The sequence below is a fragment of the Sorex araneus genome, chromosome X (assembly GCF_027595985.1).
Source record: "Sorex araneus isolate mSorAra2 chromosome X, mSorAra2.pri, whole genome shotgun sequence".
Taxonomy (NCBI): domain Eukaryota; kingdom Metazoa; phylum Chordata; class Mammalia; order Eulipotyphla; family Soricidae; genus Sorex; species Sorex araneus.
Genome location: NC_073313.1, coordinates 217,008,500 through 217,152,678, shown reverse-complemented (window position 1 = coordinate 217,152,678; position 144,179 = coordinate 217,008,500). Strand labels below are relative to the sequence as shown.

At 39.6% G+C, this 144,179-nt stretch overlaps 2 protein-coding genes and 2 pseudogenes across 7 annotated transcripts; 1 reads left to right on the top strand and 3 right to left on the bottom strand.

Annotated features, from left to right (window-relative positions):
• Positions 1 to 43,820: 43,820 nt before the first annotated feature.
• Positions 43,821 to 44,425, bottom strand: LOC101552238 (40S ribosomal protein S20-like; annotated as a pseudogene).
• A 14,863-nt stretch (positions 44,426 to 59,288) lies between these two features.
• NUP35 (nucleoporin 35) lies at positions 59,289 to 99,005 on the bottom strand. 2 transcript variants are annotated; one of them, XM_055121847.1, is made up of 9 exons: positions 98,896 to 99,005; positions 93,848 to 94,018; positions 86,206 to 86,333; positions 83,488 to 83,545; positions 70,695 to 70,836; positions 65,529 to 65,598; positions 63,055 to 63,183; positions 61,191 to 61,355; positions 59,289 to 59,894 (listed from the first exon to the last, which is right to left on the bottom strand). In XM_055121847.1, exons 1-9 carry the CDS (start codon positions 98,933 to 98,935, stop codon positions 59,817 to 59,819), a joined length of 981 nt encoding a protein of 326 aa, XP_054977822.1. In that variant the 5' UTR covers positions 98,936 to 99,005; the 3' UTR covers positions 59,289 to 59,816. The 2 variants fall into 2 exon arrangements, with proteins under 2 accessions (XP_054977822.1, XP_054977821.1); XM_055121846.1 differs by lacking the exon at positions 98,896 to 99,005 and adding an exon at positions 98,003 to 98,309.
• A 7,048-nt stretch (positions 99,006 to 106,053) lies between these two features.
• DUSP19 (dual specificity phosphatase 19) lies at positions 106,054 to 133,056 on the bottom strand. Of its 5 annotated transcripts, XM_055121575.1 has the most exons (6): positions 132,659 to 133,056; positions 127,090 to 127,136; positions 122,811 to 122,963; positions 118,060 to 118,258; positions 117,629 to 117,669; positions 106,054 to 106,314 (listed from the first exon to the last, which is right to left on the bottom strand). In XM_055121575.1, coding segments are annotated over exons 1-5 (627 nt in total). In that variant the 5' UTR covers positions 132,885 to 133,056; the 3' UTR covers positions 106,054 to 106,314; positions 117,629 to 117,667. The 5 variants fall into 5 exon arrangements, 3 of the variants coding, with proteins under 3 accessions (XP_054977550.1, XP_054977549.1, XP_054977548.1); XR_008627298.1 differs by having other exon boundaries at positions 112,365 to 118,258; XR_008627299.1 differs by having other exon boundaries at positions 117,629 to 118,258.
• On the top strand, positions 120,135 to 120,255 carry LOC129400714 (small nucleolar RNA SNORA51; annotated as a pseudogene).
• Positions 133,057 to 144,179: the final 11,123 nt, after the last annotated feature.

Genomic DNA, 144,179 nt, shown 5'->3' with positions numbered 1-144,179 from the left:
CTCAGCTTAGGATATGTAATGCCTTTCTTTTACTTCATGGGCTACCCTCTGTTCTCTCTCACCTCTGGAAAAGCCCACATTCTCTCTTGAATGCATTACTCTTTCTCTCTTCTCTATTTCATTTATTTTCTAAATAAAACAGTCTTACTTCGTAATTTTCTTTAAATTTCTTTCTGAAACAATAGACAATTAACCTGTGAAACCTGATCAGAGATCAGGGTTGACTTCCTTTTCCTTTTGAGTCCCCAAATTCAAAATTCAAAACAAGGTGGGGATAAAGTCCCACACCCTGTAGATCAAGTGGATCTCAAGTACAGCTTGACAGGTGCTATGTGACCCTGGTGGGACAGAAGACAAAAGGTAGAAGCACTACGCAGGCTCTTTCTCCCTCCCTCCCTCTCCCTTCCGCTCTCTCTCTCCCTTCCTCCCTCCCTCCCTCTCTCCTTCCCTCCCTTCTTCTCTCTCTCTTTCTCTCTCTGTTTCTTTCCTCCTCCTCCTCCTCCTCCTCCTCCTCCTCCTCCTCCTCCTCCTCCTCCTCCTCCTCCTCCTCCTCCTTCTTTCCTCCTCCTCCTCCTCCTCCCTTATTTGCTAATTCCCACCTCTTCCATAGGCTTCATCCAGGGTACAAGTCAGGAAGGAATTCATGATACAGACCTCATTTTGGAGCCAGTCAGCAGTTCCCTTTCTCGCTTTTCTTGCTTTGTTCTGTTTGTTTGTGGACCATACCTATCAGTACTCAGGGGTCACTGCTGCAGGTGCTCAGAGAAGCAAATATGATGCTGGGGATCAAACCCTGGTCAGCACATTAAAGGCAAGTGCCCTACCCACTTGACTATCTCTCTGGCTCCTTCTCTCACTTTCCCCTTACCTAAAGATAATAAGCAATATACTTTACTTCTTTTTTAAATCTTTGAAGATATCCAAATGCTATGAAAATCTTAATGATATATGTTGGAGGTTTAATAGAAATAACATAATTCTATTTTTTAAATGTCAAGGTTTATAGCAACTATATTTCATTTATAAATTGAGTAAATATTTTCCCTAGCTTATAATTGCACAATAGTTAATTACATAATTATAGTTTGAGTTATTATTGAATGACCTTGAATTTTTTAAAGTGCTACTGTAGAAAAATAACACCCACAAATTTAAGAACTATTAAACTTTATATACGCTTAATCGACCAGTTAATTTGCTTTACAGTATAATGACAGTGAATGTGTGGAACTAGACAGATAATTCTGTCAACATATTCCCTAAAATAGTAGGTATTTTTTTATTTTATTTTTTTTAATTGAATCACTGTGAGATAGACCATTACAAAGCTGTTCATAATTGGACTTCAGTCATACAGTTTTCCAACACCCATCCCTCCAACAGTGTACATTTCCCAGCACCAGTGTCCCCAGGTTCCCTCCCATCCTCCCCCACTCCACCCCAACTAGCCTTTATGGCAGGCGCTTTTCTTCTTTCTCTGTTTCTCTTTCCCTCCCCCCCCTCGGGCATTGTGGCTTGCAATACTGAAACTGGAAGGTTATCAAAAATATCCACTTACCTAAATAGTAGGTACTTTAAAATCCCTAACAATTAACACATATTGGCTAAAAGTTACACAGATTAAAAATCAAAGTATTTTAGGGGGCTGGAGAGATGCACAGCGGGTAGGGCGTTTGCCTTGCACGAGGCCGACCCAGGTTCAATTCCCAGCATCCCATATGGTTCCCCGAGCACTGCCAGGAGTAATTCCTGAGTGCATGAGCCAGAAGTAACCCCTGTGCAATGCTGAGTGTGACCCAAAAGCAAAACAAACAAACAACAACAAAAAAAAAAGTATTTTAGACTGTCCCTTTTGTTAGTAGCTCATGTAGGGATATCATAAGTACTTAAATCAAGCTATTGCATTTCAAAATTTCCCCAGTAAAAGTAATTGGTTAAAACTACTTGAAGACACATTGAACAATTAGTTATCAATTAATTAATTAATTGGGGAAATTAAGTGTTAATCAATTAAAGTTACTTTACCCAACTAATAAATTGGATAAAATTATTTGAAAACATATTAAACAATTAAACTTATAGTAATATGATAGTTTTTCACAACTGAAAAACTCACTAATGTCTTTCACACCATTATGTGAATAAATTCAATAAATAAAATTTCTATTAAAGTAGGTAATATTTAAATTTATATAAATCATAAACTGATATTTATTGAAGGCCTATTTAGTGCAAAGGCATAATCATTAGGATAAATTATTATAAAATTAATGTCTCATATTTTAGACTTAAAAATTGCTATTCAGTGATCTAGAAAAACAATGTATCCTGTCAGGTAACTTCAATTTTTTTCTCCCATCAAAAACAATGAGGGGCCAGAGAGATAGTACAGCAGGAAAGGCATTTGCCTTGCACACAGCCAACTCGGGTTCAATCCCCGCATCCCATATGGTCCCCCAAGCACTGCCAGGAGAAATTTCTGAGTACAGAGCCAGGAGTAACCCCAGTGCATTGCCAGGTGTGACCCAAAAGAGCAAAATAATAATAATAACAACAATAATAATAATATCACTGAGGGTCTTAGGCAGTTAGGTGGCAGGCCCAGCAGTAACTGTGCATCTGTACCAGAAACTTGAGCACTACAGAACCCTAGTTCTACAACTATAATTTTAAAAAAGACAGAGAAAAATAACTTGATTTTTTTTTTGGCTTTTTCTTCTCTTTTTTTTTGGCGTTTTGGGTGACAGCCAATGATGCATAGGGGTCACTGCTGGCTCTGCACTCAGGAATTACCCCTGGCAGTGCTCAAGGGACTATAGGGGATGCTGGGAATTGAACCCGGGTCAGCCGCGTGCAAGGCAAATGCCCTACCCGCTGTGCTATTGCTCCAGCCCCATGCTTTTCTCTCTTTCAATGCTAACTTACAGGTGTAAGTTAATAAACAATAAAATGACCACCACCCCAGACCAATAAAGTTATTCCTTTGCATACAAGAAAAATTGCATATAGAAATTTTGCATTCTTTTCCTACCCTTGGGGAAAAAAATGCATTCAACTTATTGAGTGCTAAAATTCATGTTCAGACAACCAATTTTAGACAGATATATTTGTGTTTGCATCAAAAGCACCAGTCAGGATTTTTTAAAAGATATATTAGAAAATGGCCTAAAATTTTGTAATGTATTCTTAAAGATTAAGTATATATAATCATACTTACACATATGACTACATGTATTATTTCAGATTTATAGTATCCAAATTATTCTTTATTTTGAGAGATAAGCTACTAAGAGATGAGTGAGAAGGGCTAAAGAAATGATACAGCAGGCAGGGCATTTGCCTTGCAAGTGGCCATTCCGGGTTCCATCCTCAGCATCCCATATGGTCCCCCAGAGAACCAGTAGGAGTAATTCCTGAGTGGTGCAGATCCAGGTGTATCTCTTGAGCATTAGTGGGTGTGGCCTAAAAATTTTTTAAAAAATAGTGAGGACTAGCTTCAGATTTTCAAATGCATTTTTGTTTTGAAACTTTTTTTTTTATTTTATTAAATCACCGTGTGGAAGATTACAATGCTTTCGGGCTTAGGTCTCAGTTATACAATGCTGAAACAACCATCCCTTCACCAGTGCCCATATACCACAGTACACCTCCCATCCCGCCCCCCCACCCCCTACCTTGTAACTGATAAGTTTCATTTTACATTCTGTTTACTTTGGTTACATTCAATATTTCAACACAAACCTCACTATTGTTGTTAGGAGTACCCCACTAGATTCAGACCTACTGTGAAGACAAATAAGGTTTTGAATTTCTGTACTTTAACAAGAAGTCCAGGGAGATTTCTTCCAGATATTAGATAATTGCAGGCTTGAAAACCCAATCAGTGATCATCTTAACATGGCGGCCACCGCGCCCTTCATCCCCAGAGAGAAAGAGGCGAGAGAGAGAGAGAGAGAGAGAGAGAGAGAGAGAGAGAGAGAAATACCTTTCCCCTCCCGGGCGGGCACGGGGCCGAGGCTTAGTTCTCAGGCTGGAGACATTCTGCGAGGAGTTGCTCACACCGAAAGAGGTTTTGCTGGGTCTGGATTCACGCTTGTACAGCTGTGGAGAGCTGTTTTGAAACTTTTAAGGAAAAAACTTGTTACTAACTGAATACATAGAGAACACAAATTTGGGTGGTGGGAGGGATACTGGGGACATTGGTGCTGAGAAATATACACTGGTGTAGGGATGGGTGTTGGAACACTGTGTGACTGAAACCCAAATGTGAACAGCCTTGTTATGGGCTATCTCATGGTGAGTAACTTAAAAAAAAATTAATAACAAACCAAGAAAGAAAGAAAGAAAGAAAGAAAGAAAGAAAGAAAGAAAGAAAGAAAGAAAGAAAGAAAGAAAGAAAGAAAGAAAGAAAGAAAGAAAGAAAGAAAGAAAGAAAGAAAGAAAGAAAGAAAGAAAGAAAGAAAGAAAGAAAGAAAGAAAGAAAGAAAGAAAGAAAGAAAGAAAGAAAGAAAGAAAGAAAGAAAGAAAGAAAGAAAGAAAGAAAGAAAGAAAGAAAGAAAGAAAGAAAGAAAGAAAGAAAGAAAGAAAGAAAGAAAGAAAGAAAGAAAGAAAGAAAGAAAGAAAGAAAGAAAGAAAAGAGAGAAAGAGAGAAAGAGAGAGAGAGGAAGAAAACACAGATTTGGAGCCAAAGAGAAAGCCGGAGAGTACAGAGCCAGGGGTAAACCCTGAGCACACACAGGTGTGGCCCCAAAAGAAAACAAAACATTAACCAGAATTGTATGAAATAATTTCATGTGGGAAAAAGCTCAATCATATGAATTACTATATAAATGTTAGCAAATTTGAGTAAGAATAATGTTGTTAGCAAAAGTAGACAACGTTGCTAACTTGCTCGTATATTGGAGTATATGAGAAGTAATAAATAAAAGACTGGAGATTTTGATAGCTTTATGGTTAAAAAAATGCAACCTAGATAAATTTTAGGCAGAAGCAGTAGCAAAATTATCAAGCAATGTCTTTGATAATGGTAACTTCTCAAAATACAGGATCTTGTACAGACTGAAGTGTCATTATATGTTCCAGTCAAAGCATTGTTTTTAAGTACCCCTATCCTTTGCTTAATGACTTTCATTAGTACCTGATAACCCTGCCATTAAGAGCTTTTAGATTTTAAAAATGTTTCTATTAGATTTAATGGGAAAATTATAATGTGTGTTGTCTTGACACAAGATATTCAAACAATTTTCACAGCTAGAAAAATTAGAGTTGAATGAAAATGTGTTTTATTAGCGATAAAGAGCAACTTGAAAGTAAACATAGTTTTTATGTCAATTTTAATATTGTACTGGACCTTTTTATTATTTATGAAATATCCACCAATATTTAATATTTGAGGTCTCAAGATTATTTTGCATTTATACTCTTATAAACAGTCATCCTGTCTTATTCCTAGTCACTTTTCTGCCATTTCAGCACCTGTGATCAATCACAGTTTGAAAATACTACTTAGAGTAAAGTATATTATAAAGAGCAAGAGAGAACATGCACATAACTTATTAGTACAATTAACAATTATAATCTTGGTCACTGTGTGGATATGGTGAATTGTGCTGAACCCAGTTTCCTCGCATGGTTGTCCTTCGTCTAGTGTTCTGCCTATTCTATTCAGGATGACTTGAGTGAACAACTTGTAGATGATAGACAACAGGCAGATTGAGTGATAGTTGCCGATGTCATAGATGTCTCTCTTCTTGTACAGCAGAACGGTCCTGCTGGTTTTCCACTGGGACGGAACCTTGCATATGGACAGGTAGCGTGCGAAGAGACAGGGTATTGACGAGTACTGGCAGCAGATTCTTCAGGTGTTTGGGTCTGACCTGTCCTGTCCCTCGGGAATTGGTCAACATGGAAGAGGGTGCACAAGGGAAAAAGAGACAGACACAAGAAGAAAGAGACAGACACAAGAAGAATGGGAGCAAGCTCTAATTTTATTTCTCGTAAGCTAGTTTTTTATAGTTGATTATATGAAGAAGCGGCCAGAATGGGAGAATAGCAAAGAATGCAAAAGTTTAATGAAACTGGATGTGGGCCCTGATGGCAATTACTCTAGGCATTTTCTGCAACCTTCAAAAGGTACTTTGATATTTTTCCTGAGAAGCAGTTGTTCCTTAGTTACAGGTCAGGTTGTAATGACATATTGGTTCCCAGGCATTTGTTCCCAGCACAGACCTTGTCTAGACCAGGTGCTGTACGCGTCTTTACTGACAAAATGGCATGTTGGATTTCAGAAGAAAGGACGTTGGAAACAACATATCCATTCTTCAGAATTTGGTATGTGGGCAGGTGGACATGGCTACCGAAGAGATCTGAGTAGAAGTCGTGAATAATCCTCTTCATTGCCCTTCTGGAAGATGTGATAGTTCCATTAGGACATCAGAGGGCAGTTTTGTGAGAGTTCAAGATGCTGCTCTATCTAACGTTCATCGATTTAAAAAAGGCCTTTGATTCTGTTGAGACTGAAGGGGTCATCGAAGCCCTAGCCAGATAGGGTGTTCAAACTCAGTACATCAAGATCCTCTGCAATCTATATTACAGACTCACCACCAGGATCTCACCATTCTACAAGGAAGTGATCATTGACGTAAAGAGAGGTTCAGCAGGGTGATACCATTTCACCGAAATTCTTCAATGTCACCCTCGAGAACGTCATGCAATGACTAGAATGAGAGTGAAGATAGATGGTCAGCAACTACAGTACCTCCACTTCGTTGATGACATTGTTCTCATAACAGCAAACATTAGTCAAGTGGCACAAATGCTGGCTGACTTTGACCACAAGTGGAAAGGTCAGACTGTAACTGAATCTCACCAAAACAATATTCATGGAAAACTAACTAGTCTCTGATGTTCCATTTGCTCTCAACAAAATAAACATCTCTGAATGCAGCTATGTGTACCTGGGTCCAGAACTCAACATGAGAAACAACTTGGCACCAGAACTGCGCAGGAGGAAGAGAGCAGCGTGGAACGCCTTCCAGAGCATTGAAGAAGTGGCTAAGAGGACGAAAAACCTCTGACTCCAGCACATTTATTCAAATCCACCATTCTTCCTGCACTAACATACGCATCAGAGACCTGGGCCCTACACAAATAGGATGAGAATGCTATTCAGGTGTCCCAAAGAGGAATCGAAAGAGCTATGTTAGAAGTATCATGTTCCACTCAAGTGAGAGAAGGAATCTGGAGTTCTGACCTCTGTCAACTATCAAGAATCAGGGCTGCTGTCTCATTTGCCAAGGCGTCAAAAATCAGATGGGCCAGACACGTAATATGATTTAGAGATGACCGCTGGACTAGAGCTGTTACCGACTGGATTCCATGAGACGTCAAAAGACCACTCGACCACCCACCTATGACATGGTCAGACTTCTTCATCAAAACCCTGAACAAGTGGTTTGAGGCTCTTCCTGTTCCTGGAGCAAGCAGATACCACTGGGCTACACTAGCACGTGACAGGGGTGAATGGAGACGTTACTGGTGCCTGCTTGAGCAAATTGAAGATCAACTGGATGAGAAGTGACAAGAACAATTATAATTATTCCTCACTATTATTTATTATTATTGATTTCTTACTGTGTCTAATTTATGCATTAACTTTTTTTTATATGTGAATGTCTAAGGGGGAAATATTTTTAGAATTTCATACTATCTACTGTTTCCATCATTAGAAATGCATGGGGTCTGGGAATTTAGCTCCTTCGGTGAAGGGCAATAGGTATACTGTAAGGTCTTATCCTAGGAGAACATCTTTCAGGGAAATACACAAGTAGGGAAGGCACTGAAGATCATGAAATTTGCTTATAAGTGGATGGACATGGAGAGTATCATGCTAAGTGAAATGAGTAAGAAAGAGAGACCAGAGAATGACTGACTGCACTTATTTGTGGATAAGTCTCATGACATAATATGAGACTAACATCCAAGGACGGTAGAGACAGGAATATTGCTCCACATTTGGAAGTCTGCCCCATGAGCTGGGGTAGACGGCAGCTGGTATAGAGAAAGGATCACTAAGTCAATGATAGTTGGAGGGATCGCTTGAGATGGGAGATGTGTGTGGAAAGTAGATAACCAAACATTATGGCCTTTCAGTACCTGTATTGCAAACCATAATGCCCAAAAGTAGAGAGACAGTACAGGGAAAATTGTCTGCCATAGACAAAAAGAGAGGCAGGGATACTGGAGACATTGTAAAATGTACCTGGAAAATGTACACTGGTGGAAGGATGGGTGTTCGATCATTATATGACTGACACTCAAACATGAAAGCTTTGCAACTGCATGTCATGATGATTCCATTTAAAAAATCTCTTTCAGAGACTGAATATTCAAGGATGCCTTTTGTTCAGAGAATGCACATCATAGAGTTCTGAATATACAACCTTAAAATATTGTTTTTCAATATACTTAATCTTGTTTGTTTGGGGCTCATATTCAGATGTATTCAGAGCTTACTCCTAGTTCTGTGCTCAGGGATCACTCCTGGCAGCTCAGAAAACCATCTGAGGTGCCAGGGGTTGAATAAAGGTCAGTCAGATGCAAGGCAAGGGTCATATTCACTCTACTATCTCTCAGACACCAGCATGCTGAAGATTTAAAATTGAAGGTATGCTGATTCTTCTCTCTCTACTAAAGCAAGTCATGCAACAGCCATGAAGAGTTGTTCTCCTACACCTGGAGAAAGGATTATTCTTATTTCCAATGATGGAGGAAAGGATGCTGAGAGGAGTCCAAGCAATATATTTTGTTAAGTATTCTTCACTTTACTATATAAGTTCATATTTTATATGCAATATTTTGTAGAAGGAAAGGAGATTGTTTTATTGTTTTGATTTGGGGGCTATACCTTATGGCACTCAGGGCCTATTACTTGACTCTTTCTTCAAGAGTGACCCCTAGCCATGCTCATGGGCCCATATGTGGTATGAAGGATTCAAACCAGGGTCAAGCCCACCACATCCTCATCAAAGCCAAGGCTTTACTTCTATACCATCTTTGTTACCACTCTGTCACATTTTTTCACAATTTTTCATTAATCATCAAACCTAGTATAAAGACACTCATACTTTACTATTTTGTTGTCTTCATTTCCCCATGAAGGCTTCAACTGTTTATAAAACTTAAATACATTTCTGTGGTCAGAGAAATAGTACTGATATTAAGGCATTTGCCTTCCATCTGCCAAACCCAGTTTGATTCCGGGCACCATATGTGGTCCCCTCAAACACTGCCAAGAGTCAGTTCTGAGCACAAAAACAGTAATAGCCTCTGAGCACTTCCAGATACAGCCCCTAAAATAATAACACAACAAAAACAAGTACATCTCTGTGGTTTATCGAATCTTTTTTCTTCTGCCAGTCTGTTATAATGCCCCAAAGAACCTAAAGAGGTTCAAAGAAGAGACAAAACTTTCCTTCCCTACCTATGCAAAGCAAAATACTCAGACCTATCCATATAGGTATGCAATTCAAATGTGCTCTATATGATAACCTTTAAGTAGAAATTATTGTCATATAAACTTTCTATTATATTTTTGCCTATTATATTTTATATTTGGCAGTCTCTTGCCCCCGTGCCCGGCTGTCTTCACTGGGGCCCCTCGGAGGGGATGGGTTGAATTTCCCTCCCTACCCCGAGCAGAGCCCTAGAACCCAGCCACAGCCATGCTCAAGGCCCCTCTCCACACATTTGGATGAGCCTCATGCATGAAGGAACTGGCAAAGAAACCCAGGTGCGTGGGACCTGGGGCTTAGATCTCCAAGCCTGTTCATATTGGGACTGGGCCTCTTCTTCCCAGATTCCCCATTTTCTAGTAGCTAGGCACTCACACCCAGAAACTTCCCCTGGCATCGTGTAATCCCATCAACAACCAGCTCCCAGAAGTGACATCTTATAGCTTAGTTCTCCCTTTCAGAGAACCTGGAAAGCTACCAAGAGTTTCCTGACCACATGGAAAAGCCTGGCAATTTCCCTGTGGTGTATTCACATGCCAAAATCAGTAACAATATGGTTCTCACTCCCCTGACCCTGAAAAAGCCTCCAATGCAGCATCATTGGGAAGGACGAGTAAAGAGAGGCTTCTAAAGTCTCAAGGCTGGGACAAATGGAGACATTACTGAGACCGCTCAAGGAAATTGATGATCAACGGGATGATGATGATGATGATGATGATGATGATGATGATGATGATGATATTTTTGCCTAAAGTTATAATGTTTATATTTCACATTTATATAGTGTGTTTATTTAATATATTTGGATGAACAAGTTGATTTGTAGGGAGCGGGGAAATATTCAAAATGATACCACTTTTCAAAAAAGTCATCCTAGTGAAGGCATACAATTCTGTAAATGTAGACAGAATTAACAAATTTTAAACATATTATTCATTCAATAAGAATACTTTAGATATTTGGAGGAGAGATATGGTGCAGCTGGTGAGACACACAAGAACCCCTGAGCTGTGCCAAGAGTGACCCATGAGAACAGACCCAAGAGTAAGCCCTCGCACCGGTCGGTGTGGCCAAAAGCAAGACAAAAGAATGAACAAAAATCCTTAAGAATGGTTTAGATGTTTTGTATTTTGGTCACTGTATCTTTTGTGGTGCAGAAGCTTCTTAGTTTAATATAGTCCCATTTGTTTATCTCTGTTTCCACTTGGTTGGTCAGTGCATCCAAGAATAATAGAGATAAGTACCAGGAGGTTTGCTTCATGGCTTGGAAGCTGGCCTCACATGCTGGAGGAAAAGGCAGCTCAGATAGAGAAGGGAACTCCCGGTAAAGTGTGGTTGGAGGACTTGCTTCGGATGCGAGATGCGCGGTGAAAGTAAACTATAGATCAAACGTGATGTGGGAGGGATACTGGGATCATCGGTGGTGGAGAATGGGCACTAGTGAAGGGATGGGTACTCGATCCTTCTATGACTGAAACACAAGCACGAAAGTTTGTAAGTCTGTAACTCTATCTCACGGTGATTCATTAATAAATAATGTTTTTTTAAAAAAGAATGTTTCAGATGTTTATTTGAAGCAAATTGAACTGCTCATGTAATTTAGCTTATCTTTCCTTAAGATTTTGCTGGAGGGGTTGCCATGGGCTTAACCTTTTTCACCTCAACTTTACTTTTTAGGAAAGTCATTCATAACATGACAATATCATTTTGTTTCAATTTGTTTGTTGTTGTTTGGGGGTCATCCCAGTGGTGCTCAGGGCTCTGAGTTCAGGGCCTAATGCAATAGTGTCTCCTGGATTTGCACTCAAGGATAGCTGCTGGCAGTGCTTGGAGAGCTGGTGTAGTACCAAGGATTGTACTGGGCTGGCTACATGCAAGCCAAGATAGCACCTGCTGTATACAATCTCTCTAGCGGAAAGGAAACAACACTTTGCTGCTATTTAACTTCGTTTCTTAAAACAGATTTAACTGCAACTACCACTATTGTTCACACCTTACTTATATTGACCTGATACTCTGAAAAAAATTACAATTTCTAGATCTTTGCCAAAAGAATTGTCCAAGGGCTGGAGTGATAGCACAGCGGGTAGGGTGTTTGCCTTGCATGCAGCCGACCCATGTTCGATTTCCAGCATCCCATATGGTCCCCTGAGCACCGCCAGGAGTAATTCCTGAGTGCAGAGCCAGGAGTAACCCCTGTGCATTGCCAGGTGTGCCTCCCCCCAAAAGAAAGGAAAAGAATTGTCCAAATTCAGGGAGAGACATGAAGATATCTAAATCTCTTCTGTTGGAGATACCAGTAAGAGCACAGGAGTAACCAAGGGCCTTCCTTATCAACCAATTCAACCCTAGAATGGCAGGCATGCAAGCTGACCTCCCTGCTCCTAAACACTACATTAATTTCAACTATTCTTTGTCTCAGCCAAACAACTTCAGATTTTTGTGCTCTAGAGTTAATTTTTCTCCATTTTTAGTACCTTTCAAAACGGTGTGTGGTAGAACAAATCCCACAGCTTGTGAACTTCGATGTGAAAAGGAAAATCATTCAAGAGGGAGAAATCTAGACCTGAGGTCAGTGAGACTAGTTCTTAAAATGCTGATTCTGTGAGGCTTTTATAGTTTTCTAGTTTAGGGGGAGTTTTGAATCTTGATTTGGGGGGTCCCAGTTTGGTGCCAATTCCATATATGAAAAACTGAAGAATGAAACATTAAAATTTTAGAAAGCCTTGGGGCCAGAGCGTTAGTACAGTTTGTAGGATTTTTGCCTTGCATGTGGCTAAGTAGGTTTAATCCTCAGCATCCCATGTAGTCCTCTGAGTACTGCCAAGAGTAATTCCTGAGTGCAAAGCCAAGAGTAATCCCTGATCATTGCCAGGTCACCTCAATAAAGACCCCTGCACCAACTCTCAATGAATTACAATGGGGTAATAACACTAACATATATACAATTATTTATGGATTATTACTCTATTGGCTAATCTTATGTACCCTTAAATTTAATTTAAATTGTCAAAAACGTTATATGCAAATAGAATATACATATGAATTCAATGCTGAGAAGATGTACTATTATGTCTACTTACAACTTAAATCTTTTAGAAAAAATTTGAGACAATCTTCCCAATAAAAATTTCTGCAATGATGGATGTGTTCAATAATTGCTATATCCAATAGGGTAGCCACTAGCCAATTTCCATTAATGTAAATTTAAATAACCATATGTGCCCATTAGGCAAGATGACAAACAAAAAAATTAAAGCCTGGGAGGTCCTGGCAAAGGCACACACATGTGCACAGTAAAGAAATGTAATTGGGAAGTTCCCAGCACAATACATACAAGACTAAAAGTCTGGCTGTCAAGCAAAAGATCAAAGACGGCAAGCTGTCATCTCTTTATAGTGAAAATATGTACCAAGCTGGAGGTCATGCAAGACTATTTTAGGGGAGGAAAAAGAATCATTTCTTCTACCCGCTTAGCGTTACTACCTGAGGCCTGTGTATTAAATTGACAAAAGACCGATCACAGAAGAAAAGTCATGCAAATTTTATTTGATCTTAATATTTTAATTTTTTCACAGAGATTTTCACAGAAAAGGAATGAGGTCCATAGATGTGGTTATACCCAGGCACTTTAACAAAGGGAATTAATTTGTAGAGAATTAATAAAATGATGGCATTGGGATATAGGCAGGGCTAATTAAAGGTTAATAACTGAGGGAAACTAAAGAAAATAAGGGTTATTTTAGAAAGGTATATTTGTGCACACCCATCTTGGTACAAGTGGCATTTTGTTGAATTGTTGTTTTTTTTTTGGCTTTTGGGGTCACACCCGGCGATGCACAGGGGTTACTCCTGGCTCCACACTCAGGAATTACTCCTGGCGGTGCTCAGGGGACCATATGGATGCTGGGATTCGAACCCGGGTTGGCCGCATGCAAGGCAAACGCCCTACCCGCTGTGCCATCACTCCAGCCCCATTGTTGAATTTTTGATCTCCTTTTCTATCAACATTGATATTTGCATAAACAGAAGCCATGTCTCTTATGTGATCATTTCTTGTCAATGTTACCCCTATTTTTAAAAGTTTGTACAGGGTCAGGAGATGACTCAAAGTGTTCGAGTGCATGCTTTGCATGCAGAAGCCCCAGGTTAAATCCCTGGCACTGCCTAGTCTGCCAAAACACCTCTAAAAGTATCCCCAATCTCCATACCAGGAATAGTCCCTGAACTTAAAGAAAGAGAGAGAGAGGGAGAGAGAGAGAATTTATACAAAACTAGAAGGGAACAGAAATGTGAAGTTCATCCTTTTCATAATCATGATTTTACTTCCACCATTTCTTTTTTAATTGAATCACCATGAGAACAGTTACAAAGCTTTCAGGTTTAAGTTTCAGTCATACAATGATCAAACACCCATCCCTTCACCAGTGCACGTGTTCCACCCCTGTATACTTCCCCTCCCACCCTCCACCCTGCCTGTGTGGCAGATTATTTTCACTTTACTCTCTCTTTACTTTGCTTATATTCAATTTTCAATAGAAAACCCACAATTATTATTTGGAATTTTCCCCCAACAATCAGACCTGCCAAAAAGGCATCATTAGATCATTTGTTTTCCATTACTGATAATGAAGAGCATATGATGTCACTTGGGTGCGACAGCGGCCACGCAGTTTTGGAATTCTGGTATTTTAGTAATTAAGTCCAGAGGTATTTCTGCCAGCAGCCGCTGCATTCTGAGATTGGCTTGTGTGCCTCTGGGATCATGGATGTTCAGGAGCGGAGGAGCCATTCGTGGATGGCCACTCAGGATCTCATCTGGGCGGGGAGCAGGATCTGTTCTGCTCCCCCAACACGAGATTTCCCGTGTACCCCATCACTGCAAGCTCCTACCTCTCTGTCCAATTCACTCCAAAAGGTGGTGGTCGCCATGCTGCAGCAAAGGGGAAAAGGCCAAGGGACAAAAACCCTTCCCCTCCCAGGGTGGCACAGGGCCGTAGCTTAGTTCACAGTCCAGGAGCATTTCTGCCAGTAGCCACTGCATTCCGAGATTGCTTTGTGTGCCTCTGAGATCATGATCATTCAGGGTCAGAGGAGTGGTTCCTGAGGAATCAGGAAAGGTCTTATGCAGCTTACGGCTGTGCAGTTTGGAGAAATAGTCCTGGTCCCCACATACCAGAGCCATGTTAGTAGAAGCTCAGTGTCACCGGGATTCCACCTGGAGAAGGCGAGGAGACTGCACCTGCTCCATCTGGGGCACCCCAGTGTTATCGGCTCAGTTTGGGGTCCAGAGAATTCTCTGGTGTGTGGTGCCTGCCAGCCAGATTCTTGCCTGCTGAGTGCGGCAAGATAGCACTGGGGGTGGGTTGAGGGCTTGACTTCTGGGGCCAGGGGCGGGCAGGCTGGAAGCCAGGATGGAACTGTCTAGTTCCAGTGCCCCCATGCAGTTTGGAGAAATAGTCCTGGCCCCCACGTAGCGGAGCTATGTTAGTAGAAGCTCAGTGTTGCCAGGATTCCATCTGGGGAAGGTAGAGAGACTGCACCTGATCCATCTGGGCATCCCAGTGTTATCGGCTCAGTTTGGGGTCCAGAGCATTCTCTGGTGTGTGGTGCCCACTGGCCAGGATTCTTCACTGCTGAGTGCGGCAAGGACACTATTTTTAAAATTTATTTTGTTTTTGTTTTGGGGTCATATCCAGCAATACTCAGGGCTTACTCCTGCTCTGCACCTAGAGATCACTCCTGTGGCCTTAGAGGCCCATATGAAGTGCTAGGAATTGAACTTGGGTCACCCACATGGAAGGCAAGAGCCCTACCCACTGTAGCATTATTCTGGCTCTTAACTCCACCATTTTTGAGATTTTTGTATTCCTATCTCTAATTCATCTTAAATTTGGACCTTACTAATATTTTAAGTTCACAATTCTGATGCCATTATTGAGCACATTAAAATGCTATAATATTCCTCAAATATTTATTAAAAATCTACTATATACATGAGACTATGCTATAATTCCAATGTTACTTTGGAATTAGAGGGAGGCAGAGAAGGGGTACCTGATAATGTTATAAATTCAACTGATCATTTTGAATCTCACCTACATGAGGTGTGTCAGGTCAATTACGTAATGGAAATGGATAGAGGCAGACATAGCAAGCACATGAAATGAGGCGTAGGTCAGGTAGCTTTCTCTTTAACCTTTGACCTGTTTCCTGGGCAGATGGCAGGAAAGCACAATGCTCTCATAGATGCCTGAAGAACAAAGGAAAGCCAAAGGAGCAAAGAATAGTGGACACCAACAGACGACAGAGCAACAACTTCAGACCAGCAGCTGTCTGAGCACCAGTCATGTGATGGATATTGGGGAACACAAGAGGCCTGTACATAGTGGGACAAGTTCCTCAGAGATAAAATCATCAAAAGTACTGGCCATCCAAAGGAGAGACAGAGAGAGAGAGAGAGAGAGAGAGAGAGAGAGAGAGAGAGAGAGAGAGAAATTGTCTACCATAGAGGCAGGGGGAGGGGTGAGATGGGTGAGGGGGAATACTGAGAACATTGGTTGTGGAAAATGTACACTGATGGAGGGATGAGTGTTCGATTATTGTGTGACTGAAACTTAAACATGAAAGCTTTGTAACTATCGCACAGTGATTCAATAATAATAATAATAATAATAAAGTACTAGTTATCAAGGCATAAGCTCATCCACTGACAAGATCCAAACTCTGGACACAGGATAATGCAGGGACCCATACCTATCTACTTAAAAAGCAAAATGAAAAAATTAACATCATAAACACCTTGAGTTTGGATGCTAATCAGACATACAATCCTCAAGGACCCACATACAGGAGTTTAGTCAGATTCACTACATCACTAAGTGCTGAAAATACCTTGGTGGACAAAACAGACAGAGTCCTTGCCCTCAGTAAGTTTTATAGTTGGGACAAAAGAATATAGAACCATGAACTAAATGGGAACATTGAAAGAAAAGAACTGAGTGTCAGAGAAGAAAGCAGCAAGAGGATGTGCTTCAGCAGGGAGGATTAGAAAACGCCTCTGGAGTGAAAGGAACTGATGAAGTAACAAAGAAAAAGGTACACAGAAGTCAAAGAGGCAAGCAGGAAAAAGATAAAACACTGTTCAACAGTCCTAGATGGGGGTGGGCTTTAGTTTAAGTGCAGAAGAACGCATGGAAGCATTTTGCAAAGGAAGTAACAATTTATTCAAAAAATACTTGCCCTGGTTGTTTTATAAAAGGGAACAAATTGGAAGGAACAAGTCCAGACTCAGGCGATCATTCAGAAGGTTACAAAGTGCTAATAAATTACCACAAAGTGTTTCCTGCAATTGTATACAAGTAATAGCCGTTTCATATGAAACACTTTTTGAAACCCATAATTATATCAATAGATTGGGAGTACCAGTGCTAAAATTCTATCATCATAAGTCCTCAGTTTGATGTTTGGGATCCCTTGAACTAAGAGATATCATTCAGGAACAAGTTGGAAAAAGTGCAAAAAATAAGAACAGCCCAAAGAAATTATTAAACTATAGCACATGGTGACAAATGTCAACAGGAGATAAGAAAAAAGCATAAAATATATATTTAAAATTATGTGACTCGGTCCTGGACCGCTGAGTTAACAGCAGTACTTCATCCTTTTGGAGTTTTATATTGTAATTTACTTACCTACAGGATGGGTAACTAGAATTTCAAGAACATAATAACTATCTAAGTATTTAATGTCAACAAGCATGCGTACTTAAACTGGCCCCACAAATATAATAGATGATTCAGAACACATACAAATCTTATTGAATAAAGTAAAATGTCAAATATCCTTCATGTTTTGTTTTTACTTTAAATAATAAGAATTCCATGTGTCAATCTAGGAAAATTGAAGTTAATATTTACAATGTCATTAAATATAATTTTTTGACTTTCCTGATTTTGACACTTTATTTTATTGACTACTATTTTTACTAGTTCTTTTACATACACTCAGATACCTTCTTAGAAATCTTCTGTTGTTTATTTATTTGGGACCTCCCTATACAATTTAATGAGATTTTTGCTCTAAATAATATAATAACTCCAGGTAAAACATAATGAAGAGCTTGAAACTTATTTTATAAGTTAATTATATCTTTAAATCTCTAGCTAGAGCTCCTTTACAAAACTAGGATGAGCCTAGAAAATCTTTGAGATATCTGAAGACATCAGATGACAAAAAAGGGTATTCTTATACTTTTGCATTCTTGAAAGATCAAGAAAATAAGCATTTTCATTTGACACCTAATTTATAATTCAGTTCAGTAATTTATTTTAAAAATACCTTTACCATATTTAAAATACTTTTTCTTGCATTGATACCTAACTATAAATCAAATAACTATTTAGACTCATAAGTATTTATTTTAAATTTCAGTCATAAGTGCTGATAGGAATCAACATTAGCATTTTCATGCCAAAAATGTATTAGTTTCCTTTTAAAATGGTTAAAAGATTAATATAGTTGTCACAAAGGGATTAAAGAGTTGAAATCCCTTTAACTATTACTAAATCCCTGATACTATTCTGAACTTGGATTTGCTCTCAGGGAAATTTTAAAGCACTAGCAGTTTGAACCCAATCTCCTTTTAATATAGGTGCCATTTATTTCTTGCAAGTTCCTCTTAATAATTGCTTAAGATATTTAAATGCATGCAAATTTCTTACTGGGTGCTAAAACTGTGTGCCAGCACTAAGGAGAAAATTAAATGACTCATTTCTTTTACGATCAGAGCTGCAAACCTTTTCTTGTTGTAAGATTGTAAATTCCAGCAAATAACTCCACAGTCGTTTACTTAATTTTTCTTATTTCAGATATTCACATTCTAAGTTATTGTATAATAAGTGAACTGATAATTTCTTTCAATGTGCCTCCAGAATTAATTTTAAATGTCTTGCAGCAAAAACAATACTAGCTATTACCTAGTAATAGAGTGAGCCAGTTTTGCCTTTCTAGTTTTGACATTTAAAAGAAGTCTACAAGCATAGATGAACATCTTAAATTAATTCTGTAGATTAGCATTCAGCAAAGAACTCATTTGCCATTAACTATTTTGAACACATGTCCTGTTTGAAAGAAAACAATTCACCTTCCTTCCTAAACAAAGCATAGTCTTGAGAATAACTTTGAAATATCATCTCCAAAGTCACAAAGCATCTGTGCTCTTTTTACTGCAATTTAAAATAACAGATCTTATACTACTTTTATCAGTACAGTGGAAAAGAAAGAGAAGAGAATCAGAAACTGTGTAACAGTAATCCACAATTGCTAAATAGTTTTTCTCCAAAGTTAAGAACAAAACATCTACAATAACCTTTTTTTAAACCCTGGTAATTTTTCTATGAAAGCTAAGCATGTCTAGATGATGGTGGTCTGACCAACTAAAATGCCCAACCTCCTTTAAAATCAGCCATCTTATCTCCTTCAAAATCTTACTCTATATCAGCTTGGTTTTAAATGGAGCAATCAATCACTAATAAGAACAAGATCTTAGCAAGTGGCATATCTGACTTTTGATACTGATAAAGAGGACAAGGCATTAATCTTTTCATAGGCTGTCCCAAAAAAATTGCTATAAAATGAATTGGTGAAATATTAACAATTAAAACTGTACCAGGTCACAATATAATTTTGTAGTACCTTTCACTCCCTCCATCTTTGATATATCACCTAGTACACCATCAACTTCTTTCTTTCATTTGTTCTTTCTACTCCTTTCCCAGAGTCTCATCATCTTAATCCTACATAGTTATATTTTTTATTCAGTTTTCCTCAATTCAAGGGAAAATGCAAGTGTGTGTAACTAAGTTTTACTGGTAGAGATGAAACTAAAAAAAATAAGGACAATTCAGTAAACCTTCAAGTTTACTCACCTTAACATCCTATTCTTGGGTTGGAAGAGAGAACCCAAGGGTTAAGGCACATGCCTTGCACGTGGCCAACTTCAGTTCAAAACCAGTTATCACATGGCCGCCTGAGTATTACTAGTTGCAGCTCTGGAGATTCCCCAGCGACCATCTGAGTGGTCTGGGTAAATTCTAGCACTCTACCCCCATGCAGCACTTCGAATTCTACCTGCTTGGTCAAGAATCCCCTGGCTTCCTGAGCACAGCTTGGAGGGAAAAAATAATTTTCTCCTTTACTCTGAGAATATGGCCTTTTCCCTTATGACATACTCTTTTGACATTACAGACAATGGAGATAGTATGTGATGATTTAGTTATTATTTTTGTTATTTTTTAAAACATCTTTCCTTAGAAAATGAATAGTTGAGAGCTACATGTTAGTCTTCAATAACTTTTTTTCTTTCTGAGTCTGGTTAACTTCTCTTGAAATTCCACTTTTATTGAAGTTGTGGATGCCTTGCTGAAAACCCAGGACCAGGACAAATTGTTACAATGTCAGAATGTCAAAAGCTAACAATACCGTATTCTTTTTGTAAATTTAATAAGAGAGCAATTATCATCTAGTGTTCTCATGCCAAGGAAGAAATGTGCTAACTCTATGAGGTGATAGATGCTAAGTAAGCCTATTTGATGATTATTTCATAATAAATATATATGAATGAATCAATACATATATTAATTCTAACATATCATTATATCATACACCATGGGAGATTTTTTTTCTTATTGAATTACTGTGAGATATACAGTTACAAAGTTGTTCATGATTTTAAGTCATACAATGTTCCAGCACCCATCCTTTCTCCAGTGTACATTTTCCCACCACCAATGTCCCCAATTTACCTCCTGCCCCCCCTTCCAATCCCCCATCTCTATCTCTGTCACTCCGAGCCTGCCTCTATGACACTTTTCTTATCTTTGTCTTTTTCTTTTTCCTCTTTTCCTTTTAGGTACTGTACTTTGCAGTACTGCTACTGAAACGTTATCATGCATATCACTTACCTCCTTTCAGCACCCAGATCTTGTCCAGAGTAATCACTTCCAACTATAATTGTCATAGAGTGTGGAGAATGTTTTCAATACTATTGTATTGTTATAAGCAAGTTTGAAGTTGAACAAAATTTCATTATATTTTTACCCAAATAATGTGACTAAGCCAAAAAGGAAAAATGGCAAGCTGTCTACATCTAAAATAGAAACAGAAAATACTTTGCATAGCTTTAAAATTTGCAAGCAGCACAAAAAAAATTTTAGTGTACAAGTTTCTGTTTACTGCTAAAGAAAATATTTGTTATTCCACTCAGTTTGATTGACAGGTTTAATTTTCTCTGGGCTAATATCAAATGAAATAGTAAATAGTTGTGCACTGTGTCATGATGTAAAATTAAAGAGATTTATGAGGAGAGTTAAAAAAAAAAACAACTACTCTGCTATTTTTATGAAAAGTCTCTCCATTGCAGCAGATAGATGTGGTCAAATGTCAATTTGCAATGAGCTGAGAAGAGGAAGAAGTATGAGTTGAAATTATATTCACTTTTAAGAATTTCCACTGAAAAGTAATGGAGAAATCTATGATAGAATCTAAAGCAAGAATGCAGTGACGGGGAGAGAGGAAGAAATAAGGACAGAGGAACACAGAAATTACAGGGAGCAGAAGCCAATTGCTAAGGTTTTGCAAATTGAACGAAATGTGGAAAACTGGCAACACTTTTGCTACAGTTAACACTTGGTTTTTTATTTTTCTGTGACTAATTATTTGGGAAGAAATTATTTTTTAATACCCAGTGACCTCCTATACCTAATCAAGTGAAAACTTCTCAATCTCCATCTTACGTTAAAGCAGTTGATCTCTTTACCTTCTTGGGAACTTCTCTTTCTTTTTTCAGCCTCCCACCCATCTCCTTCTCATAAAGCCTCCCCATCTCCATCCCTATCCCCTTGAATCACTAGAAGAGAAAACTGATTTTACTAGAAACTAGACTTGATAGTGATAACAAACAAACTAGTGGCATATTCAACAATATTGATAATCACACAGGTAAAGAAGCTAACACATTTTATAAGCATCAAAGAAAGAAGAAAGAGAAATCATGCAGTTCCTCTCAAAGATTCTGCCAAGAGATTTCTTCTATCCCTTCACTGATGGGAGAAATTTCTCTTTGCAGGAAAGGAAAACCAATCCTGGGCCCTATCAGGGCCTTGCCTTTCGCTCAGAAAAGAACTTTAGTAGAGGATGAGCGAAGTAAAAGGAGATCTTATTTGGATGCTTTGGGGAAAGGGAGGGCAGCAGCAGAGGGGGGCTGGGGTGGAGAAAGAGAGAGAGAGAACGAAATGTTCAGGAGAGAACGGGCCTCTCCAAAGGCAGAGAGAGCCTTTGTAAAATCTAAAGAGGGAGATAGGGTAGCACATATGCTCAGGTACCACATGTGTTTTACCACATAGACACAAACAGCACATGGCCTTGAGAAGCATATGCACGCCAGCGTATATAACCTAGCATTAGATATGAAGGAATGAAAGTACACACCTCAAGATGGGAGATGTGGGCAGCAATTTGCTCAGGCACCCCATGTGCTCAGCCACGTGGACACTAGTAGAACCATGGGTTCAGACAGGATATGCGCATGCTTCCTTTGTTCAAATTGGATTTTATAGGGTTTCTCCAAGTTGCCTCACATGGGGCTTTTCTACCTAGATAGGAATCCATTGCTAGGATGGGTCCCAAGGGTAGAGTGGGATGTCTCCTTTGAAACTCCTTTTCTTGACTTTGTTCCTCTGCAATCTTCTTTTTGAAGAGTGCGTCTAGCCTTCTCTGGTCTGAGCTAGCTTCTGATAAAGTTTTTATCAGACCTTAGTTCCTGTGTCCCCAAGATGGTCATTTTACAGCCTTGGCTCTTGGCCTTTTTTTTTTCTACTTCCCAAGGAATTATATTGTCGGGGGGCCTTTTCCTATCTACTTGACTACATCAGAAAACAAAACAATATTTGTAAATAGTCGTATACTCCATATTATTTCTCTTACTGCAAACATTTTACAAAATAAGATAATTTTTAGGTAACATGGCTACAGTAGTGTTAATGTTGGCTAGTTTGGGATAACATGATTGCAATAGCTTTAACATTATGCTATTTAACATTTGGAGCATAGTTACTGGATCTCCACTACCACCAAAAAGCCAATACTCTCCACCACTGTTCTTTTGTCACTTACAGTCTGTCCTATCCCTCCCATACACTTAATTCCCCTTCTCAGTCCCACCTCAGTGGGAACTTCACTTCTGGGTTTGTTTTCATGGAATATTGTCTACTCTGCTTCTTTCCTATATATATATATTTGAATGAGCTTATCAGCCTTTGTCCATATCCCTCAAACTTATTTAACATAACACATGTAAAATAAGGGTTCGATCCAGGTTGCAGCAAAGGCAATATTTCAACTTTTTTGTTGTTTGCTTCTTGGGTGATATTTAACAGTGCTCAGGACATACTCCCTGCTCTGTGCTCAGGAATAACTCCTGGCAGTTCTCAGGACTATGTTTTGCTTGGGATTGAAATATAACACTTATATGCAAAGTAAGTACCCACCTACTCTCCTATATTTCTGTCCCACAATTTCATCTTGTCTAATAAATGAGTAGAAAGCATGTGTGCTTCTATCACAATTTCTATATCAACTCAACTCTCACTGGACATCTGAGTTGTTAATAGATCTTGACTATTGTAAATCATTCTGCATTATATATAGCTGTGCAAATGTCTATTCAAACCAATGCTTTTGCATTCTTTGGATAGGTGACAAGGAGTTGAATTGCTGAGTCATATGGAAGTTCTCTTAATTTTTTTGAGAAGTCACCATGCTGTTTTTCATAGTGGTTGAACCAGATGATATCCCCACCTATAAATAATAAGGATTCCTTGTTTACCACTTTGCTATTCACACTGATCTTCTCATTTCTTTCTTTCTTTTAAAAAATATAGGCCACTCCCACTCAATGTCTCTATTGCAAATCACAATGCCCAAAAGGAGAGAGAGATCAAAAGGGAATGCCCTGTCACAGATGCGGGTGTGTGTGTGGGTGTGGGTGTGTGTGTGTGTGTGTGTGTGTGTGTGTGTGTGTGTGTGTGTGTGTGTGTCCTGGGGGCGGGGGAGGAATGGGATGAGGGTGGTGGGAGGGATAATGGGATCATTGGTGGTGGAGAATGGGCACTGGTGGAGGGATGGGAACTCAATCATTGCATGACTGAAATGCACACATGGAAGTTGATAAGTAAAGAAAAAAATAGGCCATTCTTTCTGGTGTGAGGTAATATATCATAGTTGTTTTGGTTTGCATTGCCCTGGTAACAAATGACCAGGAACTCTTGAAAGATTGCATGTTTTTCTTTTTTTTTTTTGCTTTTTGGGTCACACCTGGCGATGCACAGGGGTTACTCCTGGCTCTGCACTCAGGAATCACCCCTGGCCGTGCTCAGGGGACCATATGGGATGCTGGGATTTAAACCCGGGTCGGCCGTTTTTCTTATTCATACTCTACCTTTATCACAATTTTGGCTTACACTCATACTCAGTCAGTGATAGAAACAAAATTTCAGAGCATTAAAATTTAGTAAAATGATGAAAATTAAGGACTTTGTTGTCATCTTTCCATATGGATTCTGGCTATTTGTGAAGTGTGTCTTCCTTAGGTCTTTTCTTATTCTCCCTTTGTACTTTGATAGTTATTAGATTCCATTTGCCTCTGTTTGTCTTCAAAGCATTTTTGCTTGTTTATTACCATGAATTGTACCATGCCTTGAGATTACCTTCAGGATTCTGAGCAAAAGACCTTACAGAATGTAAAGCAAGTAAATTTACAGAATGTAAATCTTAAGTAATTACCCTCCTTCTTTCCCAGGTTTGAAGATGTATTTTTTTAAAGCCCTCTGTCCTTCTTTCGCGTGTTTTGAGGGAGTCTTCCAAGGGGTGCTGAGGAGGTCTTGTGGGAGGTGGGGGTTAGAGGGAGGGTAGCCACAGGCAATTCTGGGCCAACTGGGCTGGAATCCATTGCAAGGAAGACACTACATTACAGCAATACCTGGGCTACCTGCTGGTGTTAAGGTTCTCCAGGACAATATCCAGCAGTGTGTTTGGGGCAGGTAGGGGCAGGAGGCATCCAGGTCTACAAACTGTGATGTTCAGGAAACCATGTGGTACCCAGAATTGAACCCAGAGAGATGCAAGTTAGCTAGCATGTGCCACAACCATTCTACTATCTCCTAACTCATAAAATGGATTATTTCTGTAATTGTAGAATATCTTTCATAGGTTATTGTTTATAGCAGGAAAAATAACAGCTCTGCATATATTCTGACTTCTAAATATTATGTGGAATTTTTTGAACAATTAAGATATAAAATGTAGGAGTTTTGGAAAAGAAATATCTTATTAAAAGTTTGGACAATTTTTCACAAAAATAATCAGTGTTCCATACATGATTGTATGAAATGTTTAGTCCTCCATTGAGCACATGATAAAATGGATCCCAGATGCAGTTCTATTTCACTAAATGCAATCTGAAAATGCACATGCTCTTTCATTTGGGAACAAAATTCAATTATAAAGAAACAGAAAATGCAATCTGAGATCAATAGCCTATTACAGTGCCAGCATGAGGGATAATTTCAACTCAGTTTAAACTACTGAAATATGGAGCTATATACTGTTTATTTGCCTGTGTGTTTCTACATAAGAAGTGACATATATTTAGTTTAATTTTATTGGACTACAAAAAGAATATGCAGAATTGAGTAGTGTTCAAAAGCATAATAGAAAATTCAAAATCATCAAAGTAACAAGCTGAGGCCAAAAATATTTTTTTCTAGGTAAGAGAAATAGATTTACCTAAAAAATACTCTTGGAATGTTAATATTCTATAGTCACAATTTAATGAATATTGTATATTTTTTAAAGCTTATTGACAAAAAAAACAGAAATGAACTGAAAGTCTGTGCTGGGAATTAATTTTAAAGATGCATGTTTTGGTATTATAGACTTGTTTATAAGGTAAAGGTTTCAAATAGATTATGTAATCTGTTTTTATAATTTCATGGATGAGCAAACAGAGGTCCAGACAGACTGAATGACTTGTGAAGGTTAGTTAGCTGGAATAAGAAATATGCTCTCTTAGTTGTTTAGATGGAACAGGAAATCTCCTGATTTTAAATGTCTCTGACAGGGCCTAGAATATGTCACCTCAAAATATAACATCGTGGCATATTCAATATTTTAAACTAGGAATTAGAGAAAATAGCATGTATGCAAGACTTTCTCATTTTTAACTTTATGCTGTAGGACAGAAAACCCTCATTTGAGACATAAGGTCTTACCCAAATGAAAGGAATATTTCTATCACAATGAACCCCAAGATATATCTGAACAACAAATCTTGCTGTTACCCCAGTTACTATGCTTTGTTCATACACTTTAAAATTTTATTCTATCACATATTTCTACAACTCTTTACTCTTGGTCAACCTAGCATAAAAAACATTCAGTTTCACTATTTTTGACCCTTCATTTCTTTATAAAGGCTGCTATCTATTTAACTATAGTAATTGTAATATTTTCCTTTAGACAATTTGTATAATATTTGAACGTTTTATTTTCAAAATATTTTATTTACACAATAAAAATTACATTAGACAAGTACTAAATCCAACAAACTACAATATTTATGAAAAGACCAATATCCATTTTCTTAGTTGTCAATGTGTAAGTTTAATTATTTTGCTTTCAGAAGTACTGCATGTTTTTTTTGTAAATAAATTAAACAAAAGAAAGGATTACTGATTTCACAAATAGTCTCCACTAAGGAGCTTTGTTTTTGCTCAAACTGATAAATGTCCAGGTTTATGTTTTTTCAAGAAATTACTCTCTCTCCATCTCAAATATTGACTAAATAGGGTACTAACTTTCAGTCAAACACATTCATTTGGTATTTATAAAAGAAGCTTAGTTCTTTGATAGGAATCCACCACTCAATCCATCACAGGGACACAAAGGGTGAACTCCAGATTTTTGACAGAAGTATACTTTGTAGCTCCTCAATTTTCTCATATTATTAAACAACAAAAGAAGAAAGAAGAATGCCTTCTGGATTCCTAAATCCTGCAATGTCTGCCAAAAATTGCAATTATCAAGAAATTCTTCTATGTAACTCAATCTGCAGTAATAATGAATAATGCAGAGTGTTTCATAAAGGACAGGAAAAACACTGCCTGCTTCAAGGGGCTGGAGTGATAACTCCACAGGTAGGGCAGTTATCTTGCACTCGGCCAACCCGGGTTCAATTCCCAGCATCCCATATGGTCCCCCGAGCACCGCCAGGAGTAATTCCTGAGTGCAGAGCCAGAAGTAACTGTGTGCATTGCCAGGTGTGACCCAAAAAGAAAAAAAAAATCACCACAGGAGCCTGTGTTTGAACGCATCTGATTACCAAACCTGACTCCAAAGGTTTCATTGCAGACCACTAGACAGCAGACCCAGGAAATGTCTGCATTTTTTTAAAATAAATTTTTTTAAAATAAATAAAATAAATTTAAAATAAATTTTTTAAAAATTTTTTAAAAATAAATAATTAGAGAGAGAGAACAGAAGGGAATGCCCTGCCATAGTGGCAGGGTGGGGTGGGGGGGGGGGGGAGATGGGATTGGGGAGGGTGGGAGGAATGCTGGGTTTACTGGTGGTGGAGAATGGGCACTGGTGAAGGGATGGGTTCCCGAACTTTGTATGAGGGAAGCATAAGCACAAAAGTGTATAAATCTGTAAATGTGCCCTCATGGTGATTCACTAATTAAAAATAAATCAATCAATTAAATTAAAAAAATAAAATAAAATAAATTTTTATTTTTTATTGAGTCATGGCAGAGCCTGGCAAGCTACCCCTGGCATATTCGATATGCCAAAAACGACAAGTCTCACAATGGAGATGTTACTGGTGCCCGCTTGAGCAAATTGATACAGTGCAGTGCTACAGTGCTATTGAGTCACCATGAGATAGAGTTACAAAGCTGATCTTGGTAGATTTCAGTCATACAATGTTGCAACTGATCATGCGTAAGAATTCCTCCTTGCCCTCTTTAGAGGCGGCCTGGCAGAAACATTCCAGAGCCTTCTGTCCCTCTCGAATGACCAGGTAACACCTTTAGAGCATGAATCGACAGGAGCTGACATTGCCTTGAGACCACGGATGGAGCAGCTGGATGTAATCCTGCAACTGTACATACTGACTCCACCATTCTTCCTGAACTAACTCAGAGACCTGGGCCCTACGCAAACAGGATGAGAATGCTATTCAGGTCCCCCAAAGAGGAATTGAAAGAGCTATGCTTGGAGTATCATCTTTCACTCAAGTGAGAGAAGGAATCCGGAGTTCCACCTCCATCAACGATCAAGAATCAGGGACACTGTCTCATCTGCCAAGGCATCGAAAATCAGATGGACCAGACACGTAATGCGATTTAGAGATGACCGCTGGACTAGAGCTGTTACCGACTGGATTCCACAGGACGTCAAAAGACCTCGTGGCCACCTATCTACAAGATAGTCAGACTTCTTCGTCAAGACCTGAATGAACGGTTTGAAGCTCTTCGTGTTCCTGGAGCAAGTAGAAGCCATTGGTCTACACTAGCATGCGACAGGGATGAATGGAGATGTTACTGGCGCCCTCTCGAATAAATCGACAAACAACGGGATGACAAGTGATACAAGTGAATGTTCCAACACCCATCCCTCCACTACTGTACATTTCCCATTACCAGTGTCTTCAGTTTCCCTCCTGCCACCTTTCCCCAGCCTGTCTCTATGGCAGGCACATTCTTTCTTTCTCTCGGTCTCTGTCTCTATTTCTCTCTTTCTCTGTTTCTCTCTCTCTGTCTCCACTTTGGGGCATTATGGTTTGTAATACAGGTACTGAGAGGTGATAATATTTGTTCCTTTACCAGTTTTCAGCATGCAGTTCTTATCCATAATAATTACTTCCAACTCTCTTTGTCATGGTGGCCCCTTCTCTATCACAACTGCCTTATCCCCCAGCACTTGAGTTAGGCTTCCAACCATGGACTAATCCTCCTGGCCCTTGTTTCTACTGTCCTTGGGTATTGGTCTCATCATATGTTTGTTTGTTTTTTAACCCCAAAATGAGTCTGATCATTCATTGTCTATCCTTTTTCCTTTTGACTCATTTCACTCAACATGATATTCTCCATGTCCATTCATTTATAAGAAATTTCACAACTTCATTTTTCCTAACAGCCACATAGCATTCCATTGTGTAGATGTACCACAGTTTCTTTAACCAGTCACCTGTTCTCAGACACTTGGGTTGTTTCCAGATTCCGGCTATTGTGAATAGTGTAATGAACATAGAAATGCAGGTAGCATTTTGCTGTGTACTTTTGGCCCCCAAGGTATACTCCCAAAAGTGATATTCTGGGTCATATGGAAGCTCAATTTCTAGCTTTTCTACCTTGTCTTTTCAACAGATTCTTACCCTTACTTGTCTTAGACACATCCTTCACTGTGTTGGTCTATAGTATCACTAAAAATATTGAACATCACGGAAGGAACCTTTGTCAAAATAGTAACAGCTATGTATAAGAAACCCATGGCCAATATTAATCATAATGGTAAAAAACTGAAAACATTCCCAGTAAGATCAGATACAAGGTGAGGATGTCCATATTTCTATTCTTATTCAACATTGCATTTTAACTCCTAACAACAGCAATCAGGCAAGAAAAGAAAATAAAAGGGATCCAAATTGGAAAAGAGGAAGTCAAATTATCTCTATTAACAGATGACATGATATACATTGAAAACCCTAAAATGTCCATTTTTAAAAAGTTCTTAGAAACAACAAACAAGTACAACAAAGTGGCTGGCTGAAAACTCAATACACAAAAATCGGTTTCATTTATAGATGCAAATAATGAATCACAGAAGAAAGATATCAAAGACCTATGCCATTTACTTAAAATAGTGCCCCCCCAAAAAAATCAAGTACATAGGAATCAATTTAACAAGAGGTGAAAGACCTATACCATGAAAACTTCAAAATCACTTGAGAAAGACATTGAAGACAACCTTAGGAAATGGAAAATCATTCCACACTCATTGGTTGAAATAATCAAGACTGAATAATGACTATCCTACCTAAACTACTATATAGATTCAATGCAATCCCTATCCAAATTCAGACATCATTCTTCAAGGACTTGAATTTTCAACTAAAAAGTGTGTGTGGAATCATATAAAAATCCAAATATCCAAAACCATACTAAAAAATAAGAAACTGAATGGTATCTAATTATCTAATTTGGAGCTATCTTATAAAGCCATAGTGATCAAAACAGTGTGGTACTGAAAGACTTTCTGATTGATGGGTCAGATTAGAATATTTAAACACAAACCCCAAATATATGGTCAGCTGTAGGAGAACATTGGGTTTGTCCTTTCAACCTTGCTGCAGGGAACTTAGGTTTTTCCAGGTTACACCCGTCACAGTGCTCCAGAGACACTCCCATTCTTTTGTTTATCTGTAAACTCTTCTCTGCACCCTCCTTCCCAACCACTTAATCACCTTTTCCCTAATCAGATTCTGTAATCTTGTAAGATCAGATCCTTAGTTCTAAGGACTCTGAAGTTGTATTGTAAGTTAGTGTCTTTTGCATAGCTTACCTTAAAGCAATGCCCTTTCTGTATGGACATAGGAAGACAGTTTATATTATTCCTTGTAACTTGGGAGTTGATTGACTCCAATAATATTTACTCCTTGGCATCTGCTTTCTCGACTCAGTTGCCCTTAGTTCCTAGCACCCCAAAAGAAGGGTCCCAACAAGGGACGGAATGGACCCAGGGCAAGCTGTGAGCTACCCTGGCATAGAAATGGGCCAGGGCAAAAGTGCCACAATACTCAACTATAAGTTGAGGGCATGATAATGGACAATGCTGTCATTATCCAAAGGTAACGACAAGATTAGGACCGTGCTAGGGTTAAGAAGATTAACCTGGCCTGAGGACTGTGGTCTGGAATGTATAGTGAGATGTTCTCAGGAAGAACCAAACTCTAAGGTTATATCTCTTACTGTGCTCATTACAGAATGACATTGCTAAAAATATTAGAAGTAGATTTACTACAACTATTTAAGTGGATTGTTAGTTGAGGAAAGAAGAAAGTGGCACACCCTTGTTTGGAGCCCACCCTTGAGCAGATCTCCTAGTAATCTTCTTAGATGAGATTTTGTCCTTGAAGAGTGGTCTTACCTCTCTTTGTTGATGTGTTAATGTTCCAATCCACCTTTGTGTTACCACCCTATGTGATTGCTATATAAACTAAGATGGTAGGAGAAGTAGGGGGAACACACAGAAGCACAAGAACACAAAGAAGCACGAGAAGACACAGAAGTAGGGTCAACACACAGGGGGAAAAGAGAAAAGCAGAATGGGAACGGAGATAGGAATAAACTGCAATTGACACCGACCAGCCTGGCACTCATTCCTTCCTTCGCCTGCCCATCTTTATCAGCCTCCCCTGGGTGGGGGAAATGGCATGAGACTAATGTCGGTGGGCCCCACAGTGACTTATGTGAATCGGGGAGGAGAAAGATGGTCACTTTCTCCACAACTGCCTCGACCACCCGGGACCCAGGGTTGCTGGGTTCTTGTCTCGCTCATGGAAAAGAATTTCAGGAGTAGACAAGCAATAAAGTAAACAGATTTTATTTAGAGGTTTCTGAGGGAAGGAGGAAGGGATAAGCGGAAAAGAAAAATAGTAGGAGTAATGCACTCAAGAGAGAACTCGGGCTTCTCCAAGGATGGAGAGAGCTCTACACACATCCTAGCACTAGACACGAAAGCATGAAAGTACACATCTGAAGAGGGGAGATGCGGGCGACACATGTGCTTGGGCACCGCATGTGCTCAGCCACGTGGGTGCAAGCAGCACATGGGCTAGAGCAGCATATGCGTGTGCTTCCTTTGTTCAAGGTATCTTTTATAGGGTTTCTTCAACCTGCCCCCATGTAGCGTTTCTTCCCAGGTAAAAGTTCATTGCTAAGGAGGTTACCAGGGAGGTTGGGAGTGGTGATGGTCTTCTTTAGGCTGGATCACATTTTAATCAGATTAAGGGAGAGGTCGAGGGAATTCGAGGAACTTCATGGGGAGGGTTCAACCTCCTCAGGGTCTGCTGAAGGTCTTATCAGGTCTGTTTTCTGTATCCACAGGGTGGGTCAGTTTCAGGATTCTCCTTCCCAGAGACTTTGTTAATCTAAGTTTTATTGCTCAAGGCCTTTCCCTATCTACCTGCCTACATCAAGACTACGGAAAGGAAAGCAGGAGGTGGGAGAGATAGAGCCCCGAGGCCCCTCTTTTGTGAACACACAGTCAGCTAATTTTTGACAAAGGAAATGAGAATATAAAGTAAAAAAACACAGTGTCTTCAAATAGTAATGGGAGAATTGGATAACCGTACGGAAGAAATTAAAACTAGACCTATTTCTCACACTTTAAACAAAAGTCAACTTAAAGTGGATCATATACCTTGCGATCAGACCAGAGTTTATAAAGCAAAATATAGGCAGAATGCTTCAAGACCTGTACCTCAAAGAGTCTTCAGTGATACAATTCCATTGATAAAGGCTACCAAATCAAAAAATAAACAAATGGAACTACATCAAATAAAAAATGTTCTGTAAAGCAAAAGAAACCTGAGCAAAAACTAAAAGACAGCCAGGTAGGATAAAATATTCACTTTCAACATTAAATAAATGGTTGATATCCAAGATATGTAAAGTACTCACAAAATCAATACCAACAACAAAAAAAAAATCTAAAAACCCATCAAAAAATGAGAAGAGGAAATTAACAAACACTTGTCTGAGAAAGACCAACATATGGTCAACAGCACATGAAAAATGCTCATTGACACAAATCAAGACAACAATGAGATACTAGTAAGAATAGCACATATAAAATATACTGGGAACAATCTGTGTTGGCAGGATGTGATGAAAAAGGAACTCTCATTCACTGTTGGAACTCTCATCCACTATTGGTAGAAATGCTATCTGGTTCAATCCCTATGTAAAACAATATGGAAGGTTCTCAGTAAGCCTAGAATTGAGCTTCCATACAACTTCACAATTCCATTTTTGGGTACCTACGTCCAGAGCAGAAAAACATTCATTTAAACGGATATATGCACACCACTATTCACTGAAATACTCAGTACAATAGCTAATATTTGGAATCAATCCATATATCCAAAGATAGATAAGTGGACCATTATAAATATATACGCACACATCACATAAAAGATGTGATATAGCTATAGATAGATATCACATACATATTATCTATTGTGTGTATGCACACAATGAATACTTTGTACTATAAGGAATGATGAAATCATGCAATTTGCTGCAACATGGATGAAACTGGAAGATATATTAAATGAAGTAAGCCAAAAGAATAATGACAAACACAGAATAATATAAATGTGGTATTTAGAATAACTGGATGAGTGGTTTCAAGGGAACAGGCCTAGATCACCGTTGACCCCAAAGTATAGGAAGAAGGAAAGAAATTATATGGAGTGGGGTGGGAGGCAAAGAAACAGATAAGAAGCAACAGGCAGCAGTGAGTAAGGGGATTCAATTATATCAATGGTGTTAAGGAATGACAGAACTCAATTCCAAAACCAAAGCCACCAGCAATACTGAAATCATGAGACCCAAACTTTAACAACCAAACTTAATAAGGTGACTATCAAGAAGGCAGGCTGGAGTGGGAGGGGGAGGTGATAAAGGAGAGAACCTGGGAATATTGGTGGAGGGATGCTGGCATTGGTGGTGGGATCAGTGCTGGAACATTGTATGTCAAAAACTCAACTATAAATAACTTTGCAAATCACAATGCTTTAATAAAATTTTTAAAAAATTAAATATAATCAACAAAAATAATATGGATCTTCTCTGGGATCTTCTCTCACTCTATATAAACACTAGACAATTGGGGCTGGAGAGATAGCACAGCGGGTAGGGCGTTTGCCTTGCACGCGGCCGACCCGGGTTCAAATCCCAGCATCCCATATGGTCCCCTGAGCACCGCCAGGGGTAATTCCTGAGTGCAGAGCCAGGAGTAACACCCCTGTGCATCGCCAGGTGTGACCCAAAAAGCAAAAAAAAAAAAAAAAAAAAAACACTAGACAATAAACTTGAGTAAACTTGAGTTTACAGCAAGCATAATAAATAATGGAGACAGCATAGGCATCTGCATGGGGGTCTCTCACTTTTTATTCTCAGTGTATAAAACAGAATATTCCTGAGAAACCCTGAAAACTCCCCTAAACACCCATCCAAGAAACAGTGTCCTTGATAAGGATTCCTGTAAATGTATTTAGACCTCACCTATTCTAGATATGAAATGAATGCTATCTTTAGCAAATTACAGTCAACTTCTACTTCTTAAACATTGTCACCCAACATTAAAATAGAATTTATGAAAAGTATGGAGGCCAGAGAGATAGTAAGGGAGTTAAGGTACTTGCCTTGCATGCAGCTAACCCTGGTTCAATCCCCAGAGCACCGTGCGGTCCCAGGAGTGACCCCTGAACACAAAGCCAGGAATAGTCCCTAAATACCCCTGGGCATGGCCCAAAACCAAAATAAAATGAATTTCCTAGGATATTAGAGGGTTATAAAACTATAAAGTAAAACAAAGCTGGGAAATAATAGATAATGCAAGATTAAGAGGTAGAGATTGCAACTATCTATGAGGGGATGTGATATGTCTAGATAAATAGGTCAAAGAAATAGAGTGCATGCATTGGGGGTGTAAAAAAATACCAGATTTCTTCTATCCACCTTCCCCAGCCATTATAACACTATTGCTGCCATCATCACCACCCCACCCATGTGAAAGTTAGAGAAGTGAGCAGGGAGCACCCAGAGGACCACATCGAGGAGCTCCAGTGTCAGTGTGGTAATCTCACAGACCATCATCCATCAGCACCCAGAGTAGATCAGTTTGTATCAGAACACTCACACAGTACATCTTTACATAGCATTCTCACGCCAGCATTCTAGAAAAGGACAAAAGCTACTCGATTTTTGCTTTCTCGTAAATGTATTGGACTAGAGAAGGGAAGTTAGACATAGAAGTCTTGCTGCCTCTTTTCCACATATCTTACAACTAGAAGAAACAGCCTTTTCACTTTTTCCTTTAACAGAGTCTTCCAGAACTTTCAGGACTTCCATCTTTTTTTTTCTTTTGGATAAAAGTCTAATAACTTAGTCAAGATTATAGAAAACTGTCACTGTCACTGTCATCCCATTGTTCATCGATTTGCTCAAGCAGGCACCAGTAACGTCTCCATTCGTCCCAGCCCTTAGACTTTAGCAGCCTCTCCTTACTCGTTTTTCCCAATGACTGGAGGCTCTTTCAGGGTCAGGGGAATGAGACCTGTTATTGTCACTGTATTTGGCATTGTGAATAAGTCATGGGGAGCTTGCCAGGATCTTCCATGTGGGCAGGATATTCTCAGCAGCTTGCCGCGCTCTCAGAAAGGGACGGAGAATGTTTGTCAGAGAATACACATGTGTGCTGCTTTAGGCACATCAGTGGGCTAGACTATCTTTTCTACATTATTGAAATGTGATTCCAGTGCTCATAGCATTAGACTAAAAAAAATAAACCGTGTGTCACCTTAGAACTAGGGATTATTAAAAATGACACTTTAATAGCCCTAATGTAATATCTCTTCCAAACAAACAATTATTTTCCACTTGCGCTATTTCACTGGGGGATGAATTTAAAAATATCTAACATTCCACAATAGCAAGGGTGAATTTTTCATATCAGTATTTTATTCTGATAGTTGGAGTTGTTCATGCTTTGGTATCATCAACATCCTTTTTGCTTTTTATTCTCTGCAAATAATTTCCCAAAGGGTCCAACTTTTAAAAAATCAAATCGATAAGTATGTTTTACTGATATCTAAACTTGTAAACCCAAAACATTGTACCAAGTGATTATGTTGAGATTATTTATGTACTCCCTTTTAAAGGTCACTCCTCTAAATTGAAGGCTTTCTGTCAAACTGGCATTTCCTGTGTTTTTCTCATCATTGTTTAACCTATAATGACCTATTTCCCTCTTGGGGGAAGGAAACCTAATTAATTCATATTAATGCATACAGGTTTGACAGCCAATGCTGTTAGAATTTCAGTGCTCATTAATACCATAACACTGAGAACTTTATTTCTTGTCAAATAACACGCTGAAAATATTCCATGAAAAATAGGTATTCCTTGAAAAACTAATATTGTACCTAATGGATCAGAAATGTTTATTCCATTGATTATTCTTTTCTGATTCAAGTTTAAAGAAACTAATTTATTAATCAAATGAACAGACTGGAGTGATAGCACAGCAGGTAGGGCCTTGCCATACACGCGGCTGACCCGGGTTCGATTCCTCCATCCCTCTCGGAGAGCCTGGCAGCCTGGCAAGCTACCGAGAGTATCCCACCCACACGGCAGAGTTTGGCAGACTACCCATGGCATATTCGATATGCCAAAAACAGTAACAACAAGTTTCACAATGGAGACGTTACTGGTGCCTGTTCGAGCAAATAGATGAACAGCAGGACAACAGTGCTATAGTGCAGTGCTATGAAATTGTTTCATGAAGGCAGTCAGCTCATCTGAGGAGTTCAATGTGGCTTTGTGATGTGAGAATATGGTCTATTTGAAACTTAAATGTGTTGGAGGTTAAGTAAGAATGGCAAAGCAATATCTTTTATAAGAATAAATACTTCGGGGATGGAAAGATGATACAGAGGGAAGGGTGTTTGCCTTACATGCAGCAATCTGGGTTCTACCTCCTACACCCCATACCACCCCCTGAGCAGAGCCAGGAGCCCTGTGTACTATTGTGTGTGGCCCCCCAAAAGCAAATAATCATAATAAATTATTAGTCTATGTATATACTTTTAGGAAACACTTCAATAATTCTTTACAAAGACTAGAATGTAAATATAGATCGTGCTTATAATTTAATAATAACATATTTTATTCTCACTCTTTTTAATTAATATTTTATTATTTTTTAACTTTTTAATTGAATCATTGTGAGATAGATCATTACAAAGCTGTTCATGACTGGATTTCCACCATACGATACTCCAACACTCATCCTTCCACCAGTGTACATTTTCCAGCACCAGTGTCCCCAAGTTCCCTCCCATCATCCCCCACCCCCCACCCCCTGTCTGCCTCTATGGCAGGTGCTTTTCTTCTCTCTCTCTTTCTCTCTCTTTCTCTCTCTCTGTCTCTCTCTTTCTTTCTCTCTCTCTGTCCTCTCTCCCTCTTTCTCCCCCCTCCCTCCCTCTCCCCCCAACTTTTTGGTCATTGTGGTTTGCAGTGTTGATACTGAAAGATTATCAAGAATATCCCTTACCTACTTTTAATCCTCAGATCTTGTCCAGTGTGATCATTCCCACCTATTATTGTCATACTGGTCTCTCCTCTATCTTACCTACCCCCAGCCCCACACACACTTGTGGTTAATTCCAAACTTGACCAGTCCTCCTAACCCCTGTTTATCCCTGGCCATGAATATTATTCTGCTACTATATATTTTTATATATATAAATTAATGCAGTCAATCTATATCTGTTCCTTTCCTTCTGAGTCTTTAGATTCTAATCTCCATGAAAGAAATTTTGCATACTTCAGAAAAACCTCTTTTTCACAGACTGTGTTTTAAAATAAAAGAGTTAAATCAGAATATATTAAGCTCTTAAAGATATACAAGTAGTTCTTGTGAAAGCCCCAGCATCACTATCTTTAGCAGATTGCAAAGCTGTTTAAAAGCTGTTTTGTACGATTACAGAATCATTCACCTAAAACTTCTATAGTCCCAAGCAACATTCAGGAAAGACTTCTTTAGAAAACATAAACAAAAAAGAAAATTTGCTACTATAATAGACCTAGCATGAGGTTCACCCAGGTTCAATCCTGAGCACTTCATATGGTTCCCTCAGCCTGCCAGGAGTCATACCTGCGCACAGAGCCAGGAATAAGCTCTGAAAACTTCCTGGTATGACCCACAACAACAACAATAACAACGAAACAGCCTAAGTATCATCTTCAGTGACTAGAAAAGGGATAAAATATTTCAAACATAGCAATATTTAGCCAACTCAGTACAACAATTTTCTTGAAGAATAACCTCTATGAAGTGTTTTTTCTTAAGACCAGAAGCTTTGTTTTCTCCACTAATACAATATGTAAATTTTTAAAATATTAAGGGGACAGACTGATAACACAATGTGCTGAACTGAGCACATGCTTAGCATGTGAGAAGTCCAGGATCTATGCCTAACACCACAATTCCCCCAAATACTACCAAAAGTGACAAGCACTGAGCTAGAAGTATGCCCTGGAGTTGGCCCTAAAACAAACAGACAAAAGAAATATTAAGAATATTTACTTATTTTTAAAAAAGAATATTTACTTATTTAATAAATACTTAAATAGATAATATTTTACATTTACATTACTTTGCATAAGTATAGTATTCTAAAACTTTTATGTAAATTAATTCAATTAAATATTCCACCAGTCCTATGTCTAGACACTAGTATCATCCCCCAAGATACCACAACTAGGGAAACAAAAATATCATCCTCCTAATCATTAGATTAAACTGACTTTCATTTCAGTTTGAAAAATGTCTATTATTATAGAGGCATGACTAAATAAAGTATGTTTGTTACTTTTAATGAATATTGGTGATCAAATGAATATGAGGGAAAGATGTGCCTTTTGAAAATAAATGACCCTTTGTCACAAAAATTGAGATAACTTGAATATGGTTATCAGAATGGTTTTATAACATTTGGGGTCTATATATTTCCATATAAGCATATTTTGGCTTGCTTTATGTTTCTATATAAACATAAAACATAGCCCTGGCATGTAACAATTATTATCAAGTATCATGATAATGTGTAATAAACAATCTTGAAAGTTAGTGCCTTAAAATAACAACTTATTGCCTCTCAGTAAATCAGCTTGACAGTTCTGGTCTCAGCTAGCTTACTCATAGTTTTGCACTCAGATTTAAAATATGAATATGTATGTATAAATACATATATGTATATTTAAAACTTGTACATATCTATACAAGCATATATTCCACAAGCCATCTTAGAAATATGCATAATTACATTGCACTGCCTCTGAAAAGCTCCAATATGCTCATCTGAAAATGGAAAAGGCAAATAATATTTTATTAGTTTAGCAAAAATGGAAGAACTTCAGAGGACACACATTTCACCAAGGCTGTGCAAAACAAAGGCAAGTCACTCAACTGACCCCACCTGATCTTGGGTCATTGAAACTGTAAAATACACTTCCCTTTCTAGTCATTCCTCAAAAAACCTATACAAAGATATTAGCGTGTAGGCTTATACCTCAGATGACCACCTACACAGGGAATTAATTGATAACCAGGAACCAATCACTCAGCAACTTACCCTTCCTAAAAATATATACTTCCTTTTTCATTTCCCTTCAACATTTTTTCTTGCAATCGTGTAGGGAAAATGGTTCTCCAGGAACATGAATCTGCTATCTTTTAATTTGATGATTTGCTGTCAATAAAGCTTTCTCACCCTACTATCTTGTGTTGCAATTGATTGGCTCCCTTGAGAATCAGTAGACCTTAGAGAGTACAGTTCCAGCATCTTTATATTTCTAGGTGGCTATCTTCTGCAAAGCAGAAAATACAGAGGAAATAGCTGCCATTGAACTAGATCCAATAATTCAATTAGGAATAGTGATGGATTGATTGGTAGGGACAGAGCTAAAATATACAATTGCCAAAGGCAAGGTTAATATAGATTGATCTAACTGCAATAATGGGTAGTATAGAGCCAAAGTGTTAATGGAAGTTTGACTCACATAGATAGGTAATTGATCATAGTGCTCCTAGAACTGAATTGAATGAACAGTCTACTGATATTTCAGTCTGAAGAAGTAAAAGGTTCTAACTACACAAAAAATCCTGGGTCTCCCTAGGAATTCCCAAAGGGAAGACTCTTTACTCATTTTGAACATTCATATTATACTTTACATGTTCTTACTTTCCTTGGTTTTAAGTACTATACAGTGCAAAAACTTTCTTTCCTAAATTAATCATAATACTTATTGCTAATATTTAAAAATGTTTAACTTAAATGTGACAATGTTGCATTTGAATCATGGTTTCAATTGAAATAGGAACTGACTGATGTGAGAAATTGCATTATGCTAAAGATTCTATGTGAACATAAAAGATTCTATATTGACCCATAGAGAACCAACTGTCTTAGTGTTTGGTGAAATTTACAGTGCATAAGTTAATTTAATCATAGGCAAAGTATCATTACCTATTTCACTTTAGAAAGGATTGTGAAAACAGCAAATCTGTTATGCTCAGCATTTACCACAAAGAAGATTAAGTTCTTTCCTCTCCAGAAGAATAGAAGTTTCTCCCAAAGAATGCTTACAAGTTATCACTTTAAAGTGATATTTTTAGCTAGTGACCTTTTAAGTGCACAAAGTTGGGTTAATTTATTTTCCAACATCGAAGCACAATATAGGATTACCTTCCAGCAATGTGTATTCTATACTGAATACAGATGACTTTGAAGAAAACTTGAGCATATTCTGTTAGTAATTGCCAAGTCTGCTTTTTTTCCCTAACAGTTTTCCTTTGTTTTATTCTCTTACAGTTGATCGCAAAGTCTCTATGGGCCCAAGCCAAAATGTGGAAATTAGACTTGATTGCATGACTATAGCACATGGATTTATAAGACAGTTATTTTCTAATGATTAACTCCCGAAGCCTTGTACTGTTTCTATTAAGACAGCCAGAGTAGAATGTAGTAGAAAACATATCCAAGCTTCAAGAAACATTAAATAAGAGCATAGATATATAAGATATTTAGAAACCTTAAATAAACAGATACTGAGATACAACCTTAGTGCCTATTTATTCATCTTTAAGCACCTTTAACAAAAACTTTGTTCATAGGAAAAAGTGGGGGAAGCAAGTAGAAAATTTAAGAGGTCATTAGAGATAATTTTGGCTTGCTTTTGCTGTGGATAATAGGTATTTCTTCCTAAATGAATTAAATGACTTTAAATTCATTTCATTGTTCCATAGCATTGTGATCTGGGTTTCCTGGAAAAGAAATTTTATTAATCTGGAAATACAGAAAGTACAAAAGGCTTTTCAAACTGTCAGAACATGGAACATTGTGCTCTTATTTGGCTCGGTAAATGAAAAAGCACAAATCCCCCAAGACTCTGTGTGTGGGTGGAAAACACCAAGTCTCCCCACCACCACCTGGGTCCCCTGGACGGTAGATGAAAGCACCAGCCTGGAAAAAAGCATCACTCTGCTGAGAACACGGGACAGGAAAGCCGGGAAGCAATGAGTTGGTCTCGCCTGACAGCTCGAGAAGCCTTGGGGATGCCATGGAAGTGGTGACCCATCTTTGGGGCAGCAGAGGAGCCAGATGTTCAGCAGTTTCCACTAACATGCAGGTTTTTTCAAACTTTTTTTTTTAATTTTTATTTTATTGAATCACCGTGAGATACAGTTACAAGCTTTCATGCTTAAGTTACAATCACACAATGATCAAACACTCATCCCTCCACCAGTGCACATTCCCCACCACCAATATCCCCGGTATACCCCCACTTTCACATCCACCCCCTGCCTCCATGGCAGACAATATTCCCCATACTCTCTCTCTACTTTTGGGCATTATGGTTTGCAGTGCAGATACTGAGAGGTCATCATGTTTGCTCCTTTATCTACTTTCAGCACACACATCTCCCATTCGGACTGATTCCTCAAGTGATCCCTTCTCTATTCCAGCTGCCTTCTCCCTGTCCCCTGACCCCCCTTGCTCATGAGGCAGGCTTCCAACTATGGAGCAATCTTCCTGGCCCTTGTATCTACTGTCCTTGTGTGTCATTCTCATGTTATGTTATTCTATACTCCACAAATGAGTGCAGTCCTTCTATATCTCTTTCTGACTCATTTCACTTAGCATAACGTGCAGTTTTTGCCAGCACTCCGGCTGCTGCTTGTAGCTTCTTCGTGGCTTCACTGGTGTCCTGCATCAGGCACACATCAGTGAAGTGCCAGTACACGAAGACTGGGAAGACGTAGGCCACAAATTCTATAGTGTTTGGAACACCTGTATGTTATTTAGCAGCCTGGGGGCTGATTCAGTGCCTGGTTGCACAGGCAGACCTGAAAGGCAACCCGATGAGAGCTGTGAGAGCTGTGTCCTCAGTTTACACACACCTAGAGGTGACTTAGGGTTGAAGATCTCAGATGCCCTGAAGCCACTATACAACACTTTCCAAAGATCTGGGTGGCAAGGCACCTAGTGATCACCAGGGCCTGGCACAGCAAGGAAACCAATTGTGAGGGGTTAGCTTAGACAATGGCTGAGGCCTTATCCTCACAGGGGTGAACAGGAGGAACATGACAGTAATGGGGTCACCTTGCTAATTGCCCACCCTTTGGGAAGTCTGCAGGTACTGACCATGGAGTAAATGGCATAACTCAATGTTTCCACATCCAATTTAATCAAGATCAATATTTTTTTTATTCTTGTTCAAAACAAAAACTTGAAGAAAAATAATGTGTAACTGTCTAAACCCCCCAAATATTTTTACCTTTTATAATAAAAAATATATAATAATACTAAAATCAAGATCCATAAAAAGGTAAAAATTATAATGTGTAAAAAATAAAATTGTCAATATTTCCAACTGCTTAAATACAAGTTATTTTTTATCTCAGATATTGCACCTTCTTTATTTTTTTTTAATTTTTTAAATTTTATTGAATCACCATGAGATAGTTACAAGCTTTCATGTTTGGGTTACAATCTCACAATGATCAAACACCCATCCCTCCACCAGTGCACATTCCCCACCACCAATATTCCGGGTATAGATATTCCACCTTCTAATCCTAAAGTTTTCTTTGAAATCTTTTCATTTTGGATACTTCTGAAGATCACCACAAGATGGAGTTACATCTGTAGTCTAAATTAGACGTTTCTGAATTTTCAATAATAGAATACTTAATTAAATTCAATTTGAAAATTATGCTTCAGAAATTGCTTTCTCAAGATTATGCAACTACCTAAAACAACTAGGAAGCGATAGATGGCTTAAATATGTTAAATGTCTTCCACGCATTACCAAAAAAGAACCTGCTAATTTAATGTGACTCAATGACTCCAAAGAAACCTGTCTCACTGACCTACCTCATAGCAAAAAAAGTCCTGCCTTTCTTCCCAGGTTATTTCTAACTTCAAATCACAATGCCCTGAGGTTTCTTTCAATTTTCCGAACTTGAAGTTAATAGACACATATTTGACCTCCAAGGTAGAGAGGTAAGTCCTTTTAGTGCAAGAACTTCCTCTAAGTGTATATAATAAGTGTAAGTAGAAGTAAATATATAAAGAATGCAAAAAAATAAATAAATACTTAAAATTAACAAATGTTGTGGCCGGAGCCACAGTGGGTGGTAGAGAAGGGATAGAGAAGGGATCACAGTACAGTGAGTATTTTCATGGCATACATCTGACCCTGGCTCAATCCCCAGCGTCCCATATGGTCCCTGAGCAAAACTGAGAGAGATCCCTGAATGCAGAATTAGGAATAGCCTCTAAACATTGTCAGGTGTGGCCCCCAAAACAAGCAAAATAGATAAACACATAAATATTCACAACTAACAATGTAGTTTATATTGTTAATCCTCTGTGTGTTGACATTTTTAAGTAAATTCTATATTTCAAAAAATACTTTAGTTAGCTTCATGTTGTTTTTGATATGTTGTTTTCTGATATTCTTTTACATAGGTTAATACTAGATCTATAATTGGAATTCAGAGGATTCGAGAACATTTCTCAACTCAGTGCAGCATAAATTTAAATTATTTAAAAATAAAATAGCCTAAATACTAAAAAATAAAAATGCTATAAATCCACAAAATTGCATTTTAGATTAAGGAATCTGGGGTTTTGTCTTGTTATCTTAAACATGACCTTTATATTTTCTTTATTCTTACTTTCTTTTCAAAGTCTGTTTAACTATTCCCCTTAGCAGCCTGGAACAACTAATGTTTTATTATATTCCACAAATCTGTAATCTATAATTCAGGTAGGCCTGATTGCATAATTCTGCTGCAGGTGATTTGAATGCACCTTTCTTTTTTCTTTGCAACTTAAGCATCCACGATGGTGACCTCCACTTCCACAGGCCTGGCTCAGAGCTGATGAATGTGATCTGCTTCACGATCCGCGACCAGCTGTGCAAGTCTGCGAGGTACTTGTGGATGAACATCTGGAAGTGAGTCCAAGTCTTGGAGCCTTCGCTGCTCGGGGTCTTCTTGGCGGGGACCCACAGGTCTTGGTGGGCATCCGCACTGGGCTGCTTCACTCTCAGGTTCTTCCTTCTTGGCACCCCGCATCAACAGATCCACGCACACCTTTTCCAGGGACTTCACGTTGCAGCTGGTGATGGTGATCCGGATGCGGTGGATCGCCACCTCCCGCTCCATCTGCATCTTCCCGGTCTCCTTGAAGGCTATGAGTGGAGCTCAGCTTTCTGACCAACTGACATATCCCTCCATCCGGGAGAACAGCGGTAAGTCAGGAACCAGAGCGAGGCCCAGCGAAGCACAGACTGCATCTTCCCGCAAAAAGACTTGAATGGGGTTTTTGATGAGAATATTGAACAGGCAGCTGGGTTGTGCTTGAAGGATCAGTGACAGCCTCACTCACATACTTGGTAAAGTAAAAGGCTGAGTTTAGCAAGTTCCTGTTCCATTCCACGCAATTTGAGACCCTTTGTATATCTCTCCCTCAAGGTTACAGATCAAGACATCCAACAAGCAGAATTGATATGGCTGGTTCTCTTACAGTCTACAGAATTGTCATAGCATCTGGTACTAGCATAGCTTCCTACTACAAAACATGAACTATTACAGGGAGAGGAGCAGGGGAAAAAGAGATGCTAAAAAAAAAAAAAAAGAAAAAAGAGATGCTGTCTTTCAGTGTCAAAACTGTGCAGTAATTTCTAATCTTTCACACATTCTGTTTTTGACGAGGTTAAGTAACAAAAATTAACTTGCTAGCTAACTCTAAAACAATGAGAACTAACATTTAGTATATGCATAGTACATGTGAGTTACTATTTTAAATGACTTGTATAGTCTTTCAATCATAACAATACCATGAAGAAGTGAAGGTGAGGGTGATTTTAAAATGCAGATTCAATAGTTTGAAAAATGTTTGCTTTCTCTCTTTTCCAATAGTCAACGTAATAACTGTAGGAAACAGCAACATAAACATAGTATCAAAGAGCAAAAGATTAATCCTTTTCAGAGAATTTTAGATAATTCCTACAAATGGGGGGAAAAAAGGAAGAAAAAAAAAACCAAAAAAAATGTGGCTGTGCAGATAGAGCAGCCCAGAATGTACAAGTGAATGGATCTCAATTAAAATTTATATTACTCTTCAAGGCAGTATCTTTCTGTGAACATTCATTTATTATCTCTTCTTTCCAAAACCACCTTTTCCCTTGGTCTGTCATATTGAAGCTGGGGTTTGCAAGCTACTTTATCCGTTTCAGCAGATTTGATATTAAACTCTGAAATAGAGGGTGCAGAAGGAACATTGCAAGCTTGGAAGAGGAAGGATTGTGAAATAAAAATTGAGCAGTACAATGACAATGGAAATGTAAAAAAGTCTCTTTAAAAGTGTGGAAGTGAAACAGTTAGAAAATAGCAAAAAGCAAGATGCCCATATTTTTAACACAGTAAGAAAATAAAAGGAACAGTGAAGAAAGAATAGCTTCCCTTGAACCTTATCATTTCTAAAAGTTTAAGGAAACTAATTTCATATAAAAATGAGCAAGTGCCAAGTATTGAGGTCAGCTTCCATATAAAGTTTTATAAGATAGAAAAGTGACACCTCTATAGACAATGAAAGCATTCCAGAAAGACATGACCCCAAAAAAGATCAAAACTGTAACTATCTATTTCAAACTGAGCTAAAAGACATCAAGGAAATTATTTGTTGAAATTATATATTGAAAGAACAACAAAAATCAGAATTAGAAAAAAGAATATTTATTCACTAAATTTAAAATTTGAAAATAGTGATATTTTTTATGTCAAGACTATACCAAAAAAACAAAACTTTTTAAATTTTAAGTATTAAAATAAAAAGAACTATACTAAAAACTCAAAAAGAAAAATACTTAGAAAGTGTTTAATTTCTCACACTTTTTCTGTCTTTACAATTTTCTTCCTCTCTTTTTCAAACGAATGAGATTACATATTCTCAAGGTCCCTAAGATATCCATGATTTTGTCTTTCTGTGAACATTTTTGGACTCCATGATTAATAAATGATAAGATAAATTTTTATTACTACCCTTTTCTAACCACTCCTGTCCAAACACTGACAGCCAAATGACCAAACTGAAACATCTACTTTATAATACCAACTCAGAGGGCCAGAAAGGTAGTATAGCAGGGCAGTCAACCCAGGTTAAATTTCTATCACCCTATATAGCTCCAGGCGCCCTACCAGGAACGATCTTCTGAGTGCAGAGCCAGGATTAAACCCTGAGCACCAATGGCTGCCCCCCCATAAACAAAAATAAACAAAACCAACTTTGAAAAAAAACACTTTAGGCGCATATGCTGCCTGAGCCCATGTGCTGCTTGTGCCCACGTGGCCAAGCACATGTGGCGCCCAAGCACATGTGTCGCCCGCATCTCCTCCCTTGAGATGTGTACTTTCATGCTCTCGTATCCAGTGCTAGGATGTGTGTAGAGCTTCCTCCACCCTTGGAGAAGCCCGAGTTCTCTCTTGAGTGCGTTATTCTTACTATTCTTTCTCCCACTTATCCCTTCCTCCCTCCCTCAGAAACCTCTGAATAAAATCTATTTACTTCAAAAAAAAAAAAAGAAAAAAAGCACTTTATTGATGGAGGCAGGTTCCACACCTGGCGATGCTCAGTGGTTACTCTTAACTTTATGCTCAGAGATCACTCCTGGCAAGGCAAGCACCATACCTACTGTACTATCTCTCGGCCCTGAAAAAAAAAAGTTTAAGTCAAAGCTCATTTATTTTGGGGGCTGGAGCAATAGCACAGCGGGTAGGGCGTTTGCCTTGCATGTGGCCAACCCGGGTTTGATTCCCAGCATCCCATATGGTCCCCTGAGCACCGCCAGGGGTAATTCCTGAGTGCAGAGCCAGGAGTAACCCCTGTGCATCGCCAGGTGTGACCCAAAAAGCAAAAAAAAAAAAAAAAAGCTCATTTATTTTTCTGTTTGAAACTTTACATAAACATTATGATTTACAAAGTTGTTCATAATACAATTGTTTCAGGTATTCAGTATTCCTACACCAATCCCACGACCAATATGACCCTCCCTCCAACAATAAGGCAAACTACCCTCCCCACCACCCACCCACACAAAATTTTAATGGGAAATGTTTATTTTAAATTCTGGCAATTTGAAGTATTGGAAAGCACACATTTGTCCTAGTCCCCCTGTTTATTCACATGCTTTTGAAAGAGAACAAATATGTATTAAAAATTAATTTACTTTTTAAAATTTTTTAAATTTTATTTTCACAAGGTTGCTCAAAATAATTGATTACATTTAATATTTCAATGCCAATCCCACCACCATTACACCTTTCACCATTATTTTGAACTTTCCCACCACTACTCAAGCTGGCCCCACAGACGGATGCTAGATCATTTATTTTGTATTGCTTGTTATGAATAGTATGAGGCATCTGTAAGGGCCTATCTCTGAGTCATTAAACAAAAATGCAAAAAAAAATAGTATGCACTGCTGCAAAAACAGCTGCACACTCCTGAAATTCTAAAATTTTAAATAATTGGGGTATGGAGACATCTCTGCAGTGAGCTGCTCAGTTCTGAGATTCCTTTGTGATTTTGACTAACGTTATAACATCTATAACATGTTAGAGATGTACACACATTTTAATATTTCTGCAGACCACATATACCTCTTCTTCTAAGAAATGTTTAGTAGAACTGGACACTACAACTGGTAACATGCTTGCCTTACAAACAACAAATCTGGTGCGATCCCTGGAATCACATGATTCCTAGCATCACATAAGGTCATTCAGACCCTGGCAGGCGCAACAGAATCAGGAGCAAGCCCTGGGCATCAGTGCTAGAAGTAGTTTAAAAAGAAAAATTAAAACAGAAAGCTTTTCTTTTAAAAAGAGAAAGAAAGAGATAAAGAGATAAAGGAGAAAGAAAGAGAGGAAGAGAGAAAGAGAAAGAGAGAGAGAGAAAAGAAAGAGAGAAAGAAAGAAAGAAAGAAAGAAAGAAAGAAAAAGAAAGAAAGAAAGGAAGGAAGGAAGGAAGGAAGGAAGGAAGGAAGGAAGGAAGGAAGGAAGGAAGGAAGGAAGGAAGGAAGGAAGGAAGGAAGGAAGGAAGGAAGGAAGGAAGGAAGGAAGGAAAGAGAGAGAGAGAGAGAAAGAAAGAAACAAAGAAAGAAAGAAAGAAAGAAAGAAAGAAAGAAAGAAAGAAAGAAAGAAAGAAAGAAAGAAAGAAAGAAAGAAAGAAAGAAAGAAAGAAAGAAAGAAAGAAAGAAAGAAAGAAAGAAAGATGCTTCTCTGCGCATTAAGATCAGATTATTTGGGTGGGTTCCTTTCCACCCTCCTCCTTTTAGTTTTGTTTTGTTTTAGGACATACTTCAAGGTGCTGAGGGTTTACTCCTGGTTCTGTGTTCAGAGATCAGTCCTAGCAGTGTTTGGGGGACCATATGGGATACTGGTGATCAATCAAACCTGGGTCTTCAGCGTGCAAGGCAAGCACCATGGCCGCTGTATTATCTGGCCCCAGGGTGTTATTTTTATATGAATTGTGTGAATTCCTTACTTTGATATTAACTCCTTAACAAATATGATTTAAAAATATTTTCTCTCACTTCACAGATTGCCCTTTTATTTTGTTCTCTATGTCCTTTGCTGTGTAGAAGCCTTTAGTTTGATACAATCTCACTAGTCTATTTTTATTTCTATTACCAGAACTTTGATTTCATGGTTAAAATAACATTGCCAAGATCAGGGTCAAGAAGTTTTTTCCCTATGTTTTAGTTTAGTAGTTTTATAGTTTCAGAACTTATATTTTTTTCAGAACTTATATTTAAGTATTTAACTATTTTGAGTGGTTTATACTTGGTAGGAGATAATGGTTACATTTTATTCTTTGGCATATGATCACCCAGTTTCACCAACACTAAGTGAACAGATGGCGGGTCTTTTTGTTTTTAATTTTTTTTTTTGAAAAATTTTGAGACACCATAATTTACAAAGTTATTTGTGGTTGAATTTCAGGCATACAATGTTCCAACACCAATCCCTTCACTAGTGTCCAATTCTCTCTACCAATGTCCCCAATTTTCCTTCCACTCACCCCACCCCCCAGGCTCGGATAGTTTTTTTCCTCTCCTTTTAGGACTATAGATTACAATACTTATAGCGTCATGAATAACTTAATCACCTTCCAGCATCCCCTCCTGCTCCAGACTGGCCACTTCCCTCCACTTCCATGAGTTTCCTCCTTGTCCTATCCCAATTCCATAACCTTCACTCCTTTCCCATGCTAAGCTTCCTATTGAAGACCAGTTCTCAAGTTTTCAGCTTCTGAAACCTTTGGGCATGTTATTCTCATATGTTGCTTTATATCCTGCCTATGAGAGAGATCATTGTGTGTCTATCCCTTTCCTCACTTCACTCAGAATGATGACCTCCAGATCCACCTAAATAGGAGCAAATTGTGTGATTTCATCTTTTTTTATATATAGTTGAGAAGTATTCCATTGTGTATAATAGTTTCTTTATCCAGTCATCTTTCTTAAGACACTTGGGTAGCTTCCAAATTTTAGCTATTGTGAATATTGCTGCAATGAACATAAGAGGGCAAAAGTCTTTATGAAAGTGTTTTGGGGTCCTTGAGGTAAATGTCAAAAAGTGGAACTGTTGGGGGGCTGGAGTGATGGCACAGCGGGCAGGGCATTTGCCTTGCATGCGGCCAACCTGGATTCGATTCCCAGCATCCCATATGGTCCCCTGAGCACCACCAGGAGTAACTCCTAAGTGCAAAGTTAGGAGTAACCCTGTGCATTGCCACTTGTGACCCAAAAAGTTAAATAAATAAATAAAAATAAAGAATAAACCATTCAAAAAAGAAAAAGAAAATAAAACTTTTTTTAAAAAAAGTGGAGCTGTTGAGTTATATGAAAAATCAATTCCTAGTTGGAGTATCCATATTGTTTTCCAAAAAGGCTGAGTCAACATTTCCACCAGCAGTGAATGAGGAGCCCTTTCCCCATATCCTGCCAGCACTGCTCAATTTTGTTGCTGTTGTTTGGTGGGGAGCAACACCCAGGGGTATTCAGGGCTTTCTCCTGAGTTCTGTCCTCAGGCGTCACTCCTAGCAGAGCCCAGAGTACCGTAAGAGGTACCAGAAATTGAACCTGGGTCTGCAGAGTACCCTACCCTCTGTACTATGCTGCTGTACTACTTTTCCTGCCCCCAGTGGTTATTTTAGTTATTTTTGACATGTGCCAGGCTCTCTGGTGTGAGATGACATCTCAATGTTGTTTTGATTTGCATTTCCCTAATTAGTAATTAGTAATTTGATTTGCATTTCCCTAATTTTTCATGTATCTTTTGGCCATTGATATGTCTTCTTTAAGTTTCTGTTCTCTTTACCCCATCTTTTGAAAGCATTGGATGTTTTGTTCTTAGAAAGTTAGACCAGATAATCTCGGCATCGGCCACCATCCAGATCACATGGCTGCTTCTCCCGGAAGGGAGCATAACGAGGCCCCCATAGCCATACCACTGGACTCTGCGTCAGGCTGCTTCACTCGGTATCCCCCAGAGGAGGGCAGGTGAGAGCCCTCCCCACCCCAAGGGACCCAGCCCCGGCAGCCGATCTCCACAACACAACAACCACCATGCTCAAGGCAGTTTCCCACACGCTCAGGCCGAGCCTCACATATGAGTGAACATATTCCTGAACACATCATAAGACACTCCCTACCCATTCTCCATGATTACACCATTTGATGGGATTCAGACAGTAGGCAACAAATCATAGAGGGAAATATATATATGTATATATATACATATTTTCAGATATACATACCAAAGCTCACATCACCCAAACTTTAACAACATTAGTGATATCCTATAGAATGTCTTAATGGCTCCTGCCAAAATAGAACAATCTTCACACTGTTTCCTATATGAACACTTTTTTGTAAGCATGTTCAACAGCTCTGCCTAACAGACAATACAAAATATATTCTTTTGGTTGTGTTTTGGGACAGAAATTTGGACTTGGGATGAAAACAGCCCGAATTTGGTGGTGGGATTGGTGTTTGAATATTAAATGTAATCAAATATAGTAAACTAACTTATAAACTAAAAGAAGATTTTTAAAAAAGAAAGTTCTACCAATCTGATAAACCATGTATCAGATTAACAGTGGGCAAATATTTTCTCCCAGATGGTATTCTGATACTTTACATTACCCACACCTTTAAAAATAGAATGCAAGGCATTATAAAATAGAAAACCCTCTTTTAAAAAACTGTAGCACAAAATTTGAAATTATAAGCATGGACTCATAAAGTGATCATCATTATTATCATCATCCCGTTGATCATCAATTTTCTCGAACAGTCTCAGTATTGTCTCCATTCATCCTAGCCCTAAGATTTTAGCAGTCTCTCTTTACACGTCCTTCCCAACGGTGCCACATTGGAGGCTCTTTCAGGGTCCTGGGAATGAGACCCATCACTGTTACTGGTTTTGGCATATGAATACGCCACAGGGAATTTTCCAGGCTCTCCGATGTGAGCAGGAAACTCTCAGTAGCTTGTCAGGTTCTCCAGGAGGGAGAACTAGGCTATAAGATGTCTAGGCTTCTGGGAGCTTGGTTTTATAGTCTTCTGGATGTTGGCCGTTGATGGGATTACACAGCACCGGGGACAGTTTCTGGGTGTCACGTCTAGCTACTGGAAAATGGGGGATCTGGGAGGAAGAAACCCAGTCCCAATTCGAGCAGGCTTGGAGATCTCAGCCCCGGGTCCCGCATACCTGGGTTCCTCTGCCAGTTTCTTCATGTGTGAGGCTCGTCCGAACTTGTGGAAAGGGCCTTGAGCATGGCTGTGGCTGGATTCCAGAGGTCTTCGGCTTCGGGGGCTCTGCTCAGGGCGGGGAGGGAAACTCAACCCACCCCCTCCGAGGCGCCCCAGTGAAGACAGCCACTCATAAAGTGCTTGATTAAATTTAAAAATTGATAACAAAAATGAGCAATTCCAAGTAAAAGATGGTATTGACATTACTTTCTCAAAGTTTGTTTTAGAAATGACTAATTTTAGGTATGGGGCAAAAACTGCAACAAGACACCACAGACCATCACTGCAGTCAGTGAAGGAACTATCAAAGACTACAGGGGTCAAGTTGAAAGAACTCAGAAACTAAGTTGAGCACGCATAGCTCCAAAGATGTATGATCTAGGCATCAAAGCTTAGTAGGTGCCCTAAACCATCACCTCTACTTAATTCCAGGACATAATGAGATAAAATTAATTTACTAGTCACTTCCAAAGGCTGATAGGAAAACATTAATTTAAAAACCAATAGGAGCACAATCTGCTATTTCCACATTAACTATATTATTTGTAAATAAAATACAAGCAAAGGGAAAATGTTTTTATAGAAATGTGATTAAATATAATAAAACTAGTACACTACACTTTTTAAACTTCCATAAAAGCAATGATTCTTTGTTTTTTTTTCCAAGCATTAGCTATAGTCTTGCCAAAAAATCAAACCTAAATTTGATCAAGTTTCTGTCAACTTATAAAATATATAACATAAAACAACAGGCAGACTGAACAAGAGCAAACAAATCCTGAATGTGAGAAATGCTATACATCAAATACAAGTTCTTCAAAAATAAATTCTAACAAAAGAATGCAAGGAGAACAAACATTTTTAAAAATACAACAAAATTCTAGTTCAGTTTTTTCCTCTTTCATTTGCTTTTGTTGTTATATCTGGGTTTATCCACTTAGTTGTGGTACACCAAGTTAGGAAAGGTGAACAAAACACAAACTTGGACCAGAGGGTTGCCTTGATTTGACTTTTGTTATTGAACTCTTTTTTCCCCCCTTTTTGGGTCACACCCGGTGATGCACAGGGGTTAACTCCTGGCTCTGCACTCAGGAATCACCCCTGGTGGTGCTCAGGGGACCATATGGGATGCTGGGAATCGAACTCGGGTCGGCTTCGTGCAAGGGAAATGCCCTACCCGCTGTGCTATTGCTCCAGCCCTGATATCAAATTTAATGCTCACTTTGAACTTTGTGAACTAGTTAGCTTGTCTGAGTACATTTCCACCCCTCAGGAAGAATATAAGCGACAATCTCCTAAATTCTCCCATGCTGGAACTTCCGAGCAGTGTTATTTTTACTTAAAAAGAAACATCAATTTTGTTAGATATAAAATCTTTTGATTCACTTTCCCGTAATATTTTTTTTCTTTTTTATTAGTGAATCACCTTGAGGTACAGTTACAGACTTACAAACTTCCGTGCTTACATTTGTCATACAATGGTCAAGTATCCATCCCTCCACCAGTGCCCATTTTCCACGACCAATGGTCCCAGCATCCCTCCCACCATCCCCACCTCACTCCCCCTCCCCCCACCCCTCCTCTGTGGCAGGGTATTCCCTTTTGCTCTCTCTCCTTTTGGGTGTTGTGGTTTGCAATAGAGGTATCGAGTGGCCATCGTGTTCGGTCTATAGTCTGCTTTCAGGGTGCGTCTCCCATCCTGAGCAGATCCTCCTAGCACCACTTACTTGGTGATCCCTTCTCTAACTGAACTGCCTTTTCCCTGAGTATGTGAGGCCAGCTTCTAAGCTGTGGAGTAATCCTCCCAGTACTTATCTTTAATAATCTTACTTTCCCATATTTTTTAAGGTGCTAGCTTCTTCTGGCACAGTGCTGTTTAAGACTTGCTCTTTTAAGTCCTTTGCTATTTTTAATACCCTTTCCCTTTCCTTTACAGTTGCTGCAATGACCAAAGATGTCACATACCTCTTTGCTCTGGTAGTAGGGCTCCATGGGGTTTGCACATTTGGCTGTGGTGTTAATACTTAGTTGTGGTGCTTGCTGGGATGACACACCAGCTGTACTGTTTCCGCACACATGGTTTCAGTGTACCAGAGATCATATACTTGGTTGAGACACCAGAGATCACAAACCATTTGCTGTTGCGATGGCATATGGTGAGGTGTTGCTGTAAAATATAACCTCAATCTCCTGCCTTGTAACGCAGGTTCTCCAATATCCCTACATCCCACCTCCGTTACTGTATTTGTCCAGATAGCCAAACAAAAAGTATGTATCTGGGATATTATTCCCAGGCACGAGCGATTCAATATGTAGCTTCAAATAATTTTCTCAGAGGTATTCTTTGTTTTCTTCTGTATTGTCCCCCAAATTGTCACTTTCTCACAAATCCTGTGCATCTTTTCTCATTTCTGAAGCATTCCTTTACTTGTATTCTTTCTCCTATACGGCAGTTATGTTTTTGCACTTATTCTAATTTTCTCCATTTTTGAATTCTTTTTCTTTTTTAAAAAATTTTTGGTATTGTGACATTTGGGAGAGGGGAAGAAGCCATGGCCAGTGGTGCTAAGGGATCACTTATGGCAGTGCTCAATGGTATGTGTGATGCCAGGGTTCAAAAAGGGTTGACTAAGTGCAGGGCACATACCTTTCCCCTGTACTATCTCTCCAGCTCTAGTTCTTATTTCGCCATATGCAAACCATCATTTAAAAACATAATTTTTAGTTATTATTCTATAAGGGCACCTTTTTTATTTTATTGAATCACCGTGACATAATTACAAGCTTTCATGTTTGGGTTATAATCTCACAATGATCAAACACCCATCCCTCCACTAGTGCACATTCCCCAACACCAATGTCCCCAGTATACCCCCACTTTCCCGCCCTCCCCCTGCCTCCATGACAGACAATATTCACCATACTCTCTCTCTACTTTTGGGCATTATGGCTTGCAACAAAGACACTGAGAGGCCATCATGTTTGGTCCACTTTCGGCATGCATCTCCCATCCTGACTGATTCCTCCAGCCATCATTTTCTTAGTGATCCCTTCTCTATTCCATCTGCCTTCTCCCCTTCGCTCATGAAGCAGGCTTCCAGCTATGGGGCAATCCTCCTGGCCCTTGTATCTACTGTCCTTGGGTGTCAGCCTCATGTAATGCTGTTCTATACACCACAAATGAGTACAGTCCTTCTATGTCTGTCCCTCTCTCCCTGACTCACTGCACTTAGCATGATACTCTCCATGTCTATCCATTTATAAGCAAATTTCATGACTTCATCTCTCCTAACAGTTGCATAGTATTCCATTGTGTAGATATAACAAAATTTTTTTAACCAGCCACCTGTTTTAGGGCACTTGGGTTGTTTCCAGATTTTGGCTATTGTGAACAGTGCTGCAATGAATATATAGGTACAGATGTCATTTCTACTGTGTATTTTTGCATCCTCGGGATATATTCCCAGAAGTGGTATTACGGGGTCATATGGAAGCTCAATTTTTAGTTTTTGAAGAACTGTCCATATTGTTTTCCAGAAAGGCCGGACAAGTCGGCATTCCCACCAAGAGTGAAAGAGCATCCCTTTTTCCCCACATCCATGCCAGTACTGGTTGCTTTTGTTCTTTTGAATGTGTGCCAGTCTCTGTGGTGTGAGATGATATCTCATTGTTGTTTTGATTTGTATCTCCCTGATGACTAGCAATGTGGAGCATTTTTTCATGCGCCTTTTGCCATTTTTTTTTTTTGAGGAAACTTTTGTTCATTTCTTCTCCCCTTTTTTTGATGGGTTTGGAAGTTTTGTTCTTATACAATTCTACTAGTGTCTTGTATATTATAAGGACATCTTTTTATTTTGCTGTGTATTATAGGATATTTTGTTCCTTATCTTATACTTTTTGTTAACAACTTGGTATGACTACAGTTTTATGCTATTAAGTGTAATTGGTTATTCCAAACTTGAATGCAGCTTGGTTAATGATAACTTTTCTAACTGTATATGCTTTGCATCCTGTGATTTTCCTGGCTCTATTTTTACATTTTTTAAATTCTGATATAATAAACATGATTGTTTGAAATGTTTTGATCATTTATATGGTTCCTGTATTTTTAAAAATAAACTTTGTGATGGATGCAATAATATCTCTTGGGGAAGGGAGGTGAATACACTGGTGATGGGTATGCTGTTGGAATGATGTCCATGAGAAACCATTATTAAGAATATTGTAAGCCAAAAATAAAATAAATTTTAAAAAAATTTTTAAAAAGGTAAAATTTGGGGAGGGAGTTAGGAAGGTTTGGTACCATCTAGAGGTGGTCAGGACCTACGATCAGGGATCACACTCAGGGACCATTTCAGGTGCCAGCAATCAAACCCAGATTGGCCACGTGTGCAAGGAAAGCATCCTACCCACTGTACTATGGCTCCAGGCAGTGAAATTTTACTTAAAATTCAATGGGACCAGAGTCATCGTATAGTGGGCATTTTTCTTGCATACTTCCACCCTGGGTTCGATCCCAAGCACCCTATATGGTCCCTGAACATTGCCAGCAGTGATCCCTGAGTTCACTGCCAGAGATGAGCCCTGAGCACTGCCAGGTGTGGCCCCAAAAACAAAACAAAATAAATGAAAGTGAACAGTGGAGAAACAGCAGAAATAAAAAATGTAAAACAATATTTAAAAAATGGGGAGGGTGCAAAGAGATAGTACAGTGCTTGTCTGGCAAGCAGCTAACCCGAGTTCAATCCTCAACATAATATGATTTCCTGAGTATCACCAGGAATGATTCCTGAGTGCAGAGCCAGAAATAACACTGAGCATCATCAGGTATGACCCCCAAACCAATAAATAAATAATTTAGGGCTAGAGAGATAGTACAGTGAGTAGGGAGCTTGCCTTGCATGCACCTGACCTAGCTTTATCCCCAGCATCCCATATGATTCTCCAAGCACCAGCAGAAGTAATTCGAGTGCAGAGCTAGGAGTAAATCCTGAACATCACCAGGTAGGTGGGAAAAAAAAAAAAAGGAAGAAATTTTTTAAGCCAGAAAGCAAATTTCATGCTCCAAAGTAAAAAAGAACGCTGTAAGTCAAATACAAATGCAGGAGTGCAATGATTTAGTAGCTATTTCCACCCTGAATAATTGAGTTCTTAAGAAATAGAAAATATAACCCTATTTTTAGAAGAGAAAGGCTTCAATATGAATGTTTCACATAAAAATTACTCTGTAATGATAGTTTTTCATCCATGCCAGCACTTTCTTTACCATCACTTCATCCCAGAAAACCAGTCTCAAGGGTAGCTCATTGTGATTTTAAAGCTTATCAAGAACTTATATACAATATGCAATATTATTCCTTTATAAATATGTATTAGAGATAAGATGACAATTACCTCAATATATACCAAGGTGAAATATTATTTCAATTAAAAACTGCCATTTCACACAAGAGCCAATAATAATCACATCAGCTAAGAGAGATAATTTGAACAAAAGAATAATGATTGCAAATGACTGAAACATTAAGGAAAAAAAGCTATATGTACATGAGAATATGAGGGGAGCAGGAAGGGGAATCTAATACACTTATTGCAAGTCGGAGAAGTAATACAGTAGGTAGGCTCTGCACACAGTCATGCCTGCTTTGGATCACCTGCACCACTTATGTTCCCCTTTTACCCCCACCCTAGCACTGTCAGGAGTGATCCCTGAGCAGCCAGGATCAAGTCTTGAGCATATAAATGAAGAAACCAATTTTGAGACTGCTCGAGAACCCAACTGTTTTGAAAACTGATAGAGAAAAAATTAAGTATTTATCATACTATTCTAGTATGAATGTATTCTATGATAACCAAATTGGCCTAGGAGATGGAACAATATTTTGCTCAAGAATTCCAGCAAATAAATGAAAACAGAAATGTTGTGAAGCTTAAAGAAATAAAGGCATAGTATAAATTTTTTCTAAACTGTAGTAATAAAAAAAAATCCAGAATAAATAAAATCACAGAGGCCAAAAAGATAGCTGAATAATTTACTGGAGTTTATGTTTGCATGCAAAAGGCCTGGGTTCAGTAGCAAATGGTGCCCAGAGCACTGTCACAAAGGACTCCTATGTCGCACCCCCAACTCCCACCTCCACCAGCTATGGGCTCCACCAAAACAGTCAATTTTTTTTTGGTTTCCATTGTATGTAAAAATTATGTTTATACTCTATTGTAATCTACTGAGAAACAGCATGATGGGGATGGATTTTTAAAAGGGGGATAAAGGTGGTTGGTCTGCATGTAGCCAATGCAAATGTGATTCTGGACATCACTTATAATCCCCCAAGCATGGCCAGGTGCCATTGCTGATCCCAGATATAGCCTCTGAATACTCCCAAACGTAAGCCTGCATGATGTAAAAAAAAAAATTCAACTAAACAAACTGAACTCAAAACAAGCACAAAATGTCAAAAACGCAGCTTTCAAGGACTTTCAATGACGTAGGGTTCTGCCTATGCATGTGCAATGCACCTGAGTATCATTACAGGTGAGCACACAGAATTAACTGTCTCAGGGGTCAGACAGTATAGCAGATAGGGCACTGCCTCGCATGCAACCCTCTTTGATCTCTGAAACCACAGTGTCCAGAGACCCTCCAGGAAGTGATCCTGATCACAAGACCAGGAGGAGAAGGCAGAGACATACGGTGTGTGTGTGTGGGGGGGGGGCGCCAACAGCCCAACTACACTGCCTCATGACTCTGCAGAAAGAATAAAGTGCCAAAAATTCCAGGTACACGGGTCTTCAGGCTGAAAACTCTGGGGTCTTGGCAGAGAAGGCAGCCTTCTCACACTACCCTATGTACTTCCAGAAACCTGGCCGCCACACCCACATCCCACAATTGTGTCATGAAAACTCATGGCCCACTTAAACATTCTGGAGTTTCTGGATCACAGGGCCGCACAACAAACAAATTCTACAATCCTGACAATACCAGGAAAAGCACACCAAATTAAGAGGGCGAAGTAACAGAACTCAACTAAGCTCAATTAACACAAACATTAACACAAAAGATTCAACTAGCAACAAACAGGTTGGCAAACCCACAGACAAGGATTTAATAACCCCCTGATGAGATATAAAATATTCACATATTTTCTTTTACTTAAGTATTTTTTAATAATTCCATTAGCCATTTATTTGTAAGAAGCAATATAAAATAAATTATGTTGTTCCCCATTGTGGACAGTAGCTGGAAAAATGGGAAAATGGGGATAAAGGTAGTGGGAAGGTCACATTGGTGGTGGGAATGGTGTTGGAATACTGAATGCCTGTAACAAATGTATTATAAACAATTTTGTAAACCACAGTGAATAAAAAAAGGAGAAAAAACAAAAAAGAAAGTCCTGAGCACAGCCAGGTATGGCAAAAAGCAAAAACTATGTAAATAAAATCATAATATCAAAAAATAAATCACTCAAGAAACGGTCAATACATATAAATAACAAAGTTTATTATCAAGAAACTTTAGTGGATCTTTAAAAAGATTCAGTTTTTGAATTCTAAAAGATGACAATCCATGACAGGACATATAAACAAGGAGATATATTTAATACTATCTAAATTTAAAGTCCATAATTCAAAGTATTAATTATAATCTTTGTGCCTTTTAGAAATAGCAGGAAATTTACTCCAATAACTCATGAATACCACAAAGCCTCACAACAAACTCAGCTATATAATTTATAGTAATTAATTCTGAGTTTCTTGTCCATATGCATGCACTATAAACAGAAAGCACAAAGTCCTATTTCCAGGGTTTTTTTTATTATTATTATTCTTTAAAAGGGATCTGAAGCATCTTTTTAAAAGTGTGAGCTACAAATATGCTATATTATTAAAGAAAAAAGGAAATATGAGATAGCTATCCAATATTGCCAAACGTGGTTATATAACTAACCGAAGGAAACCCAGCAGCACTCTGCTAACAGTCTCAGTGTAGCAGTCTCCTCCTACTATGCTACCAGCCAAACATGTATTCCATTGCTTTGGATACTAGACTTTCATCCTTTTTTGGCGTTTGTCTGTCAGAAACAACCTATTAAAAAAAAAAAAAAAGTTAGGTCATGGTTTACTTAGTGGCCTAGTAAATTCTAGAGTTGATGGCTAATTTTAAAAACTTAGAATTCTAAATTGATCTTTAGCACTGAATTATATATTTAAAGATTAAAATATGGACTTACAATGTCTTTATACTTTTAAGAATGGTAGAACTTTATTCTGTTGGCAAAGAAAATTATATATGCTCAAAAAGTTAGGAAGCAAAACAACAGAAAAGCTATAGATTTTAAATGTCAGTTGAAAAAACAAGAAAAAAATAATGCAAGAAACTGAAAGGGATTTTAAATGTCAGTAAAACAAAAAGAAAAACTAAAGGGAGGAAAGAAAGGCCTAAAATGATCTCTAAATGTCAGAGGAAGTATTCCGTTTTACTGCCTATCTTATTAAAGCACACGTCTTTTATGTATTTTTCAGGGCCTGTACCTACAGCTCAGAAAGTTCAGAATTCTTGGTTAATTAAGTAGCACTGTAGCACTGTCGTCCTGTTGTTCACGATTTGCTCGATCGGGCACCAGTAACATCTCCATTGTGAGACCTGTTGTTACTGTTTTTAGCATACCGAATAAGCCACAGGTAGCTTAGTTAATTAGGGGCAACAATATATAAATAAAAGTCACAATACTGTCATTGTTCAATAAAAATAATAAAAATATATTCTATCTTAAAGGAAGTCTTCAAACATACTTGACAATGAGAAACTGAAATGGAAGCTACTCAATGTTTTCTTTAGATAACCAAAGTTACTCTAACCTGAGGTCATCAAATTTATGAATAGGGCTTTAATATTTTCTCATGCCACAGAGATTCACAAGAGAAACCTTTTAAGTATGGAAATATAATAGAAAAAAAACAAATAAGTCCAAAAAATTTTAATGGAAAAATATGCAAAAATTCAAGTATTGTCTTAATTAGTCATGATTTCTAATTTTCAGGTCAGCAAATTTGAGAACTGTTAAGTTCAGGGCCAAAGACATACTTTAGCGGACAGAGAACATGCACTGCATACAAAAGGCCAAGTTTAACCCCAGCACTATATGATGCCCAAGCACTACTAAGTGTGAACACAGAGCTAAAAACAGTCGCCAAGCATCACTGGGTATGACACTCCACTAAAAAATAATAATAATAATAATAAAGTTCAATTAAAAATCTTTAAATAATAGGAAACACTTAATAGTATAAAAACCTAGCCAATGAAAAAAAAGTAAACATGCAATTTTATTTCTTCAGTATTTAAATTAATTACACTCATTTTATAAAATACCTCAAATACCTGATAGTCACTAGTAGAAGCTTTGTATGCTGTAGCAAGAGGTCTCATGGTAGAGATCCTAGGGGTACTTCCACATTGAGTTGGTGTGCCTAAAGTTTTTATTGGTGGTGTAAAGGGTAGAGATGGAGATGATAAAGTATACCTGTCACCATTTTCCATCACACTCTGGAGAAAAAAAATAAAGAAATTCTCAGTTAATAAATATGCACTCTATTGTTCTTTGAAATAAAACTTAATTCAGAGATACATACTTTAATCTAATTAGTCAAATAATTTCCAAAATAAGAAAAAGCAGGTGTCTTCTTCAGTATTTGAGCCTACACACTCATCCAGAAACTCATTTTGGTCACTTCAAGCATTCTCAAAACTCACAAAAGAATCTTCCAACAATCTCCAGCACTACTGCTGTAGCACAGATTATTCCTGGCACTGCGGGGTCCAAGTAGCATCATATCCTCTAGCCTTGGCATGGAACCACCAGCTCAGCAGATCAAGAACTGCCAGTGAAATTCTGGGACCCCCGGAGCAACACAAGGAAGAACTCCCCACCCCTGCCCCCCAAAAGAAATCTTCCCAGTGAACATATGGAAAGCCACAAAGATGAGAAAGGAAATTGGGGGAATGTGGTGCCTGTAGAGGACCACAGTCCAAAAACAGTCTAATACCTAGAAACCCTAAATATTCAGACTGAGAATATCTGTGAGAGCACAATAGGCTAATGAAACTGTACAACTGTATGGCACCATCAGGTTATGAGAACAAAAGCCATGCCTGCTTTGTGCACAAATTTGTATATACACACACCATGCATTAGTTACTAGCAGGTAGCCACAAAATTTAAAATACATGTATTTTGGGGCTGGAGAGATAGCACAGCGGGTAGGGCGTTTGCCTTGCACGCGGCCGACCCGGGTTCAAATCTCAGCATCCCATATGGTCCCCTGAGCATGGCCAGGGGTAATTCCTGAGTGCAGAGCCAGGAGTAACCCCTGTTCATTGCCAGGTGTGACCCAAAAAGCAAAAAATAAATAAATAAATAAATAAATAAATAAATAAAATACATGTATTTTGAAATTGACAGTACTATATATTCAGTATCACAGTAAATCAATTGTGACCATAATAAACCTGGTTTGGTATCATACCTACCTCAAGATGGGAATTGGCATACTAATAAACGAACATTCGGCATGGACTACCAGCAGTTCCAGACTCCAAGTTTCAAGAAAAGGTGGTTGAGGAACAACATATCACTTGTAATTCCTTCCTTAAGATTCACTATCATCACCCAATAAAGGTGGGGGGGGGATTAATAAATCCAGACTTGGTTTATAGGTGGTTGGTTGGCCTTACTTGACTTCTACTCCAAGTGAATTTGAAAACAAAAGCGAGGGAAAATCCACTCCATTGGTTAAGCTCCAAGCAATAAATCTGGTTAGCACTTATGTCAAGTGATGTTATCAAATTTAATACTTACCATGAACTTTGCTAAAAATTAAAACCAAAAAGCCTTAGCTACCATTCCTTTAAAGTAGACAAAGAATAAAACATTGCTTTGCACAAAGTCTAAGTTAGAAGTTGTAAGTACTAGAATCTAAGTCTCACCTTTCATAATATTAAATAGATTACTTGAATCCTCTAGACTTCTACTTTATAAAATAAAGGGATTTGGATGATTCATCTCTAAAATTAAAACTTTTGTGACTAAGTAACTTTGCTTTTCCATGAGGAGTGTTACAATAATCATATTTAAGGAAGAAAAAGGGACAGTGAAACAAAGTGGTAATACGAAAGTATTAAATCTTATATTCTTCACATACATTAAGCTACTTTTGCTCAGCAGCTTATATCAGCAATAACTTACTTTGTCAATGCACGGTTTTACACCAATCATAATGGACTCTCCAAAAATCCTCCCGTCCTTGCTTAAAGCTTTCCGGGCCTGCAATTTAGATTGGTAACGAATGTGCATCCAATTTCCTGTATTAGACATCTGTAAAGAATGAAATTATCTCATATCAAAAATATAAACTAGGTAAAATCTAAACAGTGAATTCTATTAAAAACAGACACATGTAGAGATAAATAATTTCCACTTCTTTTCTGATGGTCTATAAAAAGCTATTAAGTGGCATTCAACAAAAACTCTATCAACTATCAAAGCAATTTTCTTTTTCTGTTGGTTTTTGGACCACACCTGGCATGTTCAGGGTTTACTTCTGGCTCTGTGCATAGGCATTACTCCTGGCGGGGGGCTCAGGGACCATATGGGATGCCAGGGATCAATCCCTACCTCTCTGCTCCAGCTCAGCCAAGTGCAAGGCAAGTGTCTTACCAACTGTACCATCACTCCAGTCCTAATGTAAGTTATTTCTAGATCTCAGCTCTCTAAAATAAAGAATATGCAGAGGCAGTAAATATCCCGATAATAAAATAACTCTAAAGATAACTTCTTATAAAATGCTAAGATCAAGGGGCTGGAGATAAAATATAGTTAGTAAGGCACTTGCCTTACATGCAGCTGACCCAGTTTCAATTTCCAGTACCCCATGACACCCCAAGCCCACCAGGAAGGATCCCTGATCCAAGAGCCAGGATTAAGTTCTGAGTACACCCAGGTGTAGCCCAAAACCCAAAAAGAGAGGGCAAGGAGCACACCTTGCATGTAGCCTAACCAATTTCAATTCTCAGTGCCATATACGGTGCCCCAAGCCACACCAAGAGTGATCCCCAAGCACAGAATCAGGAATAACCCTGGGCTGGAGCAATAGCACAGTGGGTAAGGCATTAGCCTTGTAAACAGCTGACTCGGGTTCAATCCCTGGCATCCCATATGGTCCATGAAGCACTGCCAGGAATAATTTCTGAGTGCAAAGCAAGGAGTAACCCCTGAGCATTGAGAGTGTAGCCCAAAAACGAAGGGGGGAAAAAGCCTTCAAATAAGCACTTACTGGGACCGGAGCGATAGCACAGCGGGTAGGGCGTTTGCCTTGCACGCGGCCGACCCAGGTTCGATCCCCGGCATCCCATATGGTCCCCCAAGCACTGCCAGGAGTAATTCCTGAGTGCAAAGCCAGGAGTAACCCCTGAGCATCGCTGGGTGTGACCCAAAAAAGCAAAAAAAAAAAATAATAATAATAAGCACTTACTAAGAAATTTTTTAAAACTCTTTTCATCTATCTGAATTGACATGAGTTAAACAAGTCTCTCTTTAATAACAACAAAAGATTTATTTATGACTTGAACAAGGTAACTAACATATAAAAACTTACTTACAAGGGAAGAAAATGGGCCTAAGAACAGAGTTAGGAGTAAGCCCTGAGTACCATCAGATTCTGCCCAGACCGTCCTCAATGCCATCCCACCACCACATTCCTCAAAGTGAATTTGGAGAACAGACCTAAGAACTTCATATCAATAACTTCCTCCTTTCCCTTTATGCCCAATTAAATAAGGTCAGACTGTAAAAACAGTAATGTTTGTAATTATCTTTTTAAGATACTGTGTGCTATTTAAGGGATTAAAAGCCTAAAACTTTCATTCTCTTGCATTTATTTTCTATGCTTTTTGATTTGGGGGTTATACCTAGAGATGCTCAGAGGTAACTCCTGGCACTGCACTGAAAAATTACCCCTGGAATTACTAGAGAAATTATTTGGGGGCCAGGGATCAAACCTGGGTCAGCTGCATGCAAGGCAAGTGCTCTACCCACTGAGCTCTTTCCCCAGCCCTACATTTATTTTCTCTTTTGTTTTTTCTTTTTTGGGTCACACCCAGCGATGCTCAGGGGTTACTCCTGGCTTTGCACTCAGGAATTATTCCTGGCGGTGCTTGGGGGACCATATGGGATGCCGGGGATCGAACCCGGGTCGGCCGCATGCAAGGCAAACACCCTACCCGCTGTGCTATCGCTCCAGCCCCTTATTTTCTCTTTAACACCATGCAACTTCCACTCCTTCTGAATATAAAACACATACACTCTATAAAAAGTTAATAAATGAAAGAAAAGAAATACTGAACTACAGCAAAAATAGACAAAATTCACCAGCAAATAAGTACCAGTGGGGACAATAACCACAGAGCCAGAATAGCTTCTGATCATCACTGAATAAAACCAACTCTCCCCCATCCCACCAAAAATCTAAAATTCACTAGCAAAGCTTTTCTTATTGAACCACAGAAACAGAACAGGAGTTAAGACACTTGCCTTTCATACGACAAGGCCATTTTGATGCTCAGACACCATAAAGTACTACTCTTGAGGATGGCTAGGTGACCCTTAAACAAAGATACAAATACACAAACAAAAACAACAAAAAATTAAAAATTAAGCCTTACCACATGTTTTAAGATATTTCCATATTGTGCAAATTGTAGTAATATATAGGAAGCAGATGCTTGAGGAAACCTTAAGAAAAAAACAAAAAGTCGTACAACTGGTCAGCTTCCCCAAGAAATACAAATGTTGAACACATAAATATTTTGAAGTAAATTTCCTTCTTATAGAGTACAGCATGGTGTCTATAATAAAGATATTTTATAGCATATTTAAAAGTTGCTAAGGAAGTAAACCTTAAAAGTTTTTTTTTTTAACTTTTTTTTGCTTTTGGGTCACACCCAGCAATGCTCAGGGGCCACTCCTGGCTCTGCACTCAGGAATTACCCCTGGCCGTGCTCAGGGGACCATATGGGATGCTGGGAATCGAACCCAGGTTGGCCGCGTGCAAGGCAAACGCCCTACCTGCTGTGCTATCACTCCAGCCCCAAACCTTAAAAGTTTTTGTTGCAAGAGAAGTATTTGTAACTATGTAAGTTAACAGACATTAACTAAACCTTCTATAGTGATCATTTCACAATGTATTAAAAAACAGATAGCTTATTTCAGTTCTTCTTGGGGGCAAGAGTTTGGGGTTCAGAAAATATGGTAGTGGTAAGGTATAATGGTGGTGGGATTGGTGTTTGAATATTAAATGTGATCAAATATTGTGAAAAACTTTATAAAATAATAAAAATAAATCAAAAATAGAAATTTATGTTGTGTATCTGAAACTGAAGTTATATGTCAACTACAATCTATTAAAAAATAATGCTGGAAAAAAAGAGGACTAAAGAAACATAGTAACAACTATACAGTTGTTACATGAAATACTGAATTGGGTCCTAAATAAAGAATATAAAGAACATGACTAGAATATTTTAACTAGCTAAAACTATGATACTATAATACTATTATTTTTGGCAATTAAAGAAGAGAAAATCTTCTGGACCCCAAGCCGGGCTATCTCATCTAGGGCAACCTGAAGGGGGATGGGTGAGTTCCCCTCTCCACCCCAAAAGAGGCCCAACATCAGAAAACCTTCAGAACTCAATCACTGACAGTTTACAGCCAATCTCCACAGGCTCAGATGAGCCTCATTTATGAGTGAATCTGCTGAAAAACCTAGGTACGCAACACCCATGACTGAAATCTCAGGCTCATACAGAACTGGGAATAAGCGACCTCTGCCCATCTCTCTGTGCTTCTTCTGGTAGCCTGGCAGTCACACCCACAAACTGTCTCTGGCCCCATATAAGCTCATTATTGGGCTTGATTCAGGGACTCGCAAATATATCTCTTGGAAAAGAACAAAATAAGATGAACATGCTACAGAGATGCCTCCTGCTGTATCATTTTATTTAAACTTTTAGAATTCCTGAAGCAATATCTCATACTCTATACCACTGATGTACCAAGAGTAGTACACCACATTTGATGGGGTGTAAAGCAGAAGGCAACCAATCTTGGGGAGGAAGAAAAAACAAATATATATATATATATATATATATATATAAATGCACATGACACTCAACCTTTAATATAACATGTTAGTAATCTCTTATACAAAGGCTTAATGGCTCAAGTATAAAATATACCAACCCCACCACCATTACACCTTCTCAACACCATATATCGAATCTTTCCACCCCCCACTCCCAAACCCTGCCCCCACAGCAGGATTTAAGTAATTTATTTTGTATTACTTGTTATTAATAATTTGCTAAAAATGATCCAAAAATGTTCCCTTAAAGTATGTGAATTATATATTTTATTTATTTAATTTTTAATGAATCACTATGAGGTAAAGTTACAGACTTACAAACTTTCATGTTTACATTTCAGTAACACAATGATCGAGTACCCATCCATCCTCTACCAGTGCCCATTCTCCACCACCAATGTTCCCAGTATCCCTCCCAACCCCCCATCCCACCCCCCACCTATGTGGCAGGTGCATTCCCTTTTACTCTCTCTCTCCCTCTGAGTGTTGTGGTTTGCAATACAGGCATTAAGTGGTCATCATGTTCAGTCTATAGTCTACCTTCAGCACACATCTCCCATCCCGAGTGGGCCCTCCAAGCATCCTTTACTTGGTGTTCCCTTCTCTATCTGAGCTGCCTTTTCCCCCGAGCATGTGAGGTCAGCTTCCAAGCCACAGAGAAATCCTCCTGGTCCTTATCTGTACTATCCCTCAGTATTAGTCTCCCATTCTGTTACTTTATATTCCGAAAGTGAGTGCAGTTCTTCTACGTCTCTCCCTTTCTTTCTGACTCATTTCACTTAGCATGATAGTCTCCATGTTGATTCATTTATATGCAAATTTCATGACTTCATCTTTTCTAACAGTTGCATAGTATTCCATTGTTTAGATATACCAAAGTTTTTTTAACCAGTCATTTGTTCTCGGGCACTCGGGTTTTTTCCAGATTCTGGCTACTGTAAACAGTGCTGCAATGAACATACAAGTGCAGATGTCATTTCTACTATACTTTTTTGCATCTCTGGGATATATTCCCAGAAGTGGTATTGCTGGGTCAAATGGGAGCTCAATTTCTAATCTTTTGAGAAATGTTGAGGCAATACTTTTATAATGCAAATAATAAAGTTACTTTCAACTTGAAAAATAGAATTTTCTGTTAAAAGTGATTTTAATCTTAAACTTAAATCTTTAAAGAAAAAATTACATGGGGCTGGAGCAATAGCACAGCCTCATACAAGCCGCCAAGGGTAATTCCTGAGTGCAGAGCCAGGTATGACCCAAAAACAAAAGAAAAAAAAAAAGAAAAGAAAAATTACACAAGAATAAATGAAAAACGCTATACATTAAAACCTACATGAAAATAATTATATTCAGAAGTAATTGTTTTTTGTTTTGGGCCCCACCCAGTGGTGCTCAAGGGACCATAAGGACCAGGATCAGATTCAGGGTCAGCCGTGTGTAAGGTTATCAATTCAGCCCCCTACTGAGGAATGTTATTATTGAGTCTACAAAACAAACCTGGGAATGGATATCCATGTTCAAAAACATACAGCCATTTCAGAAGAAATATTTTAAAGTTAAAAAAAAAACCAGGAAATTAAGTCTAGTGCCTGTGGAACAGAACGGAGTATAATTTTTGGAAAACAAAACAAAAAACAATAAATTCAATGTTTTTTACATAATCAAAAATACATCCTCTTTAAGGTTACAAAAACATTGACAGCAATTATTGTCAAAGTTGAGAAAAGTGGTTAAGAAAACATTTTTATTTTTTATTATTTTATTATTTTTCTTTTTGAATTTCAAATTCCAATTGCTTGAACTACACAAAGGCCACTAAGAGATACTGTGTATTGTGTTTTGTGTTTTCTTCAAGATGCTACTGTTATTTTAATTTTTTTTAACTCCAGAACTAAACATACTAATATCCAAAATCAGTGTAACATGTTACACTTTCAGAAGTTTCAGAAATGATTTTTTTCAGTCATACAATGATGAAGCACCAATCCCTTCACCAACATCTACTTCCCTCCTTCAATGTCCTGTTTCTCTCCGGCCCCATAGTCTCCCTCTATGACAGACACTTTTCCTTCATCTTTTGCCCTTTTCGCACGTAACTCGACACGTAATGCGATTTTAGAGACGACTGCTGGACTAGAGCTGTTAACTGGATTCCACGGGACGTCAAAAGACCACATGGCTGCCCACCCACAAGATGGTTAGACTTCTTCATCAAAACCCTGAATGAACGGTTTGAGGCTTTTTGTGTTCCTGAAGCAAGCAGATACCATTGGGCTACACTAGCACCTAACAGGGACGAATGGAAATGTTATTGGCACCCGCTCAAGCAAATCAAAGATAAACGGGATGACAAGTATGATACAAGTGATTTTTCCTTTTAGGCACTCTGATTTGCAATACTGTTACTAAAAAAGATATCATGCATACACTTGGCCTCCTTTCAGCACTCAGTTCTCATGCAGAGCAACCACTTTCCACTATCATTGTCATGGTGGTCCCTTCCTTGACCTTATCCCTCCTCTGTCCTCCTCACTGTGGCAGACTTCCTATTAAGGACCCATTATACTGGCATTGTTTCAGAAACAAACTTGAAGCAACAGTGAATGAACAGGTTCACCTTGAAAATGAAAAAACAACCACAACAACAACAAAAAACTGGGTTTTCTGATCAAATTTTATAAAAACTTGATATAGCAGACCTCCAAATTTCAATAGATTTATACCTGTTTCTTCATCCATAAGTGATGCAATATGATCTCTAAGATGCTTTAAAAACTTGTTAAAAATGCATCTAGTACTTGCATGTACCACTACTAATCTACCCAATATTGTTTAACTAAAGGATAAGTAACAACAGTTATGATATAGTATGTGTAACATGAATGTGCAACCAAAATCAAGGCAACCTTGGGGCCGGAGCGATAGCACAGCGGGTAGGGCGTTTGCATTGCATGCGGCCGACCCAGGTTCGATCCCCGGCATCCCATATGGTCCCCCAAGCACCGCCAGGAGTAATTCCTGAGTTCAGAGCCAGGAGTAACCCCTGTGCATCGCTGGGTGTGACCCAAAAAGAAAAAAAAAAAATCAAGGCAACCTTATTCCAATATCCTGAATATATGTCAAGAAAAAAAAAAAAAGCCCAGAAGAGGTAAATATAGATGAAAAACAATATGAATAAAAACAATAGGATCTTGGAGATAGCACAAAGGTCAGGAGTGCACCCCTCACAGGCTAGCACCCTCAGTTCAATTCCCAGCACAGCACTGGCCCCTGAGCATACCAGGTATAGCCTTCAAGGTACCAAGGAGCACAGCATGAACCAGCTCTAGCACTAAACCATCTACCTTGGTTTGCCTAGTGTCACCAGGAGCCTGTGAACTCTCCAGTCATGATTTGGAGCTACCCCCCTACTGCCCCTCCAAAGAAAAACCCTGAAGAATAAATAACATAATGTGTATTGAAGTACTTATCTGCAACTTAACCTGAAATACACAAACAAAAAAAAGAGATAAAATAATGAAAGAACACAAGGATATATAAATGTAGCAAAATTTTAACTAGAGAATCTCCATGATGAGTATGAGATTTTGGTTTGGATTCTTTCAAATTTTTAAATACTTAATAATACTAATTATAAAATGTTGGGGAAATTTTTTTTTTCATGTAAATAATCCATAAACCTTACCCAAATACAGTGACCCAAGTATCATCCAAGTGATCTTCCGAAGTCAGAGAATCTCCTTGAGTAAAAAAAGGATCCAACTGGGCAGGAGATAATGTTGTCTTCCGCGGTTGACCAATATTTGCTGGACTAAACATACTTTGTCCTGTATTAGTATATTTTCAAAAGTTAGTTACCAACACCTTACTGTATTTTACTTTAAAGCTCTTATTCTGAACAACTGTAATGATTAACTCTTTATACTTTAGCACTGTAACGCTGTCATCCCATCCCCTTGTTCATCAATTTGCTCGAGCGGGCACCAGTAATGTCTCCTTTGTAAAACTTGTTACTGTTTTGGGCATATCGAATATGCCACGGTGGCTTACCAGGCTCTGCCATGCAGGTGGGATACTCTCGATAGCTTGCTGGGCTCTCTTAGAGGAACGGAGGAACTGAACCCAGGTCGGCCACGTGCAATGCAAACACCCTACCATCTGTGCTATCGCTTCAGCCCTCTAATGAACATAATTTATTTTTAAATTGCAAATTTTTTTATGAATCTAAAACTGTATCTAGTTAAGGATATCCAATAAAACACAAAGACATCTTTTGGTTCATCTTCCAAATCTACCTTTATCATAGCTCCCCTTTCTTAAGAATATTCTTTAACTCCTCTACCCACAGCATAAAATCCAAGCACCTTGTATTAGATTTGTTTCCACCTTTATTTTTTTTTTTGAGAAGACCATATAGGTCCATGTTTATTTTAGTTTCCCAGCAAATAAAGGATAAACAAATAATCAAATTTTATAATGACTAGGGATGGGAGAAAAGAAGTAGGAGAGTCTACAAAGATAAGAGTTGGTGTTATAGATTCTTTAACTTGCATCTCTTTTTCATTTTTTTTCTTTTTAATTTATTTATTTTTTAATTAGTGAGTCACAGTGAGGGTACAGTTACTGATTCACACATTTTTGTTCTTGTTTTTCCCTCATGCAATGTTTAAGAGCCCATCCCTCCACCAGTGTCCATTCTCCACCACCAATGAACCCAGTATCCCTCCCACCCCCCCCAGTCCCATTCCCCACCCCACCCAGCCTCTGTGGCGAGGCATTCCAATTTGGTATCTCTTTCCTTTTGGATGTTGTGGCCTGAAATAGGGGTATTGAGTGGTCATCCTGTTCAGTCTCTAGTCTACTTTCAGCACACGCATCTCCTTTCTCGTGCAGGATCTCCAGTCATATCCACCTTTATTTTTAAAATATCCCTAATCCCGAAAAATGTAGTATATTTTAATAATAATGATGTTAATGATGGTTGGCCTGCACTAAGCACTAATACCACATAGAGAATGCTATTTTCACTTTTTTTTTTTGCATGTGTTCATATGCAAAAAGCAATTCTACAGGGAAAGACTACTCCATTTGCATGTGGAATACAAATAATACAGAATACCTAACTAACATAGTTTTTAAGATAAACTGAGATAACATGCTTAAGTTAGTAAATGCCCATTTCCATTTAGGTCAGCATCACACTAGTATTAAAAAGATAAGAATTCTATGAGAAAATGCAACTACTGACCAATATCTACATATGAATACAAGATGCAAAGATTCTCAATAAAATACTAGCAAACTGATTCAGCAACACTTTAAGAACACGTAAAGCATAATCAAGATACAACAAATTTCTAAAATAAGACTAATTTTAAATGGAATATGCACTGTAACAAAATGTTCTATGTATTTAAAATTCCTGTTGACTAATCCCTAAAGGTTACCCAGAAAAAGCACAGAAAAAAAAGAAATTCTTAAATAGGAGTCAGAGCCATAGTACAGAGAGGGTAGGGCATTTGCCTTGCAGTCAAGCCATGATCTCCTGTATCCCATACGGTTCCCCAAGTGTGTCAGGAGTGATTCCTGAACACAGAACCAGAAGTAATCCCTAAGCACAGCCAGGTGTGGTTCAAAAAACAAGAAAAGGAAGGAAGGAAGAAGTCTTAAATTTTTACTACAAAAAAGTATTTAAAACATAAAAGATAGGGGCTGGAGCGATAGCACAGTGGGCAGGGCATTTGCCTTGCATGCAGCTAACACGGGCTCGATTCCCAGCATACCATATGGTCCCTCGAGCACCACCTGGAGTAATTCCTGAGCGCACGAGCCAGGAGTAACCCCTGTACATCGCCAGGTGTGACCCCAAAAACAAACAAAAAAATAAACAAAAAACAAAAAAAGATAGTAAGACACTTTAGTATAATATTTGAAGCAAATTCAAATTTTTATGATCACTTTGCCATTAAGAAGGTACAATTTACTTATCTATATCATGTAATAACCTTCAAGCGAGAAATTAAATAAAGGCTCAAAATGAGACAACCATTATGACCTTTAAAAATAAAATAAATCAGAATTAAGTCTCAAATGAATAAGCAATCTAATTTTGCCCTGCCAACTAGTCTGAAAAATATAATTACTTATACATAATCTAAAACTATTTACATAACTTTAGCATAATTGCCCCCCACCTTGTTAATGTTTAATTGCTCTACTGATTTTACTTCCTTTCAATCAGACTCTGGTATCCACATGCTATGCTTCACAGAATGAAAATAAAGTGTACCTATCAAATCATCTTAAATTGGACTATAAGAAGACTCACTTGGTAATCACTGTTCAAACACTTCATAAGAGCAACTTGAAGTGGAAGGTGAAAGACTTTATTGCCCTTTATGAAGTCTTCAATTAAGAACATGTTCTAGGGCCTGAGAGTTAGCACAGCAGGTAAGGTGCTTGCCTTACATGCAACTGGCATGGGTTTGATTCCTTCCCCAACACTACACACGTTCCCCATGCACTGCCAGGAGTGATCCCTGAATTGCAAAGCCAGGAGTAAGCCGTGAGCACAGGCAGGTGTAGTCCAAAAACATTGCAGGGGAGGGAAAAAAAGAAGGGGGGGTCAAGATGGGGAGGAAAGAACACATATTCTATTATTTCAACTTACCAACAAATGAAAATGAGATCAAAAGGAGGTAAATTTTAAATTTACATGACATATGAAATGGGACACAGTTGGCAGTTGTTTCTTACCATGAAACAAATAATAGGGTTTTGGCCTCCACCCACAGTGAGGTAGGGTCTGGCTTGTTTAGATTGTTGTTTTTTTTTTTGGGGGGGGGTTATACCCTGCAATGCACAGGGGTTACTCCTGGCTCATGCACTTAGGAATTACTCCCAGCGGTGCTCGGGGGACCATGTGGGATGCTGGGAATCAAACCTGGGTTGGCCACGTGCAAGGCAAAAGCCCTACCTTGCTGTGCTATCTCTCCAGCCCCTAGATTCTTAAGAGATAACCTCCAAGCCCCAGAAATTTCTCCAGCAACAGAAGTATTTTTGTTATTTATGGTGAACCCCTCAAGTGTACCTGATAGTTTATACTAGCACCATGACTCAAGATTAAACTTACAAGATGACTCATGGTGAGGGCAGGTCATGTCATAAACACCAAGTGACAAAAATAACAGAGCTTTGAAATCCATATTATCCTAATTCTGGGTAAAGGAAGGAGACTAGAGATCTAGTCTAGTAGATCTAATGATCTAATAGATTGTGTGGATCATTTACATAATGAACTCCAAATAAAAACTCTGGACATGGGTGATCCAGCAAGCTCCCTTCTATGACAATAGTCTGTATGTAGTATCATATATCAATGTATATAGTATCATATATCAATACATCTTGGAAACTGTATTTAGAATTCTCCCAAATATCACCCATTACATCTTTCTTTGGTTCCAATTTACAACATTTTTTGCTATAATAATAAATTATATACAAGAATTCACAGAGTGAAGATGTGGCCCCGAACCCTAAAAGAGGTGTTTGGACCAGGAACATAGCTGAAAGGTGCTGGGCACATTCATTTCATACTTAGGACTAAAATTAAAATCCGATCATTTTAATTTTATTATTTATTTTTTATAAATTTTTAATAATTTATTTTTTAATTGGTGAGTCACAGTCAGAGTACAGTTACAGATTCACACATTTTCGTGCTTGTTTTTCCCTCATGCAATGTTCGAGAGCCCATCCCACCACCAGTGTCCATTCTCCACCACTTATGAACCCAGTATCCCTCCCACCCCCCTATCGCATCCCCCCCACCCCGCTCCGCGTCTGTGGCAGAGCATTCCAATTTGTGTTTTCTTTCTCTCTCTCTTTCTTTCTCTCTCTCTCTCTCCCCCCCCCCTCTCTCCCCCCCCCCACACTCTTTCAGGTGTTGTGGTTTGCAATACGGGTATTGAGTGGCCATCATGTTCAGTCTCTAGTCTACTTTTAGTATGCATCTCCCTCCCCGCTCAGGATTTCCAATCACATTTTACTTGGCATCACCAGGCAGTTTTGGCAGCCCCTGAAAACTACCAAGATGACCCTTGAGGCCCCCAATACCCCTGGGTCTGAGTAATGCCATGCATCTTTGGGCCCTACTACTAAACTATGGCCAAGTATCACAGTGAGTGACACTCCAGGTGGCAGAGTATCATGTAGTAGGATTCAAAAATGTGCTTGAGTATTTGTAGAAAGACATGACACTGTAACAATAGTGTATTTGTTTAGAAGGAGCAAATAGCATGTTGAAAAAAAGATAAATGGGAAGATTTGATTTTTATTTAAAATTTGACATCAAGAATAAATAATTAGTGGGTCCGGAGCAATAGTACAGCAGGTAGACACTTGGGTTACATGAAGCTGACCCAAGTTCAATCCCTGGCTCCCATAGGGTCCCCCAAGTACCAACATGAGTGACTCCTGAGCCCACGGTCAGAATAAGTCCTGAGCACGGCCAATTGTGGTCCAAAAACAACAACAAATTATGACTACTACTTGCTTTAATGGTAAATAGTGCTTACACAATCCTAACACTGGCAAAGGCAAAGGTATACAGGTTGATATTTTCCAAAATGGGAAACTGAAGATACAGTATCTTCAATTACTGCAGGATAAATATAGTCATAAGGAAATTTTTTAATTAAGAATTAAAAAAGAATCATATATGGCTAACTGTAACAGTCCATCAAAATAACAATATTCTACTCCAGTCCATCAAAATGACAATATGCTACTCTCTAGGACCTGTGAATATTACCTTATATGGCAAAAGGGACACTGCAGACAGACATCGTAAAGGAATTTTAAGAGTTCTCCCAAATATATCAATGTCTTTTACTTTCTAATATAAAAAAAAATTAAAAACATTTAAGAAAATGTACACAAGCCAATTTCATATCAGCAAAAAAGATGCAGTGCAGGGAACATGTAAAAGCATTTGGTTTCTGAAGAACCATGAGACATCATGTATACACTGTTCATACATTAGCTTCCTTCCAAGGCTTCAAACTTATCCTCGTACCATCAATGTTCCAGTATGACTCTGCTGCGCACCTGCTGCCATCTCCACACATTCATCTATCACAAGATTCATAAAGTGATCAAACTCCTGAAGTATTCTTTGGACATGTTTGCCACCATTTAGTTTCAATTATAATTTCTTGTCCATACATTTTTTTTCAGTTACACAGGGTGAGCTTTGCTCATAATATCTATTAAGCAGGCTCAAAGAAGGTATCAATGTCTTAAATACACAAAATGGTATAAAAGAATTAAGGATGTGGATTAAATTAAGAGTATTAATCATCTGGCTTTAAGATTATTCTGGATTAACCAAGTAGTTTGACAAAATCACAAGAGTCCTTAAAGGGGGAAAGAAGAGGAGGGAGATGTAGGAATCACATGACCACTGCACACTTTGAAGGTGCTAGGCAATCAGGAGCCAAGGAACAGAACAGCTGCTAGAAGTTGGAAAAGGGAAATTATTGTGTAGAGCCTCAAAAAAATGACTGCAGCCCTCCCAAATGACTAAATTCTGGACCCCTGACACCCATTTCAGACTTCTGACCTCCAGAATTTAAGTTCTTTTAAACTACTTCTTTATGATAATTTGTTTTACCAGCAATGAAAACATAATAAAATCTAGGATGAGATACACTCAGCATTATTTTTAAGAGAAAAATAACTGTCTTCCAAAGTGTGATACAAATACTCCATTATTTCAATCCTTTTATTTATGTCATCACCTGAAAACTACATATTCATTTCCTAAATCTTCTGTAACAAATGACAAGTAGATGGCTTAAAATAACAGAAATTTACGGTCAGAGATAATACAGCAGTGCTTGCCTTGCATGCAGCCAGACTTTGGTTCAATTCCCAGCACCACATATGGTTCCTCACCCTGAGTGATCCCTGATCATAGAACCAGGAGCAAGCCCTGAGCACCACAGCAGCAACCGCTGAGCACTGTGTGCCCCGATAAAAATAAAATAGACCTACTGCTTGCATTTGGTAGCTTCTACTCCAGGCATCTTCCTGTGTTTAGTGACTTGGAGCAAAACACTCCAATCTGCCTTGGTTTTCACATCAGCTTTTCTTCCTCAAATGTCTTCTATGTGCTAAAATTCTGTCCACAATTATAAAAGAAAACTGTGGTTGGGTTTAGGGACCATCAAGATCACCTTTACATCCTTCTGTAACTCTCTCCATAACACTAGAGAGCTCCTCCTCTTAAAATCTTTAGTCTCATCATAAATTTTGGCCACAAAACATATATTCACAGGTTCCAGATTACAATGCAGATGTAACATTTTGGAAGTCACTATTTAATTCATTTCATACATCCACCTATCTATTCAGTCAGCATTTACTGAGCCCACTTTTGTATCTAATTCTAAGGAGATAAATACTGAAACTATAGGGGAAAAAAAGCCCATCAGGGATTTTTTTGTAATCTAGTAATAGACAATGAAAAGAGCCAGAGGAAGCTTTGTAGAAGCATATTCAAAAAAACAAACCCAAGCAATAAGGAACTGTCAAGAAAGGTTCCTCGGAGATAAATTAGTCCTTCCCCACTAGCCCCTTCTCCTGGAATGTTATAATAATTTTGAGTTTCTAACAACAAAAGCAGACAAAAGATGCTATATCTAAATAGCAAACTTAAGGGCAAGAGAGATAGTACTTGGGTTAAGATGCTTCCCTTATATAAGCCAACCCCCTTTTCCATCGCCATACCACACATTATCCCCATTATACCTCCAGAAGAGTCCCTGAGCACAGAGCCAAATGTAAGCTTCGAGTACCACTGAAAGTGACCCCGCTCCCCCCAACCCCCGAAAAAAAAAAATCACACTTAACCTGTTAACCATATGCTGACATCAAACAAAGATTCAACCCTAATAGATATAAGTGGTATTTAAAAACAAAGAACTTCAAGAAAAAGAAAAAAATTCAGGGGAACATTTAAATAGTGAAAGAATAACACTGAGGGGTGAAAATAATAGGACAAACATATTTATCTCTATCATAACTGGAAAGTTTCTGAAATTCTCTAATCCCTATTTCCTACCCTGTCATATAACCAAAGCCTTCTAATGCAAGAAAGAAGGCTCTAAGGAGATTTTTTAAGAAGTCACAGAATTAAAAACTGAATATAAAGACCTGAGCATAAAATGCCACTGTCAATAATAAATTCATGGATCTCTTTATAAAAGTCATCAATCTTAAAAAGTTAAAATTTCCATTATGATTTAAAAAGAAATTATTTACCAATTGTTAAATACAGAAACTAAAACAGCTATCAGTAAAAATGTCTACTTTGTCGTCTATTTTTTCAAGTCAATCACTTTCCTCCACTTTGGGGTTAACTATGGGTCATACATAATAGTTCCTCATGCCCATCACACCATTTTAAGCATACTATTTCCTTCTTGTGCCCCAAGGACTATATATATAAATTCTTTTAAACTCCAAAGTAAAAGCAGCAGTGGCTCCCAGTGGCCAACTTATCACAGATATATTTTCTTATCACAATTCTTATATTTGTATGTATGATTTCTAAAATTACTTTTTCTGTAACCTCACAGAAATTACAGGACTAGAAAATAGTTACAGGATAATTAATGGTAAGTCCCTTTGACAGTAAGATATTATAATGAATACTTTTCAAACTAGCAAGAAAAAAAATCCCTCTAAACAAAAAAGTACATGAGTTGTTTTCATTTGCAGTGTCTCTGGATCGCTAGCTCAACTAAGTAACTGAATAGTCATTATTATAACAAATAGTCATTAACAAAGCATTGCTATCTATCTACTTAGAACATTCCACATCTTAAGAACATAACCAAAATAAAGCAGACATGCCAGATTTTTCACCATGATAAAGCTGGGTGATAAACAGAAATTAAAAGATATCTGACATTTCTTGTACCCTGCTTTTGACTAGTAATTCAACCAAATATTAATCTGGGTATAGCTGAGAAAAGACTTTGCAGATAGAACTAAAGTTATCTTTATTTAAATAATGAAAATAATCTTTATGAATCTTATCTGTTGATCTAAAGTAAGGAATTAGGGCAAGTAGAACTAGAGAGACAGTATAGGGTTAAAGCATTTACTTTTATGTGACTGACCCAGTTCGATCATAGCATCAATGGCCCTCTTAACCCAGGGATGAATCCCAAACACAGCGAGATGTGGCTATTTTCCATATTTTATTATGTTCCTAATAAAATAAGGAATCACCTACTTTGGATTATTCCAGAGGACCTAATGCAGCAGACAGCAGAAATATCAAGTCAGAGAAGGAAAAAATGAGGAAGGTGAAAGAGACTAAGAACATAGAAGATTTGAACCACAAATGATGCCTTTAAAGATGGCAAGGGACTTGTGTCAAAGAGTAGGGTGAATCTCTAAAAACTATAACCTCTAGATGACATAATCCAAGAAACAGGGATTTAAGTCTTAGAACCACACAGAACTGAACTCAGTTAATTACCTACATGAGCTTTGCGGCAAACTGATCCTAAGTTTCAAAAGCAGTCCTGTGACTGACATCAGAGCTCTCAAAGAACCAAGCTGTTCCCAAACACCCAAACTAGGGGCTGGAGTGATAGCACAGCGGGTAGGGCGTTTGCCTTGCATGTGGCTGACCCAGTTCCGATTCCCAGCATCCTATATGGTCCCCCAAGCACCACCAGGAGTAATTCCTGAGTGCATGAGCCAGGAGTAACCCCTGTGCACTGCTGGGTGTAACCCAAAAAGAAAAAAAAAAAAGTCAAAACCCTTAACAAAAAAAAACAAACTAATCTGTGACGTAATATACTTGTTTTGTTTTATGGTATTAAACTTGTAATAGTGCACTTTGGTGCAATATAAAGCAAACAGATTTAGGTACAAGTGGGATGTTACTATAATATAAAGCTAAAGAAGTGTAGAAATAATTTTGGAACCAGGCAGGGTTTGAAGACCGGAAAAAATGTGGGGACCATGACAAAAAGAGCCAAAATAGTTTTTAAAAACTGATAGTAGAAATCTAGACTTTAAGGGCACTGCTAATGAGGGCTAGCATTGTTGAAGAAATCTAGATTTGGCACAGTCTCTGCCATCCATTTCACACTTGTAATGTGTTCTTTGTTTCTTCTTACATTTTCCTAAATGAAACTATTTTACTTCACACACAAAAACAAAATAATCTGGATTTGGGGTATAAATAGTAACGTCATGACTATTCCTTTTGTTAACTATTCTAAGAATCTCAAACTTTGAACTGAAGTTGTTTAGTACATTTTGTTCCTACAGCTGGTGATTTGGCAAGTTTTAAATAAAAGGTCTCAGAATTATTTCTTCTGCACCAATTGTGTGTGTGTGTGTGTGTGTGTGTGCGCGCGCGCACACTCTTTTCCTCCTTTTCCATCTTCTGTCATATCTAAACATCATAATTCTTACCTGGATTAATGCAGTAAATGTGATTCCACCCTTAGAGCTTTTTCCCCAAAGTCTAATTCTTACCACACAGGAGTAACCTTCTATTTTCGACCTTATGTGGTAAAGATCATTTAGTACAGTGACTTTGTGAACCTCAATAGCCTCTGAACTTATTTCCCATGTTTCTTCCCTCACTTCATATCATTCCACACTTGCCTCAGTAAGCTTATTCAAATTTGATACTTCCCATGCCTGAAACACTTTTTACTACCGCCCTTACTTAAGTTCAAGTTTTTTAGTAATCACTATCTTCCCCCTAATTCTCTATAGTAAGTAGAATAACAGCCTCCCAAAGATGCCCATGTCTATTCTAGGAATAAGGAATATCTAAATTTGCAGATAGAATTAAAGATACAAGTCATCTTGGCCTAAAAATAGATTATCCAAAATTATTCAGAAGGGCCCAACATAAGAGAAGGGGAAGGTCCAGGAACATGGCTCAATGCCACATTTGTACAAGGACATAGATATTACATCCAGTGCCATGTATCCTGCCTACCAAAGCACCACTGAGTAGGGCCCCAAAAATACAGGGAGGAGAGATATTATTTTCAGAATGATTAGAAAGGGGACGGAGAAATAGTACAGAGGGTAGGGCACTTACTTGCCTTCCACCTGGATAATCTGGGTTTGATCCCTGGCATCCCATATGGTTTCCCAAACACCTACAGAGCCAGGAGTAATCCCTGAACATCACTGAGTATGGCCCAAAAACAAAAGAAAAAAACAAACAAACAAACAAACAAAAGGTTAGGGAGATGTAAAATTATTAAGTATTAGTGCTGAAGGTGGAGGAAGGAAACCAGAGCAAAAAAAATGTGGGCACGGGGCTGGAGTGATAGCACAGTGGGTAGGGCATTTGTCTTGCACGCGGCCGACCTAGGTTCGATTCCCAGCATCCCATATGGTCTCCTGAGCACCGCCAGAAGTAATTCCTGAGTGCAAAGCCAGGAGTAACCCCTGTGAATCGCCAGGTGTGACCCAAAAAGAAACCAAAAAAAATGTGAGCAGTCTTGGAAAGACTAGTTCTGGTCAGGAGCCTACTTAGATGAAGAAGGAAGACCTATCAAGGCCTCCATTTAGCTCACTGAGATCTATTTCTGACTTCTCATCTCCAAACTATAAAACAGTGCAGCTAATGTAATAGACAAAGTTTGCAGTAATTGTCTTTTTTAACAATAAAAACATCTATAATAAAAATAGTAAAACTCTAGTACAGTTTTTAGCAGTACAAACTAATCAGGAGCCAGAAAGATAGTACAGTGGGTAGAACACCATCTTGCATGTGGTCAAGCCAGCTTTTCCCTGGCATACCATATAGATCCCCAAGCACTGCCAGAAGTAATTCCTAAGCACAGAGCAGGAGTAAGCGCTGAGCATCGCTAGGTGTGGCCCAAAAACAAACAAACAAACAAACAAACAAAAACAAAAATCACTATCCTATTTAAAACAAAAACTCCAATCTCCCTTTTTTGCTTTTAATTCACTGTTTATAAAATTTAATCCTTTTAATAAATTTAAGTGCTATAAAGGCAAAATATACCTACTTTGTTCAGTTTCCCAGGACCTGGCTTAAGGTGATGTATTCAAATATTTACTAAAGGAATATTTAATAGATTAAAACCTAGGACTTGAAGTCAGAGAGAACATAAGGATTTTGTCTTATACAAAGTCAACTTCAGCTTGATCCCCAGCATTGCATATGGCCCTCAGGACAGAGCCAGGAGTTTAAGCCCTGAGCACAGCAAGATGTGCCCCAAACCACACCCCTCCCATAAATAAATAAAAATATTTGACAATATAAGAGATATGTCAACAAAACTGATGATCATTTTTAAAATACCATGAATGGGGCCAGAGAGATAAAAGACCAGGTAGGACATTTGCCTTGTACGCTGCAACCCAAGTTCAATACCCAGCACCCCATAAGGTCCCCCAAGCCCATCAGGAGTGATTCTGGAGTGGAGATACATGAATAAGCCTTGAGTACCACCGGCTATGGACCAATAAGCAAAAAGAATTTAATTTAAGGGGTTGGAGTGACAGTACAGCGGTAAGGGCATTTGCTTGCACGAAGCCAACCTAGGTTCTATCCTCCACGTCCCATATGGTCCGCCAAGTACTAGGAGTAATTCCTGAGTGCAGAGCCAGGAGGAACCCTTAACATCCCTGGGTGTGATAAAAAAATAAAATAAAATAAAATAATAATAATAATAATAATAATAATAATAATAAAATTTTTGAATACTATTAGTATTTTAAATGTTCTAAATATCATCGCATACAGTCAAATATATTTAGAATTTTAGCTGGGAGGAAGTATGGTCAAGTGATCTAAGGAAACAGATTTAGAATTTATACTTATGTATTAATATCTCACAAAACCCCTTTAGTTTTCAGTCTCCATATTCCTTTGCTTCCCAATTAAGGCGTTTTTGGTTTTTAATAATTCAGAATACACTATTAATATACTTTTTCTTGAAATTTTTAACACTTTAGGTAGGATAATATACCATATCTATAAATTAATGAAGTTACTGATATTGAGGGGCTGGAGCGATAGCACAGCGGTAGAGCATTTGCCTTGCACATGGCCAACCTGAGTTCGATTCCTCCGCCCCTCGGAGAGCCCAGCAAGCTACTGAGAGTATCCCGCCCTCATGGCAGAGCCTGGCAAGTACCCGTGGTGTATTCGATATGCCAAAAACAGTAACAAGTCTCACAATGGAGACGTTACTGGTGCCCAGTCTAGCAAATCAATGAACAATAGGACAACAGTGCTACAGTGCATGTGCTACAGTGCTACTGATAGAGAATGTACCCAAGTTTGAAAGAAAAAAAAAACACATGATTTTGACAATTATTGACAAAAATCATATATTGCCTTTACTTAAAGGGTAAGGAAATAATCATGTGTTAATGGAATTACTTACCGGTGCCAGGAGTAGTTGTAACTCCAACAAGAGGACTCTGCATTACTGAAATATTTGCCTACATGAACACAGAAGAAACTATTAAAATAAAAATGCAAAGTTCTGACTTATGCATAACATAAACACAATAAATGTTCAAAGGCATCATTCAACAGACAACAACCAGAGATGTTTTTAATAGATCACAAGAATATGCATTCGTTAATTTCAGTTGAGCAGTATGTCAGATCCTTCAGCAGTTTACTTAAAATAAAGTTACAGTGGGTAAAGAGACATTACTTTTAATAAGGCAACGTCGCTTTTTGTTAGTAATTCCTAAGGCACAATGTATGAATAAATAGGTATCGGTCACTTAAATCATCATTTTAAATCACTAAGTTCCCACAGTAAAATAGGAACACCTGTTCTGCTCTGTTCTGCTTTTTAGGAGGCCATATCAGGCAGTGATCAGGGCTCAGCCCTGACATGTAATTAGGGACTATTCCTGGTGGTGCTCAGAGGATCAGATGTGATGCAGAGAACTGAACTAGGGTTGAAAGCATACAAGGCAAGTGTCTGAAAGTGTCTTAACCCTGTATTATTTCTCTAGACCCATGGTTCTGTTTTTAAATAGATATGCATATACATAAAATACTGTTACTTCAAATCAGATTATAAAGTAAAGACACCGTATCTTTACCAGTAGAAAGTTACAAAGCAGGAAAATTAGGATTGGTAGTTCTCCATAAAATAAACAGTAAGCCAATCTCCGCCCAGATGTGATCCGAGCAGCCGCACACAAACGGCCACTCCGTTGCTGAACGCCCATGATCCCGGAGGCCAACTAATTACTTTCTGCACCAGCAGCTTCTTGCAGAAATGTCTCTAGACTGTGAACTAAGCTACAGCCCCATACCGCCCCAGGAGAAGAAAGGTTTTTCTCTCTTGGCCTTTCCTTTCCCCGGCGGCAACAGGGCGACCGCCATCTTATAAGGCCCACTAAACAGAGGTACAAGCTTGCAATGATACAATTCCTGGCAGAAATTTCTCTGGACTTGGTTACTAAAATACCAGAAATCCAAAACCTCATATGATCTTTGTTCTCAGCAATGGAAAACAATTATCAAATGGTGCCTTTTCAGAAGGTCTGATTGTTGGGGGAAAATTCCAAATAATAATAGTGAGTTTTCTGTTGAAATATTGAATATAATCAAAGTAAAGAAAAAGTAAAGTGAATATCATCAGCCACACAGGAGGGGGGTGGGGGTGGGATGGGAGGTATACTGGGTTCTTGGTGGTGGAACATGGCACTGGTGAAGGGATGGGTGTTCAATCATGGTATGACTGAGACTTAAGCCTAAAAGTTTGTAGCTTTTCACATGGTGATTCAATAAAAATTTTTTAAAAAAAATAAAAATAAGAAATAAACAGTAAAAAAGACATCCGAACTACATGCCCATAATTAAATTTGACTGAAAGATACTTTCTAGTATTTTAAAGTTTTCCAACAATGCCAAATTTGATATGTGGAAAGGCACAAAACATTTCTTCAGGGGGCAGAACAATAAGTACAGCCAGGAGGTGCATGCCTTGAACAGCCAACCAAACCTTGCCAGAAAGGATTCCCTAAGCCCTGAGCACTGCTAACTGGATTTAAAACAAAACAAACAAATAAGAAAAATGTGTGTGTGGGGGGGGGGGGGGGTGCGGAATGTAACTGAGAAAAATCCTCAGTTACTGGAACACATATCACTATATCACTGTCATCCCGTTGTACATCGATTTGCTCCAGCAGGAGCCAGTAACGTCTTCATTCATCCCAGCCCTGAGATTTTAGCAGCCTCTCCTTACTCGTCCTTCCCAACAGTGCTGTATTGGAGGCTCTTTCAGGGTCAGGAGAATGAGACCCGTTATTGTTACTGTTTTTGGCATATCGAGTACGCTCCGGGGAGCTTGCCAGGCTCTGAGCACATAGGTGGTGACTAAATGAGGTAAACCTCAGCATGCAACAAAATCATAACTAAGAACCAACACCTGAGTGGGGTGGGAATGAGTGGAGAAAGACTGCACCAAAGGTGATGAAGGAACGGGATAGGAAGGAGGAGGAAGGGAGGGTTATGGACACTGTTGCTGCTGGTGTGGGATAATTTGTACATCAATACTATAAAATTAGACACTATTGAGTTTGGTTTTTTTTTGGGGGGGGGGGATTTGGTGGCTACATTGGAGATGCTCAAGGGTTACTCCTGGCTCTGCACTCAGAAACTAGTACCTGTAGTATCATATAAGATGTGTGGGATCAAACCAGGGTAGACCACATGCAAAGCAGTGCTCTACCCACTGTACCACAGCTCTGGCCCCATAAATTAAACACTATTGTAACCACATTACCAAACCAACTTTTCAAAAAGTACTGGAACTTTAGTACATTTTTTAACGTTTCATAATAAGTATAATTTCAGTATATTCTATAGTAAATGTCCTCTATGCAACACAGTTACAATAAACTTATGGAAACATTTTAAACTACTGACCTCCTGGGTCAGAGAGACAGCTCAACTGACTCATCATAGGCTTTGTATTCAGGAGATCTGGGTATAACCCCAGGCACCGCAAGTTCTGCAGAGCACCACCAGGATCAACTCCAAGCATGGCCCCCACCCAAAGGAAGTATTAATTTCTGAAAGTATTAATTTCCATTGTATAGTGACAAAACTATGGTGATGGTACACTGATCACCTGTCTTCTTGAAGTTAAAGGTGTTGATCCAAGTCCTGGGCTAGAAATGTCATCGTATATACTTCTGACTGGTGGAGCTCCACTTTTATCTTTATGAGCTGGTACAACGGGTTGTGGCGGTGACCCACCTACAATATATTAAAAAAAAAAAAAAAGTTGGATATATCTTTACTTTATTTCTTTTCCTCTAGTTTTTGGTCACACCTGGCAATGCTCAGGAATCACTCCAGGCAGTGCTCAGGGGATGATATGGGATGCTGGGAATCAAACCCACATCAGCTGCATGCAAGGCAGCCAAGTTCTACGCACTAAAATATCACTCTGGTTCAATTAGGTATTTCTTAAAACAAAGAAATTTTCCATATTTCTCTTAACATTATTTTTCATTTATATAAAGCCTTGGCTTATCAATCTTACCTCCTAGTGCCTAGTGCCTTCTATCTGGGGATCATGTCAGAATTCAAATTTGAATGCAAAACATGTGGGGAAGAGTCTTACATTATGAATTTCTTTTTTTTTTTCATTTCTTTTTCGTTTGGGGGCCATACCCAGTGGTCCCCAGGACTTACTCCTGACTCTGCATTAATGGATCACTACTAGGGAGATCATATGTGGTTCTGGCAATTGAGCTTGGATTAGACACAGGCAAGGCTGTGTCTCCAGCACCAGATTATGATTTTTCTGACAAAGCTCCAGGTAATGCCAATGCTGGTGGATCCATAAAAGACCCTTTGTTAGAGTCCAGAGTAGAAATTTTATTAATTGCTACAGAATACATGCTAATAGCGGAAACAAAGACCACAAAAACAAAGTGGGATGACATCAAACCAAAATCCTTCTGTAAGGAGAACCATCAGAAATGAAGGGCAACAAAGCGTCGAAAATCAGATGGGCCAGATACATAATGCGATTTAGAGATGACAGCTGGATTAGAGCTGTTATTGACTGGATTCCACAGGAAATCAAAAAAAACACCTGGCCGCTTTCCTACGAGATGGTCAGACTTCTCCGTCAAGACCCTGAATGAACGGTGTGAGACTCTTCTTGTTCCTGGAGCGAGTAGATGCCATTGGGCTATACTGGCACGAACAGGGACGAATGGAGATGTTACTGGCGCCCGCTTGAGCAAATCGATGAGCAACAGGATGACAAGTGACAAGTAATACAAGTGATTCTCTTTCACCATATTTTGACCCCACTCCATATAATTAATAAACCTGCTACAACATTTGTTCAATAAAAAAAAAAAATAAAGAAATGAAGGGCAACATAAAGTAGGATAAAATACCGAAAATCCCTACCTGGATGCATTCAAATTAACATAATCCAATTAAAAGTGGCTAGAATGTTGTACATAAGTAACAAGAAGAATATGCTGCTCACAAAGTATATTCTTCATTCATCTTCAGAAAAAAGTAAACACAAACAGTGCCTAGTACAAGCCCCAGCTCCACCTCATGGAAATACCCAGAATACTATAAAATAACCACTATCTTTCAGGTACAAATGATAGCGTGTTGGCTCCTCCAACTCTCCTCTGCCAGCCTATTAAAAGAAAAGTAAGGGGCTGGAGCGCTAACACAGCAGGTAGGGCGACTGCCTTGCACCTAGGTTCAATTCCCAGCATCCTATATAGTCCCCTGAGAATCGCCAGGAGTAATTCCTGAATGCAGAGCCAGGAGTAACTCCTGAGTGCAGAGCCAGGAGTAACTCCTGCGCATTGCCAGGTGTGACCCAAAAAGCAAAAAATTAATTAATTAATTAATTAATTAAAAGCAAGTTAGACAACAAAAAAAAAGTTCCTATAGATGGAAGCAGCACTTAAAGCACCCTGAAAATGGAACTGTTTCAACTTTCCCCTGCAATAATGTAAAAATCTACAATGAAGTCTTACAAGAAAATTTTCAAGGGATGTCCTTACCAAATACAAATTCAAGAATGGCACAAGTTGTAGTCAGAAATGAAATCCAAAATAAGAAAGCAGTGCCCTGGGTAATAACGGGCTTAAAACAAGTGGTATAGTAACAGGTTCAGGAAGAGATGCTAAATTGAACTCTGGCCTGGAAAACAGGCAAGTTACCCAAAACACCAAGCTCCCCAACAATCACAACACTAGAACAAGAGAAAAGAGACTACAAATAGATACAAGAGTGAGAATCAACAGCAGGAATCATCTTCACAGACTACTGCAACCTCGCTGGAAGATTTCATTTTGATCTCATTAAAAGCAATCTGAGGACCAATTCCTAATTTTTGAGCTCCACCCACCCCAACCAAACAGGTGAGTTACCTGAAAAATGAACAACACTAGCTTAAGCTTGGCCAAACACAGATCCAAACAGAACCAAATACAGGCCAGCAAGACACAGAGACTTGGACAACATAATCAGACCCAGGCACGAGAAATTGGGTTGTACTACAGACTCATAAAACCATGATGCTAGATATCACAGGGCACTTGTGAACATAAATTCCCAGTGGTCATTTTGACCACACAAACTCAGAGCCATAGTCAGTTTCTGGAATTTGTGACTATGAACTGTAATCATTGCCCAGACTACTCTAACACGGACCCTCAATACTAGTCTTTATGCCGCAGCACGCAAACTGAAGACATGGAGTGGTTCATCTACAATGATGAAGAATCACCAAAGGACCTATTGATGCCTAAAAGGAGTGAATGGGGACACTGATGGCAGAAAATATACACTGGTGGAGAGACAGGTGTTGGAAAATTGTAAGACTGAAATTCAAATCACGAACAACTTTGTAACTGTGTATCTCAAAATGGCTCAATAAAAAGGGGGGCAGGGGTGGGGAATTGGTTGTTTTCAGGGAAAAAATTGAAATTTTAAAAATTTACATGATGTATTTATGTATATCTGTAAAATGTTGATATTACATAAGAGGTATGTAAGTAAAATTTCACCATTGTAGAGCCAATAAATATGAAAAACTATCCCATTTCTATAGTATTTATAACTTACTAAAACATCCTATATATGGTTTAAAGATTTTTTTTTCTGGTCAAATTTCTAATGTAGAAGTATTAAAATTTCATGGATCTAAAACAGGTATATCAGAACTATTCTAAGTGTTTCTTACAGAGTTATTTTGTTCAAAGAGGTGGCATGCCTCAAGACTCTAGGAGCAAATATTAAAAAAAGAAAAAAAAAGTCATCAGGTAATGACTTCCTTCATTTTAAGACATTCAGTCATGGTGAAAATTGAAGACTGTTTTAACCTTTTTGCAAGAGATTCTGTATTATCTGTCTTACAAAGCATTGCTTTCCAAGATGGTTTATTTATAATACGTAATTATGCCCTGCTCTCTTTTCAGCTCCACTTCCACATTTGAAGTATCTGGCTCATTGGATAAGTCATTTACCTCTCAGTGTCTCAATTTACTTAATTGTCTTCTAAGACTTAAAGATCCTCAAGGGACACTATCTTAATCCCATTATACCCAGCACCTTATACTGTACTAAGAACATTAAAAAGTATTGAGGGAGTGGGAAAGCTAAGGTAGAGAAATAATACAGTTGGTAGGGGATGTGTAGGCAGCTGACTCAGCTTCAATATTGAGCATCCCATATCGTCTCCCAAACACCACTGGGTGTTATCCCTGAGTACGGACAGAGCCAGGAGTTAGCCCTGAGCATTGCCAGGTGTGGCCTAAACCCATTTCCAATCTGACTGACTCCCTTATGCTGTGGCATCCCATATCCATGTTTTCTTTTTTTTTTTTAACCCGTGGTCCCCTTAGAAACCCTGGGAACCCTTGGGGTTGCGAGGAGCTATATAGTCACATTTGAGAAACCCTGATCTAAACCATCAGAAAACAAAATCCAATCTTCTGCTGCGTAAGACCCACTTAATTTCAGTGATAAAAACAGCACAAAGTAAAGGGCTGAGGTCCAGAGAGATAGTACAGGAGCTAGGGCACTTGCCTTGCACATAGCTGCCTCAACTGACCGCAACTGGATCCCTGGAACTGCATATGGTTCCCAAGAATAATTCCTGAGCACTATCAGAGTGACTCAAACCATCCCTCCCCTACGCCTGCAAAAAAAGTAAAAGGCTGAAAAACAAAGAGGCAAATGGTGACGCAGAAAAAGGTAGGGATGGTCAAACTTGCATTAGACAAAACAGATTACAAAGGCTAAAACAGAAAAAGACAGATATACTCATTGAATACATGCACCGGGCAAGGGGCTAGGGACGTGGTCTCCAGGGCAGCATGCCCAGGCCCAGAGAACTGCAAGAAACCCCTCCCAAGGTGCCCCCCAGCACCCAGGCCAGAGGAGTTCCCTAGCAAGCATTAGGACTGCATCAGAAGTGAGACTTTATTCTGCCCGGATACAGATGCAGCCAACTCCCTCACAGAGCTCATCCAGAATACTTTCTCACAGCGAGAGGGATACTGATAGTGAACTGGAGGTTACCACCTCCATACCACAACAACATGAAGAAACAACGCAAATCCCCACCACGAGGAGTGGATGAAGAAAACAGCCCAGAAGCCTCAACAGGGATGGCTCACAAATACGATCTCTCCAATAAAGAATTCAGAGATGAAATGCTGAGGATGATCAATGAACTCAAACGGTGGAAAAGACATCCAGTAAATTAAAGGAGGACATGAAAGAAACAGTGGAACAGACAGCCAAGAAAATACAGGAAGAAATGAGAGAAGAAATGAGAAAGCTACAAACAGAAGTGTCACTGATAAAGGATTCAGTAGATGAAATAAAAAACTCAGTGGATGCCCTCAAAAGTAGAGTGACTACAGCTGAAGACAGAATCAGTAAACTTGAAAATGAGCTGCAGAAAGCATAGAGGCAACAACACACAATGGGAAAGACCTCAAAATAGCTCTAGGATGAGACAGAGATTTAGGGGATAAATTCAAGAGGAACAACATGAGAATCACTGGAGTACAAGAAAGACAGGGAGGCAAACCCAGTGAAAAGGCAACAGTTAAAGATATTATTGCTGAGAAGTTCCCAGAGCTGGAGAATGCAGGTATCCAGATCCAAGGAGCCCGAAGGGTGCCAGCTAAAAGAGACCCTAATAAAAAGAGACCCTAGTAAAAAGACGTATCATAATCGGAATGATGGATACCCACAGATAGAGACACAATACTGCAAGCAGTAAGGTCAAAGAAGGAAATCACATACAAAGGAGCATCCCTTAGATTTACAGCAGACTTATCAGAGGAAACCTTCCATGCCGAAGACAATGGTTGGATATAGTGAAAAAAAAAATGAAATGAATGCCTCACCAGGGATACTTTATCTGGCTATACTCTCACTCAAACTTGAAGGAACAATACACTATTTTATGGATAAACAACAGCTCAGGAACTTCATAGACTCAAAACCAACCTTAGAAAAAGGACTAAAGGAGCTACTGTAAGACAAGGAAAAACCCTACAAGCACAACAAACCTCTACAGAAAGATGGCACAAAACCCCATGACAATAATCTCTCTCAATGTCAATGATCTAAATGCACCAATTATGAGACACAGAGTGACAAAATGGATTCAAAAACTGAACCCAACATTCTGCTGCCTACAAGAAACACATCTGAACAGTCAGAGCAAACACAGACTCAAAGTCAAAGGATGGAAAACAATCCGGCCAGCAAACAACTCCCTCAAAAAAGCCGGGGTGGCCATACTAGTACCTGACAACATAGATTTCAGGCTGAAAAAGATTAGAATGAACAGCGAAGGGCATTTTTTAATAATCAAGGGGTAAGTACAGCAGGAAGGAATCACACTCCTAGACATATATGCACCAAACAAAGTAGCATCAAAATACAGAAAGCAACTAATAGGTCTAAAAAGCCATCAGTGGCTGTAGTGAGTGCACAGTGGGTAGGGTGTTTGCCTTACAGGCGGCCAATATGGGTTCAATTCCCAGCATCCCATCTGGTCCCCCCAAGCGCCGCCAGGAGTAATTCCTGAGTGCATGAGCCAGGAGTAACCCCTGTGGGTCTACAGGTGTGAACCAAAAAGCAAAATAAGTGAATAAATAAAAATTTTAAAAATAAATAAATAAAAAGAGTCATCAACAGCAATACAACTAGCAGACTAACACCTCACTCTCACCACTGGACAGATCAGTCTAACTGAAAACTAAAAGGAAAATAACTTTAAATAAATTGAGAGGGCTGAGCTTTACACACACACACACACACACACTTCTTTGATAACTTTGTATGAACATTCTCCAGAATAGACCCCATAGTGAAAAAGAAAAACAAGTGAAAATAACTTAAATACACAAAGGGTTCAATCACTGGCATTCCATATGGTTCCTTAAGCCTATCAGTATTCTCTGGGTATAGAGCCAGAAGCCCTGAACAGCACTGGGTGTGGCCCAAAAAAATAAATAAAATGTAAAAAAAAAATTTAAAAATAAATGTGTATGTTGTGTGTGTATATATATACATATGTATTTATGTATTTACAGAGCCAGAGATATGGCTCAAGTGGTATAGCACATGTCTAACATGTGTCGAGCTAAGTTCGATCCCCAGCAACTTATTCCCACCATCACATCCAGCATCACTGGGTACAGCTCATGTTCCTGTAGTATTCTGGGCATTATTAAGTGTGGCTTATATTACCAAAAAAAGGTAAATAAAAAAAATTAAATATGTTCAGAATCAGAGTGATTTCAAGTATAATATATGGTAACTCTTCCTGATGGATGCTAAAATTTTAAAAATAAGAGGGAAGGAGACAGTACAGGAGGTAAGGCAACTGCCTTGCATGTAATTCTACCCAGTTTGATCCCTGGCGTTGCACATGGTCCTCTGAGAATGACCAGAGGTCATTCCTGAGTATAGAGCCAGGAATAAACCCTGAGCAGAGAGGTGTGGCCCCTAAGTCATAAATAAATGAACTACTTTAAACCAGATGATGCGAGACTCACAAATGAATGTCAGAAGAGAGCAGCATGCTGCAGAGAGGCCTCCAGACCTCAAATAAAAATTTTAGAATTCCAGGAGCACATGGTCACTCATACTGTTCATAACAAGCAATACAAAATAACTTATTTAGCATCTGCCTGTGGGGCAGGCTTGAGTGGTGGTGGGAAAATTCAAAATAATGGTGGTGGGAAGGTGTAATGGTGGTGGAATTGGTGTTGAAATATTGAATGTAATCAATTACTGTGCACAATTTTATGAAAATATAATTGAAAATTTTAAAAATTAAATTTAAATTTTTTTTAATAACCAGATGATGCCTTGGCTGGAGAGACAGTAAATGATACTTGTACATGGCCTGGGTTTTATATCCAATGGTCCCGGAGCCCACCAGAAATGATCCTGAGTGGAAAGGTAGGAGTAAGCATAGCTAGGTGCGACCCCAAAACAAACAAATAATGCCTTAAGATTTACTATCAATGGCATCAGAGTAAATGGGAGGCAGTTTTAATGAGTGGGTGTTTGGAATTCTAACAGCTCATGATCTTCTCCACGTCTTAAAACAAAATGTAGAGAAAATGCTTATTTAACAAGTTTGCTGATGAGAGTAGCACATTAATAATGAGGGGCTTCATTATTAAGCTAATTTTCAAATACAAGCACTGATATTACTATGAATCTACTAAAGGCAATTTACCCACCTGCAAGTAAAGGTGATCTCATTTCCATTACTCCAACTGAAGGACCACTAATTGATCGAGGCTGTGGAGTCACTGGAGCTGGCAAATCCCCCATTAAAAATCCAGGCAAGAACTGAGCATTAACTCCTGACTTTGGAGATGTGGGAGAGCCCAGCATCATTGGTTCAGATCCTAAAGGAGAGGAGAGAAAGGGAGGGAAACTTTGTATTAGTGTCAAAAAAAAAAAAAATGCTGGGGCTGGAGTGATAGCACAGCGGGTAGGGCGTTTGCCTTGCACGCGGCCGACCCGGGTTCGAATCCCAGCATCCCATGTGGTCCCCTGAGCACCGCCAGGGGTGATTCTTGAATGCATGAGCCAGGAGTGACCCCTGTGCATCGCCGGGTGTGACCCAAAAAGAAAAAAAAAATGCAGAACTGTAGCATAAAAATGTTGAGAATTAAAACATTTTATAACTAGCTAAGCTTATTAAATAAAAAATATTTCTATAAAAAGTAAAAACATCTTGCATTTAGCAATATTAATCTTTGATATTGTATGTTTACCTGTTTTACAAACCAACAGTTCTAAATTCTTAAATTTTAGTTTACTATCTATAAAATAATCCCTAATACAAAAAGAAAAGTTTCTTTGCATTTCCATTTTGCAACAAAAGCATAAAGACAAAAAATACTCGTTATTTATACCAAGCACGAAAAAAAATCAAACGCAACTATTTTACCTCATTGTAAGTCATTCTTTCCTTCCTCAAATACAAATGCTTCAAATTATGCAAGGTGGAGAGAGAGAAAAAGTCTAAATACACACTAAAGGACTTATGAAGCAAGTAACACGTCGCATAGAGGACTGAGAAATAGTACAGCAGGTTAGGAACTTACCTTGCAGTAGATCAACTCCAGGGTCCCACCTCCCTGCGCCCAGTATAGTTCCCTGACCACCCTCATCAGTGATCCCTGGAACTAAGCCATAAACACTGCCAGGTGTGACCCCAAAACAAAAATAAATAACAGGGGCTGGAGCGATAGCACAGCGGGTAGGGCATTTGCCTTGCACGCGCCCGATCCGGTTCGATTCCCAGCATCCCATATGGTCCCCTGAGCAGCGCCAGGGGTAATTCCTGAGTGCAGAGCCAGGAGTAACCCCTGTGCATTGCTGGGTGTGATCTAAAAAGCAAAATAAATAAATAAATAAATAACAGGAAGCAGAGAATGTCTGGCATTCTGAGAAGTAATGAAACAATCTTGAAAGTTCTGAAAGTTAAAATGAATGTTTGAAACATTTTTAAAAGAAATTCATTTGGGGGGCTGAAGTGACAGCACAGCGGGTAAGGCATTTGCCTTGCACGCAGCCGACCCGGGTTTGATTCCCAGCATCCCATATGGTCCCCTGAGCACTGCCAGGAGTAACTCCTGAGTGCAGAGCCAGGAGTAACCCCTGTGCATCGCCGGGTGTGACCCAAAAAAAGCAAAAAAAAAAAAAAAGCATCCATTTTTAAATTAGAAAAAGTCTCCAATAAAACCAATTAAAGAGAAAACTACTACTAAAAAGATACTACATTAACATCTCAAAATTAATCTTCACAAATTACAAAGCAGAATTGTAATTTTATTCAAGGCTGAAGACTATAGCTTGAATTTCAAGATAATTCACAGGATGGAAGACAAGGCTCTGAAGTCAGAGACCTAGGTTCAAGTCAAAGTAAATGAGCATAATCATAGTTTTGACTTGAACCATGCCAAGTAAAGCACTTGACACAGTGCTTAATATGGTAAGTATTCAGCAAAAATTAATATTATTATTCTAATAGTATCTCATAAAAAATAGTGAAATTTGGAAAAGTTTCTATAAACTATAATTCTAGGAGCTGGAGCGATAGCACAGCGGGTAGGGTGTTTGCCTTGCACGCGGCCGACCCAGGTTCAATTCCCAGCATCCCATATGGTCCCCTGAGCACCGCCTGGAGTAATTCCTGAGTGCAGAGCCAGGAGTAACCCCTGTCAATCGCCAGGTGTGACCCAAAAAGAAAAAAAAAAAACTATAATTCTTTAACAGAGTGGGAGACTAACACCCAAGAACTGTAGAAATAAGTACCAGGAGGTTGACTCCATGGCTTCGAGGCTGGCCTCACGTTCCGGGGAAAGGTCAACTCAGAGAAGCGATCACCAACTACATTGTAGTCGAAGGCAATGTGGGGGAAGGGAGTTGCGGGCTGAATGAGGGCTAGAGACTGAGCACAGCGGCCACTCAACACCTTTATTGCAAACCACAACAGCTAATTAGAGAGAGAGAACAGAAGGGAATGCCTTGCCACAGTGGCAGGGTGGGGTGGGGGGGAGATAGGATTGGGGAGGGTGGGAGGGACACTGGGTTCATGGGTGGTGGAGAATGGGCACTGGTGAAGGGATGGGTTCCAAACTTTGTATGAGGGAAGTATAAGCACAAAAGTGTATAAATCTGTAACTGTACCCTCACGGTGATTCTCTAATTAAAAATAAATAAATTTAAAAAAAAAAAAAACAAACTATAATTCTAAAAGTATCTAGTAAAAGTAAAAACTAATAGTCATTTAGTATTAGCTACTAATAGCTCATACTGACTTAATATTATTAAGTTATTAACTATTGTAATAATTACATTGTAAGCTATCATAACAGTTAATGCTACTGGCTATTATTAATCATATTTGTGAAAATGGAGAATTTTCTTTCTCTTTTGCCATCCAAATGCTGTCCACAAGTTTCTTGCTATTAATGCTGTCAGTCACACTTGCTCTTATTTTCCTTTTACATATACCTAATAATAAAACAAGTGTACAAAAGAGGGACAGGCAGAACACTGGAAAGGAATTCAATAAGTTGTAAAGGACTGTAATTACATTGCAATTATATTAAGGTGCTAATTACTATGACAGTCTTACTTCCAAAGAACATACGGTGGAACCAAGTCAAAATTCTGAAAAAGCATATTCTGAATAATTTTAAAAATCTATAAAAAAATTTTTAAAAAAAAACCTTTCAGGCAACATCAACTACCTTCACTGTGCCTCACCCCAATCGGAGTACATCAAGAAATGTAGAAAGGGCAGGGAGCTAGACTCACATTGTAGTCGGCTTACAAGCACAGCACTGACCACTCATGCAATGCCACCCCAGCAGCTCTAGGAAAGTGTACGAAGTCCAGTGAGCACCACAACTCAAGTACTAAACCAACCGTTCTCTTAAAAAAGTAAAACGGTTGGGAAACCGGAGCTATAGTATAGCGAGTGGGGTAGGGCGTTAGGACCCGGATTCAATACCCTGCACCCTATAGGATCCACCAAGCCCTGCCAGGAGTGATCCCTAAGCACAGAGCCAGCAGCAAGTACTGAGCACCATCAATGAGGTGTGGCCCAAAAACCTTAAGAGAAGGAGGGAAGGGAGGGAAGAGAGGGAAGCACGGGGCGGGGAGGCACAAAAGGCTCTTTTTCATCGGACCATCACCTTCAGTGCTTCATTTCACTTCACGGGAAAACTTGTACCAATGGGTAATGAAAGGCTTAAATCTCATCTGTTTGTATCCAAAACACTAAGTAATGTTGTCTGACTCAGCTAGCACCACGAAAATACTGCTAAGGTTGTTTGGCTGGTTGGTCTCAAGCCACACCTGGGATTACTCCTAGCTCCACGCTCCTGGATCACTCAAGTGAGCTCAGGGACACGGGATACCAGGGATTGAACACGGCCTCGTGCAAGGCAAACGCCCTACGCGCTGTACGATCGCTCGGGCTCCAAAACTGCTTGGTTTTAATACACCATTAGGGAGGGGCTTGAAAAATGCTACATCTCGAGACGTGGGCTTGAATAATCAGCATCGGCCAATGTCAGATTTCTGACAGCGAATACAATGAATAGGGGACCGGTCCGTTCACATTTGTAACGACAAGAAATACGCGCTCCTGCCTGATTTTCCTGCGGAGAAAACTTTGGAACGGAAATAGATGGTTTGTCATCTTTTTAAGATAAAACGAAACACTAGTCCCTAGACCAAGTACTTAAATGTTGAAATGCAATTGAGTATCTGCACTGATTCGTGTGGCCGTCTGTGTTCTAATATTGTTAGTTCATGTCAAGTCTATTTCTCAAAAGAAAGGAAAAAAAAAACAAACCAAAACTCTGTACCCGAAGCGGACGGGGATGTTCCCTTCAAACTCCTACGGAAATACATCATGATGGATGTTGCTCTTTTCCAGGCTGGAAACAAGTTCCCCAGGTCTCCTCTACGAGAGCGGGCCGGTGGCTGTTTTCTGCCCTGAATTTCTCAGCGGGGCCTTGGGGGTCCCGAAAGTCCCGAGCGAGAGCATACACACTGCCCGTTGACGCGGCAGGCAGACGTTTTTCTTACGGCACATTGCCACCGGGGACACGCCCCACAAGTCCTCCGCGCAGCATCCCCCCAGAGTGACCGGTAAGCCGGGAGGCCTCCCCCACGGAACTGGGTCCTTCCTACCCGAGTCCGGGACACCTCGCGAGGACCCCCCACCACCACCCCCACCCCCGCGGCTCCTTCTAAGGCGCCCTCCCCGCGGCGGGCCACCCACCCCCACCCTCCGCAGGGGTCCCCCCCCCCCCCACGCGCCGGGGCTCGGGAGGGTGAAGAGACTCGCGCGGCGCCGCAGGACCCGGTCTCCAAGGAAACGGGAGCGGAGCCGGGGCCCCGCCCACCCCGCGGGCGCGGCGGGGTTCTCCCGGGGACTGCGTCGAGCCCGCGCCGGCGGCCGCGCGGGCGGGGTCCCAGGGACCCACCAAGGGAGCCGCGCCACCTCCGAGGACCCCAGTCTCAGCCCGGACACCACCCAGCGGCCTCCCACACTCGCCAGCCTTCCCCACACACGCCACGCCACGCCACGCCAGCGCGGCTCCGACCCCCTAAGGACACGGGACGCGTGACTGAAACTGGCCCGGCGGGAGTTTGAAAACTGTCCGCTGGGCATTGTCAGTTTGCAAGTCGGCGGCGGGGTCGGGCCAAAAAAAAATATATATATACGTTTTTTGTTTTTTTGTTTTTTACTCACCTAACGAAAGCGCTTGGGGTTCCATGGCGAACGCTGCCATGTCAGCGGCCAGGAAAAGCCCCGGACAGTCCCAGTTTTCAAAAATGGCGGAAACTCTCCCCACGGGTAGAGGCCCTCCACCGCCGGGGCTTGCGTAACTTCCGGACATGCGCCGTGCCCAAACCGGGCCCCGGCTCGTCCTTTTGGAATCGGGCAAAGGATGCCCGCGCTGGTGCTGAGCCTCGGCACCGGCTGCGGTGGCTGGGGGAAGCAGAGCCGCTTGGTGGAACTGTGCTTGCGTTTCTCAGAAGCACAAGTTCTTTGACTGCTTTCGTAATTAGCGTTCAGTGTACCCGGCGCTCGGTTAAATCTTCTGATCGTCAAATCTTCTGGAAAGTGCCTTTCCCACTTGGGTCCCTTCCGAACCTCGTTTTTCTGGGCTTAAAGCTTGAAGCTCTAGTCTCAGAGCATATTTCATGTTCTCTAAAATATTCAGTTGTTTGATACAGGCACAATTTTACATGAACATGTATCCCTCACTTGTTACTATGCGTTAATGTGTACAAAGGATATTAAATAATGGAACCCAATATTAAACCCGCCAACAACTCACCCTGGAATACTGGGCGTTTCTCCTTACCCCTTCACTGTCTCTACCTCCCCTCTACTTTGTAGCTTTTGTTGAGTCTATAGGCGAATATAAAGTACCCACACTTTTTAGTGCATGCAAAAAAAAAAAAAGAAGAAGAAGAAGGCTGTGGTTTAGTTTCATTCAGTAATTTTACGAAAGTAGTATGCTTAAGTCACCTCATAGGCCGCCATCCAGAACTCACAGCCGCTTCTCGCGGAAGGGAGCATAAAATGAGGCCCCCATAACCATGCCGCCATAACCATACCTCTGGCCAAGCTTTTTTTCACTCAGGGTACCCCAGATACAGGTGAATGAGCGCCCTCTGCGCCCCAAGGGACCCAGCCCCGGCAGCCGACCTCTACAACCCAACTTCCACCATGCTCCAGGCCGCTTTCTACATGCTTGCGCTGAGCTTCACGCTTTAGTGAACATATTCCTAAACTGCGCAGCCACTTATGAGGCCATGCGACACATCATAAAGCACTCCCTACTCACTTTCCATAATTACCACACCATATTTGATTGGAGGCAAGATGACGCCCAAACTCCTCATGCTCTCCCGAACCCGGCTCACCATCTCACCTCAGACAACATGCAGCTCAGCACGCCAGGCATGGAACTCTATGCGTGATCCCCGCTGGAACTCTACACGTGATTCCTGATGGACACTGCCAGCTGTTTTGCAAGATTTAGACAGAATGGCATAGGCTGGGCATGTAGATACTTCGGCGGTGGCCACAGCATCGCCGCCTGCCCCAGCCAGGCCGAGTCTCAGCACCATCGAGCATAGAGCCGTGGCAGCAGTGTGCACAGTGGCTCATCCATTGTGGGGTGCTGTCAACCAACCACTGGGTGATCTGGGATTTGGCGCAGGTGTTCCACCTGGCACAGACCCTCCGCAATAGGGTCCTGCTCTGCCAGCTGCTCAACAACCTCTGGATGCACTCCATCAACCTCAAGGAGATCAACCTGAGGCTGCAGGTGTCCCAGGTACTGCCCAGAGACGCAGGCAGGTGTGTGTTTGTCAGTGTGCAGATCATTACAACATGCCAGTCAACCAAGAGCTTACATTCGGTAGACTAGATACACCTGTAAAATCAATTAGAGGCCGCCCCAAAAGCCTCCATCCCTCTCAGAGAGCCCAGTAAGCTACCAAGAGTAGCCCCCCTGCATGGCAGAGCCTGGCAAGCTACCCGTGGCATATTCTATATGCCAAAAACAGTAACAACAACGGTCCTCATTCTCCTGATCCTGAAAGAGCCCCCAATTAACCTCTGGGCTACACTAGCATGTGACAGGGACAAGTGGAGACATCACTGGCGCCCGCTGGGGAAAACTGATGAACAACAGGATGACAGTAATACAGTGATACAGTGTGCTTAAGCCATACTTGAGGCAAAAAGAGCTAGGGCGCAAAGTACACAAGAACTCAAAAATCCAAAAGTAATTGCCTTGCCTGAGATAGGTCTAAGTTCAAACCCCAGTTAAAAGAAAGAGGAAAAAAATACTCAGAAAGTAACAAATTTTAAAAACAATAAGAAGCCTCAGAAAGATCGTATAGCAGGCAAGGCATTTGCCTTGCACCCATGCAGCTCCCTAGGGTTAGGTTCTCAGGACCCCATAATGTCACCTGGGCCCTGCCAGTAGTGATCCCTGAGCACAGAGCCAGGAGAAAGGGCTGAGCACTGCCAGTGTGGCCCAAACTAAAATATAAATAAATTTCACAGTCGCAGTCATCCCGTTGCTCATCGGGTTGCTCAAGCGGGCACCAGTAATGTTTTATTGTAAGATTTATTGTTACTGTTTTTGGCATATTGAATACACCAGGGGTAGCTTGCCAGGCTCTGCCCTGCGGGCGAGATACTCTCAGTAGCTTGCCCGGCTCTCCAAGTCGGGCAGAGGAATCGAACATGGGTTGGCCGAGTGCAAGGCGAATGCCCTACCGCTACACTATCTTCAGCCCAAATAAATTTAAAAATATTAAAAATTGGAAGAGGGGCCAGAGTGATAGCACAGTGGGTTCTATTCCCATCATCCCATATGGTCCCCTGAGCACCGCCAGGAGTAATTCCTGAGTGCAGAGCTAGGAGTGCATCACCAGGTGTGACCCAAAAAAAAGAAACAAAAAATAGTGAGGGGGGAATAATAAAAAAGTAAATAAATACTTTTTTTCAAACGGAAGAGTTTGACATCTCAGCTAGAATACAGGTGGTCAATAGACACATGAATAATTCTTATCACTTACTATGAGGAAAACGCAAGTCAAAATGACAATAAAATGCTACTTCATTTTTGTGAAAATGGCTTACCTCAAAAGAAATTCAGAAGCAAGATGTCAACAAACCTGGTGAGTCTGGAAGCTCTAGAGCATTTTTTCTAATCTATCCTTTTAAATTTCTAAAGACAAAGCATATTCCTTGAATTCATACCTCTCCTTTCAAAGCCAGTAGGATAGTATCTTCTATATCTGACACTGCTGCTTCCTGCTTATGTCATAACATGACTTTTTCTATAGTATGAGGGTGTGTGTGGTTGTGTTTAGGCCCCATTCAGATAATCTTCCTATTTTAAAATCTAGTTCTGGTGATTAATAATCACATGTCAGGCATACCTGGGTTCCAAAGTTTATACTGTTTCATTTTTTATTTTTGTAGGTCATTCAGCCAACCGCACCCTACCCACTGTAGTGCCACTTCAGCCCCAATAAACAGGTTTTTTTTTTAATTTGTTGACTCATCGTGAGCTACAAAGTTGTTTGTAATCAAGTTTCAGTCATATAATGTTGGAGCTATCCCTTTACTTATGTTCCCAGTTTCCTGCCCCCTAGCCTGCGTCTATGGGAGACACTTTTCTTTGTTCCTTTTAGGCACTATGGTTTGCAACACTGTTACTGAAATGGTATCATGCATATCACTTTACCTCCTTTCAGCACCAAGTTTTTGTCCAGAGTGATCTCTTCCCACTATCATTGTCACAGTAGTCCTTTCTCTAATCTGACCTCCCTTCCCCAATTTTGGCAAACTTTCTACTAAGGACCTGTCCTCCTGGCCTTCATTTCTATTGTCTTTAGGTATTATTCTCCTACTGTTTCTTTATATCTTACAAGTGAGTGTGATCATTCTACGTCTGTCCATCTCTGACTCATTTCCCTCAGCATAATATTCTCCATTTCCATCCATGTATCAGCAAATTTCATGGCTTCATTTTTCTAAAGGTTATTTAGTATTTCATTCTGTAGATATACCATAGCTTCTTTTCCACTTGTCTGTTCTTGAGAATTTGGGTTGTTCCAGGTTTTGGATATTCTGAATAGCATTGCAGTATCGACATTCCTAAAAAAACTAGTATTGGGGCTGGAGCGATAGTACAGCAGGTAGGGCATTTGCCTTGCACGTGGCCAACCCGGGTTCAATTCTCAGAATCCTATACAGTCCCCTGAGCACCACCAAAAGTAATTCCTAAATGCAAAGCCAGGAATAACCCCTGTGCATCGCTGGGTGTGACCCAAAAAGCAAAACAAAACAAAATAAAACAAAAAACTAGTATTTAAGCATCCATATGATCCAGAAATTCCACTTCTGTGAATATACCTTACCAGCCTCAAAGCACAATTGCAGAAAAGGCATCTGCACTCCTGAGTTCAATAAGCATTATTTGCCTTTTTTTAATCCCCCAAAGGACTGGAGCGATGGGGGCAGAGAGATAATACAGCCAGTAAGATGCTTGCCAACTGCCAACCCAAGTTTGATTCCTAGCACCCCATAAAATTCCCTGAGCCCCAGAAGGAGTGAGTCCTAAGCCGAGTCAGGAGTGATCCCTGAGTACTGCTGGAAACGAAAGGGGAAAAAAAAGAATTGGAGAAGCAGCTCGGAATGCTGACGTACATCCTTGCCAAGCACCAGGACTGGAACCGCACAGTCTGCAGAGCACCTCTGGATAAGGCTCTGATGACCCTCAGCACCGCTGGACCCCACCAGCGCTGCATCACCTGGCCAAGCACTGAACAATCTTGACATGCATAACCAAGTCAACTATCACCAGATATGGCTCCAAGCCCCATAATCACTGCTTAGGAGACCCCAAAAATAAAAGTTAAATTTTAAAAAATTAAGTAGAGGGCCAGAGTGATTGTACAGTTGTTAACTTGCTTGTCTTATATACAGCTGATCCAGGTTCAATTCCCAGAGCCCTATATAGTCCTCCAAGACCGCCAGGAGTAAGCCCTGAGCAGCTGCTGCCTCCCCTCCCCCCAAAAAACAGGTTTCACCCCCTTCCCCAAACAAAAAGTACTGCCGCCTAATTCTGTAATTTCCAGGGTAGGTCTCTCTTCTTGGCATCTTCAGTAGCTTGGACAGCATGTTTGTTTGCTGTTTGGGGACCACAGCCAGCATGGCTTGAGGACTAGTTCCAGCTCAGTGCTCAGGTCTGGCTCTGTGCCTGGGGCCACTCTCCGCAGCACTTGGGAGACTATATGGTGCTGGGGAATTGTACCCAGGGCTCCTGTCTGCAAAGGCCTCTTGGATCTATCTATTTCCAAGGGCTTTTTTTTAGGTGTTTCCTTTCAAAGTGTTTCCTTCCCATGTCTTCTAACATGGGAAGGATGCTGGGAATTGATCCCCCTGAGCCCCAGAAGTACTGAGCTCTAAGCCCACAGTCAGGAGTGAGCCCTGAGCACTACTGGAAACGAAAGAAAAAAAAATTGGAGAGTTTCTCTACAGATGATGCTAGTTCATTCTAACCTGGACATTTTTGTTAATAAAGTCTTTATTCTCTTTCTTCTTTATTTTTTTTAATGGTCTCCTTATGAATTTCTCATCAGTTGTTACCTTTATGCCTCTTCATAAAGTCAAAAGCTACCTTTCCATATGCTTATTTCCCACCAGCACATTAATCTTCAAAATTAAACCCATCCCCCCAAACCTTTCAACAAGTGTCCTTTTAAGCTTCCACACACCACCAGGAGTGACCCAAACAGCTAACAACCACAAGACGCAGCTTCCAGAATAATGAGAAACAAATTTTTGCTTTTTATAAGTAAGTAAGTTTTGTATTTATATGTAAACTATTTTTAGAACAGTCCAAACAGGCTAAGAGGGAAAACAGAGCAAGTCTTTTAGAGATTTCAATAGGTCCCCAAAGGGGGAATCATGTTGTCCCCTTGCCTTTGGGGGATTGACCTTATTTGGTTTGATATAAATAAATAAATAAAAAGAAAGAAATAGATCACACATTAGGGAAGAACGTTTTTATTTTTTTAATTCTTTATTAGAGAATCACTATGATGTAAAGTTACAAACTTAGGAACTTTCGAGTTTGCATTTCAATCATACAGTGATCGTTTACCCATCCCTCCACCAGTGCCCATTCTCCTCCACCAATATTCCCAGTATCCCTCTCACCACCCCCACCCCATCCCCCACCACCCCACCCTGCCTCTGTGGCAGGGCATTCCCCTTTTTTCTCTCTCCTTTTGGGTGTTGTAGTTTGCAATAGAGGTAATGAGTGGCCATCATGTTTGGTCTAGTCTACTTTCAGCTCACATCTTCCAACCCGAATGGGTCCTCCTGACATCCTCTACTCGGTGTTACCTTCTCTATCTGAGCTGCCTTTAGGGAAGAAAGTTTTGATTCTGATTTGTAAGAGTCTTTTCTATAACAATGTATATTGTATTCAGACATTTTTTAGTAATTACAAGAAAAAATGCTTGAACTTTTGTATGCATTATTAATTCATGTTATCATTGTGGGTGATGCTGGATAGGATTATACTTTTATATTTCTTCTTAAAACTGCTATTTAAATCAATATGACCCAGAGTGGTAGACCCTTAGAAAACATTGATACTGCTGACCAAGATTCTTGGCTATTTTTCACCTCTTCTACGAAAGTGCTTATTGGTTTCAATTATTTTAAAACATGAGAAAATTTTATCAGTGCTTGAAAACAAAATTCTATGGAAGCAGAGATTTTTGCCTGTTTATCTCAGCATGTTTCCTCAGTCTTAGAACTGTGTATACAGGCAATTAAAAAAAACAATCAATAAACATTGTTGCATGAAAAAAATGGAGTCTTAGGGCCAAAAAGATAGTACAGGGTGCAAGCTATTTATCTTGCTTAAAGTTAAGCCTTGTTTCATTTGTGGCATCTCATATGGCCCCCTGCACATCACTCCTGAAGTAAGCCCTGAGCACCCCCAGGTATGACCTGGCACAGCAGGAGTGAAAGGGTGGAGTGCCAGGTGACTAATTACTTCAACTGATCATTTGAAATCTCTCCCAGGAGTGGAGCTAGTCAAAGTTGATGATGGGAGGCTGGGCTGGGATTTCAGCCTCTCTCCTCCGCAGGCAGGGTTCTTTTTTAAATTTTTTTTATTAGTGAATCACCGTGAGGTACAGTTACAAACTTATGAACTTTCATGTTTGCATCTCAGTCATACAGTGATCATTTGCATCCCTCCACCAGTGCCCATTCTCCTCCATCAATGTTCCCAGTATCCCTCCCACCACCCCCACTCCATCCCCCACCACCCCACCCTGCCTCTGTGGCAGGGCATTCCCTTTTGCTCTCTCTCCTGTTGGGTGTTGCAGTTTGCAATAGAGGCATTGAGTTCTGGCAAGGTCTAGAACACAGGAACCTCACCCACTACGCAGCCTGTAGCCAAAGTCCAAGGAAAGCCAGGACGACAGGGAGCAGCTGCGACTCTGGAAAGGCCCAGGGACGGGTAATTGAGCACCAAGCCGCAGAAGGAAACTCAGGTGACAAAGTTCCTCTCAGCCAGACAGATTCCAGACCAGGAACACTAGAGGAAAACTGTGGGATAAACTTTAACTTACTGATTATTCATACAGTTCTCCAGAACTCTCTTGCACAATATAAATCCACTTGTGAGATAATAGCCCAAACTCCTCCCTACCACCCCCTACCACACACACACACACACACACACACACACACACAACAGTCTTCAGGGAAATCCCTAATATGAAATTAGCTGTGAAGAAATTGGCTCTGTAGAAATAATTAATAAAATTTGGCGATGATGGTTGAGAATTTGACTCTGTAACAGAGCGCATGCCTTGCCTGTGTGAGGCATACATTAAAAAGCATTTCTTTCACTGATGAAATTGTAGGCTGCTAGAGAAAAGTTAAATACGTCAAAAAATCACACTAGCCTGGTGAATGATATGAAAGAAGTTATTTTGGGGATATATTGAAAATTGTTTAAATATCTGGTTAATTGACCTATGAAAAGAAATTTGACTAAGAAAGCTGTTATTATAATAGGTAGAGATGCTCTGTTCTGGGAAGTTAAACTTTTCTGTCTATAACTTGAATAAAATACACATGGAATGCTTTAAAAATTCAGATTTTTTTATGAAACCAACAATAACAATAAATACAATCAATGACATAATATTAGTCCAAAATGTTTAGTGTGTTTGATATTCTCTCAATTTACTTATCACCTTTTTTTTTTGAAGGGGGGAGCCTTATATCTGGTGGTACTCAGGGGTTTCTCCTGCCTCTGCACTCAGGAATCACTCCTAGCAGATTCTGGGGACCATATGGGATGCTGAGGACAGAAACCAGGTACGCCAAAAGCCAGGCAAGCACCCTACCTGCTCCAGACCTTGTCGCCTTTTTCTGTACTGTCTTTTTTTTTTTTTTAAATTTATTTATTTTTAATTAGAGAATCACCGTGAGGGTACAGTTACAGATTTATACACTTTTGTGCTTATACTTCCCTCATACAAAGTTTGGAACCCATCCCTTCACCAGTGCCCATTCTCCACCACCCGTAAACCCAGTGTCCCTCCCACCCTCCCCAATCCCATCTCCCCCCCACCCCACCCTGCCACTGTACTGTCTTATAACCGAGGATGACTTTAGTGTCATTTTGGATTAGTACTTCCTGTTTCCAGCTGAGCTTAGCCAAATGAAAGTGAAGTTCATTTATGCATTTCCAGGACTCCCTCCCAATCAGGCCCTGGTGGGCAGAGGCTCTGTGCCTCTACCTGTGGCCATAGCTCTTCATCAGTCGATCCTTATCCAGGACCTCTGCTCTCTCCATGCTCTGATACTCCTCTTCCTGCACTTTCCATTCTAGAAGTGTGATGACTTTCCACAGTCACTAATTCATTCCAAAGTGCTTCTCCATCTCTTCAGTGTTCTTTAATTCTGTCCACACTCTTGTAATCAGAACTGTGATTAAGTTATGTTTAGTGTCTTTGAGCATATGACTTCCCCCTCTTCCCCATATTTATTTATTTATTTATTTGTTTTTTTTTGTTTGTTTGTTTGTTTTTTTTTGCTTTTTGGCTCACACCCAGCGATGCATAGGGGTTATTCCTGACTCTGCACTCAGGAATTACCCCTGGCAGTGCTCAGGGGACCATATGGGATGCTGGGAATCGAACCTGTGTTGGCCGTGTGCAAGGCAAACGCCCTACTCGCTGTGCTATCACTCCAGTCCCCCTCTTCCCCATATTTAAATTCCTGTTGGGTGGTGGTCCAAAACCAACAAATACATTATGGAAGCATAAAAATAACCAGCAGGAATTTTACTCAATTAAAAGTTCAACATGCGACTGTAACTAATGTGATGAAGCTCCAAATAAAGAATAAAACTTTCAGTTGCTCTAGTGCATCTATCAGTGACCAGCAAGATTCTCTCTAGGATCACGGTCACCCTCACATATACACATGACTGTTCCGCTACTCCATTCTGTGCCACTAATCTATTCAGCTTGTGTTATATTGCACTATGAGATTGATCCTAATTACCACCAGGGCAATTAGAAGATTGTCTTCTTAGTAGTGGGGCTGAAGGAAGGGGCCCCTTGTTTTCGCTACTGGTCTATTTTATCAGCACCAGTAAGTGCAGAGAAGCTGGTCCAATGCCTGTCTCTGTACCCCATCTCTTTTCTACTCCTTACATCCCTTACCACCATATTCTTCCCTTGGGCTATAGCTATTCTTAGTCAGAATCATGCAGTTTTGGAATGATTCAAGCTCCACTGTAGTCCTGAGCTTGATATAACTTGAGCTATGTTTTAATTTATTCCTGATCTCACAAGTTGTATTTCAAAATTTGCTCAAAATTCAGTGGTGACAGTTTCTTAGCTTTCCTCTACACTTAAAGATTTATATTAAGTGCATAACTGGCTTTCAGTTTCCTAAGAGAGGTTTATCATATAAGGCTGTCAGCTATAACCAATCCAAGAAATTACTTTATTTTTACTACAGTGGGTAATAGCAATTAAGAAATATGTGCCAGGCATTGTGCTAAAAGAATAACTTACCTTATTTCATTTAAACATTAAAACAATTTGAAGACAAGGCTTAGATAAGTTAATTTGCCTTGTGTGAATAGTGGAATAGCAATTTAAATTAAATAGAACTTTAAGACAAATTGACTTGAGAGATTAGACTCTTCAAAAAAGGGTGCATATGCATCTGCTTTATAAAAACTATAAGGAAATCTCCAGTGGTGAGACATTTTCTGTTTTCATTTATGCCCCACCCCCAGTAATTCATGAAGTTAATAGTAATTACAATGATTTTAAGTAAATTTACACATCTAGGAGAAGAATTCAACTGTGATAAAGAGAGACATAGGGAGTGAGAACAATGGATAAGCAAATGTAAAGGTGGCTTAATTACAGGTGTCTCATGATTCTTATAAAAATCACCAGGCCAAAAAAAGTGTGCATTGTTTTATTTTCAATTATAAATTTATTTTTATGAGGGGTGGACTCCGTACCACAGTGCTCATGGGTTATTTATTCCTGGCTCCGTGATCAGGAGTAATACCTGGTGGTGGCACATGGGAGACCATCTGGGATGCTAGGATCATGTGGAATGCAAGGCAAGCACCTTAATCCATGTACTATTTTTCTTGTCCCTTGTGTGCACTTGTTGCTGCTGCTGTTGTTGCTGCTGGTTTTGTTTTGGGGAGCTAGACCTGGCAATGCTCAAGGCTTTCACCTGACTCTGCACTCAGGGCTCAGGGATTATTTCTGGCCAGGCTCTGGCACCAGGTGGGGTTCTGTGGAGGGAATGTGCTTTACTTGCCCTACTATCTCTCTGGACTTTGCCTGGTGTGCTTTTATTTTTTTTAACTTTGAAAGATGTATTACTCTGTGAATAACAATTATAAATAATCAGTTCATTGATATATATAATTCTAACATTAAACTCTATGTACTTTGATCGAATCAGGCTCAAGGATATTTCTGCATTAAAATGTCATTTGAATGCTAATAAATTCCTATCATAATTACATGTCTTTAATATAACTTAACCCCGATATTAGAGATAATCTACAATGCAATTACTGAGATAATTGATTATAAATTACAGGCAGGACAAACTGGGTCCAATAAAAAGAAATAGCTACAATTTGAACAATTTGAGCATCCAACACTTAATATTAACATTATTTAATATAACAGGATTAGGATAAAAGACTGATTAGATAGAAAGGACACAAAGCAACACAGAAATAGTAGACGGAAAAAGGAATCACCAGCCCTGAAAAGGAGAATTCAGAGGATGGGACCACAAGGATTGAAATGCAGATCATGTTACAGAATGAAGCGTTTCGTGCTGCATGACACATTTATCACAGTGGTCTGTTTAGTACAATTTTCAGAAAATCACCCTCTAAAATGCCAGGCAATGCTGTTGTCAGGGACTATGACTGTTGCAAAAATCACCAGGCCAAAGGTTTTGGCTGATGACTGTAACAGGAGCCAAGCCCTGGAGAAGTTTCAGAGCAGGTGGCAGAGACTGTAAGCCCAATGGGAGTGTGGCCCCCAGGAAGCTTCTGTGCTGGGGGAGACTGCAGAGCACACCAGACCCAGGGAGAAAAGGTTGCCTGGCAAGAGAGTGCCAAAGTTCTCTGTCATACCAGGAGTTAAAAAAAAAAAAAATGAAAAGAAAAGGAAAAGAAAAAAAGGAAAAATAAAAACCACCCTAATTCAGTGGCAATAAAGAGGCAATAAATTAATAACTGGCACACAAGCAATCTGGGGGTCGGGAGCCTGTTTTCAATAATCACTCCTCGTGGGCTTGGACCGTAAAGGACACTGATGAATTCAACAGGTCCAGGTATGCAAAGCAAGAGCCCTCCCTGCTGTACTATGGCTCCGGCCTTGCAATTGGCTTCTAATGTGTTGAGTGAAAGTGTTTTGTATTTTCTATTGCTTAGGGTCCTCTGTAGCACCTGTCTCAGATCTATGTTTATCTCACAATATCATCTTCATGCACTTTAACATGTGGTTACAGATGTATATTGTCAATCATTTCCCATAGTTTCAGCTATAATTATCAGTGGATACAAATTAAGTACTATAATAGCAGACATCAATATCTGTCCTTTCTTTTTTCAAGTTTGTTTTAGACACACCTGTTGCTCAGGAGACCATATGGGATTAAACTGGGGTTGGCCAGCATAAAAGGCAAGCACTTTAACCCTGTACTTTCTGTTCCTTATAATTTTTTTCAGCCACATCCAGCAGTGCTCTGGATTTACTCCTGGCTGTGCCCACAGATCACAACTGGTGGTGCTCAGCGGGGTACTATACGCAGTTCTGGGGATCAACTGTATCCAAAGCAAGAGCATTATCCACTGTTCTACCTCTCTGGCCAATTTTTATCTCTCTATCCCTCCTCTTCCAACCAGAGGTTTTTGGATGTCTGTAGGGTACAAGCTGATATAAACTGTCACTGTCATCCCGTCGCTCATCGATTTGCTCCAATGGGCACCCGTAATGTCTCCATTGTGAGACTTGTTGTTACTGTTTTTGGCATAGCGAATACGCCATGGGTAGCTTGCCAGGCTCTGCCTTGCGGGCGAGATACTTTTGGTAGCTTGCCGGGCTCTCTGAGAGGGGCGGAGGAATTGAACCTGGGTCGACTAGTGCAAGACAAACACCCTACCAGCTGTGCTCCAGCCCCCCAAATTTTTAAACTTCAAATGTTAACTTACAATACATTATATATACAATGCAAAACTTTAAACTCTTCTATCTTAAATTGAAATAAAAACTAGGTGACAAAAGAAGTTCAGCAGCCTTGAGGGAAAAAAATCAACTACTTATCACCTGACCAAGCCAAATAATTCATTTTGCTATACTTATATTATTTTTAAATGAGATAGGTGAAAGAGCTGTGGAACAGGGTTTGCATGCAGAAGACAGCTCACGGTCCCTTGAGCATAGCAGGAGCAAATCCTGAGGACCAAACTGGGTGTAGCTCCTGAGCACTATTACAGGGTATGGTCCCCAAATAAAAAATAAACAACAAATGTATTGTGATTTTGGAGCTGGGGAGATAAGTCAAAAGGCCAGTATGTATGTTTTGCATGCTGGAAGTCCAGCTTCAAACCCTGGCATGGCATGGTCACCCAAGTACCACAAAGAGTAAACTCTGAGCACTTTTATGGGAGTAGCCCCTAAGCTTGGAAATTGCCAAAAAGCATGTGTGTGTGTGTGTGTGTGTGTGTGTGTGTAATATTTATAGTGGTTTTGTGGTTTTGCTTGAAAAGTATTATTTCATTGCGTGAGCTAACTGGATAAGGTTATAAGACAACGCTGCGATTTAAACTCCCTATATGCAAATATACTGGGAGAAATTACCTTTGATGAGGATTTCCTATGTACATTTGAATCATCTTGTGTACGAATAATTATGTTGATAAGTTCAGAAGGGATTTCCCCACCAATCGTGAAATCAGAATCTCCAAGTCATCCACAAAGAAAACTCTAATTGCTATTAATATATTTCAATATTCAAAATACAAAAGTAAAACATTCTATAACTATTTGATTTATTCATTTTTGGTGCTTAGGCCTCACCTGTGGTGCTGAGGGCTTGCTCCTGGCTCTGCACTCAAGGATCTCTCCCGGTGTGGCTACAAGGATCAGATAGAGTGCCAGGTATCAAACTGTGGTTGGCTGAGAGCAAAGCACCTTACCTGCTACACTGTAGCTCTGGCCCCTATTTTAATTTCTAAAGCCAGATAGTTTGAGTGAATAAAATTTATTTAGAAAGATGTAAGGGGGTAGAGGAAAAGACTACGTGTTCAAAACGAGCTCGAAAAAGTAAGCAAGAAAAGCTATATAGAGAAATATGTGTTCAAGGAAGAAGCCAGGCTTGAGAGAACAAGCTTTAGTTAGTGTTATAGTTTAGGTAACATGATCAGCATCATGTTATTTTTTCAGTTTTGATATATAAGGATACTGCAGTTTCACCACCACCAAAATTACCAAGACCCTCTACCACTGGCCTTATATTTCCTTTATGCTCCCTCTTCCTCTCTGTCCCCGCCACTGCTTGCAAATGGTTTTGTAATCAAAGGCCAATGGTTTGACTTCATTTTATGTTTTTTGCTGTTATTGTTTCAGGGCCATATCCACACAACAACAATTTTAATTGCATTCTTTTATCTTTGTTTTTCTTTTGTTGGAGAGGCTACTGGAGGAGGAATACCCAACAATGCTCAGGGACTGCTACTGGCTCTGAGATCAGAGGCCTATGTGGTACTGGGGATTGAACCCAGGCCTCTTGCATGCAGAGCAAACACTTAGCCCAGTGAACTGTCTATCTGGACCAATAAAATTTAAAATACTATATTAAATTTCCTTAAATTGGATTTTTATATTTTGGGTCTCCCAAGCAACTCTCAGAGGGGCCAAGAGCCACTTCTGGCAATACTCAGCCCCCAGGCTGGGCAGTTCAGCTTCATGTAGGGCCTAAGGAGACAGAACTGCTCAGGGTCTGCAGCAGCAGGACCACCAGGGCTACCCAGGCAGTGCCTGGGGACCAGCAGGTCACAGCCTGTTGTGCTAAGGGGAACACGTGTGCCAGAGATCAAACTGGGTTGGAGACCATAAAAAGCCAGCATCCCTAACTACTGAGCTATTTCCCCAGCCACTACCTCAATTTTTTTTTTTTTTTGGTTACACCTGGCGATGTACAGGGGTTACTCCTGGGTCTGCACTCAGGAATTACTCCCAGTGGTGCTCGGGGGACCATATGGGATGCTGGGAATAGAAGCCGGGTCGGCCATGTGCAAGGCAAACACCCTACATGCTCTGCTATCTCTCCAGCCCCTCGGATGTTTTTCTAAATTTTATGCTTTAATATACATTGGGGTTGTTTTGAATTAGAAGCCCAAGAGCTCTTTCCAGTTTAGGGAAAAATTCACAGAAATATATTTCTTAGACTTATCAGCATAATTTGGACCATCATCTAACTCAGGAACTGGAGAGAGAGTATAGGGGATAAGGCATTTGACTTGCATGCAGGCAACTCTGGATTGATTCCTGGGACTGCATAGTCTCCCACGCATTGAGATCTCCCAGCAGAGAACCAGTAGTTTCTCTCTGGCACTGACAGCTGTAGCCCAACCCCCCTCCAATATTCTGTCACTGTCACTGTCATCCCATTGCTCATTGATTTGCTTGCACGGCACCAGTAACGTCTCATTGTGAGACTTGTTGTTACTGTTTTTGGTATATTGAATACGCCATGGGTAGCTTGCCAGGCTCTGCCATGCGGGCGAGATACTTTTGGTAGCTTGCCTGGCTCTCCAAGAGGGACGGAGAAATCGAACCCGGGCTGGCTGTGTGCAAGATAAACACCCTTCCCATTGTGCTATCATTACAGCCCATTCAATATTCTAAGTCAGTTTTATCTGTTAATTTATTTTTGGCTTTTGGGCCATACCCAGTGATGCTCTGGGATCACTTCTGGCGAGAGTTGGGGAAACATGTGGTGCCAGGGATCAAACCCAGGCCGACTGTATGCAGGCACTTTACCCATTGTACTATCTTTGGCCCTAACTCAAAGTTTTTTAAAAAATTGAGGCAGGTGGGGCTGGAGTGATAGCAAGTGCGTTTACCTTGCACGTGGCCAACCTGGGTTCCATTCCCAGCATCCCATATGGTATTTCGAGCACTGCAAAAAAAAAAAAACAAGCAAAAGCAAAAAAAAAAAAAGGAAAACATCCGAAAAATATTAACAACTAAGTATAGTAGTAGAAGGTGAGGTTGGTATAGCAGGCCAAGGCCCCATCATGGAGCACTAGGTTGACTGCTGGAAGATCTTGGCTCTCTTTTCTAAGCACCATAAGAAGATTCACTGTAACCCTGCAGTGGTTTAAACTGTAGGAGGGAAGCAAGGTGACATGGAGACTCGATTAGGGTGATAGTGGATCTGGTAGACAAAGTGAGAAAATTATATTCAGGATTTAGTTCTTTAAATATTAATATTTATAAATATAATTTTAGCATATGCTCCAGTACCTTAGTTCTGCTTCTGCTTGTCATATTGCCAGTAAAGTTCTACAAATCTTTTCAATAATTAAATACAAAAGATATTTTTAGCTGCTCTTCTCTTTAAAAAATCATAGAAAATTTAATTAAAATTAAAAAGCAAACTCTCTTTATTTCCCCCCCTCGAATCAGATCTGTATTTGGTATATATATACACATATACTAATAATTGCTAATTATTAATAAATAATAAATATTGATATATTTGGTGTGTATATAATATATATCTATGTAAAATTTATGTAACATAAAGTACTATAATGTTTAGGTCCTTTTAATAAAAAGCTATGGGTTTGGAGAGACAGTACAGTGGGCAGGGTGCTTGCCTTGCATGCAGCTGACCTGGGTTCAATTATCAGCACCCCATATAGTTCCCTGAACACAGAGTCAGAAGTAAACCCTGAATACCACCAGTTGTGGCACCAAACCCCAAAAATTAAATTAAAAAAATTTTAAAACCTCCTAAGAATGACAAGGTTTCACAGTAGGCACAATAAACATTATGTAATGATCTATTGGACTGGAGCGATAGCACAGCGGGTAGGGTGTTTGCCTTACATGTGGCCAACCTGGGTTCAATTCCTCCATCCCTCTAAGAGAGCCTGGCAAGCTACTGAGAGTATCCCGCCCGCATGGCAGAGCCTGGCAAGCTACCCGTGGACCTGTGGAGTGAATATGTTTTAGCATATTGAATATATGCCAAAAACAGTAACAAGTCTCACAATGGAGACGTTACTGGTGCCCGCTTGAGAAAATCAATGACCAGGACGACAGTATACAGTGTACAGTGAACTGGTGCCCACGCGAGCAAATCGCTGAACAATGGGACATTGTTTAATTTAAAATACTTGAATCAGGGGCCAGAGAAAAACTATAGGAGGTAAGGTACTTGCATGTGGCAGAGTAGCTGTAGGCCTGGTTCAAATCTCCAGCACCACATATCCTGACCACAGAGCCAGGAATAGCCCTTGAGCCAGGTGTATCCCAATGTCCCTTCTATGAAAATACTGGATTAGATTATATCAGTGATCTATTTTATTTATTTATTTTGTATTTGTTTTATGGCCACACCCATTGATACTGAGGCATAACTCCTGGCTCTTCACTCAGGAATTACTCCTGGCAGTGTTAGGGGGACCATATGGGATGCTAGGTTCATGAACCCAAGATGGTTGGACATTGAAGGCAAGCACCCTACCCACTGTACTACTCCTCCAGTCCACAGTGATCCATTTTAGCTAGGGCAAATTACTATTATGTAAGATAAAATGAAACTGGTACTCAAAGCTCTCCTGCAGACACAGATGATACATGTTTGCACTGCAAACAGACCACTACAGGCAATTAGGAAGCATACAAACCACAGACATAAATACTATGTTATCCATAAAAGACAGGTTCTGTTTATGACTTTATATCACACTATTTCATTTAATGGCTAAAAACTAATCATTAGCTAGACAAAGAAAACGAATTTAAATAAATGCTTTCATGTGACAAGTAAGGTTTCAAATGATCTGCTCATCTGACCTGGAGACATTGTTTCTGTGTATAAGAGGATCGTCTGCATCATCTGCTTCACAACAATTTGTAAGCTGGTTACATTTATGCTGTTTCTCAACAGATGTGAAACTCATAGCTTTGCATATGATGGCATCTTGTCAAGCCAAAATATCTTGAAACATAATTTCAAGTATCACTTCTAGAATTTCTTCATAAGAAGTGTTATAAGATAAGTCTCATAACAAGAAAAGTCTCATTCCTCAAACGTACAGGTCTGTTCATTATGTACATATCAACTAAATATCCTTTTTATTTTTAACATGTATATATAAGAAGAGTTCAGGACTTCCTTAATTGAAGTGACAATGATATTTTCGAGAAAGACTACTGAAAAGCTAATAAACTTAATTCTCTTAATTCTATCAGAGTAGCATATTAATTCTAGAATAAAAATCTAAGTACACTTTGTTATGAACACAAAGAATGTCTTCAGCAAATTTTACAGATGTACACAGAACTCAATGCATAAACCAGCCTTGCCAGAATAGAGTCCTTCTGTTTGTTTTGGGAGCTACACGAGGCAGTGCTTAAGCACTACTCCCAGAAGTGTTAGAGGGACCTGTTATGTTAGGGATTGAACCAGCATTCATGGTATTAGCCCTGTGAGCTATCTTCCTGGCCCCCACAAGGGAGTCTCAGTGAGAAATGAAACCTAGTCAAAGTCTCTGGCCAGAGATAGCATTTCAAATAACTTCAGGCTTTCTAGCAACATATCCAAGTTTTTTACAAAACCATGATCCTATTCCATGAAAATACATTCTCTAGTAGAAGACCACACTAAAAAATAGATTATTGACCTTATCACTGAAAAAATACCTCTGTGCTCAGGGGACAGACATACCTGGCGGAATCAGGGAAAGGTGGCTAGAGATGCCAATTCTGAAATTACAACCATTCATCATCTTCTAGAATGGTGCCAGGATTTGAACTACTGTCAAGCTACAGCAGCATGCAAGGCAAGTGCCTTAATGGCTAAACAACCTCTCTCACCCTGTCCCATTAATCTTCTTCATTTTTTTTTTTTTTTAGGGTTGGGTCACACCCGGCACTACTCCTGGCTCTGCACTCAGGAATTACTCCTGGTGCACCAGGGACTATATGAGATGCTGGGGGTTGGATGCATGTAAGGCAACCACCATACCCACTGTAAGATTGCTCCAGCCCCTGGCCCGTTAATTAAAAAAATATTTTTATCTTAAATTATTCACAAAGAACTTTACCTTCCTCTGAAGTCAAGATGCACTTCATGTTTTAAAAGTTTCTGTAAAGGAAAAATAGTAACTCTTCACCAACTAAATATTTTTATGCCCTAACTTTTGCTCACTTAGAAAAATTATTGGTAATATATCATTATTTTTCCTTAGCAAACCAAAGAAACATTTAGTCACATTATAAAGAACAAAGAAAATATAATTTAAAAAGAATTTTATATACACTTGCTCAGATCAAATTTTCTTCCTTTCCACTTGAAAAAAGGCAAGAACAAAGAGAATTCTTGCTAGTCTCCCCTCTAAAAGGGGGAAACGTGGCTATGGGATGCTAATTCTGAAATTATAGCCACTCATCATCTTCAAGAAACAATCTTCGAGAAACAGTCACGAGAATGTTTCTTGTGAACTACTGCATCCTTCTAACTCCATTATATTCTCACACTTATTGTTCTCTTTGCCCTCTTGATATGCACGAAGCTGCTCCATGAAACCGGCATTTGGACAAATGGAAGGTCTTGCATTCTTCACCAAAGAAAAGGCGCTGGTGAATGAGATTTCTTCTGACTCCATTAGGAAACCTATGACAATGGCTGCAGCCCTGGAAACTCCAGCATTACAATGAACAAGAACCACTCCATCCTGTAACAAAAGCATACAAAAATCTTCGTTATGTTAGAAAATGGTGATTTCTTTGCCTAATACTATTTAAAAGCATCAAATAAAAAATATGTAGCACTGTAGCACTGTCATCTCATTGTTCATCGATTTGCTCGAGTGGGCACCAGTAACATCTCCATTGTGAGATTTGTTGTTACTGTTTTTGGCATATAAAATACACCATGGATAGCTTGCCAGGCTCTGCCGTGCAGGAGGGAGACACTTGGTAGCTTGCCGGGCTCTCCAAGAGGGACAGAGGAATTGAAACTGGGTTAACTGTGTGCGAGGCAAATGCCCTACCTGCTGTGCTATCGCTCCAATCCAGATAAAAATAAAATAAAAATAAAAATATATAATCAAACAATTTATAAGCAATTAATGGAAAATATCAGCTAATTTATTAATGAACACCTTCTCTTCCTTCCATTGTTTATTTGAAATTTTGAAATAGAAACAACATATTTTATTAAACTTGGGTAATCTATGAAGGTACACATAACAACCTAATAACTTAGTGGCTACAGGTATATTAATAAAAAAAATCGCATAAATATATACGAAAACACAAAGCCTTAATAATTAACTAAAGAGTCTGAGACATACAACATCTATATAGTATTCCCGTAAGAGATCATTATTGGTATTAGACCAGAGTAATATCCCAGAGGGTGAGTGTGCATGCTCTACCTGTGGGAGACCCCTGTTTAATCCCTGACTCCACATGATCCCTGAGCATTGAGCGAAGAGTAGTTCCCTCAATGGGGATGGCCAAAAAAAAAAAAATTAAAAAATTAGTTGAGCTTAAGAAACTGTAAAGTGATGACACAAATATTTCAAGATAATGTGAAGCAGACAAGGCAATCAGACACCAGTGTGAGGGCAATAAATGAAAGAGGTTTCAGATTAACTTGTAAATGATCCTTCTCAAGTGAAAAGGAACACAGCACATGGTCAGTGCTGATAGGGGCAATACTGCATTAATAATCAGCGTAATACAGCCAATGGAACAGGTTGATTTATCTCAGTAGTTTTAAAAATTAATGATCTAAGTGAAATGTAGCTAACTGTGAACACATCCCACATAATTAGACATTTCTTTTACCTCTTTTCCCTATTCTTTTTTTGAAACACCAGAATAGAGAAAAAGGGGACAGGGTAAGGGGGAAATTTCTGCCTGAAGCAAACATTAAAATTCATTATATGTTTTACTTTCACATGGCAGTTCTTTAGTTCATTTTTAAGGGGGTGGGGAGAAGGGAACACTAGGCTGCGCTCAAGCTTAACTGCTGGTTCTGTGCCCTGGAGTCACTCTTGATATTACTCAGGGGATCATATGTAGTGACAGAGATTAAACCTGGGTCAGCCCTGTATACTACCTCCATCCCTTGTGTGACAGTTTTATCAGATTCACAATTATTACATAATTTCTTTTTTTTGGGGGGGGGGAATTTTTGGGCCACACTCAGTGGTGCACAGGGCATTCTCCTAGCTCTGTGCTCAAGGATCACTGTTGGCAGTGCTTAGGGGACCATATGTGGTGTGAAGAATTGAACCTGGGCCTGCCACTTGGAAGGCAAATCCCTTAACTCTTGTACTGCATCCCTTTCCTTTCCTAAACCTGTTATAAGAAATTTGCAAGTGTATTTCATTTCAAGAAAACCAGATGATTGATAGCCAAGGTTGTTTGGATTCTGAAATTCTCATGAGAAAAAAAAAATTTCTTTTTACCTTGTTATACATAGTTAGGACTCATTTCCAAATTTTCCTGTACAGGGAAAGCAAATCACAAAGAGGCACTCTACATATGCTTTTCACACTGTCTGCAATAGCTACACTTTTGTGAGACATAAAATATTTTAGCCTACTGGTGCTTATCATGGGCATACTCTTTATACCGACTGTAGAGAAAGAGGAGAAAAACCCACCCCATATATACCTGGGCCTTTTGCCTGGTCTGTACTGTGAATGGAAGGACATGGGGGGGGGGGTGAGCAGGGAGGAAGGTATTTTAAAATATTATGGTAACATGGAAAACAAAGTTTTTTTCCAGATTCATAAGAGATTTTAAAAGAATAGGAGGGGAGAAAGGGGAAAGGACAGGAATCTACAGTATATAAGGAGGTGGGGGGGTCTCCTAAGCAGGATTCTGCAATAAAGCTGTTAATGAACCTCCCACTCGTCCCCCTTTTTTCCCTTTCTGGTTGATGGGTGATACCTCACAATGCTCAAGGGTTACTCCCAGCTCTGTACTCAGAAATTACTCCTGGCAGTGAACAGAGGAACATATGGGATGCCAAGGATTGAACCCGGGTCAGCTGCATGCAAGGCAAATGCCCTACCTACTGTACTATTACTCTAGTCCCTAGTGAACCCTTTTCAGCTACACTAGTACTGCTCAGCACTTACTCCTGATTATGTATTCCAGGATCACTCCTGTGGTCCTCTTTAGGCCACATGTGGTGTGGGGGACGGACCTTGGTGTCAGCTGTATACAAGGCAAGTAAGTGCCTTACCCCTTGTATTATATCTCCAGTCCTTGATAACATTTCTAGTATTTCCTGGCTACAAACTAGTTATCTCTGTTTTATGACTCATAGAAATACTTTGAAAATGAGGCTAGCTTTATTTTCATATACTGTATATACTGTAGATGCAGCTATAGTTAATTTTTTCATGTTAGTATTCCCTCTTGCGTTCTTTATGTAAAGACTGCCTTGAATTTACCTATTCATGTTTTTATTATTCATTATGTATCATACTATCCTAGAAAGTATCTGGAGAATGGTTATTGGTTATGCATTCCCTTGCCAGGACTTAAAATGAAATAATTAAATAATTTATAAAGCAGTTTCTTCTTTTGTACTTGCTGCTGTGTGCTGCCTTGAAGCCTTTGCTCCTCTTCCTGGTCCTCAGTGAGGTTTCTGGTGCAAGCAGCCTGCCTCTCTGGGAAGCAGATGAGAGCAAGGCTGTGGTGATTATCTTTGCATGTCTGCTGTGAGTGCAGTTCTTGGCACAAAGCATTCCACAGAATTTTGCTAAGTAAATAAACTAAATTTGTTCTGCATTTCTCTGAGAAAAGTCTTCTCTTAAAAAAAAAATCAAGCCATGATTTCAGTTGGGAAGACTAGTCATATTACTGTACTTTTATAGTTAATTTTGTTTTTTTCATGCTATTATGAACAGTTTTCTCTTTGGGGGGAAGTAGTGTGTAGGCCACACCCGGTAGTGCTCAGAGCTTTTTTCCTAACTCTGCATTCAGTGATCAATCCTGGCTCAGGCAACATCTAGCGTGCCAGGGATTGAATCCAGGTCAGCCACAGTCAAGGCAAATGCCCTACCTGCAGTACTATTCCCCCAGGCCCCTCAGGCTTAGTCTGACTCTTGGCTTATTCCTGGCTCTGTGCTCAGAGGTTACTCCTAGCAGTGCTTGGGGAACTGTATGGGGTGCACTGTGATTGTTGCCCCCATTCCCACCCATCCCCAAAAGAAACAGGTAAATTCAGAAGTTTAGTTTCTAAAAACCTAATGATTATAGAGCAGTTTCTCAAAATGTGAGTGATTACTGGGGCTAGAGTGAAAATACAGCAGGGAGTGTGTTTGCCTGCATGCAGTAGGCCCAGATTTGATCTCCAGCATCCCATATGGTCCCCCAACCACTGCAGGAGAGATCCCTGAATTGCGGAGCCAGAAGTACCCCATGAGCATCACTGGGTATGGCCCCCCAAAGAAAACAAAACAAAAACCGAGTGATACTGTCCCCTAGAGGGACATTAAAGCAATGGGGGAGTGGCAATATCCTCTGGGAATGGGATCAGAGAAAAGGTACTACTACACTTAAAGAAGGTAGATATCCAGGGAGGGCACTGAGTGATTTTTCTCCCCCGTGAAAAGGGAGCAGTAGGCCAGATAAGTATGAAAGACTCTGACTAAGATATCTCCCTCTCAGGTATATTTCTGTGCCTTCCAACATAAGCCAAGCAAATGATGACAAGACGACAGAGACAGTGGAGGAGAAATAGAGAAATCACAACATTTTGTAAGTGTAGAGAAAAATGGAGAAATATATGAAGAAATGGTCCATTTCTCAGCTGCACTAGAAAGAAATGAAAAATTCAAGAATTCTATACCTAGGACTAAACATCTATTAATCTATGCCAGAGAGCATTTCAGGGCAAAGAAATACTGGCTGAGTTAAAGAAACCAGTCTTGGGTCTGGAGCAGTAGCACATCAGGTAGGGTGTTTGTCTTACACGTGGCCGACCCACCTTGGATCCCTGGCATCCCACATGATTCATCGAGCCCACCAGGAGTAATTCCTGGGACAGAGCCAGGACTAACCCAGGAGCATCACCAGGTGTGGCCCCAAAACAAAAACAGCCAATATATATATATTTTTTAAAAAAGATCCCAGTCTTCAGAAATTAGAAGATATTTGGAATTATAACACCATTTCTATTGGAAACATACACCTCAGATTCCTCTGGTGTCATCATTCCTATGTTTTTAAGAAATATGGCTCAAAACAAAACCTTACCTTCATTTTTGCTTGTTTGATAAATTCAAAACATTCTGGAAAATAAGAAAGTATATTGGTTTCGGGCAAGTCCAGTATAGAGACGTTTTTATATGTAAAGTCACTGAGGAATATATTTTCAACTCCACATGCAACATTAAGAATATGAGTCACCTAAAAGAGAGAAAATAAAGTATGATTTTTTTAAATTCCCATATGTTAAAAATGAGAGTGGAATATTGAGATCTATAGCCCCACTACCAAAGTGAAAAGAATGGGAGTATATAAGTGGAGACAAGCCATAATACCAGTGGAAGGGAGGGGCTATGTTGAATTCTTCAATTTTCTGGCTTAGTCAGTCTGAGTCCCAGTGGACCTACATTATCATACATACTACTTTCATGATCATATATGCTCCATAGTTCTACATCACTATACATATTCCCATTTTACACACTCCATGCTCCAGATTTCTACATCATTACATAAACTCTCCATGTTCATAAATGATCCAGAGTCCTGCATCACTGTACACAAACCTAATATACACTCTCCACTCTCCATACTCCTATATCATTATACAACTTTCTTTCCTGTTCACATGCTAAGTATGGTTCAACAGATTAGAGTACTCAGGGAGCCTCATGGAAGAGTCATAAGCTATTTTCTAATCTAACTGCCTTGTGGAAAGAAGACAACTGGAAAAAAATCTCAAATTATCTACTCAGGGCCACTTTTTAAAAATTGTTTGATATTTATATTGGCATTTTTTAATAGCAAGAAAACTGACTTCTTAATTTTGTAATTAAAAATAAGCATGATACTCAATGTGAGTTTTATTTATTTTTTTTAATTTATTTTATTCTTTAATTAGTGAGTCACCATGAGGGTACAGATACAGATTCACACATTTTCGAGCTTGTTTTTCCCTCATACAATGTTCACAAACACATCCCTCCACCAGTGCCCATTCTCCACCACCAATAAACCCAGTATCCCTCCCACCCCCCAATCCCATCTCCCCCACCCCACCCTGCTCTGTGACAGGGTATTCCCTTTTGATCTCTCTCTCTCTCCAATTGGGTGTTGTGGTTTGCAATAGGGGCTTTCAGTGGCCATCGTGTTCAGTCTCTAGACTACTTTCAGCACTCATCTCCCTTCCCGAGCAGGATCTCCAACCACATTTTACTTGGTCTTCCCTTCTCTATCTGAGCTGCCTTTTCCCCCAGCATGTGAGACCAGCTTCCAAGCATGGAGCCAACCTACTAGTACTTATTTCTACTATTCTTGGATATTAGTCTCCTACTCTGTTATTTTATATTCCACAGATGAGTGCAATCTATGTCTGTCTCTCTCTTTCTGGCTCATTTCACTTAGCATGACACTTTCCATGTTGATTCACTTATATGCAAAATTCATGACTTCATCCTTTCTAACTGCTGCATAGTATTCCATTGTATAGATGTACCAGAGTTTCTTTAACCAGTCATCTGTTCTCGGGCACTCGGTTTTTTTCCAGATTCTGGCTATTGTAGACAGTGCTGCGATGAACATATAAGTGCACATCATTTCGACTATACTTTTTTGCTTCTCCAGGGTATATTCCCAGTAGTGGTATTGCTGGGTCAAATGGGAGCTCAATTTCTAATTTTTTGAGAAGCGTACTCAGGGCCACTTTTTTTTTTCCATTTTGGGCCACACCAATGCATTTTTTCTCAATTAGAAAATTTTATTATTAGTTTTTATTGACACCCCAATCTTAATTTTTTCAATTTTATTTATTTTTTAATTGAGTCACTGTGAGAACAGTTACAGGGCTTTTAGGATTGAGTCTCAGTCATACTATGCTCAAACACCCATCCCTTCACCAGTGCACATGTTCCACCACCAATAACCCCAGAATACCCCCCTCCCACTCCCCCTCTGCCTGTGTGGCAGATGATTTTCACTTTACTCTTTCCTTACTTTGATTACATTCAATTTTCGACAGGAAACTCACTATCATTATTTGGAGTTTTTTCCCCCAACAGACAGACCTGTCAGAATGGCATCATTAGATTGTATGTTTTCTATTGTTGATAACAAAGAGCATAAGATGTTGCACAGTCGCAAAAGTGGCTGCCTGGATTTGGAATTCCCCAATATTAATTTAAAACCTGTTCTAATTGTGTTTAAAACAGGAGAATTTCTGTTAGGAAGTACAAAATTATGCATTTTTTTTAAAAAGCATAAGGACTTTTTCACTATTTGTAATAACACAGGCATTAAATAGTTAAGAGATTTTCATTGAAGCCATTTCCTATTGTCTTTCCTTCCCCCTGAAGAATTTCTACACCCTTATATAATTCCAGGCCAGTATTTCCTTTTATTAAGTAGGAATCGTAATAAAAGGGGGTCAAGCTTCACACAAGTAAGCATAACAAATTTGCAAATGGACAAGTTAGTAGTTATATTCCTAGATAAATTATTTGCCAGTGTTGTCACATAAAAATTTTAGCCTCAATCTATTATTTTTTACTTTTTGGGTCACACCTGGCGATGCTCAGGGGTTACTCCTGGCTCTGCACTCAGGAATTATTCCTGGCGGTGCACGGGTTGACCATATGGGATGCTGAGAATGGAACCCAGGTAGGTCGCATGCAAGGCAAACACCCTACCTTCCCTCTGTGCTATCACCCCAGCCCCCTCAGTTTAGACCCCATTGATTTCAGACCTGTGGGCAACAATGGCAAGCAGAAAGAGATCTCTAATCCTGGAGACTTTTGCTGACTAATAAACAAAGCAAAGACACATTTCCTACAAAGCAAAGACTGAGCACTGTGGAAGAGAAGTGCTGTGGGATCAGGACGGAGGACAAGATTATTGAATGTGGAACCACCACCCTCACTCCAGAGCTTCATACATGCTAGTCTCTCAGCCTTTCATGCCTTCTCAGACCCATGTGTAGCCAATTGTGTCTTACGGTCTCAGCTGAACTGGAAATGCCCTTAGAAAGGGCTGACTTTGCTCCAACATATCTTCTCACTGTTTTATTTCCATTTTTTTTAAATTTTCTTTAACTTTTTATTAAATCACCATGTGGAAAGTTACAAAGTTCTCAGGTTTATGTCTCAGTAATACAATATTCAAACACCCATCCCTTCACTAGTGCCCATATTCCACCACCAAAAACCCCAGTATACCCCCCGCCCCCTACTGTATAACTAATGAATTTCACTTCATTTTCTCTTTACCTTGATCACGTTCCATATTTCAACACAAAACTCACTATTGTTGCTGGAGTTTCCACCCAAGAAAGACAGCCCTACTACCAAGGAAGCATTTGATAGTTTTCCATTGCTGGGAATGAAGAGATATGTAGCCCCACTGCTCCAAGTACATAACTCTTTTTTTTTCCATTTTTTTCTTTCTAGAGAATGCATTCTCATCTGAAAGTATTGTGTGTGAAGAGGAATGACATTCTTGCTGGATCATTTTTCTGTCTGCTGCATTTTATAGGGTCTAGCTATCCTGGTGAGTGACAAGTTTGCAGTATTTTTCTCCTCTTTCCCCCATTTTTACTGAGGTACCATGATTTACAGTACTGTTAATGGCAGATTCATGCATACCTAATTCCAACGCCAAATTGTTTCCCTCCACCAGTGTCCCAGAGACACCTCCAAGCCCCACTCCCCAGAGAAACAGTTCTATAAACTTCAGTTCTGATGCCTTTGTTCTTGTTCTCTCTGTTTTTTTATGTCACACAACAAAGACTTCTTTTATATGACAGGGATCTCTTGCAGATTGTGGAGCTGGTGATAACTATGTGTATATAGATGGATAAAGCTAATGTCTTTGTCTCTCAGCCTCTGTTTTCCCTGACTGTGCAGATTTGACTCTTGTAGGCAACAGCAGAAAGTTGGTTTTACATGATTTATGACTGTAATCAGTTAATTAGTTTACTTGCCTTGGGGAGAGAAACCAAAAATGCATACCTAAATTTTATTTCCAACTGTAAATAAATGTATAGGTTTTTTTTTTTTTAAAAAAAAAGAAAGTTGGTTTTAGTTGGCTTTTCTTTCTTTTTTTATCTTTCTTGTTTGTTTTTTTTGGTGAGGTATTCATTTCATTGAGGTTTTGTTCTTTGTTGTTGTTGTTGTTTTTTACTAAATCTTACCATTCTCTTATGGCCTGCAGAATCTCATTTGATAGATCTTCTGTGAATTTTATGGGAGTTCCATTCTATGTAAGTAACTTAAGTCCTATATGTTGAATGAAAACACTCCCCATTTATGGTACCAGCCCAACGCACTGGTTTTACCTTGTGATTTCTCAGTGTATCCAAGTCATGAGCAGCATCTTGTGACCCTAGAAGAAATAAATCACAAATCTTTAAACGTAAGAATAATCAGTCTTTTAATCCAATTTTTTCAACAATTCTGGTGGTAACTTTTGAAAAATAGTGCCTGGAAAACAATTTGAACATACACATTTAAAATATTCATTTTATGGGGCCAGAACGATAGCACAGCAGGTAGGGCATCTGCCTCGCACGCGGCGAACCCGGGTTCGATCCCCGGAATCCCATATGGTCCCCCAAGCACTGCCAGGAGTAATTCCTGAGTGCAAAGCCAGGAGTAACCCCTGAGCATTGCTGGGTATGACCCAAAAAGCAAAAAATAAAAAATTAAATTAAATTTTAAAAAATAAAATATTCATTTTATTTATACCTTAAAATTCCACTTCTAGAAATTTGTACTATACATCCTGGATGTTGCAGAGATGAGGTCACAGGATACTTGAAACAAAACAAAATAAAACAAAAAAAGTCCAACATACTTGATGGAAGAAAAGATGGTATAATTAAGTGATGATAAATACAACCAGTAGAAGTAAGAAATCTTTTTTTTTTTTTTCTTTTTGCTTTTTGGGTCACACCCAGCGATGCACAGGGGTCACTCCTGGCTCATGCACTCAGGAATCACCCCTGGCGGTGCTCAGGGGACCATATAGGATGCTGGGATTCGAACCCGGGTCGGCCGCGTGCAAGGCAAACGCCCTACCCGCTGTGCTATCGCTCCAGCCCCAGAAGTTAGAAATCTTGAAGACACTTTATGTCACAAAATATATTCTCAGTATATCAGATGATAAGAGTAAATTATAAAACATCAACCATTTTTCTAAAAGCAAAGAATATGCATATGCTTAAAAGTAAACAGGATGATTATGACACAATAACAGCAATGGGATTACAAGGAATCTTATCTCTGCAAGTTGATTTGTTTGTTTCTATACTGCTAAGAACAGAACCCAATGACTCCTGCATGCAGGTGCTGTGTCACTAAGTTACCTCACTGGCATTTGTATTTTTCACAATAAAAATCTCTTTTCTTTCATAACTTTTAGAAGGATATAAAAAGGAGACACCCACAAAACAACTCAGTGCCAGCTGGTTGGAGAACACCTAGTAGAATAGAGTCAATGTTGTCAGTTTTCAGAATTCCACCCACATTTCATGTACCTGCACCTTATACTAATCATACCTATCAAAATCACTTTCCAGGTATCACACATCTTGAAAATTAAAATTCAATAAGCCAGTTCACTCAGCAGAATTGTTCAAATAAAGTGAGTTACACAGAGAAAAAAATATGACATTCATTATTTACATTTTCCAAGCAGTTTGCTGTCCTGAATTAAGTCCCATTTCAACAAATGATAGTTTTCTTACCTTAGATATCTGGGTAATCGGCCGGCTTCTGTTATGTGATTTTAGGTAGCTGAAAGGCCAGCTACCTGCTTAGCCAACATTCTCTTCATAAGAAGCCCACAGGCTTCTCAAGTTTATCTTCAGCTTAGTTTTAAACACTAGCCTATTACAATATTTGTATTTGTTAAATTTGGGTTATGGAGATTGTAACTATTTGCTATGTATCTGTCTGCAATTTCTCTATACCTGAAATACTTCACCACTTAATTTTTTTTTCCCTTTAGGCCAGAGAGATAGTATAGAGGGTAAAACACTTGATTTGCATACAGTCGAACTAAGTGCAATCTCTAACACCATATAGTGTCCCAAGTCCTACCATCAGAGATCCTTGAGAGCCAGGATTATCAAGGGACTCATAGATCCCCAGTCCCTTAGAACTTTCTATTTTTATAAACCAAGTTGTATTTCAGAAAAGTTTAATAATTTTTAATTTTTTTAAAAAAATTTATAAAGTAGTTCACCATGTTTGATTACATTTAATATTCAAACACCAATCCCACCACCATTACACCTTCCCACCACCATATTTTGGATGTGTCCATCCCGAACCCCAATCCCTGCCCCAAAGCAGAACTGGAATAATATATTTTGTATTGTTTGTTATGAAAAAACAACTGAATATGTTACAAAAAGTATCCTTAGAGGAAAAATTGTGAAGATTGTTGTATTTCACCTAGGGACCATTAAGCGCCCTTCTATAAGAGATCACTGACATGTTGTTAAAGGTTGAGACTTGTGGGGCTGGAGCAATAGCACAGCGGGTAGGGCATTTGCCTTGCACGCGGCCGACCCAGGTTCAAATCCCAGCATCCCATATGGTCCCCTGAGCACCGCCAGGGGTGATTCCTGAGTGCAGAGCCAGGAGTAACCCCTGTGCATCGCCGGGTGTGACCCAAAAAGAAAAAAAAAAAAAAAAAAAAAAAGGTTGAGACTTGTGTGCATATATATATGTATATATATGCATAATTTATATTATATATATAAATTCTTCCTAAGATCAGTTGTCTCCTACTTCGAACCCAATCAAATGTGGTGTGGTACTCTTTAAGAGTATGGGTGGGATGTGTCCTATGTAGTTTAGTAATTTTTGACCTTAAAATACAATTTTCAAAGTGCAGTACAAAAGAAAATCTCCTTGAATAAGACATTTCATCTGTTAGATAATTCAAGGTCTTTTGAAGTCCAGTCAATTTTCTTTTTGAAAATGTAAGATTTTTGAAATGCAAGTAGGCTTGTCTGATTTTGTAAACTAACTAAACAACACAGCCTGCACTTTACAGCTCTCCATTTTTTTTTTTTTTTGGGGTCACACCTGGCGATGCACAGGGGTTACTCCTGGCTCTGCACTCAGGAATTACCCCTGGCGGTGCTCAGGGGACCATATGAGATGCTGGGATTCGAACCCGGGTTGGCCGCGTGCAAGGCAAACGCCCTACCCGCTGTGCTATCGCTCCAGCCCCTACAGCCCTCCATTTTATTGTTCACTACACAACACACAATTTAACTTGCATGTAGTATTAGGTTGAAGTTGTGTTCTTTAAAGGGGTGAGGGCAACACTTCCAAACAACAGAAAAGCAACCCCTACTTCCAGAAAGAAGCTTAAGTCTGTTGAGAAACTAGCCCTTCATCATTCATGTGGAAGAATTAAGAGGTAGCCATCCCTGGCTCCTCAGAAATAAAGTACTTTTAACTAAGTAGAAAAGATCCATCTATGGGCTGGAGAGACAGTACAGTAGGTAGGGTGCTTGTTTTACATGAAGTGTGATCCAGGTTCCATCCCTGACACCACGTATGTATGGTCCCCTGAGCCTACTAGGAGTAATCACTGGGTGCGGAGCCAGGAGAAAGTCCTAAGACTGTCAGTTGTGGCCCTCAAACAAAACCAACATAAAACTAGGCTACCTCTCAGGAGATGATACCGGAAAAAAACACCCCTTTCCCTGGGCCAGACAGAACATAAATGAATTCCTCCCAGAATCCCTCCCAGAACTCTCCTACATTCCTAGTAAGAATGCCAAACTGAATCTGAGAAAACATCTCATGATCTCTTTGGATAAATCTAGATAACAAAATAACAAGCATATTTCATAGAAACCCCAAAAAGGTAAATAATATTTTAAAACTTCTACCATAATTATTTTAAACCATGATTACTATAATTGAAGCCACCCAATTTGAAAAAAAAACAAAAACAACTGGCCTGAGCTTATTTCCTTTGCTTATTTCCAATGGAGCACCACTCCTGGATGACTTCTAGCTAAGGATCCACCCAATTTTTCACTAGGTGGCACTAGTTGGGGATACTAACTTAAAGAAAGCTCATGGAACAATTCATGAATGCACAGTGCAGTGACAACTCATAATAATTGCAGTTGATTTGTTTCCAAAACTTTTCCCACAAGACAATCCTTGGAGAGAAGCAGATACTATTGCTTCAGTCTTATAGATGGCATTTTGGGAACTATTAACTGATTTTCAATAGTTCATGGGAGACTTTAGAGCACAGAAACCTGGACTCTGTGGGGACTCTAAAATGATGGAGAGCAAGTGTCCATCAAACTTCCCCTTGATGCTCACTTCTGCTATTTCCTAGGTGTGCTGCCTTGTGCAAATTCTGTAGTCAACCTGAAATGTCATCCCCACAAGTAAAAAAGGTGCTGATAATCTCTCCTTTCTAGATGCACACAATACCTGGCTTTTCTGTTTGGTTTTTGTTTGGGCCACATCCAGAGTTGTTCGGAGTTTAGTCCCACTAGGTGCTATAACCTGGATGCCTGTTACCTGGCTTTTTCCACTTCCAATTCAGTGTTCAGACAAGAATAGCTTGGCTGCATATTGACAAATTATCCATCTTTCCAAGTATATGTATAAATAAAAATTAATTAATGTATTTGAAAACACTCTTGGCTATTTAAGAAAACTAACCATATTTTTAACAACATAGAGGTTTTTATTTTTATAATTTTGCTTAGGGTATTTATGGATTCACTTTGTGTAAGAATCAGTATTTTCCATAGTACATGAAATAATAAAACCTCAGACTCATAACTATGAAAGAAAAGCCGTTTTCTAAATACTCCAAAATAGACAGAAGTGGTCAGGGGAAGCATGAATTATGTATGTTTTGTAAGGGCAGAACCTGCAAACAAGCACTTGACTCAAGATTTTAAGGTTTGGTTTGTTCTGTTTTGGAGCCACAGACTAATTTTGTGGGGGAGGTCAGAGGGTGAGGGCGAGGTGTTGGGACTCCCTCAAGTGAAGCAGGTGCTCCAGCCCAGTTGAGATATCTTCCCTCACCCCCTCCAAATACTGACATTTTTGAGGGGAGGCACACCCAGGGATGCTCAAGGTGTGAGCGCAGGATGCTACTCCCTGGCTTTGTGCTGAAGGGTGGGAGGTTGTCATTCCGGGGGTCCACACAATGCCACTGTAACCTGGGCCTCCTGCAGGCAACACAGCCATCAAGCTTTCTCTCTGGTCCCAAGTAATACTAACTTTTTTAAAAAAAATTTTTTTTCCTTTTGGGTCACAACCGCTGATGCACAGGGATTACTCCTGGTTCTGCACTCAGGAACTACCCCTGACAGTGCTCAGGGGACCATATGGGATGCTGGGAATCGAACACAGGCCGGCCGCGTGCAAGGCAAACGCCCTACTTGCTGTGCTATCGCTCCAGCCCTGGTAATCCTAACTTTTAAAACTTTAATCCTGTCACTTGTATGTTTGGCTAATGAATGCACTCTTTTTAATGATCCCTTGAAAATAGGCAATAATGATATTTCCTGGCTTTTCTTATTCTGAAGTTTCTAAAGATTCACATCCATCTATTACTTTCCGGAGAATTCAGGAAAATAAGAAGTCTTTTCTAAAGTTTGAGGACCAGGAGCTATGTGCTGTGAGAATACAGTACATGAAACACAACTTCTTATGGATCTATTGTAGAGAAAACACATCTCTAACTAGCTAATGGAAGTTCCATGTCCAAAAAAAAAAAGGGAAAAAATCGCTGCAATTTTTCGGCAGACCAACTACCCCGCAGACTATGACACTGGGGGGTCTGGGAGAAAGCAGTAACGTTAAATGGACTCAAAAGTTTTGGTGGCAAGTCGATATACTCACCTAAGAGCAACCAAGGCTTAACCACGCCAACTTGCAAGTCCAAACTAAGGTCCTGGACGAAACCACAACCGCCCCCACCGCCGGGCTCTACTTCTTCCACCACCTGTACGGTGGCATCTTTCCAGGTTTCTATCATCGTCCTCCCAGTTACCGTTGTCACCCGGGTACACTGCTTCCGGAGATTATCCCGGGAGAAGGCTCTGATCTCCTGGCTAAGGGAGTGCATGACATGAGCACCGTCGAGAAAGAAAACAAGCACTGCCAAAGCGTAGGTCGGGGCAGAACCGCTCGTGCCTCCCTTGCAGCACAGGTGCCGGGCGCTAACCAGTGCCCAGGGACGCGTGGACCGCGCCCTCGCGCCCGGCGACAGCGACACCAGCAGCCGCGGTTGGCTTTGTTTGCCCAGCCAGCCGCAATGTAAAGGCACGTTTGATTGGCCGATGAGACACAAGTTCCGATTGGGGAGTTGTTCCGGCTTCCGGTCAGCTGACTGCGATGTGCGTCTCCTCATCATAGATCTTAATAGTGACTTTTTCTAGGTTCTGTTTAAGTCTTTATTAATCATCCGCGGTGGTGAAGTTGAATACTAAGTTGGAGGAAGTACTGATATTTCCTCGCCTTGGTTGTGACCGTGAACCAGGGGGCGGAACTGGACTTCGCTCCAGATTCAGTGCCAAGGCAAGGGCCCTGCCAAGCTTTAACACCCGAGTTTTCTGCTCTGCGGTTCAGGCGAACCGGGGTAGTAGCTCGCTTGGCAATTGCTCGCTTCTCTGCCTTTCACTTTCTGCCGTGACTGCCAAGAGTTTAAAAGATTTCCTTTTGTCTCTCCTATATTTTTACCATCAATAAAGCTGTTTGAGCCTATAGCAGGGTGCATTAGAGTTTCACAAAAATGCAATGTGTAAGCAAATTTACAAAACGTATTAACTGTTGAATGCTCTGATTTTACAAAGGATGATTGTTTTCTTTATCTTTTCTCTCTCTCTCTCTCTCTCTCTCTCTCTCTCTCTCTCTCTCTCTCTTTTTTTTTTTTTTTTTTTTTGCTCTTTAGTTCACACCTGGCGATGCACAAGGGTTACTACTGGCTCAGAAGTAATCCAGAATTACTCTTGGTGGTGCTCAGGGGACCACATCGGATTCTGGAAATTGCCCGAGTCAGCCATGTGCAAGGCAAATGCTCTACTCGCTGTACTATCGCTCCAGACCCTGGTTGTTTTCTTAGAGAGAGTTCAGGTTCCTTTAAAAAGTTTTATTTTTACTTTAAAAAAATTTTCTTTTAAAAAGTTTTTCATTTTACATGCAATGTTCAATGAACTTGGACCCAAAGTATAATAAACACATGTATAAAGAGATTGCACTTAATAAAAACGTGTCTCCCGTATCACATTAAATTTTTTGTTTGAATGTTCTGATATAAATTAAAATAGAAATATTTCCCCCTTTCGAAAAACAGGTCCTCATACAGACACTCCTCAAAAAATTAAGAATCATGGTTGTTGCACAAGAACCAGCAACTTTGTTTTTTGTTACCCTACCCCCAAGAGCAAGGAAAAAAATCAATTTGGAAAATACATTTGCTCTCCTATGTTTACTGCAGCATAGCTCACCATATCCAAAATCTAGAATCACTCTAGGTGTCTGAGAACAGATGATTAGACAAAAGAAAAGTACATATACACAATACTACTTAGCTATAAGACAAGATGAAAATTTGCTGTTATGTAGATGACTCTGGAAGGTGCATGCTGATTGAAGTTAGTTCAAAGGTGAGGGACAGATACAGAATGACATCTTTCACATGCAGAATAAAAAGAAACATAGTAGGGGTGTAACAAAAACTCAAAGACAACACAGAGAACCGGTTTTGTACAAAGCTACCACCAGAGAGGGGAGGGAGTGTATTAAGGTCAGGGCAGACAATGGGCCAATGATAAAGGGAAGTGGACACTCTGGCGGAGGGTGTGGTAAGGGATAGTGTTATGCATGAAGCCCTATCAGTAACAGTATTTTAAGTCTAAAATAAAATAGAAAAAACCACTTCTTTCCGTTGAAAAGAGATAGTATTTCAAGTCAAGAAGAGAACTTAAAAACAAAGGACTAAAGAAATTATTTTGCGCTGGGGACATTGGTTGTGGGAATGCACACTGGTGGAGGGTTAGGTGTCGGAACACTGAATAACTGAAACTTGACTATGATCAGCTTTGTAACTGTATTTTACAGTGACCTAATAAAAATTTTTTTAATTTAAAAAATAAATTATTTTGCATCTTTAAACCTTCACAGGTCACCAAAGTCAACTCTAACCTAACCATGTATCATTCCACATTTTATCATAAAACAGTAAAAAATAAAACTATTAAGTATTGAGGACTTGCTCGGCACTACACTTATAAGTCTTCTTTAAATTCTGAGTGTTTGCTATCAATTACTTTACACACATTGGATTTCGCTTCACCAAAACCCATTATAGAGGCCGGAGCAATAACGGGTAGGGCATTTGCCATGCATATGGCCAACCTGGTTTGATCCCTGGCATCCCATATGGTCTCCTGAATGCCAGGAGTGATTCCTGAGCACAGAGCCCGGAGTAACCCCTGAGCACTGCCAGATGTGGCCCAAAACAAATAAAACAGACAACAACAAAACTCCTGAATTGGGAAACTCTACTTCACTAAGCTTCCAAGAAAACCCAAATGCAGTAACTAACCTGTCATAATTATCCTTATACTACAAAAAGGCTCCTATGGAGAAAAGTGAAAGAAACTTGTTAAAAAGCTACTACTTCTATGGTCAGTGGAAGATGACAATTGCATGAACTCAGCAGGAGAGAGGGAGATAATAGTAGGTATATTTATAAATAAGAGCCAAAGTAAAGAGAATTGATTCATGATTATTGATGTAGAAGAGGTTAAAATAATTCCAAAATTTTGGTACACGGAACTAAAAAGTTGGCCAAAGAGATAATATAGCAGGCAGGGCATTCATTGCATTTGTCTTGCATGTGCTCAACCTGGGTTCGATTCCTGACCTCCATATGGTTCTTCAAGCCCCACCAGGAATGATCCTTGCATGAAGAGCCAGGAGTAAGCCCTGAGCAGAGCTGGATGTGGGGACAAAAGTAGAAAGGAAGAAATAAAGGGATAGAGAAAGGGAGGAAAGCAAACTGGAAAGTAAAATTGCCATTCAACAAGAAAGGGATATGAATTTTCAGTTTGGAAGCATGTTAAGTTTAATATGCTTATTGGGGACTAAATAATAAATATAGCAGGTAGGGAGCTTGCCCTGCATGCAGCCAACTCAAGTTTGGCCACTAACACCCCATATAGGCCTCCAAGCCCTGCCACGTGAGATTCATGAATCCATGTCAAGAATAAGCCTTGAGCACTGCTCCTTGGCCCCCTCCCCGAAAATCTACTTGTTATTCAATCAAATAAAGAAGTGGTGTGGAAAGATGTACATATGACTCTGTATTTCACAAAAGAGCTCTCTGCTGATGATGTAAAACTTGTGTTTGATTATTTTTGTTTTGTATTTTGGGATCACAGCCAGCAGTGCTCAGGGCTTACTCCTGAGCTCCATGCTCAGAGAACCATATGCAGTCCTGGGAATCAAAACATGGTTGCTATGTGCACAGCACTTGTCTTTACTCCCTTCGGCCCTAAATTTTGATTTTTACATGCTGAGACTGAACAAGATCTTGCAGTAAAAACTGGCCGAGAAACCTGATGCATTATGCCCTGATTTAGAGGTAAGTAAAAAAGATACAGAAAAAAGAATCTAAGATGAAGAGATAGAGGAGCTAGGAGAGGAAGAAAGAGTGTTCTGAGAATAGAAGCTAATAAATTGTTTCAACTCAGAAGAGATTCGACCAATCTCAACTAACAAAAACAGAAGCCTTAACATGCAGCATCAGCTGAGTAAGCCCTCAGATAAGCAAGGACTTAGTGTCCCCATGGTGAGATATAGCAATTTTCACAAACTGTCCTTTACTACAATATTTTTCATCATTCCCTTGCCATTTAATAGTAACAAGCAATATAAAATAAATTATTATGGGCCTGCTTGTGGGGGCAGGCATTAGGCATGGTTAGGAGATAATGGAGATAATGGTGGAGGGAAGGTGACAGTGGTGGTGGGACTGGTGTTGGATTACTGAATGCCTGTAACAAATCATCACAAGCAACTTTGCAAACCACAATGTTTAAATAAAGTGGAGGGGAAAAATAAATTGTTTCAAGGAGAACAATGTGATCAGCTGTGACATACACTACACTAAGGACAGTGCTGATGAAGACTGAAAACTAGTCACTGTCACCCCATTGCTCATCAATTTGCTCGAGTGGGCATCAGTAATGTCTCCATTGTGAGACTTGTTACTGTGTTTGGCATATCAAATATGCCACGGGTAGCTTGCCAGGCTCTGCCGTGCGGGTGAGATACTCTTGGTAGCTTGCCAGGCTCTTCGAGAGGGATGGAGGAATCGAACCCAGGTCGGCCGCCTGTAAGGCAAACGCCCTACCCACTGTGCTATCGCTCCAGCCTGAAAACTAATACTAGATTTAAATTTCCTTTTGGCAGAACAGATGCTATGTACCGACAGTATGAAAATATCATCTGTTACACTCCTCATGACAAATCACTGAAGTAGATAGTCATAGAAACTAAGTCTTAATAGAGCAGGACATTCAGTGTGGGGCTCAAGAACCAAGTTTTCATCACAACATTTGGATTTGTTTGTCAGGTTCTGGTAACAATTATTGTGTAACACAGTCCAATCTTACTTAAAACCCCGACTAGTGTACAACACCACTGTGCAGTCTTTCTCTGTGAGGGCAGTACTGTTCCATGGGGGTGCTGGAAGAGTTTAGGGAGGTGGTAGTAGCCTTGGGTGTAACTGAGGCTGAGGGGTTTTCTCTTATTTAACTCAAAGAAGGCAGATTTCCAGAAGCCATTGATTATTGTTTTTGTCTTGTTTTTTGTTTGTTGTTTTCTGCAAGACAGTAGGCCAAATAATCTGGGACCTGAATAAAGAATGAGTGGAAATATTGCTTTCTATGATAGCTATAATTCCTGCAGATTATACTAGAATATTAACATATCTGCAGTGGTGTTAGATTTAATATATTGAGTCCTAGACTCTCTCCAACTAAATTCTTCAATACACAGAAGATTAATCGGGTCAGAGAAGTAAACTGCTTCACTTCATATCACAATTCTATTGATCCCACATCTACTGACTCCGAATTTACTGCTTGCTCTACCGCACAACATAGTTTTCCCAAAACTTCTTTCAAACTCCTTTCCTATAGTAAGACTGAGTGCAGAGGAGTTTGGTGGGTCAATAGACTTCCTCAGAGCCAGAGTGCTGAAGGGAGAGAAAAAGCACTCCATGGTGAGGGAGGTATCACCTGTACTGAACATGATTAGTGACTCATCAGTCTGTATGAGAAGGCATATCATTACAAGCGGGTCTGTGGTGTCTGGTAATCCTGTAATTTCTCTCTCCTGACATTTCAAGGGTCTATTCCCTGTGCTACACTAAACATTTTCTAAATTAATTCTTACAAAATGCCTCTTTTTAAATAAAGTAATTGAGATTGTAAGGATCGGGTCAATAGTGGAACTTATGTTCAGCTTCAGTTCAATTGGACCCCAAGACCTACTTTTATCCCATTATATTACACATCCAATATATTACAGAATAAAATGTATCATGAATCATGGGGGTAGAGGGTCCTCAGAAAAAATTAAAATAAGGGGCCGGAGCAATAGTACAGCGGGTAGGGCACTTGCCTTGCACGTGGCCAACCTGGATTTGATCTCCAGCATCCCATATGTTCCCCCAGATACTTTGCACTTCTCATGTGCAAAGTCAGGAGAAACTCCTGGGCATTGCTGGGTGAGACCCAAAAAGCAAAATAAATAAACAAACAAACAAATAAATAAAATGTTTTTTTAAAAAAGAAAAATAAAATATATCGTGAAAATATGTGACCTTCATTCAGAAATGATCTGCTTGAATAAAAATATATCTAGAATGATCAAAAATTTCATGTTGCATTATAATTTTTGACCTAACTTAAGAGTCTTAATTTTGCATTTCACTAAGAACATTGAGAACACATTGACACAGTCTGAAATGAACACAGCAAAACAGAAGGGCAGATCTCTCATGACTATAGTGCAGATCTGTGTGCTAATTTTTTAAATAGGAAACTGTTACTGAATAATTTATTATGTAACATTTTTGCTTATGTATGCATTATTTAGTGATAATACAAAAAGAAGCAAGCAATAAAGACAGAAATGGAAACTTTTTAACATTCCTTCAAAATAGTGATTTTTATGTCTGTGCTGAATTTTAAAATCTCACATTGCTCCAAATAAATGAGATCTTTTCTCTTATGTCTGTTTTCCATTTGGAGGCTACTTTGGATGATGCTGAAGGCATACTCCTGGCTCTGTGCTCATGGGTCAATTCTGGTGCTACTCAGGGGACCATATGCAGTGCGAGGGAACTAGAGTTAGTCATGTGCAAGGCAAATGCTTTAACCCCTGTATTATTTTTCTGGCCAGTGAGATCTTTTCAAAGCCCAGAGATATAGCGCTCAATATACATATTACGGAAATGTACAATTAAATATTTTATGTTTTTTGTTTTTTTTGGTTTTTGGGTCACACCTGGCGATGCACAGGGGTTACTCCTGGTTCTGCACTCAGGAATTACTCCTGGCGGTGCTCAGGGGACCATATGGGATGCTGGGATTTGAACCCGGGTCGGCCGCGTGCAAGGCAAACGCCCTACCCGCTGTGCTATCACTCCAGCCCCTACAATTAAATATTTTATGATATGTATTTTTAAAGTAGGCTTATCTAACATTTATGCCCTTTTGGAAAAAAAGTATGGACGATTCTCAAAAAATTAGAAATTGAGCTCCCAGTTGACCCAGCTATTCCATTTTTGGGAATATAACCTGGAGAGGCAAATGAGTATAGAAAAATGACATCTGCACTTGTATGTTCATTGCTGCACTGTTTACAATAGCCAAAATCTGGAAAAAACCCAAGTGCCCAAGAACAGATAACTGGTTAAGAAAACTTTGGTACATCTACACAATGGAATACTATGCAGCTGTTAGAAAAGATGAAGTCATGAAATTTGCATATAAATGGATCAACATGGAAACTATCATGTTAAGTGAAATGAGTCAGAAAGAGAGAAAGAGACATAGGAAGATTGCACTCATCTGTGGAATATAAAGTAACACAATGGGAGACTAACACCTGAGAATAGTAGAGATAAGGATCAGGAGGTTTACTCCATGGCTTGGAAACCAGCCTCAAATGCTGAGGGAAAAGGCAGCTCAGACAGAGAAGGGAACACCAAGTAAAAGGTATTTGGAGGACTAGCTCGGGTTGGGAGATGCGAACCTAATGTAGACTGTAGATCGAACACAATGGCCACTCAATGCCTCTAGTGCAAACTACAACACCCAAAAGAAAAGAGAGAACAAAAGGGAATGCCCTGCCACAGAGGCGGGGCATGGTGGGGGAGGGATACTGGGATCATTGGTGGTAGAGAATGGGCACTGGTAGAGGGATGGGTACTCAATCATTGTATGACTAAAAGGCAATCACAAAAGTTTGTAAATCTTGGGGCTGCAGCGATAGTACAGGCGCTAGGGCGTTTGCCTTGCACGTGGCCCACCCGGGTTCAATTCAGAGCGTCTCATATGACCCTCCGAGCGCCGCCAGGAGTGATTCCTGAGTGCAAAGCAAGGAGTCAGCCCTGAGCATCGCTGGGTGTGACCCAAAAAAAAGCCAAAAAAAAATTAGTAAATCTGTAACTGTACCCCATGGTGATTCACTAATAAGTTTTTTTTAATAATTTTTTTAAAAAGAGCCAATGATTCATGAGCCAGTGAGTAGTACAGAGTGTGAGGTGCTGTCTTGAACGCAATAATCTAGATTAGATCCCTGGCACCACATATCATCCCCCAAGCACTTCCAGAAATGACCCCAGTGCAAGAATAAGCCTTGAGCACAGCCAGGTTGGGGCTGGAGAAGTAGTTCAAATGGGATGGAACACATGTTTTTCATGCAGGAGACAGAAGTCAGATCCCTGGCGCTAAATAGTCTCTTGAGCACTTCCGAGTCTCCTCAGTTTGGTAATTCCAAAGCAATGAGATAGGACCTGACTGCCACTGGTGCCCTCGCACCTCCACTCAAGAAAAGGCATTAAAAAATGAAATTTAGAAAACAGTTAACGGAGTGGAAAAGAATCCTAATGGACTGGCGTGATTAATTTAAAAATATTTACCAGTGTATTTTGGATTTGGTTCAAAGTAATGTGGAAAAAGTGTTATAAAATGAATTGAATGGGGGGTACAGTGCCACCAGCAGGTCAACCTGTACCTGCAGGGAGAACGCATCAGCAACCTGATGGTGCCTTCAGGCTTCCTGGTAACCCCAAATTACTGCTGTGCCTCTGGCCAGATCCCAACAACTTGGAATCAAGTTTCTTGAGGAACATAATGGTCAAAAGTTAGGTATGTGGGAGCCATGCCCACAAACTACCTCTGGGTCAACTATACAAGCTAATTCATCGGTCTTTCTTCAGAGACCCATAAATAAATCTTAAGAGATCACAAGCCATTGTTAATGTTAGACCCATGCAAGGATGAACAGACCAAGTAAGTCAGAAGTGGCAGGTCAACCTGATGCCTGCCCAAGCAGAGCTCTCAGCAGCCACTTGCTCCTGGCCAGACTCCACGGACTTGGGGCGGACCTCACTGAGACATATTCTGCTGAAAATTTGGGTATGCGGGTTTTGTGACTGAAATCTCCAAGCTTTCTTGGGGTTGGGATGGGCTACCTCCCCCACCTCCCCGTACTTCTGGAAGCTTTGGAAGTCTTATCCACACCCCAAAGCTGCCACCCAGTTAAAAATGCTGCTCAGTATTCTTGATAAAAATACTGAATGATCTGAACAAATATGATGACCTTCTAATACCTTTATCTCAAACCATAATGCACAAAAGAAGAGAGAGAAAGAAGAAGAATGCCTGCTGTAGATGCAGGCTAGGGGAGGGTGGGTGTTGGGGAATGTGGAAGGGAAATGGGGGACATTAGTGGTGGGAAGTATACACTGCTGGAGGTATGGGTGCTAGATCATTGTGTGACTGAAACCCAGCCATGAACAGCTTTGTAATGGTCTGTCTTACAGATATTCAATTATGCTAATGATTATTGAAGCCCAACCATAGGTATATAGGAGGGAGGTTAATTTTACTCTCCTTTATCCTCATGTTTAAAAATGAGAAAATGGGGGCCAAAGTGGGTATATCTTGCCTTGCGTTCAGCCAACCTGAGTTTGATCCCCTGCATCCTATAGGGTCCTCTGAGTACTGCCAGGAGTGATCACTGATAACAAAGCCAGGAGTAACCTCTGAGCATCTCCAAGTGTAGAGATGCTCAAAAACAAAACAAACAAACAAACAAAATTAGAAAATGTTCATCATTGAAAAGTAAATTAAAGAAATTAAAAAAATGAAATTTTACCCACATGAATACATCCATGTGAGCTTCTGAAAGTGTTCATTTGTAAAAATTTTTATTTATTAAAGAAAAAGAAAAGGCAAAGGAAGACAGGAATACAACCAACAACAAGTTAGCTAGCTACCCACAGAGAAAGAGAGAGGAGAAAGAGAGAGGAAAAAAAAAAGAAATGGATTAAATTGATATAATATTATTGAATGGTTTGAAGGAAGTAACTCAAGAATTGTTCTGTAATAGTCCCTGAGTGTAATAGTAATAGTCTATTCACAGGCATGGAGACAAAACCCCAACTTTGCAGCCTTTAAAAACACTTTAAAGTGTTTTTTCCAAACATAAGCTAGGTTGCACATCTATGACTGCCGAGGAACCAGACCAGAGAATGGCTGCATTCCTCTGCTGAAGCTCTCCTGCCAGAAGTTGTGATGCTCCTGTTCCAGTGCTCCCTGACTGATCCAGTGCTTCCTGAAATTTATGGGACTTCTAATTGCTGCTCCCCTGGGACTCATTGCTGCTACCACTACTGCTGCTGTTACAAGGACAACTCTTCAGTTTTGATCCAGACACTTCATTTCTTCAAACTGTGACTAAATGACTCAATCATTGGTGACTCTTATCACCCCTGGACAGTGCAGGACAATTGGACTCTTTACTACAAGCACTGCTCTGGACCCAGGGTCGGGCTGAAAATTTTAGCACAACTATAAGACTGTATTGTGATTTCAAATTGTGTTGTGATTTGGAATTGTTAATCATTTTCAAATTTTTGTGTTTTTGTAAAAAGAAATAGGGGGATATGTACGATTACATAGCTTCAGGTAGTTTAGGTTTATTGGGTTACTCCCGTCACAGTGCTCCCATTCATCTGTGTTTATTTGTAGCTTCTTTCCTAGTGTTCTGTTGACTTGTAAATAATGTCTTTCTCTTCTCCTTGAGTCCTTTGCATAGCTTATTCAGAGCAAGTCCTTTTTGTATGGACAAAGAAAGACATTTAATTGGCTTTGAATATTATTAATTCCCGGGCATCTGCTTTCTCGACTGTAGCCTTGGTTGCCCTCAGTTCCTAGCCCTCTAAAAGGCAGGGTCCCAACGGGGGACGAGACGGATCCAGGGCAAGCGGTAAGTTATGTGCTACCCTGGCATCGAGATGGGCTTGGCCAAAGTGCCTCATTCTTAACTATAAGTTAAGAGTCTGATCATGGACAAGTGCTGTCATGATCTTAAAGTAATGACAAGACTAGGACCCTGTTAGGGATAGGAAAGACTAATCTGGCCTGGGCACTGTAGTCTGAGATTGAGATGACCCCAGGAGAGCAATTCTAAAAGTTTAATGCGTCTCTTGCTATGCCCATACAAAACTCATATGTTTGTTGGACAAGGAGAAGAGAAACACAACCATGGGATTTCATCATTGATGGGTCCTGCTGAAAGAGTATCTATCTTAGAGAATAGGTGTTCTGCTATTGTTATTGAACCATTTAAGCTTGAATTGTTACATTGTAGATTCCAGGCTCTGGCCCAGCCTAGTCTTTGGGATGTAGATTTCAGGTGCTGCCTGGTTTGTAATTGACAATGTAGATTTCATGTGGCAGCCCAGCCCAGTCTTTGGTATGTAAATCGAGTGCTTTTCAGCCCAAGGAAGGCTTCGGTTTTGGTTTTGTATCTTCTTTTTTTTTTTTTTAATTAAATTTTATTGAATCGCCATGTGGAGGGTTACATAGTTCTCAGGATTATGTCAATTATACAATACTCAAACACCCTTCCCTTCACCAGTGCCCCTATTCCATCACCAACCACCCCAGTATACCTCGCCCCCCCCCCTTGTAATTGATAAGTTTCACTTAGTTTACGCTTTATCTTGGTTACATTCTGTTTCAACACATTACTCGCTATTGTTGTTAGGGTTTCAAGCAAGTACCATTGTTTGTTACATAACTTTTCTATTTTTTTCCCCCCTCGACCCGTG

Excerpts from the sequence above, each read along its gene's own strand:
- NUP35 (XM_055121846.1), bottom strand. The coding sequence starts at position 98,051 with ATGATGTATTTCCGTAGGAGTTTGAAGGGAACATCCCCGTCCGCTTCG. Across the intron at positions 63,184-65,528 it reads GAAATATCTTAAAACATGTG|ATGTCTAATACAGGAAATTG; the intron begins GTAAGGCTTAAT and ends CATTCTTTACAG. Across the intron at positions 59,895-61,190 it reads CTTCTACTAGTGACTATCAG|GTTGTTTCTGACAGACAAAC; the intron begins GTATTTGAGGTA and ends TTTTTTTAATAG.
- DUSP19 (XM_055121573.1), bottom strand. The coding sequence starts at position 132,884 with ATGCACTCCCTTAGCCAGGAGATCAGAGCCTTCTCCCGGGATAATCTC. Across the intron at positions 122,964-127,089 it reads ATACACTGAGAAATCACAAG|GTGACTCATATTCTTAATGT; the intron begins GTAAAACCAGTG and ends TCTCTCTTTTAG. Across the intron at positions 118,259-122,810 it reads TCAAACAAGCAAAAATGAAG|GATGGAGTGGTTCTTGTTCA; the intron begins GTAAGGTTTTGT and ends CTTTTGTTACAG.